This window comes from Dermacentor variabilis, chromosome 4 (genome assembly GCF_050947875.1).
Source record: "Dermacentor variabilis isolate Ectoservices chromosome 4, ASM5094787v1, whole genome shotgun sequence".
Taxonomy (NCBI): Eukaryota; Metazoa; Arthropoda; class Arachnida; order Ixodida; family Ixodidae; genus Dermacentor; species Dermacentor variabilis.
Genome location: NC_134571.1, coordinates 73,812,315 through 73,915,657, shown reverse-complemented (window position 1 = coordinate 73,915,657; position 103,343 = coordinate 73,812,315). Strand labels below are relative to the sequence as shown.

The following is a 103,343-nucleotide window of genomic DNA, read 5'->3' as shown; positions in this document are numbered from 1 at the left end:
TCTTGTGATCGTGGTCGGGTATTCGGCGTCAAATATGTTACCTTTGCATAAACCAACGAAAACATGTTCCGATGCGCCTGATGTATACAGGTGGCTTAAGCCACGATACAGGACATAAATACGTTTACTACTTAAGGAAAAAAAATGGTTCAGTGGAAGGTTCCAGCTGCGAAACATATGGTATAACAAGGTGCCCTATGGCATAGGTAACTTGTCTCGTGCGCAACCATTGTTGGCATTGTTTACATTACGATTGGCGTTCCAGTGACATCAGCTGGGGAAATCGCCTTCGTCGTTTGCTACGCTCCGGCTGCAATGCCTGAATATTCATTAGTTTTGCGGCCGCTCTAGAGAGAGGAAGGAAATTTTTGCTCCCGCTGTAACTGTGTGTTTACGTAGCATGTCACTCACCAAATAATATCTGCATTTTTTTTTGAGTGTGAAATTTATAGACGTCAGCATTAAAGCACCGCTGTATGTAGGTCGCGTTGGTATTCGAACTTGGATAACATTTTAGCGTTGGAGAACACGGACAGGAGGCAGGCGCACACAGTGCGATGCGCTAACTTCAACATTTTATTCCCGTGCAAATTCATAATTTGATATACCACGCACAAAGACTCCTGGTCAACACGTCAAACTGCTCTTACCAACAAGGCCGTCTTGGGAATCGTCAGACTGTACCCGCACCTTAGGGCTGTGAACCAGAAACAAATCATTCTGTGTTATACTATAAGACGCCGAACAAGCGCGCATGTAAACAATGTGCTCCAGGTATTATTTTTGTTGCTGTTATATGATCGTTGAAAATCCCGTTAAACTTGCTAAACAGTTTCCTTGCGTTAAACTTGCTGTTAAACAGTTTCCTTTTTGGGGCGTCTGCTAAGGCGCCGGCAATCGCAGCCACGCTTGCCAACGCTTGCAATAAATCACAGGCCAGGTGTGCCACTCTGCTGGCGGTGGTGATATAATGTTGCTACACTTTGACGTAATAGTTCTGCGGAAACCCGCAAGGTGGAGAGAAGTAATTAATAAAGTCACTTCGCCCTGCCATCTGCTAGCCGTCTGGTTAGCTCAGATAATACAGCGGCTGCCCCAGAAAGGCGGTGGTCCCGGGTTCGAGTCCCGGACCAGGCCAAATTTTACTTCACCTGCGAGCCTTTCTTTCGAGGAAGCCGTACGGGTTTCCTTTGTAGCATATGCTACGAACGGGTGGATGTCTGATTTTTCCCTTTTTTAACGTTGGTACAAGTGGGGTTGTCTGTAGCCACATTACCACCACCACAACCACTATGTTACAGAGCGACTAAATGTCTTTATTTCAATACTAAATTAAATAAGAAGGAAAAAAATTGCATAATAAATAGTACACATGAGCTCAGGGAGAGGGCAGCACCCGCACGTTCATCGGGATGGTGTGTGATCGCTTTGCACACAGTTGCAGGTGCGGTTCTAATGCAGCGCATAGGCTCAATATTTGCTCCCTCGGCAGCCAGTGCCGTCTAAAGTTCTGGTCGACGATGTCGTCGAGTGCCAACCGACGACGAAGCGCGCGCTCCCTTCGCATACAATTCCCGTCGAGGGCACGGAGATCTGTGAGAGTAGCCACGAAAGACAAATGCCGAAAGGCGCCAAATTTATGACATGCCAAATTTATGACAGAAAACTTCGCTACGTAACATACGTGCGTGCAAGTTACGCTGCCTATACCACGCTTTGACGTCGTATCAACGTTAATCGCTTCCCCTTGGCTTCTCTTCAGCTCCGCACGGGTCACAGTAAAATGATCAAACAAGCCATAAGCCACACAAACTCACACAATTATTCTCTGTTTCCAGCCGCCACTGCTTGCTGGAATAAACTACCAAAAGTAGCTGTTTCCTCTACTTCGGTAGAATACTTTGTTCATAATATTGCGATCAACAACTTCGGTATGTAACATGTTCAATATGCAAGACTTCCCGACTCACGATTTGTATTTAAGTGTTTTTTTTTCTCTGTGACATAGTACTTTTATACGCTTAACATACTGCTCGTGTATTACGTCTTTTCTTGCTATTCACTCCTGCTTGAGCCCGACTGCGGTCTGCAGTAATATATAAAAAAAAAAACACGATGATGCCTTGCACCAAGAGTTCGTTTTGAAGGTTCAGGCGGACACATTGCAGCAGAGGCGAATTGCACAAACGCACGTACACTGCAATTTCGGAGCCCGGTAAGAAATCATACATCGGTGAATTCAAGGCCTGGAGTCCCTGACTATACCGTGCATGTCTCTCATAGCCCAAGCGGCGCCTCACAGAAGTCAAGGCTAGACAGTCAACATCACTACAATGATCATTACCGGCGTTGCATAAATTTACCACCGTCATAAGAATACACGTTCAAGTACCGCACGCAAAGCACATAACGGTTCAATATTGGAGCTGGTGTCGGATCAAATGGGTTCAAGTCGTTGATCTTGCGGCACTGACCAACTTTGCTCTGAGCCGTCACTGCACATACAGTACGAGGCCAAGGTGAGGGTGCGAATGCGGCCACGCAGTATGAAGCGAACTGCAGCTCAAGAGCAACAACGTCTTAAAATTCAGGAAGAATTTTGCATGTTGTAAAACCTCGTCGCTTCATTTTTTTTTTGTCCACTGTAGGACGAAGGCTCTGAGGAATCTCGAATTACCCCTGACCTGTACGTGCTAGCTGATTCCAATTTGAGCCTGCAAATTTCCTAATTTCTTTATTCCCACCTAATTTTCTGCCATCCTTACAGCGCTTACACTGTGTGATACCTTAACAGCCACTCTGTAACTCTAATGAAACACCGATTATTTGTCTTATGAATTATGTGGCCAGAATATTGGTAACGCCCGTTTGCTGTCGGATCCACACCACTCTCTTCATGGCTAGTTGCGCAGCCCTTAACTTGTTCCCAAGATTCTTAGTCAATCTCCAAGTTTCTGCCCACGTGTTAGCACTCGTATAATGCAATGACTGTACTCTTATCTTTTCAACGACAGATTTAAGCTCCCGGACAGGATTTGATAATGCCTGCCATATGCGCTCGGATCCCATTTTCATTCTTCCGTAATTTACGTCTTATGAAAGGGTGCCCTATGAGTAATTGACCTATCGATAAACGTGCTCCTGCACACATTCTAGCGGCTGATTGCCGATCAGGAATTCTTGTTCGCTTTACAAATTATTCAATATTACCATTCTCTTTTGCATATTAATATTCAACCATACTCTTGCACTTTCTCAGTTAGGGTCCCCAATCATTTGTTACAATTAGTCCCCAGTGTTCCTGATCAGGACAATGTCGTCTGCAAAAATCACGCTTATTTTGCGCGGCAAATGCACGTAAACTTGCAGTGCGACTGGCCTCTAGAGGCACTTTGTGTGTATTCGCAGGCTTCTTTCACGCTCAGAAAAACTCTTATATAGCACGCATTGAGCAACAGAAAGCTGTATCGGGAGTTTTTCGTGTCGCTCTACAATTTTCTAACTGACACTTTTCATGTAATTACAATATTTGAGAAGTTTATTAATTAATTAAGACGAATGATCTAATTAGGCGGAATGAGAATAATAGTTTGAGTATCTCCAAGCGACGGCAAAAAACATTACCTTGGTTCTGTGCGGGTTCATTCGCATATTTTTAAACTCTGGCTAAAATTAGCTGGGACACCCTGTACATTAATCAGTATGTGTCTGCAGTTGTGTGTGTATACGTGTGGGTATGGGTGTGCGCGTGCATGTGTGCGTGTGTGCATGAACGTGTGTGCGTGAGTGTGTGTGTGTTTTCCTTGAGACTATGGACTCGACGTAAGCGAAACCTCACTAAACTTATAGGATCTATCTGTACTTTCTTTAATACCGTAAGCGAACATATTCAGTGCATTGCTGAATAAATAGCAATTTAGAAATAGGGGAGTATTATTGGTCTCTGACAAGCCCACATGAATGCCACGATTTGAGGTGATACCCTATAAGGAGCAGTTCATTTTACACCGAACGCACGTTAAGAATTTGGAGGAATGAAGGGCTGGCGTCATGTCAGATTCTATCACAGATATTCTATCACAGATGTCAGGTATTTAATCACAGGCCACTTTATGACAACATCCTGCTGACCTATTACACGAAGCTTTATGGCGGCATGTATTTTTGTATTCTGTTAGAATCGAGATGTATAAATTAACCCGACAGGTGGCATCCGCTCAAAAGTTGTTACCCACACAGAAGAGTACTCGCACGCTTTTCATTAACACGATTGGCTAGAAGGGACTCAGGCGACGAATATTCGCTGCGTTCATGAAGTGCGTTTTATTTGACAGCATTATACTCTTGTTCGAGCATTCCACGTGATTATTGTATCAATGGTGGTACGTGATTTTATTCGTAATTTACTTTTCTTTTTTACAGCGAAGCTGTATATAGCTAGCCGAGTCGTCAGTTCGTTCGTCTGTCGTGTGTATGCCGAAAACTCTTCCTGCGCAACCCCGTGCGCATGCGCGAAAATAAAAAACGGAAAGAGAGGCGCGATTTTAGCAGCGCCAGTGACGTCGTTGCTCTCCGTGGCATCCGAGCGCGTGAGCAGCAGTTTCTCTCCGGTTCCGAAATCGGTAGGCCATGCGCCATGCGTACTCCTGATGAGCAGGCAGCTTTCGATCAGCAACGCCGCGAGCAGAACCGGGAACTAGCTCGTCTGCACCGTGCCGATGCTGCAGCCCGGGTACAAGAACAGGCTCGTGCAGCTGAACACGAGCAGCGCAACTGCGTACCGAGGATCTGCCAGCTTATCAAACCGTCTTAATGAACCGTCGGGATTAACCCAGTGATAAACACCGGGGCCGCACGTTTCAGCATCGCTGGTTAACCATTTGTACGGAGTGCTTGGGCGGTGATTCTTTTTTTTTTGTAAGTCATCGTATTGACGTCCCACTTCGTATCATACAGTATTACCGTCCGTCGTACGCATACGTTCGCTAATGCCGTAAGCTGCACGATCAGAAAAACTGTTGGCACAAGTTTACGTCGCTTCGACTTAGTGCTGAATTGAAACTATGAGCAATGTAATTGAAAACTGGGGCTCACAGCACGGAAGACGATAGCGAACGGCCCAACAGCAGCAAGTTGTAATAATTAGAAAAGTTTAGGCGTATTTTTGTAGTTTCATCTCTCATGAAAAATTATAGCCTCAAAAGCGAAAAATAATCATTCACAGCCCTATGAGCGAGGGAAAGCTCAAACCAGAAAATAAATTTACGGAAGTGCTAAAAAAATTAATGAGAAACTTGGCGGTTGTCAGGGGCGGTCACCACACTTCCATCTGTTACCGCCCAATAGAGTGCCATGAGTATGAAAAGTCAAGGCTATTGCGCGCATAGAAAAACAGGGCCTATTATATATAAAACAGAAATTCATAGCAAGGCATTAACGTTACTGCCTCTCACGGCAGCGCACGCCCAATAGAATTATGCACTTAAACTATTCAATGCACTTTGAGATGACAAATCAAAGTGCGCCACAAAGATGAAAGCACGCGCTTTCCTCGGTCATCAGTTGTGGCCGCTGGCCAATCGGCCGCAACAGCACGTTCCAACGCTTAACCGCGTTGAACTCGAGCGGCACACATACATACATACATACATACATACATACATACATACATACATACATACATACATACATACATACATACATACATACATACATACTTGTGTTCGTAAGAGTGGTACCCACGTATCGCAGAAATGTTTACGTCCGCAGCTGCGACGGCTGTTCCAAGTTTTGTGGATCAACTTACGCTTACTATAGGCGCAAGTACTGAAGTTCACGCCTGTGCTAACATTATATACACACCTTTTGTCGAGTCGCAGAAGCCAGTGGAGCCCTGGAATAGGGGTTCCACCCATATACACCACTCAGATTTGACTCAATAAAGTTGTTGTTCTTCGTGTCGACTACCGCGTTCGTCTTTGCAGCGGCGGGCATCGCAAGATTGCTGATGTTAAGAGCGGTTTCAGCTTTGTGAATACTCTTTTCTCGCAATATTTTTTCTACGCCAAAGTTTATTCGCAAGTTTATTTAGCGAATTCCACCCCGACGTGCCGGCATTCTTTCGGGTTAGGTTCAAAGCTATAACAAGACAAATTCGACAACGGCGAAATGTGCGGAAACGCGTCGGACTACTTTATAGCACTTGTCTCTCGCTCTGCGCACGTCTTTAGATTGTAGTGAGAATGAGAATATCTTATTTCCTATTTAAGGGGACGAGCATGCTTGTATCCCACAAACAAGGAATTATATTTTTCTTTGGGCTCTGAAAGTGGTGCAAGAATGTTCATGCGGCGTCTTTGGACGGTGCAACAATGCAACGAATCCGCGTACCGTCACATAACCAAAGAGCCACGCAGGGAGAGTTATTTTGCTTGCATACAATATTGTGTTGCCTGAAATTGTATTTGACGGTCTTCTGCTGACTCTTGTTTGCGTGAGAGAGTCGATTGTTTTGTTTCCAGTTAGCACGTTTTTGAGAAGTGGCGCCGTCTTGTGCAAACGAACGGAGACACAGTGAACAGAGTGGTGTGTGGCCTCCGCGATTACCATTGTGCTGCTACATTGGCTTCTATAGCGTAGCTGAATGGTGTGTGCGTGGATTTATTTGTCGGGCATGTATTGAAATACTCTCGATAGCTTTAGGACACATCGCTTTCAGTGGACTTTGATTGCTTTATCCACCGACCAGATTCCCGGCTGTCGCTCCAATGAGTCGACCTTGCACTCGACGCGCTGCGCATGGCGTCGCACAAACGTGAAACCATGTCGGAAGGGGGATCGGCCGAGCATGCGGACATCAGTCGAACCTCTTAAGCTGCGTGGCAAGATAAAAATAATGTTTACACCGCTGTTTACACTGACCTTAGTGTGAGGTAACATTCTCTAGCCTGCCGCTCTGCTCGGAGGAGAGGAGGACAGGACAAAAAGATGGATATGAGTGGCACAGAGTGTGCTTGAAGGCTGCCGATGTAAAGTAACCGCCCGGAGCTGCCGGTCAGAGAGCGTGGTTGTGAAAGCAGTGTGACTACGACGACCCCGCGAGCGCTCTTAAAAGTGCAATAACAGAAGCGTAGCAATTAAAGTAACACGTATTGCTGCGTTGCTGGATTTGCACTGATGAAAGAAAAAATAAAATACGCGAGCTCCGCATGCTATGCGAAAGACGGCACAGGTGAGTGCTGACGCCGTTTTCTCCTGGGCGTATCCATACGCAAACATATTGCAATTCTTCAACAGTATGGACTGTGCGGTCTCTACACAAGACGCGGCTAATGATCAGGGATATGTTTGACGTCTACTATTTGGCCTCGGTCGACATTTGCCCCCTTTGAATTTTGGGCCACTTCGCACTGCTCCTATAGCTCCTCCCTCCACCTGGTGCGACGTTCACGTTGCGCTTCGGAACGCCTGCGCTTCCTTTTCAGCTCCATCTCTGTGGCGATGCTACAGCTTCCATACGCGCGCGATGCTCACGGAGGTTGGCGCATGCAACGTTTCGCTCCGTAGACGACAACTGCCCTGCTATATAGACGTCGCCGTTCAGACAAAGAAGTACAGATTTGGACGACAACCGTGTAGAAGGAAAATGGCACAGAGTGCCATGCAAATCTGCGTATTTTCTCTGTGCCCGGTCGCGGAAGTTGTGCGCCATATGGTTTTCCCCGAGCATACTACAGTGTTCTCCAGTACGCGAATATGACAAGTGTGTCTACCAGAGGCCGAATTTATAACGGTCTGGAGTGCATGATGCGCGCCCTGCAAGAAGGGAATTGGGGTCCTTTGTACAAGCAGCGTCACTTGATTATGCGCTCGGCGCTGTCGCTGCCGCAAAGTGGTGACAAGCGAGCCAGAAAAGCAGCTTGTTTGAGTTCGTGTGACACGATGACTCCAATTCGCGCCTGCCCATCGGCTATGACGATGCACAGTAGACTCTACTCAGATGGAACTCGAAGGGACAGAGAAATCTGTTTCGTTTATCAAAGTTTCATTTAAGCGAAGCACACAAAAATCATCAAGAATCATTTTATTCGAAAAACGTATACGAGTGTGTTGGTATTACAGTGGCTCAAAAGAGAGACTTGATGTGCGCTCGGCTGCTAATATTGTAGGTTCCTTAGCGCAAGCTTGTGTTCACGCGCGAAAAGATTCTCAATAATTCTGCGCGGTCCTCGTGTTCATAACAGCGCTAGCAATTGGCTTTCGAATGCAGAACTTGCCGTCTGATCTGAAAGAGTAGCGCTCACTGGAACATTCATATCTATGTATTCCTCTATATGTAGAAATAAATATATGGTCTCCGCCACGAATTTCACCGATAATATTTTTCAAATGTCTCCTCACAGCAGCTAACAAGGGCATCATATGGAATGTCATTCGTGGCGGTTTGAACGAAACAGTAGAGCCAGCCTGGATGCAAAATCATCCCTACTCAGTAGTGCTGCTCCTGTCTTCCTCCTTAGGGATCCTCCTCGTTCTCCTCCTCCTCCTAATAATAATAATAATAATAATAATAATAATAATAATAATAATAATAATAATAATAATAATAATAATAATAATAATAATAATAATCAACCTATTTTATGTCCACTGAAGGACGAAGGCCTCTCCCTGCGATCTCCAATTACCCCTATGGTCACTAGAGAAGTCCTAATGAAGGAAACACCATTGCAACTTCGATATAACGGGTTTGCATTAAATCTACCGCAACTCTCCGATACATTTGATTTTCTTTATTATTTATAGCACCACACGTTTCGATAGCATCACATCACAAACCACAGGCCTGTTTGTCGCCCTTTTTCTGTTCCATACAACGATGACATAGGTCGTAGGTTCGACAAAGTTTCGTTTAAGCAGAGTTCACAAGAACATGGGTTGCGTTTGACCGAAGTTTGTCAAAACTCTGCCTGTGAGCGGTCAACCAAAGCTGATGCCATTGTTCAGTTTATCCGGCATTTCCGTTTAGGCTAGTTTCATTTATCCGAAGTCTGTTGTATTTAATTTACAAAGTGCAGTTACGCTTTAAATAATAATAATAACAATAATAATAATAATAATAATAATAATAATAATAATAATAATAATAATAATAATAATAATAATAATAATAATAATAATCAGCCTGCCTACGCCCTCTGCAGGGCAAAGGCCTCTCCCGTACTTCTTCAACTACCCCGGTCATCTGCTAATTGTGACCATGTTGTCCCTGCAAAGTTCTTAATCTCATCCGTCCACCAAACGTCCAATAAGCTGGAAACGATGGCGTAGAGGTAGAACATCCGCCTCGCGTGCAACAGGACCGTGGTTCGAATCCCGGTGCCGCGCAATTTTCCACCGGATTAATAATAATAATAATAAAAATCCGCGTGTTGATAAAATTGCATAAACAGGCCTGGAGTGCGGCCTGATTCCGGTGACCAGAACCGGTAACGCACTCCCTCACCAGAGCACGATTGGCCACCCTGGTGCAGTACTTGGCCACAACTTCCTATATGAATACAACAATAAATATGAGTTGGCACGGCAAAATAGCCGCTTCAAGAAGATATCTACGCGCCTGCACCCGCTAAATTAAAGAAAGGCATTGGCGCATTAACGACGCGCTCCGAAGGGTACCCAGCTGGTTTTCCTCTTATCGTGGCCATCGCGTGTTGTTGCCGCGATCGCCGTTCCTCCCGAAGGAATGAACGGCAATAAACAACGCACCTTCAGGCGTGACGTTCGACGCGCTCTCATCGACCCTCGTCGCTGGATAAGCGCCTGCAAAGCTTTGCGAAAGCATCAGGCCGTCAACCTTGGCCGACGTCGGCACGCTGAGCTAGCCGCCAGCGCTAAAGCGATACGAAAACAGCAAACCGGAGGGTCACGTGAGAGCGGTGAAAGCTTGCGAGCGCGGTACCTCCAAGGTCGCAGCTGCACGCCTCTCGGGGTCGCAAACGCTTTCTCATAGCAGACGACGGCCGGAAGGAGACTGCACTGGCGATGCAGTCGTTGATTTCCGTTCGCACCAGTAGCGTCCTTCGAGCGTTCGCGCCCTGTAACTTTCCCTTCGATTGAGAGTAAAAGCTATCACCACGCTTCGCTTGAATGTCGAGGCGTTGGACTCGCGGGAGAGGACCAATGCGATTTCGCTCTTTCCTGAAACGCTACCGTGTCGCCAGCGCACGTGGCTCGCTAGTCGTGGTAAACACAGCCTCGGCGGTGGGTGTTCGACCGATTCGTTAAGCGTCGAAGGAATTCCTGCACGGCGCTCAATGGCATCGTCGCCGCCATTGTAGGACAAAGAAAGGAACCTGCAGTGACCAGCGAGGATAGTGGATACAACGAACAACAATACGTAAGTAGTATCGTCCTCATTCGATGATGCGTTTATGTAAAATATAAGACTCATAAAATGAAATGTAGTATAGTGGATAATTGCACGAGTTGGTCAATGTTCACTTTCAAGACAGCGCGAAGAGATAAAAGACATCGAGAAGAAGAACAGGTGACAGGCGCCGACTGAGATATTATTAGGGGGAAAAAAGACAGCGAGCAAATTTACTTTAGAGAAAGGTCAACCCGTGTACATATATAGGTGCACTAGATCGAGAGAGAAGCAGAGAGGGTAGAGAAAAACTGTAACGAAAAGTCATCCAAAGGCCTGCACACAAATTGCGCGCCGCGTTTGCTCCTTTCTTTATTTTAATATACCACAGGCCCGCCACGGCCAGTGCAGGAGTAGGTACATAAATGGGTTAGTTGTACAATGTACAGTAGGTAACACTGGTAATTTTTCATGGTGAAAATGCAGTACACTGTATTAGGTTCATAAAAGAGCCAATGTTATCGGAACAGGCAATATCGTTATGCAGATCGTTCCAATGGAAGATACTCGATGGAAAAAGGGAGAATTTGTGAGCGTTAACATGACCTAATGGATGGCGGGTTCTTTTGGAATGATCCAGTCTAAATGAGTGCTTGTAAGGGTCTCGTAGGCAATTAGAACGCGTTGGGTGGAAACGGCCTTGGTATAATTGATAAATGAATTTCAGTCGTAAAGTTTTCTTCCCTGTGAAAGTGGTTCGAAGTTTGCCCTTGCGAGCAAGCCTGTAGCACTAGACTGCCTCGATCGTATCATGAGAAGGCAACAAACAAAGACACCAAGGACCACATAGAGACTTGCACTTACTAATTGAACTGAAGAAATGACTTTGATTTCTATCCCTTCATTCTGTAAGGTAGGCAGGCTTCCTGTACCTCTCGGTGGCAATTGCCAGCCTGCTCCCTCTCTACTTCTCTCTCCCTCTCTCTTTGTGTGTGTATGTGTGTTTTCATAATAATAATAATAATAATAATAATAATAATAATAATAATAATAATAATAATAATAATAATAATAATACCTATTAAATATTGCGATCTATGCTAACTTCAATTCTATTAACGTGGTTCAATACACCGCAGTTTGCGCCACTGACCGAATGTGTTGCTTTGTAGAAATCTTTTGTTCCCGTTTTCTAAACAAAATGAAACTCGCTGTACTTTAAACGCACGAGAGTAACGGGTAAATTTGAGCGTATGACGCATAAGCTGTTTTACTGAAAAAAAAGAAGCTATAACACCACGAAAGTACACTCGGTTGTTGCTGTTGCCTCCCTTCGTGAATGGCCAGCATGTCATCGTCATCGCCTGCGTGGGCCAATCGGCGAGACAAGTGATCATAGAAAGAACAGAACGGAAATATAGGAAGCGCTGTATCACCTGACCCGAAGTATAGCTTTTATCGCGGCTCACCAAAAGGAAAAACGAAAGTTTGGCGCTTTGTTTTATTTTCATTTAGTTTCTTATCATCAGGCGTTGGCACCTTGTATATTTCTGGGGCAAAATTCTGCGGCGCTCGAGATAACACACACTAAAAGGCGGAGCACACAGCGCTGGCCTGACAACAGCGACTGACTGGCCAGTCGAAATGTTGTGTGTTCCAGCCTTAGAGAGTGGCGCTACTGTGAATGCGAGTTTCTTAAAGTATAAGCCCCATGCAAGCGTTCTTGCACGCGACAGCGACAGAGATGGCTGCCGCGTTCGCTCGTCGCCCAGAAGTCAAACTCCAAGCACTCCAAGCGAGCGACCGCTTCGCGCGACAGCTCTGGATCCAGTGTTGCCGGTATTAGGGGATCCAGTTAACGCCAAACCTGGCGTGGCACTTGCTACAATTATTTAAGTTGATTTGTTTGGCTGTACAAAGCAACATAAAGTATTTCTGAAGGTCTTGCAATAGGTATATTTTGTTTACATATCGAAATTCGGTAGTTTGCTCGTTCGAAAAGCGCGCACGTGCGCAAACCGGTAGTACATCACTAATGTATATCCCGTTCCGGCTGCCTACTATTGGCTAGTCGCTCATAGCACTTCCGGGCGACGAGCGACGAATTCTAGATTTGCAGAACCGAGCGATCGCGCGACACGACCGAGCAATCTGTTCAAGCGACGGCCCGATCCGTCGCTCGAAGCCGTCGCTCGTCGCTGTCGCGCACAAAATTGCGCTCATGGGGTTTAGCCTTAAGTGGCGCTAAAGCGACGATGGGAATGCCCGAATGGGGAAGGTTGATTCAGCTTGACTTAAGCGTGCTAGCTTGGACATCGGCTGCGAGAACACGTGTAACTAAGCCTATACAACTCGTTACGGCTCAACGGCCAAAGGCGTTAATCAGACGTTTGCTACGAGGCAACCCCCACCCATCCATCAACACCTGCCGAGAAGTCAACGCAGCGTTGACACCGACTGCTAACGGGCTCACAAAAGGCGCCCCCGCCACACTACCTGACCGCCTGAACTAATGATGAAAAGGGCGAACGTCAAATGCTACCGAAGAAAAGCGCTGACAGTGGGTTCCCAGGTTACTATTCTGTCTCCTCTTCCATGCTTCGGGTGTGCAGAGACTTGGAGAGAGGGATGCTGCGCAACGTTGTGACAGAATGGGCGTTGTATCGCAACCGTTTCGACGATTGTGATTGGCTGCGATACAGTGATCAGATACCGTAGTCAAGTCGCCTATAGGGAAGACGACAGTATTAAAAGCGGAGACTTTTTCGTGCAGTGGGGCCGACGTGCCCTGATGTGAATTCGGACGTTTAACATGCTCCTGCATGGAGTGGGGATCCGTAACTGGAGCCGTTTAACTAATGTCGATTAAAGCTTTTTTTTCCTTCATTCCTACTATTGGACGCATTCGTCGATGTGCTTGGTAGATTCCTTGCCCTAACGCCACCTAGAGCCGCAACAAACTCCTAGTTCGTAACGCATAATACACTATTAGTTGCTGTTTAGTCAAAAAGCGCAATTAATTAAGATAAAACTTAAAGATAGTTAACACAAAGCGGTGAAGAGTGAATGAGAACTTACTCACCTTCCGAATAAATCGACCCGTAGATATTACCTTCTAACACTCGATACAAATACACCTTGGCGCGAATACTTACGCTTTCTTAGTAATCGCCGAAAATAAGACAAGGAGCATTATTTAACATTGTTGAGGGTGTAACATCAGCCTTTTGCCAGACGAGAACCTTTGCGGTGTTAATACACGCACCGTTATTTGTATGTATAACATGTATAACGCCCTTATAAGGGTGTTATACATGTTATAAGGGTATCTGGCTGAAGTAGAAGTGAAATTAAATTTCTTTCATACAGTTCCCACTGTTTACGAGATGATTATTGGCATCACTACGTAAACAGAATAAGAGGGCAAGCTATTCCTCCAAACATAAATTACGGATGAAATGCACAAATGAGGATTTGACCCCAGGAACTTCACGTGAAAGACAGGCAACCTATCTACTGCGCCACACGGGAGCCACGTTACATGCTGTTCAAATATGGGTATCTATATGCATAAATTGTCCAGAAACACATGTTGCTTCATTTCATGAGAAACCTTACATAAGGCCACATCTTGCACCGCACAAAATGCGTTCGTTACGCTTGAAACCTAACATCCTTATATTTGCAACGGCAGTTTCCAACGGCGGCGAACATTGCTAGTACAGGCGTACGAACACCTTTCGTATAGGGTGTTAATTCTTTATTGTGTTTCGGTTTTCTAGACACTTTTGAAGTAATGAAGGGTGAAAATTTGAGAAAATAGCTTTAACTCTTAAGGATGTAAAAACGTTTAGTGTCTAGGTTCCTGCATCTGATGTCGAAGCTCTTCAAGAAACATATCAACCTAAAGCCCTCACTTCACATCATTACCATGCTGCCCACCTAGCGAGAGAGACCCTTTCCCCTTTGTGTAAGTGTAGCTACGGCAAAACAAATGAAAAGCTGGAGAAACACCAGGCGCGAAAGGGTCGAAACCACGTCTCTCCTGGCGCTTAATCAACGATGACACGAGCCGGCTGGGGCGAATGTCCCCTCTGAGCAGCAACCATAAAAGAAGGCCCGGGAGATAATCAGCGGTGCTCAAGCAAGAAATACAAGAAAAAAAAAGAAAACAAAGGGAGAGAGAGAGAGACCGTTAAAGCCAAAGAGATAGGAGCATGAAAGCAGGGCGGAGTCAGTGCACAACATTATCGTCTATGACGTCGCTTTTGTTTTTTGTTTTTGTTTTCGCGAATCGTGTGTGGAGGGCTGTTGCAATACTGTCACAATGCAGCTCCAGCGAGACGCGCGGTGAGCTGCTCGCAGGCGATGACAACCGATGCGGCTGCTGATACGGCGCTGCCGGACCTCGAGAATGTCGCCCGAAGCGAGCTGGGGGAGACGGCGGAAACCAGAGAACGATGCCTGTCACAGCTGCGACAGCTTATTGACGGTGAGTCACAGACGGTTAGTCACACATACTCTTGAAAAAGTCTGCTATATTTGCACTCTTTCATTTCACTTCGTGTTTAGAAGAAACGGCGAGTTCCTTTTGTTGTTTTTGCGTTCGTTGTTGTTTTCGTTGTTGCAATTGTCGTTGCCGTTTCATTCCACGGCCCATAGTGGCTGTGTGGGACTTCTTTTCTAGAATTAAACGGATGAGATCGCTACTTACTTTGCCCTGCGTGCAACCGCACGCAGAGATATACTCCACCCAGTCTGCGCTTACAGGCTATTAACAACTGATAGAACAGCCTTAACGTCAGCAGTAAACACTCATCAAGGACAGTCATCCCTTGAACTGCGACACGTACTTGCACTGTGCACTAACGCTGCCCGGGTGAATCTCGTGAAACGGAGGCATACCTGCCGTGGTGGCTTAGCGGCTATGGTGTTGCGCTGCTAAGCACGAGGTCGCGGGATCAAATCCCGGCCGTGGCGGCCGCATTTCGATGGGAGCGAAATGCAAAAACACCCGTGTACCGTGCATTGGGCTCACGTTAAAGACACCGTGGTTTAAAGACACCGCGAATCGTTGTTTTGGCACGTAAAACCAAAGAATTTAATTCAACGGAGGCATCCTTTAGCTTTCCTTAGATGCACTGTTCTAAAATAAATTATGGGGTTTTACGTGCCAAAACCACTTTCTGATTATGAGGCACGCCGTAGTGGAGGACACCGGAAATTTCGACCACCTGGGGTTCTTTAACGTGCACCTAAAACCAAGTACACGGGAGATACACTGTTCTCAACGATATACTTTAGTTTGTTGGGTATAAAGGTGTGACTGTGTAGGCGTACATACGTTGCGCACATCAGTTCATATTTCATTATGCCCATCTGAAGTACCATCCTAGGCGTACAGTCTGGCAAACCTCTCCAGAACTCGTGAAAGATCCCATGCCCTCCTGCCCCCTTTTTTTCCTCCTCGTCCTCTCTCGCTCTCTCATTCAATAAGTTGTAGCATTGCTGTAAGCGCCACAAGAAAGGCTATAAATTGCGTATTTCAAGTGTACACATGGTAGAGTTGACGGCTCACTGTAAATAGAGTGGAGATACGTTTTCTTGAAGTCGGGCTTTGGCAGGATTGCATGTAATTGGCGCGGTTTTTACGTCTCCGACTTCTACGCGTTTTATATTTTATTTTACAAGTATGCTAGCTTGATTTACATTCTAGCCTCTGTAAAACGTTATCTAATAGCTCTTTTAAGCAGCCCGGTACGATGTGCCCGCTTTCTTGCGCAGCTGCCGTCATACGTAAACATTCGCTGCGATTGCCTATAGCACTGTTTTCTTCCTTTCTGTTGCGTAACGCAAGGTGTCGTGTACACTGGTGACGATTAAGGTATGGATACTAATTTTTTTCATTACGTAAGGCAGATAATGTTTCGTTAGACTCAGATTTTCATACGAAATTTCGGCCCTTGCTTGGGGATCATCTTTTATCATTGACGCAGCGCTGATTTGGGCTGGATTGCCGAAGGGTGCCGATTTGCAGCTACGCCCTCTCTTGTACGTACAGCTGTATCGGTGTCCTAAGGTCCTCCATAGTGTAATGCACCGACCGGAAAGAGTTGCATGAAGTGCACTGAACGATATGCTTCAAAAGGTTGGACCAGCCGACCTATTCCACTCTGCTAAGCGGCATGCCTTAGCCTCTTCTTTAGCGCCAAATGCAACAAGCCATTGAGTGACGAAAAGCCGCTGCCGCACATTATATGAACGAAGTGAGCCATCAAACTCCTCATAAGTGTGCTTGTCCTCATCTTCATTCTTCATAACCCACTTTTTCTCCTCTTCCGCTTGCAATTACTGAGCAGAGTTGCAGGCCCGAAGCATATATTACTTCAGGCTGACCTTTCTGATTTTCTTGAAATAAAATTTACTTTCCTTCTAGCCGGTACGTCGAGTAGCCTGTTGAGGGAACTATAAAAATCAATATAGAATTACAGATCATCCTTGAATGGTAACATACGCACCATTTCTACGGCAGAAATCAAAGAAAAAAATTAGTCGTAGTCGTACCTGATCCTAGGACAACAATAGCGCGCTCCAATGTTATACGCTCAGTGACCATTATTATAGCGATTGCGACAGTGGCCATTGCCGGAGAAACTCTTTTGATAGTCTATATAGATACAGATGTCCTGAGAGCCCATATCCGACACCTGACTCGGCCGATTCCCTCACACCATCTTGCTTGCTTGCCAGCAAAAAGGCCACATTCAAACTTTGCCAAAAGTGTTGTAAGACATCAGTCCTACTTGCCATCAGATTTTACGCCTGCTACACGATTATCAGATCCATTGTGGTGTCTGCACCAGCCGCAAGTGGAATTGACAATTCCAGGAATCAGAAAGAAAGCTGGAGCGCCGTTGCAAGCTTTGAAGCAAGCAACTTTGGAACACATTCACAACGTACACAGATTCCGGCAGCATGTCTACACCGATGTTCGGTGAAACTCAACAGCTCAGCTGCTGCAGTCACCATCCCGGCAAAATCTAAAGAAATCAAATTAGAAACTTCATGTGTGACTACATCAACGGGTACTGAACTTGCGGCACTGTGTGCTGCACTTGATTTCATTAATCAGGACCACCGCAACAATGGACACTCTTTAGTGACTCCAAGGCAGCCCTTCAGTGCATACAAAGCGCAATGTGCCACGGGCCCAACGAAGAATTGGCCTCAGAAATTCGACACATGTATCATCGTAGCCATGACAAGGGACACAACGTAATATTTCAATGGCTTGCAGGTCATTGCAACATCAGCGGGAATGACCAAGCGCGGCGAAGCCGCCCGATCTGCACATGAAAGTGGTCAACGTGTCTTGATTCCGCTTTGGCGAACAGACGCTGCGGCTGGGCTGCGACTGATGTCCCGTGAATGTACTTCGCGTCTGTGGGACTCGAACGCTTTTACCATGTGTCGTTTGCAGTGGCGTAGCTAGGTCATGTGGCACCCGGGGCCATTAGCTCTTCTGTTCCCCTTCACCCTTCCCCCTGTGCTGGGTAGCCAGCCGGGACTGCCTCTGGTTAACCTCCTTGTCTTTCTATGCATCGTTTTCTCTCTCTATCTTTCTCTTGCCACAGCAGCCGTAGTACTTCGAGAATCGTGGTTCCTTTCAAATTCAACACCCGGTTCGCAGGATCGACGAATGAAGTGTTTGTTGAACACGGCCAATCGAGCGAAGATAACAACAGGCACCTCGTTTGTTTTACAGCCAACCAGTGGCCGTATCTACGATGGTTTCCTGTGATGCGATGTAGGCTTTTGACTTTCTTGTAGCATAACCATTGCCACCGTCAATCTCGGCTTTCTCTGGGTAGCACAAGTTAAATAATTATACCTTTTATTTTTGAAACACTTTGAACAAGAAGGGACAGTTATGCACGGACATTAATCGGACAGCGTCGAGAAAGGCTTTGCCTCTTTATGTCGCGGAGACGAGAAGGAAGGTTGGGTTCTTTCGAATCTCTTTAAACGCCCGCGCCGACATCCCTGCCCTCTAGTGCTGCGTGAGTCAACTTGCGTCTTACGACGGCGTCCGCAGAGGGCATCACTGCCCTTGTACATTCGAGGTGCTAGGAAAGTTCCCGGACCGGGTGGCCTTCGAATCACCGGGTGCCTAGCCTAAGCCTGCCTAAGCGCTTGAATACCCTGCTCCCATTTCCCCTTAACCCTTCGCGATTGCGATGCTCTGCTGTGGTTATCGGCGCGCACGAGCGTCAGTGTGAGAGCGAAATGCCAAATGAAAGATGCCAACATTCGAGATGCCTAAAAAAAATGTTTCCTCGTACTTTAAAAATATTCCTTCTCGCATTTATATTTGCGAGACGTTGGGTGGGAACATCGAGCAAAACCTGTGGCATTCGAAGTTGTCGCGCGGCTTTGATGAATGCTTCCACTCAATACCTCTAAACCTCTTATCACCACTTTCAGCCGACACTTCCTTACTCTGGCCAACGGACGAGAAGTTCTTGGTTAAATATCTTCGGTGCCGGAAGTACAACGTGGAACTTGCCTTCAATGCCATGCGGAAGTATTTCCGAGTGAGGCAGAACTCGCCGGAATTTTTCAAGGCCCTCACGCCGTACACAGCAAGCTACGAAAATGTCATACTAGACAACCACCTCATCATGATCTCCAAGCACAGGGATCCCATGGGAAGGGCTGTGGCGATGATGAAACTCGGTAAGGCTGTTTGCTACGTCAAATACAAAGTAACCAGCAATGACACGCGCGCGCGTGTTTGTGCGTGCGCGTACACAAATAATGGAAGAGTATATATATATATATATTTTTTTGTTGACGAACCGCGAGATGGCTGCAGTTTGACTCTCCTCAAACATACGCAAGTGTGAAGTGAAATACGTACCGCGTGTTTCTACGAAGAAATTAAGTAATATTTAAAAGGACGTTTCCTTCGGAAACAAGCAGTCAGCGTTGACAACAATGGGCTGACGGGTGATACTTTGTAATTACTCGCTATACTTCGTTTCATATTTGGCGCGGAACGCTGTGGAAACTACGCACGAAGTCCTGCCACCAAAATTTATCACTCCGTGTGCTGCGGGTTCCGTTTGTGCTTCGCTGTGTGCTGATGGCGTTTGCTCGCGTGAGCCTGCACGTGAGGCTGCTGCGATGGACTGAAAAAAAAACTTAAATAAAACAAAAAAAATGTTATGAAAGAACGTATTAGCAGCCGTATCAATACACGCATCACTGTTCCTTATTTAAGGATTACTTTTTTCACTTAATACTGATTCTAAATAAAGAACATCTTCACCTAGTTGCTAGCAAGAACACCAAACTATTTGTTGGTGCGAATGCAGTCACTGCAGAAAGTCTCTTTAGCCTCCCCAGCGTTACACGCGATGTGTTAAACGGAGTATGAGTAATAAAGGTATATTTATTACCTGCCAAGTTTTAATTTCCGGGGGGTCATCGTAGTTTCTTAACTGGAGCGAGCTCCCCTACAAGCCGTATCAACTTCAGGATCTGGAAAAATTCAATTACTCACGGAACTAACGCAGGACGAATTTCGGTTCTGAGAGCGCGCGAAACCGAAACTCGGGGCTGAAGCCCCCGAGCACCGGACACTCGCGGTCTTGCAAATGTCGCTAGTTACCAAGTAGCCCATTTCTAACGGAGCTGTCAATACGCACAGACGATAGGAAAGTAAACAGACAAGTTCTAGTCGGCGGTCAAGTGGGTCCTGTAGTCATGTACCATCAAGATAACAGCACAACACACTGTAGATTTTTTTCCTATATTGAAATCAATTGAAATTTGAATTCCGAGCTAACTTTCTACTTGTGACTGCGTCTTTCCCACTCAACTTTTTCTTAATTCTAATTATTCGACTCTTTACTTGGAGCCTTTGCTGGCACTTGAGCGATCTGTCAACAATATACGCACAGTGATACGCACAGTCTACTTTAAGTGTTTACAGGACACGGCATTTGCCAGAAAGCCCAATTCCCGCTTTGCCCGGTCACATAGCCTGGAATTCAAAGCTTTTGTCCGTCGTATTTCTGGCGACCTACGCACAGTAGAAGCACCAGGCCTTAACAGAGTAGCGATTCACATTTGTCGTGAAACACGTGTCCCGTGCAATTTTCCTGCCGACTGCGCATCACCCTGCGCCGAAGCGAAGCGTTCGCTTTTAGTGGAACTGACCACCGGACCAACTGGTAATTTTTAATTGTAAGGAAGGAAGCGCAAGACAAAAACGAGGACAAGGAAGGGACTGATAGCTCCCGTCATTTTTCATTGCTTGACAAATTGTCGTTAGCTTGTGCTACCGTCCTCGTAATCGCTTCCCACTCGGTTGCAGGGGCCTGGAACACTAGCATTTGTCCAGTCACCGATCTGGTCAGGGCGGCTCTCGTTATGGCGGAGTGGACGTTGCTGAACGAAGAGACTCAGATACGGGGTGTCGTGGGCGTGTTTGACCTCAAGGGCCTGAGCATATCGCACCTCGCCCACTTCACTCCATTCTTACTCGGGAAGTTGGCACATATTGTACAGGTGAGAAGAGACGTGCACCGCCTATGTGGAGGGACGTAAGAGCCTACGCAACATTTTTAAGCGACACCGTCTTGTATACATCTTGAATGAAAACTGATGAGAGGAAAATTACGAGAGCTACCATGCTGCGCAGAGATAAGGAACTTGGGACTTTTTCGGGCCATGTGCGATTCGGGGGGAGGCAGGGGAACAGCTAGGGCTCGGAAGATCTATAGAAATTATTGCATTAAAATGGCAGTTCCTGTTTTTTTTTTTCGTGGATGTGTACGTGAACGTGGCTTGGCTCTTGCGGCATAAAACACCAAATTCATCATCGAGTGAATGCAATGGGATGCTTCAGGCGCAGTCCCAAAAGCTGCCGATGTCACGGATTGCATTTCAAAACAAGGATTGTAAAATGCAGATTTTTAATAATTAGTGCATATATGAGATCTAAATGGAAAAATAAACACTGCACCTATTTGTAGTGCAAAAAATTCTTATAACCGTGGCTTACAGAACTTAACATCCATAGGCTAATAAATATAACTCATTATTAGATCAGTCCGTTGACTGTTCTAAAAATGCTACCTCGCGCAGTCATCTTTCCTGAAAATAACCATGGCAGGTTCTGGATGTTTGCCGTTGATGATGAAACCGAACAATTTGGACATCTCACGTGGCCTTGAGGTGTTCTATGTGATGTTCCTCATTTGCTGATTTCTGGCAACACCAAGATGCGACAAATAGAAATACATGCTTTACAAATGCGCAAGTGCTTAATGTTTCTGGGATATGTATAGTCAAATATTATTTGATAGGGTGTAGCGTGGGAAGGCTACAAAGTATAGTGAAGGACTCTGAATACATTTTAAACACTCGGGATTGGTTAACGTATAGCCCCAAAGCGCAATACACGAGAATTTTCGCATTCTGCCATGGCATACGCGATAGACCCAGAAACGTAACGACGGGCGGTTCTAGAAAACGGTCTTATATCACTGTATGAATGTTGACATGTAATCTTTCCCTCCTTTCTTATTTTCCAGGATTGTTATCCGGCACGCCTCAAAGCCGTTTACGTCACCAATAATTCTCCTATTTTCGAACTTCTGTTCGCTGCTGTCAAGCCTTTCCTGAAATCCAAGCTCTTGCGGCGGGTAATGTACTGCAGGGGTTCTCTCAATTCGATCATCGGTTATATCAGCTCAAAAATTGTTGCTCTATAGTAGTTTTCCTAGAATGAAGAGCAGCAACAGTGTGGTTAACAAAATTTTATTTTGATGCTTTAATGTACGTTGCCGCTTTTCACTGGACGCCACTGGCCCTGACATGCTCCCGTCAAAGTTAGCAAAAATAAAGAATATCGGAACAAACGGAAAAACTATGCTAACGTAAAAGTGGAACCGGAGCCACTCCACACGCTTTGTAAGAGGCGAAAGTATCTGTCAAAAGAACTCGGTGCTTCTTTCCACAACTGCTAGAAGGATTTCTCATGACGCGCGCCCAAAGAAAATGGATTCTTGCTTCGTATTTCTCTCTCGGCCAAGGAGCTGTTAAACAGTAATTATGCCCTTTGAAAAAAAAAAGCCATTCTCTTCCTTCATTTCTTTCCGGTCATTGTCTAACACAATGACTTGTAGCGACATAACCGTTTCCTTTCCACAACACCAGTACAGCCAACGACTTCACAACAGCAGCATGGAAGAGGGAGAGGAAGGAAGTTGAATTTGAAAAAAAATCCGTGACTATTACGTAGTACGCCGACGACGCTGTACGACAGCTCGTTTTCTTCATTTTTTTTGCTGGTATTTCAGTTCCGGTTTCTAGGCTGCGACCCAAGTACATTCCACGGCCTGCTCCCACCTGACTGCATACCGGCAGAGTTTGGCGGCACCCACGAGGACTTCGATTATTCGAGCCAGCACATGGACGTGGCGAGCACGAGCGACTACTTCGAATACGTCAACCGCTTCGGGTACGGGAAATAGCGAGCAGATGATGCATCATACTCGTCCTCAGGAATATTTCAGGCCCCCTGGCTTTGTCGTCTGTGATAGCGAACAGATGTCGCGTTTTATGCAGGTTAATTAAAGAATATGAATGATTTGACTGGCTGACTGGTTATTTTTGATCGCTTTGGATTCTTTGACCAGTGCCCAATGCGAAATATTCCCGCGAATATTCCCACCGATTAATCCTTCTCACGGAAAGTTTTGTTTTGCCGCATTTCTTGCTTCTCCTAAATCATAAAAAGCGTGCAGCTCCAGAACAGAGAAAGAATTTTCAATGCTTCTGCGAGTTTTGTGATGTTTACAGAACGTTATACAAATTACACTATTAACAATTACAAAGATAACTCCATACAAATTATATAAATATACAAATTACACTATTAACAATTACAAAGATAACTCCATACAGATTATATAAATCATAACTTATACATGAACTACGCTAAATAGATTATAACTACATGTTCAGAAGAAAAAAAAACACAGCTTTAAGGTTCCCTGAATCCCTGTATTCTTTAAATGACGTTACCGGCCGTTCCACCTGCATCGAAGAGTCTCTTTCGCGCTCAAATGACAAACTTTAATGACCAAAAAGCTGCACTGGATCTGCGTTGCGAAAGACGCCGTTGTGCAGAGCTTTAGATTACCCTTGGGCTGTTGAGGTTAAGTAACTTGCACACAAATATAACTACACGAGCGTCTATTTCATGCTGTACGCAAGTAGAAATGCGGTCACTGAGGTCAGGAATTGAACCAATGACCGTGTGTTCGTTCAGCAGTAGAACGTCGTAGTCGTTTCTCATGACAAAGACTTTCGTTGCTTCCATTTGCGATATAGTGCAGTATGTAATTAAACAAATACATACAGGCTGTTTCACGTAACTTGTGCCGAGGATTAAAAAAAAATGTCGTTAGCCGCAGCTGAGCGAAATCAAGGGCATATGGTTTGCCGTCATGTGGCACTCCTTAAAGTATTCTTTATATTCCGCTTAATTAGTTAATTAACTAAGATGAATTATGCAGTATTTTTAATATTCACTTAAAGGCAAAGTGCGTTTCGTTGCGTTGTAGAGGGGGTTCAGAAACGACCGGTCCTATTTCTTGTGGCAACGTATATGCTGCGTGGCGTTTTCTTTTCGGCGTTTAAAGAAAGCCCGCGAAATGTGAAATAAGACTACGTGACTGCGCTCCTTCAACTACGCACAGGTTCGCCCAATAAAACGCAAGTTTCTTCATATACAGATTTGTTGCTTTCGTCACCGTCACTACAACGTGACAAGTGCCACTAAACGAATTGTCAGGCGGTGGCGAATATCGGTGAAATGGTTGAAAAGGAAGTTTAAATTGCAAAAATGTTTAGCTTGATAGATCTGGTCTATCCATAACTAACCTCTGCTCTTCTTGTAATGAACCAGAGACTATTGACCATTTATTTCTTTCTTGCCGCCGCTTCATCTCCTTTCGCAAAATGTTCCTCATATTTTAAACTAGAAAACTAGGTTTAGCACTTACAACGCCAAACACTTTGTCTTTTGGTGCCTGTCAATTAGGCACAAGCCACAGTTCGATGAGTAGTGCTTTGCACAAGTTCATTGAATCATCCGGCAGGTTACGCTGCTAGGGTACCGACCGTGGTATATTTCATTTTGTTGTTATTATTTTTCTTGAGCTTTGCAGTTTACCTTAATTTTTATTCGTTTAGTTGATGTATCGGTACTCTCAAAATTGGTGTTATCAGTTTATTGCCACAAGATTAGTTCTAAATGTTCGCCTTTAACCCTTTTGGTATGTTGTTGGGCATTCGTTTCAATCTATCCAGTGTGGCCAATCCCTCTCGTGGGTACGAGCCATGTTTTGAGGCAACAAGAACAACAACATATAAGACAAAGTAGCGCGAACTGTGACTTTGACTGTGACTGCGAACTGTGACGAACTGTGTGAATGGGACTTTCGATTGCAGTCTGTTTTGAGTGCCCCAATTCTTGTGAGCTATATTTAGCGCGTTCACGCCACCTGACTATCAAGTCTGACTTTTTTTGTTTCGTTTTTGTAACCTTTGTTTTGTTAAATGCTGTCTTGTTCTTTCAATTTTGGCACATGCTCATTATATGTGGAAAGTTGTAGCCGGCGTCGCTTAAAGGCGCCAGCATCTTATAAATATTGTGTACTAAGAATGCAAGATACCGCATGTCAAGACGGAAATTTCGATTGTAAGGTGTCAATTCACGCTTTGTACGGCGTACATTAAGTCTGCTAAAAATTATTTTGCCAAATATAAATTTATCCTTTCCCAGTGTTTTATGCTACAATTAAATCATACTGATGCGTTGAACCATTAAGCTGTTTGAGCTGGTGTAGGGAGGCAGACTGGATGCACAGATGAGAGCAGTATCCGAAAATATTTCTACGTGATGCACAAAGGACAGGAGATCAAACTTTGCAACTGCCACTTGCGCAATATCGGCCTGCAATCCGGGAGTGAATGAAAAAAAAATGATAGCCAGTTTGTTCTTTATTGCTTGCATGCGTGGCAGCTGGAAGCTGCACTTCTCTGCTGAAAAAAAAAAAAACAGCATCACGGAACGACGTACCCCGATAACACAGGTTCAAAACGCATTCATAACCTGCGCTGGTATACTTTACCTGCTCGAGATGTTTTTGTTACAGCAAAGTTTTTGTCGTGTTTTCATCAATTCTACACACACAGAAAAACAACATGTGGGCCAGCAAGTTTCAGTACGTGAACACGCACCGAAAAGCGCCGACTTCCAACTGACGTTAATTAATGCAGAGAACGTGACGTAACAAAGCCAAAGCAGTTACAGAAAAAAAAAAGCAATTCACGCACACGACTGTTGGTATTTTGCTTCTTTTGTTGAGCGAACTCTGGGCATGCGAGTGAAATACCATTCATCTTTCAATGAACGTCAATTAGGAGTCAGCGCTCGTTGTGTGCACTTGCGTGTCCCAACACTGTGGGGTTTTTTTGCTATTCTATACGTGCGTGGGGGCGCGTGCCATCTTTTCGAAGTCTAAACAGCTATCTCGACTTCACATCTCCTACGAAAAAAAAAATTATATACCGAGAACTATTACGTATCGTAAATCAAACACACTTTTGTGAGGATATTATGATAGTAAACGGTGTAAGAGAGAAATCAAGAAATGGAGTAGGCCAAGGACAGCATGTGTGAAGAGCGCAAACTAGAACGTAACGTCTTGCCGGAGCGCGGGACCTTCGAGCGAAGGTTACGCGAGATCGGAAAGCGATATATTGGAGCCCTGCATGGAGGAGTCGTTATGCAACCGTGCCTTGGAGCCAAGTGGTTATTCGGTGCGTTGTCCTGAAAGGTGAGTGGGTCTTGGCCATGCAGCTTGCTTGCTTTGTCAGTGTATACTGTTTCATTTCAATGAACGGCACAGGCGTTCCGGTTACTGCAAGCGCGCTTTCATTCGCGATCTGAATACTTCGTGATCGTCGTGCGTTACACAACCGCGTAATTACAGGATACTGTAATTTTGTGATATGGTCGTGCTACGTGGAGTGGCGCTTTGCAGGAAAAATGGCGCTCCATATACCTGTTCGTGGTGTCACACCTTGGCGAGTACGAGCCGATTTCACAAGTTCCGTAACGACATCCCTGCCGCGTAGCATGCCGATAGTAGTAGCATGACTTTCAAGTGGCTCCAACTAAAGAAATAAGTTTGTTTTCCCGACGTTTCGGAACCAACTCGGCTCCTTCTCCATGGGGGAGTGAGGACGGAGAGGTCGAGGGGGCACACTTAAGCTTTCTTGGAGCCACTTGAAAGTAATAATTAACTCAATCAGACAGGCATGTCGGTCAAAATGTTTAGCTTCCTGTCGGTAGTTGTACGGTATTTAGCGGACTCAACAGTAACTATGGTAAGAATAACAATGTGTTTCCGTATTTGTGCCGTGGGAAAACCGTAGTTAATAAGGATGCCGTAGTTAATAAGAAAAAGCAATTCCTCCTCTCCTCTCCTCCCCTCCCCTCTACGACTCGAGTGCCACTTAAAGCTCACTGCAAAAAAATATGTTCTTATCGCCATTTTCTTCAATGTTTAATCGAACCTATAAACATAACGGGAATGCGGAGAGGACTTTACATCATGGCGTCGGCGTTGTCGCTGCTCATGGGCTCTGGACGGGGTGCAATCGATCCGTTGAATGTCACTCACGGAAACTGGGAGCACTTTTGTCTGAGTAAAAATTAAGTAATTTGGCGTTCTTCATGAGCAATTTTATAATCAAAGCGATCGGGGCAGTTTAATTTTACGCTACGGAAAAGAGAAGGCCACCTTTGTAGTTGCCGCAAGAAAGTTCAGGCATCAACCAGTGGCCTTCGACAGTTTCCAGTCGCCTTCCAGCCTTGCTTGGTTAATTTCGCTGTCTAAGATACTTAACTGATCTCTCCTCGAACAGCACCGTGATTGTTACTGCGGCGGCGTTAGCCTTGGCGATGCTGATTTTTGTGACGAACAGTGCAACGGCGGTTGATATTCAAATGAATACAATTATACAGAACTCGTGCTTTCTGTGTCGAGTGCACGGACATTTAGAGCAGCGGAATGTCTGACGCGCAGCGGAGGCAGTGTAGAGGGTTATGGACAGCTACGTGATACATGAACTACAACGTTCTGATCTTGCGGTGACATGTGGGTACAAGTTGACCCGGTTTTATATGGAGTGCAGAATGATACATTCGTTTAACACCTAGATAGTTAAAAAGATTTGCCGCACCACTACACTTGCGCAGCCATCTTGAACCGCATGACGGCCAGACGGTGCACCCAATGGTGCCGCCAATGCTTGCCTTCCAGCCGACTGTTCCCGATAGCTGTCAATGCTTCTGGGCGTTTTCTCAGACTCATTATTTTTAATTGCTTGGCAAAGTATATGTTCGCCAGCAAAGTGGGGTATTCGTTCAAGTCCCGAATCGTATAGCTTTACTACACTCACGATAAATAACTTTGGGCTTGTTTTGGCCAGTGAGAGCCAAGCTACAGAAGATATAACGTTGTCGAACGTGTAACCGCAATGTTCATTGAGTTAAATTTAGCACAGAGACGATGTAATACCACATAAGTAGGGGAACGTGTAGATGCCGAAAGTAGTGGCGTTGGCGACATCTTGTAATGTTGTGCTTGGTTGACGCTGACTTATTGCTTTAAGTGGTGACAGTCCATTCACCAGCTGGCGTAGGTGTGTAGGTACATTAGCGGTTAGAAAAAAGAAAGCACATTGGTATTCGCGAGTGCAAGAGAAACTTTCATCAGCATCAACAGCAGCCTGCTTTATGTCCACTGCAGGACGAAGGCTTCTGCGATCTGGGATCTGCAATCGCCTTTGTCCTGCGCCAACCGATTCCAGCTAGCGCCTGCGAATTTCTTAGTTTCATTACCCCAGCAAGTCTTCTGCCACCCTGGACTGAGCTTCCCATCTCTTGGCACCCATTCTGTAACATTAATGGTCCACCGCTTACCTAACCTACGCATTATACGACCTGCTCAGCTGCATTTCTTTCTATTAATGTCAATTAGAATATCGGCTATACCCGTTTGCTCTCTGATCCAAACCGTTCTCTTTCTGTCCCGTAACGTTATGCCTAGTAATCTTCGTTCCATCGCTCTTTGCGCTGTTCTTAATTTGTTTTCGAGCTTTTTTGTCAGTCTCCAAGTTTCTGCCCCATATGTCAGCCCCGGTAGAGTGCGCTGATTGGGCACGTTTCTTTTTAATGATAATGGTAAGCTTCCAGTCAGGCCCTGACAATGTCTGCCGAATGCGCTCCAACCCATTTTTATTCTTCTGTAAATTTCCTTCTCATGATCAGGGTCCGCTGTGAGTAATTGATCTAGATAAACGTACTCCTTCACAAACTCTAGAGGCTGTCTGGCGATCCTGAACTCTTGTTCCATTGCCCAGCTATTGATCATTATCTTTGTCTTCTGCATATTAATCTTCAACCCCACTCTTATACTCTCTCTGTTAAGGTCACAATCAGTTGTTGTAACTCTTCCCCAGAGTTGCTGAACAGGACAATGTCATCTGCAAATCGAAGGTTGCTGAGATATCCGCCCTTGATACTTACTCCTAAGCCTTCCTTCTTTAATAGCTTGAATAGTTCTGCCAAGCACGCAGTGTATAGCATTGGAGAGATTGTGTCTCCTTGTCGGACCCCTTTATTTATAGGTATATTTCTACTTTTCTTGTGGAGAATAAAGGTAGCTGTGGAATCTCTGTAGATACTTTTCAAGATATTTACGTAAGCTTCCTCTACTGCTTGATTACGTAATTACTCTATGACTGCTGGTATCTCGACTGAATCAAATGCCTTTTTCTAATCTAAGAAAGCCATAGAGAGATCCTGATTGTACTCTGCGAATTTCTCGATTACATGATTGATGACATGGACGTAATCCATTGTACAGTATCTCTTCCTGAAACCTGCCTGTTCCTTTGGCTGACTAAAGTCCAGTGTTATCCTTATTCTATTTGAGGTGATCTTGGTGAATATTTGATATATATATATATATATATATATATATATATATATATATATATATATATATATATATACACGTTTGCCGGCCGACGACTTCTGCACCATTGGGATATACGTCACTTCCCGCATCTGTCAACCTTCTTTACTGATTTCGGCTACGTTTAATGCCTACTGCGCCACTTGAACTATAGGAACGCTATGTTGCATCGCGAAAGAGAAAAGGACGTCAAAAATTAGTCTGTTGCTTGTTGATCTGAGCGCCAATTGAAAGCAGCCTAACTCGGTATGGCTTTAAACAAAACATATTTTTAGGAGTAGGTACACCGACCCAGTGAGGCCTAAAGCTCGCGCATGCCGAGGGGGCATATTGTCCATGGCACGTTGGGTGTTTTGGAATCCGTCTGTCGCTGCATCTTTGTTTCCTGGTCATTGATCTCTGATTTCTTTCTTGTGATGATCTATGGCTATCTGAATTGCGGCTAAATTCTGGCGCGCCTAAATTGACCGTTTACGTCTACAGTCATTAAATGACAGATAACGCTTGTGCCTAAGACGATGCGATGTGTTCTCGACGTTGTCCTAAGATATCGTTGTCAGTTTTATAGCGTGTAAGCACATAACAAACAAACAAACAAACAAACAAACAAACAAACAAACAAACAAACAAACAAACAACCAAACCGAGCAAAAAGCGCATGCCACAAGAGGGAGCACTGATGTCAGCTCTGTGAACGAAGCCGACGATGCAAAGCGAAGCACTGAAGCAAAAGAAGGAAGGAGCAACAGCTGTCGCTACCAAAATAAACAGGAAACATAATCGTTACATCGGGGAACAGATGTAGGTAAGAGACGGGAGGGAATGGACCAATAAAAAATATGAAAGAACTGGTACATTTTGGTTTTGGGTTTTCTGTATTTCTGGCGCCACTCTGGCTGAGCACACTCGGGCTGGCTCAGAAAGCTCGTACGTGACCCGACTCGCAGGCTGCGTTTGGGCCACTCCCTTATGAAAATGGTTATGCCCTTTATGTTTACTGTATGTTTCCCGCAGTTCACATGAGGAAATGTCCTTTATGTTTCCTCCATGTTGAAATTTGGCCACTGCTTTTATGTTTCCTTCGTGTTTCCTCCCTTTATGTATCCCTTATGTTACCGTACTTTATGTTTCCTCCATGTTGAAATTTGGCCACTGCTTTTACGTTTCCTTCATGTGTCCTCCCTTTATGTATCCCTTATGTTACCGTACTTTATGTTTCCTCCATGTTGAAATTTGGCCACTGCTTTTATGTTTCCTTCGTGTGTCCTACCTTTATGCATCCTTTATGTGGCCGCAGTGATGAAATCCTGTATTTTACGTAGACATGCATAGATGAAGAGTTCCGTGTGCCCATTTTATTTTTATAAACATTTCCTGAGTTAGAAAGTTTTGCATTGGTTTTCATTGTAAGGTTACTGTTCCCTACATGATGCAGCGCACGGATTGAAACTCTGCTATGGCACAGAAATTCATGCCAATTTGTTCTAAAATTACAAAGTAATTAGACTTCATAGATTATTTCAGTATAACACTTGGAGTGCCATGTGTACGTTTCTCACTGCAGTGCTGCTGTTCTAGTTATGTCTTTGTTACTAATATAAAATGTAACGTTTGGACAGAAAGATCAGGTTGGATCAGTGCTCGCACTTTTAAAAGAAAGTTTTGACTATACTTTGCAAAGGTTTGTCTGAAACTACGAACAGTTTATTCGACTATCTGGATGTTACTGCAATTTGCCACGTCTGCTCACAGCAGACCTCTGGAATGTGGTGCTTGGGACCTGAAAAACAAAACAAAAGCCAATCTTTTTCACTCATTCAAAAATATTCATATAAGCAAGAACAGCCTGGCCTGTATGCACACAGCTAAGAAACGTGGAGCAGTCAAAAACAGCTCATAAAAACATCAGGGCAACACAGAAGCTTTTAACTAATTGTTGTTTGAAACAGACTGAGCTGCCAGTCCACTCAGGTATTAAACTGCTCACAAATTCTTTTAAACATTTCTGCAGCAGCTGCTAAGTAGTACATGACATTTAGGAGTAGGCAACTGGCCAACAAATCTTTGTGTGCCTGCTTGTACAGATGTCTCGTAGTTATATCTTAAGTGGTTACACTGTTATATGGTAAAATTCAGGCGGGAATAAAACCAGCAGCAAACATCAGACTACCTGGGAAATTATCACCAAAACTCAAATATCTAGTAAATCAAACCAACAATCGATTACGAAGGGTCTAAAACCTAGGCCGCGATTTTGTAGCAATCCCTTTTCCGATCCTACTCCTTTTGCTCATTGATCTGACCGACATTCGGCTATCGTTATTAACTAGAACAGCCAGCCATCGAAGGTGGGTTATAAGAGTGGCAAACATCGAGCGGAAAGCATCGCAAGAAAATCGCATCCCTTATTAGGCAGTGCTACAAGCCACTGTCTTTAACAATCGCAGGCACTGACATCCTGTTCTTCGGATGAAAATATTAATGAAAACGAGCGTCTGATTGACATGCCTCGATTAAAAAGAAATTTCGCTGTTGTTATGTCGGTCTATATTTGCCCTGCAATATAAAAGACAAATACGCGAGCACGTCGAACACAAACAATGCAGACAAGTTCTCGTGAAGCTGGACTTCAAACTGAACACTATCAATAAAGTAATCTTCACAGAAGCTAATATCTGTTCAAGTGTCAAACATCGCAGTCGTGTGCCAACTCGCGATGCCCGTGACACATCGACATGTATTACACCCGTAACTTGCGGAAATTCATATCTACGGAAGGATTTCTTGCCGGGGAACTACCGAGAAAACAGTAACTTTCAGCGTTTACGTAAATATTTGCCCATTAAGTCCCAACGATCAGCGGTGGTAGCACATCACTCCATAAAGCAAGTAAGCGGTAAGAAATAATACATTTCACGGAAACTCCCCTCGTGAAACGCTTCGCTAAATGTGCAGAGCAACATGGTCAACATACGCTCAGAACGTGTTCTGTTGTCGTTCCACAAAGCTTACTACATGAACCAGAGGCTGCGAGAATGCGCGCAAGCATCAGACCTGCTTACCTTCAATGTGGTCGGCAAACGGCTCCTTCGTCTCGCAGGCACCACGCGACGACGCTCTTTCCGGCGCGAACACTGTCGAATTGCCGATGAACACCCGCGCACGAAAGCACAACTTTCAACAAATTCTTCCACGCACCATAATTCGAAGCCACAGTACCAGGTATTCCACGAGCGAACGCGGACAGGCGAGAACAAAGGCAGCTCGGACGGGCGCTGTAGTACACATAAGACACTGGCGTATCACAGGAAACGTAAGGCGAACTAATGGCGTTACACGAGTCCAGAGGCTTCTTGATGGTTAATGCACACGGTACGGATCACAGTTTGTTTAGGCACTTCGAAAATATGATTAAATTACCGTGTAACTGCAACGAGCACTCTCACCGCACACCACAACGTGGCCCAGCTAACCGTCACCCGTTACACTGCGGCAGCGCCGCGCTGCGGTTAACAAGTAAATTTAGCCTCCGAGATCTGCATTTCCTTTTAGAGCGTACATGTTGAAAAAGCACGGCCTTCGAGATTTAAAAAAATCGTAGCTGGAAGGAAGGCTGGTATTTAAACACAAATTATTGAGTTTAAAGTGTCTTGGTGCGCTGCCTTGTTTTTTAAAGTATATACAGAGATTTTAGACGAACTATGCGCGAACTTTTGCCGGCGGACACGAGCCAATCAGCGCGCACCATGTGCAGCTCCGTCTGCTTGCCATGGCGCACGGTGTGCGGGCAGCCGCGATAGCTGTGCCACCCACCGATCAGAAATTCGGAATCGTCACACATATACACGCTTCTTATGGCGCCCAGTGGCGTGTTTTTGAGAATGTCAGGCCTTATCTTGAATAGGTGGAACCATATTTCCCGTAGCGTAAGGAATAAAGGCAACAAAATGTGGCGATGGCTGGCTTGCAGCGGCAGCGGAACTTCGGCCAACGTGAAGCAGGCGTACTGCTTGCATGCTCGCGTAATCAAATACGGCCATACCCCGCACGCAACTTTCATACTCAGCCAACTCACAATTATAAATTATTCAGTTGTACGCCCAAGCAAGCATTTACGGGATCCGCGCTGCCCTTCTTCTACGCGTGCTAATATCGACACAGCAGTTACTCGTACTTGTGGTCAGCGCGAAAGCGACGAGAACAGCTACTTAAATGGTTGTATAATCATATACGCTCACTAGCAAAGCGGCAGATTGGCCGCGGAGGCGTCCGCCTCTATTGCGGTTCATGTAGCGCAAGCCATCGAACACTGCGCGTCGTGCCACCGCGTCTCCAGCCGCCGCGCAATTGTTATTTGTCGTGAGGGATTATTCGCTGCATGAGGCTTTGATGTACGCATGTAGTGTTGATGGCGCGTGGTGATCAATACGGCCAAGATAGCTAGGGAGGGGGAGGCAGGTGCACCCCCCCATTTTTTTTTTACTTTGATACGCCAGTAGTTAAAGTTAATACATAGTTCAGGTAGACGATCTATCTGTAGCATGTGTAAAAAGATAATCACTATATATAAGCGCACTCTATCTTACCTGGATGTGCACTCGAGGGAGTACACAGCCAGGTAACATAGAGTGCCCACACAGGTAACATAGTGCTCATATATATATATATATATATATATATATATATATATATATTAAGTAGATTATTTCCCAAACTGGAGGCGAAGCGGAGCATCTGAAAGACGCCTGCTATGAGAACCATCTTAAACACTCAATCAACTATATTTTATAGCCTAGCTGGCGCACAACTTTCATGAAATTCTTGCATATTAGGTTAAATACTGCAGATTTCTACATATGGCTTGCTACTGGAGAATAGCAGGTTGAAAAAGTAAGAAATACTTTATCTATTAAGAGAATGCATGGCATAAATCATTACATATACACCATCCTATTTCATGGCATGCTCGATTTTCCGCACAATATAGCCACAATTAGTGCCGGTCGGCATGTCTAGTGCGAGGGGTGCAAGCAGTGCCTTTTCCTTGAATCTGCCATTGACTAACATACAGTACAGATAGCTCTAACTGTACTATTCGCAAAAGATGCTTACTGCGCACATTCTGTTACCTACATGTGCACTCAAGTGCACATGTAGGTAACATATAAAGAGTGCATGCACCATATATAGATTAATGCTCTATGTTACCTACGTGTGCACTCAAGTGCACATGTAGGTAACATATAAAGAGTGCATGCATCATATATACATTAATGCTCTATGTTACCTACGTGTGCACTGAAGTGCACACCTAGGTAACATCCCGCCGTAAACACAAAGGGCACATACTACAATAATTATAATAAGGGTTGTTTTCTTGGGGCAAAGGAAAGGATAAGTCAAGATTTAGTACTTACAATGACTCTGCAGAGTGTATCAACGGCTGTCACAAAGTACAGATATATCTGCCTGTATTATATGTACAGACAGTTGTTATGTGCACTCTATGTCACCTACATGTGCACTCAAGTGTACACTCAGGTAACACATAGTACACACCCAGTTAACATCCTGCCGTAAACATAAAGGACACATCCTAGAGGCATAATAAAGGTCACTTCCTCGAGGTATACGTTAGGATGAGTAAACATGTGGTACACACAAAGTTGGCGTCCCGGAGGTCACACAAAGGACAAGGAATCATAAAGGTCACATAGGGTACAAGAAGGAAACATAAAGGAAACATAAAGGCAATGACCATTTTCATAGGGGCTAAACTCTCTTTTCTCGATCACTGGGCTGATCTGGAGCGTACTATCGTGTCGGGCTGTTGGGGTACACAAACAGCCATATCTCGGACGGCCGGTGTTGGGCAGATTGTTGAACTGTCACTGTGAAGCATATAATGTTGCCCAAACGACCATGATATGTATACTATGCGTGGTACTATACATAAGCGAGTGATGTCATTGCTTTCGCTCCAATCTTTTCGTTTATTATAGGCTGAAGATTGCTAAAAATAAACAAGGGGATCACTGCCTGCCCCTTTGCACGTAACGCGGTTACAGCTGCGAGCATCCATGAAAAATACCACACATCGCAGATAGAAAGGTGAACGAACCAGTGAATGATGGGTTCGTAATGACAGCCTGGTATAGATGGCTTTCCCGGCTAAATTACATGATCGTTCTAGCTGCAACTCCACAGAGAAGTTGAACTGCATAATAGAGTTCTTTGTATTTTATGCATGTATTCAGTAGTTCACTGTTTAGCTTAGGAAAAAAAAATACACACCTTAAAGCAACACACTCGTGGCGGAGATAACGGCATGCCCAGCGGTTTCGCTCAAGTGATAGATGGGGCCAACTTTCTTTCAGTTGAAAAAATTTAAATCCCTCGCACGACGACGTTACAGACGACGAGTACTTCTGATTTTATTCTGCATGAAATAGGCGGGGGGGGGGGGGGGAGGGGGTCGAGTACTGCATCTAAACGAGAAAATAAACAAAGTACGCGCAAAAATTCCCGCATTGCGCGAAATATTGGCGCTAGCAAGACAGCCTATTTGGTTTACAAGACTATCTTATGGACAAGGCATTGTCCTGAAACGTACCACAGAACGGAGATCGTTATAGAGTATGCCTATGTCGGTAAATGTTTTGGGTATGAACGAGGCAGCGCCGGGTCGTCATGTCAAGCTGCCTCGTTCCGCAGAATTAACTGCTCCATAGGAATAATATATGCTGATAATTTGCTGTGGAATTTAGCACATATCTTGAACAACCAGTCGAAAGTGAGTGCATATAGTGTTTAAAGCTGTAGCTAAAAGAACTGAAACCGTGTGACTTAAGACGCAATCTCTGCCGTGCAATCGGCAACCTCAAAAACACAAATCTATGTCGAGAGATCCTGTCGATTTGTCGATAGCGGTCAATACCTCTCGTGGATATGTGCAATGTTTAAAGAAATCAAGACTAACAGTTAACGAGAGGAGACGCACAGATGAATAAAAATCAATAAGCACGGGGTCATTATACGTGAGAATCACAGGGCGCAGTACGCGACGGAGCGATACAGATTCATTGATGGCTGCCGCTGGTATAATACTAGAATTTATTTATGATGTCGCAGAATTTCAGAGACAGGCGCGCAACTTTTACATATACCTGCATGCGTATGTACGCGCGTACGCATGCATTATACGTTTAAGTATATTGTCACGTGGTAGTGACGGTCAAGGACACAGTAGCAAAACTGTGAATTACGAAATTAACTCTTTAGTGGGCGAACCTGCGCCCACAAAAGCAAGTTACAGTAAAACACAACGACAGCGGCGAACGCACTTCGGGGATCGTCGAAAATCTGATCTGCGGGTCAAGCGCGTCGGCTTTTATACAAGAGCCATCGAAGTTTCCGGAGTAATCACTGGTGCCCGCGTGTCCTTGGCCGGTGAAAAGAGGTCACCGGTGAAAGATAAACAAGTACATGTGTCAATATATACAGACGACAACTTGAAGTGAATATTGTGTTGATGTTACCTATCGCTGTTTTTGTATACACATTCTGTTGAAATTCATGTTATACGAAACTGTCTCTGTTGACTGAGCGATGAGCGTATGTGAATGGGTGTTGATACTCTGTCAATCATTCGTGACTTTTTTATGAGCCTTCTAAAAAAAAAAAACAAATGTCCGTTCTTTCCCTCCTTTTTGTTCTTGTCTGAATAAACAATGAATCTCTTCGTTTTCTTCTAGAAGGCTGCCCCGAGCGCGTGACAGCACGCTTTTCTTTTTCAATGTGTGTTTGGCGAGCGCGCGACAGACCATACCCATACCACCTTCGCAACGCAGGGAACTCGGGGAAGGCCATGACGAACACTGACTCTGCGGCGTCGCGAAAGGGAGCAGCATCGGCGCCCGGCCTCGGACATGTCGCCAAAGTCGAACTCGGCGAGACGGCCGAGGTCAAGGTTCGCTGCCTGTCGCGTTTAAGAGAGCTCATCGCCGGTGAGTAGCTCCGGACCTATTTCACACCTGAAAGGTTTCTCTTGAATTGCTTTTAGAATGCCCGCTCAGTCTTGTCATACGCTCGGGTCCATTAAATTACATCGAAGTCCCTAGGCGTTGGCCACCGCTTATGCGCCGCTGGTGACAACCTCCTCAAGTCAACAGAGCTCCTTTACTGGCTTTGTATTATGCCTAAGTAGACCACCTATGGAGCGCTGTCATAGGGAAGAAGACCTCATGGCAACTCCTTGACCTTGGGAGCTTCTTGCATTGTGCACTATGCAAACGAAGCTGCAGAATTTATTTCCATCGTGTTTATAAGGCTGCTTTTGCATAGCATGCGCGAAGCGTGACAACTTAAGCAGAATACAGCGAAAATGTATGTTACCCTTGGTGTTCGAAGATGTGAATATCTCGGAAGGTCTCACTGACAGGACCCACACCATCCTACGGCCCTAGTAAAGCTACATACTTTAAAGCAAATTAGGTACGATGAGCATGCACTCAGGACCCTTGCCTATTGATTGTGGAAGGCTGTAGGGTCTCTTTTGTCTCTTGTGAAATCGCAGTAACAGTAGAAAGTGTCTTACTGCATTGTTCCTACTAATTTCTGTATTTTGATGCTGCTAAATATGCTGGTTACTCTTAGTTTTCTTTTTGTTATTTGTTTCTCTCGCTGACCTGACATGTCTTATTGCCCTGGGGACCAGTGGTTTTACTGCTTAGCTGGAATTTCTGCAGAACTATGTAGAGTCACGATACCAAAATGTGACGATTGCCAAAGAAGCCCTGATAATACACATGAATGACTGCTATCTGAGGCAAAGAATGTTCAGTACAGAAAATAAGAGGGCCGTTCTTTTTCAACTATTTACTAGAGAGGTTAAGGAATAGGAAATCCGAAGTTAGGGGACACAAACAACCTGGCGTACAAGAGTACACGAACAATAGAAACAATAGAACCATTAAATAATTTGGGTTCTGCGTGCGCGCGTTGCCACTGACGTTATCTTGATACGCTAAGCCCGCGTAAGTACCCGATTTCTAAAGCTTCTTTTTTTGTCATTTCGTGCAGGGGACAAGTCACTGCTTTGTCCAACGGACGACAGATTTCTGGTCAAGTTTCTGCGGGCCCGCAAGTACAGCGAGGAAGCGGCTTTCAAGAACATCCAGAAGTACTTCCGCGTTAAGCAAACGTCGGGAGACTTCTTCAAGAACCTCTCTCCGTACACGGTGCCTCTCGGCGCAGTGTTGCCTGACCATAGGCTCATGATGGTGTCCAAGAGGAAGGACCCCGAGGGAAGAAGAGTGGCCGTTATAAAGCTTGGTGAGACGTCTCTTCCTCCCCAAACTCGCTTGCAGAAGGCCCAGGGGCCGGGATAAATAATTCTATTGCAATAGTCCTTTTCGCGTTTGGTCAGTGGTCTGGGCAGCGCTACGCGTACATTATGATCGGCATCAGCAGTTCCTGAGCGGTGGGTGGTAAGAAAGAAATAGAAATGAGTGAAACGAACCACTGTACGTCATTACTGCGGCCCTGACCTGTATAATATTTAACGATACATTTCACTGGATGGGCTCCAAGTATTTTAATCCACTTAGATATGCGTATGGTCCTGCGCAGCGGGTCATTTTATTAATGACACAAAAGAAAAAAAAGAAATTAAAAGCGAACGAATGGGCATAGTAGGTCCGATCATCAGCGATAAAGAGACAGCAAAAACAGCGACTTGTTTATAGCGTTCAACGCTTATTCGCTGCATACAAGCAGTATGTCTGCGTTTCAAATCAGGTTGTAGAGAGAGAGAGAGAGAGAGAGAGAGAGAGAGAGAAGAGGTGAGAAAGGTAGGGAGGTTAACCAGAAGATAGATATCCATTTTGCTACCCTGCATAGGGGAAGGAGTAAGGGGAGACAGAAAGATCTTAAAAGCTGCAGACACATGAAAAGAGTGAGAGAGGGAAACGATTGGAAACGCACGCACGCACGCACGCACGCACGCACGCACGCACACACACACACACACACACACACACACACACACACACACACACACACACACACACACACACACACACACACACACACACACACACACACACACACACACACACACACACACACACACACACACACACACACACACACACACACACACACACACACACACACACACACGCGGGAACGCAGGAGAGTCACAGTCGTTCAAGCAGGTCGCTTGGCCGAAGAAATCTCAGTAGCGCCTTCATCGCCCTCTGGTGGGAAGGTCGCATCAGCCGGCACTCTAAGATTGTGTGCTCAGAAATCGGCCGGTCATCGAGGCGTGCTAACGCCGTCACGATCGAGCGACTGTCTCTGGAAGCTGTATAGCGAGTACAATAACAGAGGATATGTTCGATTGTTTCCTCGTTGCCGCAACTATCACAGGTAGCACTTCAAGTCATTCTGATGCGGCAAGCAAATGCATTCGTGAAAGACACTCCTACTTGTCTCGATTCGGGATAGTCCAGATGGAATGCGTAGTCGGGGGGATGCATTCGAGTATGTCAGTAAGCTGGTGTGTTCGACATGAATCGTGTGGCATCACGCGCTTGTATGCGAAGCTTTGCTGCTGCGTCAGTTCTTGATAGGGGGAGGAGTTCCTTCACGGCATCTTCGTGAGCCCTCCTAGCAGCCTCATTGGCGTTTTCCTTGCCCTAGGTGCCGCAGTGGCCTGGGAGCCACTGAAAAGTGATTTCATATCCTTTCTCTGCTAGCTGGTGATATAGTTGCCTTATTTCTAGCACAAGTTGGTCTTGTGGTCCACGAAGTAGAGCGGATAGCAAACAATGCAGAACTGCCTTCGAGTCGGTGAATATGCTCCATCTTCCAGGTAGGTCTTCGTGGATCACGTGAAGGTTGCAAATATCTGAGTAAGCAGTACAAGAGACCAGTTAGAAACTAAATAGCCTTTCTCATTACCCTTCATCTTTTGTGTGACCATCCTCACTGTGAGGCATAGAGGCAACTGCTTTACATTGCATTAGCACTGGTTGCGTATTGTGCACAGAACATATCGAAGTGCTTACTACGCCACTCGTCGGCGCACCGGGGCCTTTGAATTGAATGCACTGTTGCGTTATTGAGGTCAAGTGAGCCAGAGTGGTTTCCATTGGGCGCGTGACATTCTAATTGCGCAAGCATATGTTCCTTTTCTATCGTCGTTTTAACTCTCCTCCCCTTTCCCCTCAGCACGGTAGCCAATCAGATGCCCTTCCCGTTAAACCATTTAGATTTTTTTCACATTATATTTCCTCTCCATCGCATATCTTATCGGAACAGGGCCTTGCTATCACTTCTGATAGCAAGGCCCTGTCGGACGAGCACATATTTTGGTACCCCGTTATTTCCAGGTTCATGGAACACCGGCGTGTGCTCGGTAACCGACCTCATGAGGTCAGCGCTGGTGATGGCAGAGTGGGCACTGTTGGATGAAGAAACGCAGGTTCGGGGAGTCGTGTGCGTGTTCGACCTCAAGAATCTGCGCATAATGCACATGGCCCATTTCACGCCGGGATTCGTCAAGAAGACGGCTCACATTATGCAGGTATATAGAAGGCGAGTGCCGTGCGCAATTGCAGAAAACCGAATGGAAACGCTTTGAGCAACAGCAGTTTGTTGGAACCTGTAGGAAACCGTCCAAGCCCTGTAGGAGAGTTATCAGACGCTGTTGATGGTGCGACTGTCGTACGACAATGTGACGATTCTCAGACGCATATCTCGCACCTTTATCTTCGACAGTTTGAACGATACGATTAGCTCACATGCTGGTTTGTGCGAACAGTGTGCAGCAGCCGCATATACTCCTGCACGTCTACGTACTCGGTATCTCCACTAGACGAGAAGCTCTTGAATAAAGTATAATCAGATATACCACGACATGAGAATAGATCAGGCGTGCCAAGGAAATATGCAAACATCACAATGCTCTCGATTCCAGCGCTCATTTTCGCCCCTATTATTGCTCCACTAACTACGAAACTAGCGTTGACGTTTTTCTGCGTCACGTACGTTACACCGTTCGCACGACGTGCATGTAAGTGTGCCTCATTGCATTCAAAGTGCCTCGTTTTACACATATTAGTAAATTACTAGTGCACATCGGTGTTTCACCAAGTCGCCATGAAAGGAATTATACTGTGCCGAGAATCGGTGCCCAAGAGCGAATTGGGAACTTGAAACTTCCTTGTCATTTTCATTCCAGGATTGTTACCCGGTACGCATTAAAGCAATCTACGTGATCAATAATCCCCCTGCGTACGAAATTGTCTTCGCTGCTGTCAAACCTTTTCTGAAGTCGAAGCTTCTACAACGGGTGAGTTGTTAAACGCTCGCTGTAGCGTGATTTCTTCTTTTTTGCGCAACCAATTTTTTTTTTTCGTAGCAAGCACGTGTTGTGACATATATCAGTCACGTTTACTTTGGGAAAACCTGCAGGGTGGAGGCTGCTTCATAAAAAAAGAACGTTGAAACCAATCTATATGTTACACAAAGATAGGCCCATACACCAGTATGTCACATAATCTTACCCATAACCCACGCACACTCGTTCCTCGCGAAGAAAACTGCTCGTTTGAAGAGAAGGAAGATAACCAGACTTCAGTGATTCCTCTGGCTCGAAATTCATTTACTGCGACAGCAGCAGGATTTCACAGTGGATATCGTCACCTTGTCAAAGACTTCTATGCAATGCACACAACGTCATTATCCTTCGGCAGAGTATTGCCTGTTGTGGGCTCCAAAATACATGCGCAGACGCCGCAACTCTCGCAGTCTGTGCAGGCATGACAGAAAACACGGCACGACAGGAAATGGGGTGGACACGGAACAAGCGTCGCTATCAACAGTCTTTTTTGCCAAAACATCGTCATGAAATATATTCAGGGTGTTTCAGCGAACACCTTAAACACTTTTAAAACTTGCCTGCGGCAGGTAGCACAATTCTAGTCCATGAGCTGGTCTACTCGAAGAGGCGGACATTACTTGAACAAAATATCGGTATTGCATAACCGACTAATCAGAAAAAATGCACTTATTGCCTTTTTAAATAATTACCTCATGGCGCATATTGCAATTTACATATTCTAGCGAGTGAGACGTGAAATGAATTGTGTGGATGACACCATTTACGAAATATGCGCCGTCAAACTTATGGAAAAATTCCCTGTCGTTCCACTTACTAAGTAATGCTCCAGCTCTTCGAGTGGACCAGCTCATGGACTAGAATTGCCTTAGCTGCCAGAAGCAATTTAAAACAACAACAAAATTTGGTTAGTTTTCGTTGAAACACTCGATATACAAGTTACACGCGTGCGCAGATGCGTTAATGATAATAGAAAAAAAACTAATGACCTGGTAGCCGCATATCAAATAGCCAGACCTTTCAATTTTTCAGTTTCCAATAACGTAAATTGTTGGGCAAATTGCGCACGCGAACTGTGCGCCCTGCCCAAGGCAAAAAAAAAAAGAAGAAGTTCTGCATAAAATGTGAGATATTTTTGTATTATTTGTTTCTGACACGCTCGCCGACCGATAGCGCTCAAAAGCCGAGCGGAGGCTTCTATGAAGTGCCGTTCTTATGACTAAAGACAAGGTGGAGTTAGTCGAGCTTAAATTTTCAAGGCGTGTCAGCACTGTGGCACATTCCTATATCTAGCGTCGTCTGCTTTTCCACCTACTTTTGCCCGCGCGTTTAGACATACTAGAGATTCCATATATTTGATTACCGTCGAAATACTGTAAACAGCATTTGACAGTACGCAGTGAAATCTAAACAGCGGCGCTCCGCTACGGATTGTTTTATTTTATCGCACTGAAACCTTACAATTGCGCCGACTTTGTAATATACTTCCCTAGAACATGACTTCATAAACGAAAAGTGGGGAATCTCCCCATTGTACCTGCAATGCGTGCAAGAATATCAGGTAAACGTGGGACCTGGCACTACGCGCTACAATGTTTTGATGCCTTCTTAACTCTCTGCATTCTTTGCACATTCGGGTTTCATCGTCCCTGACCAATTACCACTGCTGATCCGTCCCGTACTTACCTTCATATTTTACCGCGAATGCCACATTCTAGTAAATGCCTGATTTAGTCACCCTGCTGCTGGATCACAGTATTATATGCTTCGCAGCGACTACCTAAGTTCTTCATAACGTCATCGACCGGCTTCCGTAATACGTTCTTCGAGCGCTTGACGACAAAAATGAATAGATTGGCCTACAGAGCGTGCGTCCGACCGAGCATGGCGCGCTGTGCACAAGCATTGAATTTATTACAGTGCAGAGACGGTCAGCACAACTTACAGTGCTGCAGTTCATCATTAGAGATAGGGCAGAGCGCGCAGACAAGCTGTGTTAAGTGTAAAGCAACCACGCAACAAAACCATCGCAAGCTATTCATGCATCGACGGCGTGGGCATGCATGCACACTGATAACTATGGCACACGATTCGAGTAGCGATACACTTTTTAAGCGTAGTTCTGACGGCCTGCGACGCTACACCTCCTTCCGCTCGATCTCGCGGCGCATGGTATACTAAAATAGACCAGTGCACTGGAGGCAAACTAGAAGATTTACGGGGTTTAAAAAGTCGAGCCGGGGAGGTCAACGAACTGCGTCAAGCAGCCTTCCTGTTGCGAGCGCGCGTGCAGTGCGGTGTTCCACAGGTGACGTCACGTGTTTTACAGGACGCCACTCGAGCTTCTCGGGGCGGATACTCGTACGTAGACATAGCGCTAAGCACGTAAAGATTTAAACTAAGGGAAAGTTGAAATAATAGCCTGGAGTGACTTCTCCAGGAGGAGCAGGCACGCGTGAGAGCAGCTGCGAAAAAAGACTGACTTCAAAACTCAACCTCACCGAGCGTGCGACGTCACTTTACCTCAAATTCACTCAAGAGGTTGAGGTCAACACTGCTGACCTTACTCACGGAATTTCTGCCACTCGGTGACCTCACCTCAACCTCAACTCACTTTGCGCGGTGTAGGTCAAATTGAGGTTTAGTTCGGCCTCCTGAAGTGGGAACCTCTTGATGTCGCCCACCTTTGATCGCGAGTTCAATGAAATCTCTCTGACTTCTAGCACACATTCTCGTCTCCCAATGTTCACTCATACAAATTTCGCAACATTAACGTTTTTGGGGGTGACGCAGAAGCGTCTCGTCACTGCGGACCGGTGGCTATTTACTCTGCTGCTGGACACGAGATCCCGGGTTCGACTCCCGGTCGCGGCGCACCTCATTCGATGGGGCGGAGTGCAAAAAAAAAACGCCCGTGAACTTAGATTTAGGAGCACCTTACATAAACCCTGCGAGTAGAAGGTAATCCATAGCCCAGAACTACGACGTGTGTCGTATCTCATAGCCCCCATGGTGCGCCAACACCGTCAGTTAGCAGTCTCATTGCTACGAAGAGCTCCAAGGAAACCTTGCTGTTTAAGGAAATGCAGAAGTACTGAGCTTAAAGATACGTTTTTGATGGACAGGGCGAGCTAAGCGAGAAAGTTAGTTTATACAGTCAACCAAATGTTGTAGTTATTTTTCTATTGTCACTGTAACTTTGTTGTTGCTCAATACGTTCACATGTATTTATCTGCTCATTCATTGCTATCGTCCCCTCAGTATGCTACGTGTACTTGTTTGTTACGCTGCACAATACTCTGGATTGATTTGCGCTTGTTTCTTCTTTCTGTAAGGTGAGTAGACCTCACGTGCTTACTCGAACCGTTCGCCTTGGCTTACCGCAACGCTCTTCGTACTATGAACTGAAATTCGGTAAAGAATTAGGAAAACAAGAACTGTGCAGAAACCATGGATGATGATTGCCATTGTAAGTGATCAGCCCCCTCCCCCCTCCCCACTCTATCCCCGCCCCTCCCGCCGCCCTCGCCCGAGTGCCCGTGCCCTGTTCCTTGGCGAATTTCCTCGCCTTCCCTCCCCCAAGTCCGACTTGACGTCGTACCACCGACCTACCACGAAAACGGCCGCAAGAGCCAGAGAAAGCTACTCGCTTTAAAACCAGTCAGCTACACAGAAGTCGGAACAGCTAATGCTGTACGGAATTATTAATGTTGCAGCACAATAAACTAGCTATATCCGGCACTCTTGATTCGCGTTCGTCAACAGTAAACGGTCGCAGTGTCAATCAACAAACTAAAGAAAGAAAAAAAAAACGTGAATACAGAATTGAATACTATTGGCAGCAACGCTACATAGTGTTATGAACATTTTCTTTGTCGGTGCCCACCAGTGTTGCCGAAGACTTTAGTCGGGAAAGACCTGCTGGTAATGCGCTGGCAAGAAATTGTCGAAATACATACATCAGGTTCAAATTTATTTATTTATTTATTTATTTATTTAAATAAATCAGGTTCAAAGATTATGAAGGTACTTTGCGGAGTTCCGCAGGGGAGTATATTAGGTCTCTTATTGTTTATGTTTTATATTAATGATGTGGTACGTAAAAAAATTTTAGTGCGGAGTATATTACATATGCCGATGACACCAGCATTTTATTTTCTGGTAATAACATACGTAACCTTAACCTTGTACCGTGTCAGTGCATAACCTGTACTGACACGGTAAAAAACTAGCATTATGGTCGTTAGTTAACGGTATGGAAATTATTGAGAGCAAATCAAAAGCTATTATTTTTAGGCCGAACAACAAATAAATCCCTCCATAATGTAGATATCGTTTTAAACGGTCGTAGCATTGAACTTATTGATCATTTTAAGTGCCTAGGGCTGGCGTACGTTTTCTGCAAGCATGTCCTGTGATAGCCATGTAAATCTCCCAATCCAAAAGATTGCTCGCATAAGAGGAATAGTCGATTGCTTCAAACAGCTTCTCTCGACACTGGTGAAATTACTTGTCTATAATTCTTTGTTTTAGTCTCACTCAACCTGCTGTGTACTAGTCTGTGGTAACGCGACGTTTTCTAACCTGCAAAGAATACATACATAAGGCAAAACATGTTCATTCGACATGCATATATAACCCTTTTTGGGGCACCTACTTATCAGTGCTCGTATCGTTAGAATCCACCATTTGTGCCATTATAGATTGAGTGTGCGATTTAAATTTGAAATTAAAGGAAACTTAGAGTTTTTGACAGCAATTTGTTGTTTAGAGAGAGAAAAAAATAAAAACAAGGTTATGAGACAAGCAGAGGCGGAATATGGATGAGTACGAACCGCGCACTTAAAACTCGGGAATGCTGCGCGTGTTCTATACGCTGCCATATCTTCTCAGTCACTGTGAATCTATTAATTTCGATTTGTTTTCTTGTGCTTCAAGCAAACTTTGCTTGAAACCTGTAAACGCGAGAGTATAATTTATTGGTATAATTACTTTCTGCATTGTGATTATATTTGCCATCTTGTTACTTTAACGATGTGACCTTTAGTTATTTGTTTATTTTGATTTAATGTATAATTATTTGTGTGCTGCTGTGAACCCTTGTAATGGGTGCAGCGGGCTCGCCAAGCTGCCGAATGGCACCCTTCATTCGCAGCTCCTGTCTGTTTGTGAAATAAACAAAATAAAGTTGATTGATTGATTGATTAATTGATTGATTGATAGGCCAATAAGTAATTAACCGACCATTAATTAATTAATTCATTCATTCATTGAAAGAACTACTGATGCTTTATGTTGCAAGTGGCTTGGATCAGTGACAAAATTTGTCCATATATTGAGTGTTTCGTTTCTATTCTACACCGATGGAGCAGAACTATTTTTCCGACTTGAATTTTGTTCGCACGTGTCATCTGGTGCATTACCGATGAGTAGAAACCACATAATGTCTAAGACGTCGTGCCGGCGATATGGATGTTTATGTTATGGTTAGAAGCAAGACAGACTTCTAAGTCGATCACAAACAAGTTATTTTAAGAAAAATAAATATCGCCTGATTTTATTTCAGATCTACTTTGTGGGCGGAGACCTGCAAAAGCTTCACGGTGTACTTCCAGCTGACGTCATACCCGTGGAATATGGCGGCACGCACGAAGACTTCGACTACTACAGGCTAGAAAAGGACGTGAAGAGCTCTCACAGCTATTTCGAGCACATCAGCCGATTCGGTTACCGCACAGACAGCCTGAAGTAGCCATTGAACTGAGTCATAAGCAATACGAGTTGTTTGTTATGAAGGCATCACGTTCCTTGTGGTCAAGGCTCGTTAAAATGAGCTTGCTTAGCTTAATATCTCCAGTAGCGTAAGCGACATTAGCTCACGTTATACGCGGTGATACGTTTTAAGTTTTCCAGAATCTTTAAATCTCGGCAGTCGCAGATGGAACAATTCTAGTCCTTGGATTGCATTATTCCGAGAGGCGGGCATTACTTGCTCGAAAAATCGAAACACATATTCAACTAATTAGAAAAAATTCACCAATCAACTTCTTAAATTACTTTACAGACGTGTTACGATTTACTAATTGTAGCCTGTACGTTTGCAAGGCGCATTCACTCGGAATGAATTTACAGAATGACACCAGTTTAGAGATACGCCCCATCAAGCTCGGCGTAGAAATGCACCGTTGTTCAACTTAAATTTTTAACAAAACGATCATTTATGCATTGAAGTACGAAAGTAACTGGAACGCCCACGTATTTCGTCCGACACTTCGAAAACTGGTGTCAACCAGGTGATTCATTTCGGCTGAATACTTTAACTACCTCACCGGCTACAATTCATAAATTGCGATATGTTCGGTGAAGTAGATAAATACGTAGTTAGTGAATTTTCGTTAATGAGTTGAACATATGTGCTTCCATTTCTCGTGCTAGTAATGCGCGCCTCTTCGCATAATCCAGCTCAAGGATAAGAATTATGTTACCTACCGCAGGCCATTTTGAAAATTGCCGGAATCTTAAATATGACCACCCCGCACGTGGATTGCAATACAGCGACCTTTTTGGGTGCAATAGCGCAATGAAGGCTTGTCTTTGCTGTGTCCTTTTCATTTGCTTATTTGCCAATACTTTCCTCAGTAAAACCTAAGTAAAAGTATTTTTCCTAAGTAAAATATTTAAATTTTCTTTCTTTATAATCTTTGTGTTTTCCTGCGTAAAATGGTAGCGCTACTTGTTGCGCCGACTGGAGTAGCCAACTTTCTGTCTATGCCGACTGTAACTGTAGTGTTCTATAGACATAATATTACATCACAGTATTCATACGTGGTCGTAAGGCATTGTCATATATATCCCCCACAGCAGGGGCGTAGCCGGGGAGTGGGGGGGGGCTTATGGGGCTTAAGCCCTCCCCCCTCTTCCCCCGCGGTAATATTTTCGTGCTGTCCCGCACCGCCGATCCAAACAGCCCTCGGCGCCGGAAATCATTCTGAATTTTGTCTAGGATGTCTTTTTCCGAACAGTGTGAACAGTGTGAACAGCGCGAACAGTGTGAACTCGGGCTGGATTTTGTGGCAACGGCCATGCACCTGGAGTCACATAACGCAAGGAGGCCCATCCGAGCACAAAGCTTCAAGGGCGCTTTGATGGCGAGCGGACTCGTCGCGGCCTCTCGCGAAGGCTTCGGCATCTACAGAGCGCATGAATTTCAATTCCGAAATTTTATGGGTATCAAGTTCTCATAAACTTTTGATGCGAAAGGTGCATTGAAATTTACAAAGTCTTGCTTTAGATCTTTAATTCCAGAACTTTGTGCGTTTAATGTTGTTATAAACATTTGACGTCAAAGGCGCGTTGACTTTTCTAAAGTCTTACATCGAAACATACAACGAAACAACCGAAATGAACACACTATCAGAGAAGTTCACAAAGGACGCAGCGAGGTCCGATGAGACGAAGCGTTGTGGTGATTCATCTGTGCCCTCATTTCACAGAAAAGAATGTGAATTTTTTTTTTCACCTGCACCAGAGCATCCACGTCAGACACTAAAGCCAGCAAAGGTGTCTACGTTTCTATTTTTTTTCTACTTTGAATTTTATTCGCGAGAATACATTAAGACTCTTCAATTTTCTTGGTCTCGCTACCCGCGGGCTGCAGAGCAAGCTATAGAGCGCATGCGTTTTTCTCGTGTTGCCCCGACCACCGCGCGGCGCATTTCGGTGCGCGTTCGTTTTTCTCTGGCCGAGTGCATTTCGGCCTGACAGAGTTTTGAATGCTTTCTGGCTAGCAGACGAGAAAAAGAAACAATGGTCGCTCGCCCCCATCATTGTGGGGACTCGACGGATTGCAACCCGTTCGCTGGAGCGCAACCTCTCCGGAAAGTCTTGTCTCGCCGGTGTAGGATGCCGAGCAGTATGCGTATGGTTCTCTGTGGACCAAGCGTCTCACGGTTTCTTCGATGTTCCTTCGGTAGCCACATTCAGTGCTCAAAGTAGGCATTCGATTGTGGCCAACATGCTTTCCTTTGCGTTCTTTTTTTCTTCATTTTGGTGCCCCTCCCCATATAAAAAAAAATAAAAAAATCATTTGCTGCGCAGCGAATCGTCGCATGGTGAAAGTTCGATTTTGTTACTTATTCTTTGGCGGAAAGGAAAGTAATGGGCCACGGGACGCTTCACTTGCCGGATACTCTTATTATGTTATTGCGATAGCAATTATATGGACACTCCAGGCCCACTCGTGCCGTCGCCGTCGCCCTCATATTCCGTATAAAGTCCAAGGGCGACAACATCGTGACCACGCGCCGCATGCTGTATGTGCGGGTGAAAGCGTAGGGGGAGAGGGTGGCATGTGTGAGCCGACGATGGTGGCTGTGCGCGAGGAAGAAAAGTGGGGAGGAAGCACGCCGCCTTCCGTAGCGCGCGATACATCAAGGGCAGTGGAGGGAGGCGGGGGGCTTGGGATTCTGTGATCTGTGACTGCGCAACATATTTGTTTGCCCTGTTTGACGCATTATATACAGTAACCTTTTCTTAGCATATTTATTGGAGACTTTTACGTATATTTAAATATGTTGTGGCGATGTTTTGTGTATACGTGCAGTGAACTTTGTTTTCAGTAACGATTGTTTGCCCTTTACCAAGCTGTATCTTCGCATTTGTATATTATATTATGTCTTCGCATTTATATTGTACAAGAGCGAGTCAAATGAAAGTGAGCCAACCCACTCCGCGCAATAATGGTTCGATCCTTTATCTGCGAGGCATGCGCGTAGCACACGGACATCTCTGATTTACCGAAGTGTACGGTGGTGTGAGGATAAATGTTCTTTAATGCGCTCATACACTGGGATGAACATGGTTGCGTGACATTATGAATGCTGCAAAAGTTGAACACCCTGGTGTCGTGAGGTTTTTGACAGCTGAAGGTGGTTTCCCAAAAAGAAATTAGTCACCGCATGGCTGCCGTGTACGGCGAACATTGCGTATCATTGGCCACTGTGAAGCGTTGGAGCAAACGGTTCAACGAAGGACGTGAAAGTTGCAAAGGCCATCCAAGACCGGGTCAAAGCCATCGTGCAATCACGCCCGACACAATTGCAAAGGTACATGAGCTGATTAGACAAGAACGGAGGATAAGTTTCGATGAGCTGGCAGGGCGCGTGAACATCAGTCATGGTTCGGTTCACACCATAAATCATGAACATCTCGGTTATCGGCACTTTTGTGCGCAATGGCATGCCCAAGATTTTGAACCGCGGCCAGAAGACGGAGAGGTTCGGCGCTACCTTGAGTCATCTGATTCGGTATCACAATGAGGGTGACGACTTCTTGTCTGCAATTGTGACCGGGGACGAATCATGGTGTCACTACTACAAGCCTGACACATGACGGCAAAGCTTAAAGTAGAAACATTCGGACTCACCACCACCAAAGAATGCAAATAAGGCCGTCATTTTCTCCGGAAAGGTGCTGTTGACTTCTTTTTTTCGATCATCAGGGGCCATTGCTGATCGAATTTGCTAAACCTGGAGAGACTATCAATCGTTTCCGATATTGTGAAATGCTCGATCGGCTGTATGTCTCAATCAAGAACCAACGACGTGGAAAATTGACAAATGGGGTCATCTTGCTCCACGACAACGCCCGTTCCCACGTCACTGATGTGGTTAATACAAAAGTGGCAAAGTTCAAGTGGGAAACGCTGCAACATCCGCCATACAGCCCAGACCTCTCACCCTGCGACTTCCACATTTTGGGCCATTGAAAAAACAGCTGAAGGGAACCAGATTCATATCGGACGATGACGTGAAAGTGTCAGTTAAACTTTTAGAAGCAGCAACCCAAGGAGTTTTATGAGACGGGAATCACGCGAATCGCTGTGACAAATGTCTAAACTCACATGGAGACTACTTTTAAATAACGTACCCCGTTTGTCATATATTCGCATTTGCTCACTTTCATTTGACTCGCCCTTGTATATTTTGCAGAACACCTGCTTTTTATATATGCTCCCTGTTCCGACTATAATTTTGGTGCAAGTACATTACACAACCGGTGATAGCTGCTCCTGCGCAATACACTGGAACAAAAGAGAGCGTCATTGGGATTTTTCCCTTGCCGTTGCATGTGTACAAAAATGTAAACAAGTTTCTTGAATGACAAAGCTTCGCTAAAATATTTGTCCTCAACTTGTTCATTTCATGGCCTTTACATTTTTCATATCAGCGGCATGCACTGCTTTGCTGGTTTCGAACTGATACAGTTGTAAAATTCATGTGATATTTTCTTTACTTATTCAATAGACAAAAAACAAGGAAGCATTGATATCAGTTTTTCGAATAAAAACAGGAACAGCGCCACACAGGACGAGCAAGTAAACAGGACAGAGCGCTGACTAGCAACCAAATGCTTTATTTGGAGAAGCGGCATATAAAGACATCATGAATGTGACAAAGAACATAAGAAGGAGGATAACAAGAATAACCGTCAGTCAAGAAGATAATCAAGTTCTTTTGTTGAGAGCGTCAGGGACGCAGAACTGACGCACGCGTCGCCACTTTTGAACATGCAAAATGCTTCAATGATTTCCCGCGCACGCTTTTCACTATATCTGCCAATTATTTCGCAATTCTTAAAGATCGGGATGCAACCACACGTGTTACAGATGACTGTGCGGGTTTCCTTTTAGTGAAGAGGCATACTCGCGCAGGCGATCATTAATGCACCTCCCCGTTTGCCCGATATAGGAATGTTTACGATCAAGCGGCATTTTATAGACGACCTGCGTTTTACAGTCAATAAAGCCGCGAACATGATTCTTATAGCAGCGTTTGCGCACGACAGTATCCTCCCTATTAACTATTTTGCACAACCCGCTCAGTTTATTAAGGGCATTGCACACCACCCTCACTCCTGCCTTGGCCGCAATCTTCAAAGGAATGACGGCAAGCCTAGATCTCGAAGGCGATGACTGCATAGTTTGCTTCCCGGCGTTCTTTAACTCTTTTACAAGGCCACCAGTAACACCACACAACACGCTGGTCGGGTAGCCTGTTGATGTTAGTCTATTGACTTGCGCTGAAAAGCTCTGTTCAACAGTGCTCGCACGAGCGCTTCAGAGCAGCTCGCAAACATGCTTTAGCGATGCCTCCTTACGCTCTCAACAAAAAAACTTGATTATCTTCTTCACTGACGGTTATACTTCTGATCGTCCTTTTTATGTTCTTTGTCACATTCATGATGTCTTTATATGCTGCTTCTGCAAATAAAGCATTTGGTTGCTAGTCAGCGCTCTGTCCTGCTTGCTCGCTCGTCCTGTGTTGCGCTGTTCCTGTTTTTTAGATGAACCAACCAGCCCCATTGAACACACTGATGTCAGTTACTTCGGGCGCAGGTTTCGGGACATACGAGTATATTCTTTTATGAAAAAATACACATTTTATTTGTCTTGACAGTGCGTAGCGTTCAAGAATTCGTTTGCAGCATTTGTGGCAATGGCACTGCAGTTATTATTCACCTGCTTGATCCCTTGACAAATTGTATAAGCCCGAGTTGCAACGTGAGTCCCCCTCCGAACAAAATTTCTGGCTACGCCACTGCGCCACAGGACTCCATGTGTACCTACCGAGCGGGTCGTGTCACCCGTTACAGGTGGACGGACAGACAGACAGATTTTCGAGGGAAGTAGCCCTATAACGCTTACGTACTAACTGTACTACTACATGTTAATACGAGCATGCGGTGGTCGCCCCTAAAGAATGCCTGGGGTTCAAAGCACACTTCTAAATTTTCGAGGCTCCAGGGACATTCCTTGTTCGGCCACTCTTAGCACTCGGAATTAAATCATGGCGGCACCACTGCGAAGGCATGCACGCCGTAGTCGCGCCGCATTGCTGCAAAATGGTGTACACGGCAGGTTCCTAATCAACGGAAGTATACTGCTCAAGCCCACGACGCTGAGTTTGAGAATCGGTGGCAAAGTGGTTGCATTTTCAGTCGACCCTATGAGCAGCGCGACTGGGCGAACCCAAGGCACTAACTATCCCGACATTTTTTCCTGGTTGTTTTGTAGAATAAGGAAATATGGCTGGCTGTCTGGTCGTCGCTCCGTAGACTACATTATTTCTCCACCGTCACCCACCCGGCAGCAACCCGTCTCTACAGATCGGCATCTATAGCCGGTATCTAGAGCTTGAACTTCTTTTCGACTTCCTGTAAAGGGACGCTAGCCGTAATCACGCTGATCGCTGGGTCACAATGCCCATTAAACTACCATAGATTCAATAAGTACCCGATCATCGAAGGAAAGAGATTGAAATACATTAAAAGAAGTAAATTGGAACAAGTTTTGAAGAGAACGGCTTCTGCAATCGGATAAATACGGGGATATGCGTGGTAAGTATATACATGTGGAACGTTTGGTAATGCACTGCTGCGCTTGATGTCTGCAGTACTCTATGGGGTAGGAGTCAACCAGCAGGCACGCTGGAAAGCCATGTTGCGTGCTGAAATCAAGAATTGGATGGGAACGCATCTGGCCGGGAATATACGTGACAACAGTTAAAAGCGGACACCAACCACGAAAGTTTATAAATGTGAAAGAGGTTTCGGCTCTCGCACGGGAGTCTTGTTCATAATTTTGAACAAGGCTCCTGTATGAACTTTCTTGGTGGGTGTACGCTTTTAACTGTTCTCATGCTGAGTGTTGCACCGTAAAGCAGCCGCTTTACACGACGGTGCGAAGGTGAATGAAGCGGCGCAATGCGATAACAGCTTTCTGCCGGGAGCCGTTTCGTTTGGCGCCGCTCGTTGCATAATACTAGCGATACGAATAATCAATGTAAAGAGTAGCTCTGCGATACTCGAGTGATTTTCCATGCAGTTTTCCTTCTCCCTGCACAGTGTTGTCCTTATAATTTCAGAAACGCGGTTATGTAACAACGAAAAGAACAGTTAGTTTTTGCCAAACGGAAGGCGATGCTTTGCTTTCTTTTGTCTGCGTTCAAAGCCGCTTATCTTTTCCCTCTTTATGCAACAACATGGCGCAACGACTTTGGATTGTGCCACGTGACTTTGGATTGTGCCGCAGACGACAAGATCCCGGTCAGCTACCTCCAAGCGCGGAAGCACCACGAGGAAGTGCCGCGAGGAGCGTCCAGAAATACCCTCGCGGAAAGCAAAAGCTCACAGCGGTGGACCGAGTCTCTCTGCAGTGGCATTGTTACTTTGGCCTAACACGCGGAAGTCCGGAAGCGGTGCTGGTCGTTTCACCGACAAGCTGACCTGTTCAAAGCTGAAAAATACAAGCATTGGCGGTAATGCGAAAAATGCACTGTACAACGCACACCGAAAAGCAATCGTTCTTCGCCGTCACTGCTTCCCAGCGTTATTCGTTCTGGACTCTAAACTCGCTTGGGTGTGTCTGCAGTTGTCGTTGTCTGGTAACGCTTTCAATAGATGAGTGTTCGACCCGGTACATGCCCACTGACAGCTGTTCGTGAGTTGAGTGCAAGTGTACATAACCGTAAACATCCCCACATGCGCTTTAGTATAGGCGGCGACTTAAGGGCTCGTTGCGAGCTCCTCCCAGGTCTTCATACTCCGAAATATAGTTGCCGATAGACACCGATATTGAAAGAAGTTTGCCTCCACCGTGACGTTACGCAAATAAGCGAACGCAACTGGGCTATGCGAATTCCCTTCGAGATATAGTATTTGCCACAGTATTCTTAGGTTGTCACCGCCTATATAGTTCGCATATGTTTAACGGTCGAGTATTACGCGTGTGCTTGCATCAATGCGTGAACTTGATTGATTTACCAGGCCTAACATACCAAAGAAACAGTGAGATATATTGAACGGCTGCTGGATAAGTTTGACCGCCTGGAGTGATGTTTACGCACGCCCAAGCCTGAGTGCACAATATATTTTGGATCCTGCCGCCCATGAACTGCTGCCGCTGCGTCCGGGGATCGAACCCGCTACTTAACCGTGCTTAGCCGCAGAATGCCATAGCTACTTGAACTATCACGGCGTGCCGGTGGGCACGCGCTTTGTAACTGTTAAGCGCCGACGAAGACAGAAAGGACGCCCAAGCATGAATTATCAGTTCGCGTCGCACAACCCACCTAATTTTGTCAGAATCGTCATTATAGCGCACTGCTGAAAACACTGTTGAGGTAAACGAAGTGAACCAACGAAGCGGGAGATGATGATTCACAAGTCTTGTTGCCATAGAGTTTGCGCAAGCTATTGATGTAATTGCGTCGTACTTTGGGCAAAACCGAGAAATCGTGTAGTTTGCGTATTAGTGTATCGCGTAATATGCAGCGGAAATTCCGAGCGACAGATCGACTTGAAGAACTGGTGATCGACGTGAAGAATATTGACGTAAAGGTTGTAGAAAGCAGGACGTTATTAGTTAAATAAAATACATTATAACCTGCAAACGCCACTCACCGGACACAAGTTGATTTCAACATATAGCTGCGCAGACATGTATTTTTATTACAAATCATTCTTATCTTTTCCACAAGAAAACAAAATCTGCACAGCAGCAACAAGCGTGTCCGGTGAGCGCGAGCTGCAAACAGGTCCTGAAACCACTGCGCAGAGGCAACGGACTCTAGCATGAATGAATGAATGAATGAATGAATGAATTATGGGGTTTTATGTGCCGAAACCACGACTTGATTATGAGGAACGCCGTAGCGGGGCACCCCGGATCAATGTTGACCACCAAGCGATCTTTAACGTGCCCTCGATGCACGGAACACGTTTTCTTTTGTAATATATATATATATATATATATATATATATATAAGTATATATATATAAAGTAAAGTACGTTCGCTGCCAAATTTTTCAATATTCGAACGCGAAGCTCGAGCTATGGGAGGCTATGAAAATTGGCAAATTTTGCTTAGAAAAGAATCATTTTTCGAACAAACTAAGGCATGTATTAGAGTGCCAGTGACTATATATATTTCACGAATTTGACTTTTCTTGCCAAGATTGCGTATCCGAAATGCACGATTTTTTTTTTACAGTGCACGCGGTGATTTTCTAAAGATGTTTACATTGTCTATCGGAAGAGTGAATACAGGCCTATGCTCACCAAGAAATACCGACAGACATGATGGGCGAGTGGCTTTGCGCACGCAGATGTAGCGCTAAGGCCATTGGGAGCTCCCCGAGGTCCACCCTCGGCCTGTCGTGATAACTTTCTTTAAAAAAATAAATTTGCGAATTCATCACAAGTGGGCCTTGGCTCACTGGTGGTGAATGAGTGCCCGGACTGTGGTCATTTTATATGCAGTCATCTGTTGCATATCCAATACACAGTTAGCTTCGCAAGCTGTTATCACCTTGACTTTGATTTCGGCGGCTGTTTTCAGCCTGCACGTTTAAACTGTATTCTGTCATTCTCATAGGCGCGAAGAAAATGAAACAATAATAAGCAAACCAGCTTGTACTTCAGTCATACTGCCTGTTTCAAACTCTGCGACAGCAGGAAGATGTCACAGGAGACCCCGTCCGAGCTCTCAGGAACGACTTGTTTTGTTATTGGGATATGCATAACGTCGTAATCGTTTGGTACAATATTGCCTGTAGTCTAACATCCAAAGCGCATGCGCAGAAGTTGCCATCCTCAGCATGGTGCGCAACACCCCGCCCGCAGTGTCTAGCACCAAAGCTGTGCCATACTGCAGTGGTTAGCGCCTCCAGCTCGCAACTGCAAATTCGCACAGAAGTGCGCTTTTATTGCAGCGATGGGCAAAGTTATGTTGTTTTATTTTCCCTACATCGCGAAAGTGAAACTGAGGATGAATAGCTAGTCTGACGACGACGGCCGCACAACGGAAAGTACAGAAACCCAGTTTCAAGCACCTAACTGTTCTCGCAGTAAGATCTGATGCGTTCCGAGACGAAATGGCCCCTGCATGCACCCACGCGCGCGCACACACACACACGTACCTTTGTTCACGCCACTGGAAGTCAACGATCTCTACGTCGTTGCTCCCATTGAGCTAAGCCCCAAGGAAAAACAAACTCGAACGAGATCGGCCAGAACGGGGGAGGGGGGGGGCGAAAGAAAAGGAGCGTCAAACTGTCGATGGTAGTGATAAGACCGGCTGCCGCATGGCGAAATCGCTGATACAACGATATTTCTCTTTTTCCTTGATTACGTCGCACCCGTCACCCGTGCATCGTGTACGTGCATAAGGCGAGGTCAAACACTTCCCACCGCAGCTCGTATTAGTTTAGCACTAGAAGAAAATATTTGCTCGCGACTTGCACAATACGTCGCATGACTGATGCTTGCTGAGAGGCAAACAGGACGTTTGCGCTCGCCGCCAATTTCGAAAGCGGGCGAGTCGGCGCGCCTGCACCGCGACGCGTCAAGGGTGTCCCACTTCGCGCGTGCAAACTGTTCATGGCGCAATAACACGAATGGATACATCTTGACAACTCACGCGAATACCTTTCTATACTCCAATCGAATTGCCCTCGTATGGGAACCTCACTGTGACCGTCAGCGTCGTCGTTATACACTTTATAATGTGCATATAGAGAAGTACAGACGGCATAAAATGCTCACCGAACATGGATTTCATGAAAACGACACATTTCTGCTGTCGAATTCACGTGGCTCTCTGTTCCTAAGTGAACTTTGCCATTGGCCGGCGGTTTTTAATGTAATAGCATGTCCAGCATCAGAATTGCCTTGCATTCTCTATTACGAACAATTCCAACGGAAGTAGTGTTTTTTTTTTGTGAATACAGGCCGTGATCGGTTACGGCATGCCGATTCTAACTAAATAAATTACTGCGTAGCTTCTACGAACTACTGCGGTCTGCAACTCTGAATTTGAGGCTATGTGCCTAGGCTCCGCGGGCATTCAGGTTTTTTTTCTCGCAAATACAGCGTCGTCTAGGCTTTTGATAGCGAATGTACACCCCTGCTACACAGTGATTAAAAAGTTACTTCGGAAGAAATATCTGGCGTAAGCAAATGAAGAAATAAAATCAGACAAAGGCATAACAGATGACAGTATGACGGAGCATGGTTTCATGTGCTGGGTCAGCGCGTAGCAGTATATCTATACGCTCTTATTATGCGAGGTGGTAGGCTCGAAAGTGCGTAAATATCGAACATTTTGTGCGCGACTATTTGTATCGGATGGTTGGTTGTTGAGAATTTAACATCCCATAGCAACTCCTGGACGATGAGAAACACCGTAGTCGGAGGCTCCGAATTATATTGGACCACCTCGGGTTGTTTAACGGGCACATAAATCTTTAAATACGAGCATTTGTGTATTCTGCCTTCATGATTTTGGAAAGTTACCTCAAGCTTTTCGGGTGCACTCGTGTGTCTGAGCTATATAAGCTTGGCGTTCGTTTCATTAAATCATCAGTTGTCAGTACCGCTTCGTGTTGTACCTTTCTTCAAGTTCCGTGTTCTGCTTGCGGTAACTTCCCAAAATCATCAATAACCATCTGGCCTACACCCACACTCGGCTATGTTACATTCTGCCTCCACTGCGTACCTGCAACCACGTCGGGGCTTGGTACCCGTCATATCGCAATCTGTATAGCAGAACGCCGCGGAGGGTGAGTGGATCTGACACTCAGTGGGTCTCACTCACTCAGTGTGAGTGAGCGAGACACTGAACCGGCACCGTAGACACCACTGCAGGCGCTTTAGTTTTAGGTAAACTGTGCGAGATATAGAGGACCATATGGAACGGAATGCAGCTTACAAGCCCCGACAGAGCACTTTGCCGTCTAAACACAAGCAGTATAACTAAAAGGAATCACGCCGCGTCCTGAATATGTCCCACATTGTTTAGTACCAGACTCTCGAATTACAGCTTCCCTCCTTCAGAAACCCAACGTGTCATTTGAGCTCTGAGCGCTCGGTGTATTGGGGGTTGCATGAGCCAACGAAGCCGCGACAAGCGTCAGTTGTTCTATCATCTGCTGTTTTGACCACGGGCAATCACGACCTCAAATCAGCGGGCGCTGATTTCCTGTCGGAGCATTTCCCCTGGATAGCTGCTGGAATGTCTAGAAACGCTTTTCGATGTTGCATCTGTCTTGAAACTGTTTCCTAATGTCCAAAGTCCCGAACATATTTTTCTTCTTTATTTCTGTGTTTGCAGTAAAATTAGCACCAATAGAGCGATACCGGTCTCCCTTTTGCTATTATTCTGTTTTTATCGTTGCACGCTATTTGAATGGGTTGCTATATGCGCTACTTGCGCATGGCGGTCAACAAGGCTGTCCAGCTAATCCTTATCTGCATCGAAATTATACATCAGGTCTTTGCTAAACACATGAAGAAGAAAGGGAAACGAAATGAAAGTCCGGTACTAAGAAACAACTTCATAAGCAGTGACAGCCAGATAAATAAAAGGGAAAAGTTGAAAAAAGAAAGAAAGTTCGCTGAGGTTTACGTAAAGGTTACGATCGAAGTACACCCTGTTTTCCCCGTTTCGCCCACCGGAGCTATTAATTTCTCAATACAGTGCTGGAAGGCTGGAAACAGAATCGTCCAGCCAATTGATACTTACTACAACGACCAATTCTTGCGAATACGTCCTTATCGAAAGGAAGATCGCGAGCAAACAACAACAACCACAAAATTCGCCAGGGAAAACACTGGCTGCATCAAAAAGGCGACGATTCCAAGTTGGAAATAGCCTGTGGCGCTGCCCAAAATGTCTGGCTGCGGCCGAATCAAAGTTTCTTGGTTCCATAAAAGCGCACCGTGGAGCGTGGGGACGTGGTGGAGAGTAGCACCAAAAGCGTGACCACCGGAGAAAGAGTGGACCAGGTAAGGGGGAAACCGGAAAAGCCGCTTTGTTTGTCGGCCCGGCGGGCTCTGAGAAAGAGAAAACAAACCCTCTAGGCGAAAGCGAGTTGGGGTCGCGTGCGGGCCTTTCCCAATGGTGTACTCGCTAACTTGGCCAGGAGCGCTCGGAAATGAGCACGCGGCGCCCGGCCTGCGAGACGGAAGTTTACTTTCGGCGAACGAGGAACCGCGAGTAACAGTGACGGTCGCGACAGTGTCGAGACGAAGTGTGTGTGTAACATTGTACAGATGAGCGGATTAGACGGTCGCCCACTGCCATTGCTGTAGAGCAAACACTGTCGCCCCGGCGCACTGCTGTAGCACGTCTGGCTTTGCCTCGCACAGTATACGAACCGAAAAGGGGTCCGGAGTCATCGCATCCCGCTTCCGAAACCGGAAGTTGTTACGGCTGCTCCAGTGAAAGACGATAAGCAAGACGGCTGGCTCTCTGCGGAGCATACCTGGATGCACATAGTCGGTCGCTTCAAGCGGGAAGACGACGGCAGGACGCTGTTCAAAGGTGAGCGCAGTGTTTTGGGAGAGGTCGCGCACATCGAAATGGACAGGCAAATTTCTTCTTCCAAACTTCTGTGCGTTTTAAATTTAGGCAAGGTCGATCCATATGGAGCAAGTCACCGCGCCGTAGCGTATTTGACAATTGTACGAACTCTCTCGAGATTAACGTCATTCTGTGCTATTAACTACGGAACGCGAAAATCTGCAAGAGTATCCGCGCTCAGCGCAGTAAGCTTACTCTTAGTCCACAGTCGCCGACTTAGTCCAGAAAAAACGGTAACGGCTTAGCAATTCGGCTCACGTGCTGAACGTTCTGGATTCGAATGCCGGAGTCCCCTGGAACCTACTGGATTTTGTAATGGTAAGATACGACCGCCAGCGATGTACTCAGAAGCCTGTAGGAGATTAGAATCTATTAAGGGGTTGGGGAGCAAGGACGGCGCTGTAAGAATTTTTCGTGTGGCTTCTGCAAGCCCATCGCAAACCGGACTTTTGTGGAGCATCCGCCGCGGCTTTAGGAAGTAGAACAGCGACACCATCGCCTGCTACTGGTGAAGCAGGCACGGGACACAAAGGCCTCAGGCGTTAAAGTTTAGGCTGTTCTCGCAACAACGCTGATTGCTTATGCGACGTAGATCATACTTCACCATAACTATCGTTGCACCTTACCGACCGTCACTACATCTAACGATTAACGATGCAGAGCGTGCATACTAAATTATTAAACGGAAGTATGACGTTAAGGTCTGGACTAGACGAAAGAATGGCAGCTCAGGCCGCATGACAATCATGGGCTGACATGAATTTGTGTAAACTTTGCCCTTCTGTCATAGCACGTCGTTATCGCCTCTTTATTATCGCATTAACATTCTTGACCTGTTTCGTCACCACATATCTTTTGGGACGACATTTTTAGTTTTATTTATGCAATGAGTGCACAAAACGGATTCTTTTCAGAGCAAGGCAATAAAACAAAATTAAATGCCAGAAGGTTAAAACATGATGACCGTCACTAGTATACATCCTCTACTGAACGAAATATATTCGCCTTATTTATCTATCCACTCAAAATTATTTCGCAACCTGAATCAGTTGCGCGCGGTTTAACACTGCACTGCTCTAAAGAAAAGTTGCGAGAAGCATAGAGCACCATGTCATAACAAAAGGACGAAGCCATGGCCAGTTAAAACGAAAAAGAAAAAAAAATATTGCCTTCCACCGATGATTTACAAGGATGTCTAAGCGACTGTAACGCTCCACTGCACGCCTGCAATATTTGCATGAAAATATATTTGATGTGCACAAAAATAATAACCTGCACCTTCAGTTGAGCTTGGATTGGAGTCAGCAATCTACAAATTACGAGGCAGGCGCACTGATTACTAACGCGTGAGCTTCACATTTCCGGAATGTGCTCACTGTAACTTCCGACGCCTGCGAAGAGCTCATGTGCAAGACGAAAAAATGATGAAGTATCGCGACGACTATGGACAAGTTTGAGGCAACGTGCTCGGCAAATGCATGCTGTAGCTGCTAAAATAATATCGATGGAAGTAACACGGCAAAACTAATAATGAAAACGATGATTGTCAGTGTAAGCGAATAGCCGAACCCTTCTAGAGAACTATTGACTTTATTAAAAAATGATTGACTTTATCGCGCATACTTGTTGCGGTGAGGATATTTAGGTAGCATTTCCTGTTTCATTGCGCAATTCAGGGAACGGAGCCGTTTAACCAGCCAGCACTTTTGTAGCGGTAGTATTAGGTGGCTATACATATACAATTCGATTCCTAATATCGCTGTTGTCTCCCACTAGTCGCGGTAGCTTAGTAGCTATGGCGTTGCGCTGCTGAGCTCGAGGTCGCGGTTTCGACCGCGGTGGCCGCATATTGACGGGGGCGACGTAATGCAACACCATTGTGCACGTTAAGAAAACCTCGTGGTGGTAAAATTTCGACCGGAGTCCCCCACTACGACGCGCCTCACCATCAAATCGTGACTTTTATGGCACGTAAAAAAAAATCTCAGAACTTAATTTAATATAAGCGTAGTCTCCAGGCGTGTGAGCGTCGGCGTGGAAAGGGAGTCGCCGCTAGGGCCGTCTCCAGCAGATGCCAGAAGGGGAGAGGGTGAAGAGGGAAGAGGAAGGCTGTGGTTCCCGAACGCTCCTACACAGCATCTAAACCTTTCAATGACCCAAAGCTCTTGCGCAGCGAGAGCTTTGCATCGGTGTCTTTGTGTTGGAGGTCTAAGTCCGAGCACCACAAACTACCGGCAATAAAAATGGGCGAAAGAGCCCAAGAGAGCTAATCACTCTAAAAAAAAAAAAAAGGAAAACGGAGAAATGGAGGCCTCTGGCAGAAAGGCTTTCGTTTGTGCAAACTGTCATGGCACGTTGCATTTTTTTTTTGTCGAGAACGATGTTTGCATCAGAACTACAGCAGAGACAGGCCCTCCTGCGGTGCCACAGCTCGAGACAGCCACAAAAGTCGACGCCCAGGAAGCTACCGAAACCTGCGGCGCGTGTGCAAATGTGGCGTCGACTTTCGACCATGAAATTTGCTTCCTCGCAAGGGGCGGATTCCTTCCGCGCATCTTGTTCTCGAAGTGCACCGGTCTGAGCCATTGCCTCTTTCCACTTTCTCGCTATTCAATTTTTATCCCCTTTGACGTTTCCCCCTCTGTGGAAAGTGATAAAGAGGACGTTCGCCTGGATTACCTCGATAGCTTTCCTCGTTTTGCTTTTCCTCACTCAATCCATCTATAAAAATCACGGGACGCATTCTCGGACGGTCGCTTTCGGCGATGTCACCTTCAGTGCGGGCTTATTGGCTGGTTGAGCAAAACCGAATGAGCTGAGTGGCTGGTTGAGCACTATGTTACGCGAAAGCGATAGTATCGCCAAAAATGATCGTTCGAGCATACGTCCCCATGCCTCGGGAACTTGCACAAGACGGCAAGTAAGGTGCGGGTTCCGTTTAATATCACACGAAGCCTTTGTTGCCTATGAACGCGCATTAAAGTGGACAGAAAAACAAGGACAGCTAATGCAATTGCTGAACGTAGCCCGCTGAGCTAGCTTGTTCTAGCTAGCTTGTTCTAGCTAGCTTCTCTGCACTGGGTAAGGCAGATAAAAGAAGCAAGATGAAGGGTTGGAATGAAGAGGAGGAAGTGCGTCCATACGAATACACAACGTTGCGGCATTCCTACAGAGCAGTGTGTGCAAGCAGGTGTCGTTTAATAAATCTAAAATGGTCCCCGTAGTCACCATAGTGCTGTTTGGGTGATGAAAAGAAGCTACGATGCATTCCTTGAACAGTGGTCTGCTGTTCATGCGCACAGTCGGAGAGACCATCAGCACCGTTCACACACGTATTCGGGATCGGCGCAAATTACTTGCACTGGTGTCTGCAACACGTGACAGCATTTACTCAATGGCAGCGAATCGTGTGACTAATCAGGCTTGCATAACGTCTGGCGGCCGCGGATTCAAAATACAACCCGTGCATAAAACTTATTTTCGATGCTTTGACACGATGGGCAGAGTCGGCACAGCAGCGTCCTTGTCCAGTTTCTGAGGGTACTGTAATGTAATACGCGGTTGTTTACACAACACTATTTGTTTTGTTTTTTTACACATTGCACATACTGAGAGATAGGACATTTGTATCTACCGCGTGTCTGCAAATATCACTTCTTGCGCTATAGTTCTTTCGAACGCCGCCATGCATATATCCGAACGAAAAGTGAGACTTTTCTGCAGTACAAGACGAAGCGAAATTAACCACATAGAAGCGGTCGGTAACACTCTAATGACAGGAAGCCTTATCCCGTACATGTGAACCAGGGTAACTTTGACGTAGGTTTGAAGTGGCGCGGTTAATTTCGCGCTAGCTTTTTGCGTCCTCAATGATATACACATATTTTTTTGGCACACACAAGTTAGGTTTACGAGTTTGCATGCTTTTATGATGAATGGCTACTGATGCCTCATTAGAAGTCTTCAAAAATTGTTCTTAAATTTTTTTCTCTTTTCTCCAGCTTTAACGCCATTGGCTTACTGGCTCGCACTGCGATACACTGCTCACGTGTTTTGAGCTGAATCAATTTCAGCAGGTACGCGCGCGCGGCCGACACAGGTGGCAGACATCAAAGTATAACAAAAAAAAGCACTGACAGACTACGAGTGCGTCAACCTTAACGGGGAGAACTAAGAAGGAAAGCAACACAGCGTTGTCTCGATTACCAAATTGAAGGAAGTGCAATAAACGCACTTTGGGCTGTTATTTCTTCACTACTCATATCGTTTACGTTGTTCGAAGGAAACGGATTTTTTTGCAGCCGTTGCGGATTTCGTGGTAAATGCGCTCGCGAAACGGCGATGAGAGCCGTTTCACTTATTCGTGAACTGAAAATATGTAGCGAGACCAGCACGCCACGTGCAACCGGGGGTGTGTCTGGAAATCGAAAGTGAATTGCGCGTTGAAAGTGTTCGTATCAAGGGGGCAGGTTTTCTTGACTTTCGAGGTTGGTGAAATCGGCCGAGATAATAAGATCGAAGGGTTCTGGATGGAACGCTCACCAACCTGCCTACACAGGCGCTCCTGTCGGGCATTTCTGCTCGCCGGCGAGCGTAGCAGCAGCACTCTTCTTAAAGTAGGGGGACAGGGACACTTCGCTCTGTGACACCGTAAGTTTTGCTCGATACGGGCACCAGAATTATTTCGAACCAGAAAGGGAGTCACCAGTAGCACACGCCCGACCCTTTGCTCTTTGCCATTCGCCGACCCAATCTCTTTGCCATTCGTCCCTCGAAGGACATCGAACATCAAGGTTCCGTGCTCGCGACATCGCTGCGTCGCCGTCTTGCTGTGTGCATGCGCATGAACTGCTGTGTGCATTTGGGCATAGCACGTAAACGATGAATTAAGCGCATCAACATGAACATCGCACAAGGCTGAAGTCGTGACCTTTGTAGTGCACGGACATTGCATGAGATGATACGTCGCGTAGGATGAAAATAAAGACTATTGTAGGCATCGGATTTAGTTTTACCGAATTTAAATAACCACTTCAGGAAAGCTTCGCTTGACAAAGATTTGAACATGTGCGTTGTACCGGCATAATGTATAATACTCGTGGAAATATTCCGCTAGGTCTAGCTGTATCTTCACTGAATTGCCAGCGATGAGGGAGACAGGGAAAAGTGAAGTGAATGCAGGGAAGTGAACCAAACACGCGTCTGGTTTGCTACCCTAAGCAGGGAAAAGGAGGTTTCTGCTCCACGCCGCGTTAGATCACCCGGATTAAGAAGAAAAAAAATATAGAACGTTCACGTGGACAGAAGTACAGTGACCACACGTATCGCAAGCTCGGAAAGAGATACCTGCATTACTTCAATCCCTGAAGTCGACAGGCCTCATTCAGTGGCTGTAGATACGATGTGCACCTCCAGACCAAGAGAAACTCTTAATGTTTTCACTTCGTTCTTTTCTTTCTTTTCATCAGCGATGAGAACTTTTGTTATTTGCATGTCCTATTTTCATGCGCATGTTTTCATAAAATGAACACACGCCACAAAATGATGAAAAGAAAAGTGATACCGTAAAAATCATACGTCAAATTGATAAAATAGTTAAGACGATGTTCCTGTACACGCGCCAAACCAATCGGCAAGCCCAGCGTCACGCAATCTCATGCAAATCTCAATCATGTTGGCGCCGCTCGCGTCGGGAGGCGAGCGGCGCCTTCAGCGCACCGTACCCGTATATTGGCGCCAGTAGTGCCGGAAGTGGAGATATCGCAACGGCCAACAATCACAGGCCGTGCGCAGAGGAGGAGCGCGTCGTAGAGGGAGCGCGAGCTTGCCAGCTTTGTATGTACTTCCGGGCGCGTGTTACGTAAAACAGCTCCTCGCCACTTTCTCTCGCCTCACCCCTGCCGATATGATCGCGGGGCGCAGCGATCCTCCCCACCGCGCTGCTGCCATGTTTCATCGAGCTGCTTCTGCCCGCGTTCTTTCACTGCGCCAGAAGTTGGCCACCATTTCCCTCTCCCCCCACTTTCCTCCACTTACCCCCTCCTTCGTCTTACATGCACTGCATCCACTGCAATCTATCTGTGCAAAGCACGTGTGGCGGGCCGCCGAATGATTTGCCTTCCGGTTTTCGCGTGCCGGTTCTTTGTAATGAGTTCAGTTAAGCGCTCGAGTGAAGAATAACCGTTCGGACCGGTTTGCAATATGGCTGAGGTTTGGGCTTGATAACTGCGCAAACTGTGCCTGGAAAGGGGTCGGGGGTCCGCCTCTTGGTCAATGAGACCACTGAGATCTTGATTTGCGCAAGCGTCGATATCTGAAAGGGGGTTTGAAATGTTTTGAAGCGGTTGCAGTTAAGTTTCCCGAATGAATACGGGCCGCAGGATCTGTCTTGACAACAGCATATGACAGCACGTCGTGGTTGTTTTCGTTTGCGATTCCGGTTTCGACGAAACCATATAAAGTACAGTGCGAATAATAAATATCATCATCATCATCATCACCACCACCACCATCATCATCATCATCATCATCATCATTCGTATCATGGGCGAACATACTAACGATACGAGCGAGCAATGAAAACTGATTAAAACCAAATCATGGTACCTTCCCATGTTTATTCGCTTACCAAAAGTAAGTAAACCAAATGACATCCCGTCTGCACTTTTATGACATTGATGTATACGCGTTATAGATTCCCAATTGCGTGGAAAACTGAGTGCTTGAAATCTGCTTCACAGCGTCAGTCGGCACTTACGTAGAAATGGAACTCAAGAGTAGACATTAAACATTACTTGTGGTATGTCTTGCATATTGCTGAGGAATGGCTTCGCACGCGTAAAGCGAAGACGTGGAATCGTTCCAAACCTGCGGCAAGCTGTTTTTTCATCCACTTTCATTGCCATTAATTTATCATTTCTTTGATTAAATAAGTAAGTACAAGTAATTTCGTCTATGTTTTCCTTGGTGTCTTTGTTTGTTGGGGCTTCTCATGATATGACTAATAAATATCCGGCCCCTCGGTTAACCCCCTTTCTTCTCGTATAAACAAACTACGTATTACGATTTATCGTGTCACCCTTTAGCATATGCACCTGCATAGTGTCGCGTCCATAGTTCTGCGTAGTAATATATTTATTTATTCCAGATATCCAAGGAAATTACTTGTAGCATCCGGTATCGAATAATAGGCGTATATTTTTTAAAGAGGATATTAAGACAAAATGTTAAACAGCTCTGCTAACCGACAGGCAGTCCTTTAAACTTGACCGCGCCTAACATAATTCGTTGCACAACGTGGAGAGAAATGCAGTAGGCTTCCGTTAGAATGGCCACGGTTAATTCAAACTTTCGGATATGATGAACAATGTATGAACTTTTAGTGGGTTTCCCCATAGACCCAATAAAATATCTTAACACTAACCGCTGATACGATTAGACCGAACTTCAACAGCTGCGACTGACGTCTACTCGGCTCAGCCAGAAGCCCTAATCGTACACTTGGATAAAGTGAATCTTTTAGCCACACGAGAAGTAAATGGCGTTTCAGTTGACTACGTCAGCGCCGACGATATGGAAGCCTGTAGTGGCGACACCATAAGAACAATAACTGACGGTGTCCAAGACGTGTCTGTGCAGGTTGATTATTATGGTGAGGACACTGCCCGAAGCCACAACAATCAACTTCACGCATGGCGCAGCCGATAATTATCTGAATACATTGGTGCATTTTTTTTAACGTGAGGGTATAGAAAACGTTTTCAACATCCTTAGGGAAATGACAGCTTTTGTGACAGTGCACGTATTTGCACAGTGGTAGCAAGTAACGACAGCTCCACAGCTTAAGCAAGGGTGCACAAATCAAAACTTCTGCATCACGTAAATCAATGTTTCTTTTTCCGCCAGGGTTTTAGCTTTAATGCTGTTCTGTTTATTAGGTTGTGCCGTAGAGATTTGGGCACGCGATGAATAGCAGGAAGTTTTGTTCGATGTATTCCTTCTATTAAGACAAACTTCAGATGAGGCGAGCCTATTTTCACGGTCCGTGCGAGTTACTTTTAATGGAAGCCTACTGTATACAGAAACGCGCTCATATGCGCGCGTTATTCACCTTCTTCCAGAAATCGAGGAGTTTTTGATGGCAAGCGACCGAGGCGTCGCCACCAAAACAGGAGGCGACATGACAGCAGACCTGGAGGAGATGGCGAGACGCGAGCTTGGGGAAACGCCCGAAGTGAAAGCTAAGTGCATCGGGAAGCTGCGCCGGCTACTCTCCGGTAAGTATGCTCAGACAACGAGATTGCAGCGTAGTGGGTGATTCAGGGCTTTCAGAAGCCCAGCGAGGAGTTTAGCACGCCCTAGAATTCTGGACACCTCCTTTTCGGAAATCCTTTGGGCTTCACCGCAATACAACAGCGCGTAACTAAACAAGCAGTTAATATATATATATATATATATATATATATATATATATATATATATATATATATATATATATATATATATATATATATAGAAAGATCCTCAGAGCTTCATCAAGTTTGAAATAGCGACGCCGAGAGGGCACTTCCTTTTAAACACATGCGCTTTTGTGGCACTTAGTAGGCACTTAGCAGACACTTAGTGCTATACGTAATAGCAGTGTTTTGGTCCTGACAAAAACATTGCTTAACCCAGCTCTAAGTACCGACTGTAGCGAAGTACCGAATTGCTGTACTGTACTGTACTGTACGGAGACTGTACCGAAGTACTAAGTACCGAAGTGCCGTAAAGGCGTACGGTATTAGAAGGCAGTAACTGTTCGACGTCGCTGACAAAAACTTGTTGAAAATCGGTAGACGTTTTGAAAAATAATTTTTGAATATACTGCCTATTGAGCTACGCAGTTTTATTACGCTGAAGGTAGACTAATTCTATGAGTGTGAATGGCCAAAATTCCTGGGAATGTCTCGAATAAGTGTTTTGAGCCTGATCATTATCTGTTCCTAAATTCTAGGAGGCTGTTTTCATATGGACCAGTAAAATTTCGGGGGGTCCTCTGACAGCGGAGCACCTGTCCTGGCTTCGCCGCTGAGCGTTTCCGGCTTTCCTCGTCTTTATTGAAAAATACAACGTTCACTTAGTGAAACTGATTAACTGATTGGTTGGATTTTATATCGTACAGCTAAACAAGGGCTGACAGACAGCGTAAAGGACGGCTCTGGGTCACTTTACGCCACATGGTTTAACATGTGCTTTCACCTGAGTACCTATTGCTCTGTCAAGAATTGCTTAGAGCTGATTTAGTGGTTGTGGTATTGACACTCTGGCCTTCTAGACTAAGGCTCTAGTTCCATGACTGTCATTACATTGTTTCGTTTGTTGATGTATTACTCTAGGAAGCTCAAACGCCTTTACAAATCAAGAAAAAAAAGATAGAACTTGTTTGCCTCTACTTCTGACCTTGAGAGTATGTCCGTACAAAAAAAAAAACAAAAAAGAAGAGAATAACCAACGAAATGTGCTTAGACGCAAAATAATTAGTATTCTAATTACTTATTTAGTGATTGGTTCTCCAAGCTGCCCACAACTGAAACTTTGCTCCAGTGTATCCAAAACCTACTATGGTCTTTCTGCTAAACTTCTCTCACTTAAACTTGAATTTTGAGGTATCAGAGTCAGCGTGTCAAAAATGATACGTTCGGCTTGGTGGGATTAAAGTAAGCCACGGGACAACCTCCGTTAAGCGTGCCGAACTAAATCAGATCGCTGTAAACCGCACTGCTGCTGCTAATACTGCAAAATGACCGGCCCTGGCATGTCTCCCTCTTTCAGAGGAGTCCCGGCTGGAGTGCCCCACGGACGAGGAGTTCTTGGTAAAGTTTCTGCGTGCCCGCAAGTACGACGTGGAGGAGGCCTTTAAGAACATTCGAAAGTATTTCCGCGTCAAGCAGGAGACACGAGAAATGTTTGACAACCTGAATCCATATTCGGTTCCGTTCGACTCCACATGTCGCCAGCACCGCCTAGTCACAGTGTCCCGGCAAAGGGATTCACTCGGGAGAGGAGTTGTGCTTCTGAGATTAGGTAAGAATCATGTCTGTCTGTTAGTGAAATATGAGTTTTTAGGTAAACGAGTGCGGCTGCACTTGCGGAAGACTTTCCGTGGGAACGAAGGGAACGCCACAGAGGCACGTATGTTACTTCGCTAAGTATTACGACAGCGTTTGACAGCGGTTCTGGTTTTTTGGGACAAATGCTAAATCAGCGTAGTTTCCACGTGTGACGGATTCGCATTTGCCCAAACGCGGGAGCAAAAAAAAAAATACTGAAATTAAGTCACATTTAACATTCCATTGTCTATTTTGTCTTATTCCGCTGTTGTAGAGAAGGTGTGCACGCAGTTCAGGAAGCAAACGAGTCCTGAAAGATTCTGCCACTTGTCCAGCAATGCCTGTACCTGCCTGAAATTTTATTTTGCGCTAAGTACTAAGCAAAAATGTCGTGCTAACAAGACCAAAACTACACCTGTACAAAGTTTATAAATAGTACTGTATACAAGCTCTGCTCTTATATTCAAGTGTCCACTAAAAGGTGGGGCACGTAGCAACGGAAGGACTTTTGAGCAAGCCCAGAACTATGCGGCGTTTTTTGTGGTCTACTGTTGTCTTTATTTTCGCAGTAGGATTTCGGCTCAGAGTCTGATATTTCTTGTGGCTTCTGTGTATTGTTGCTGCTTTCAGGTGCATGGAACAGCCGGATGTGCTCGCTCAACGACTACTTCCGAGTCAGCCTGGTACAGGTCGAGTGGCTGCTCTTTCAGCAGGACGTACAGATCCGAGGCGTCGTGTTCGTGCTTGACTTCAAAGGTCTGAGCGTGTACCACATTACGCAGTACACACCATACTTCATCAGCAAGCTTTTGTACCTGATGCAGGTAAGGTTCATTTTACGGCCTTGTGAAAAAAATAAATAAAGCAGAACTAATTTTAGAATGGTTGTCGACGTTAATGCGACTACAATTAAAACAATGTAGTGACCCACGCTATACATGGCTTGCACTGACGTCACTTGCGCGAATGCCGGGCTAGTATTCCGACATAGCGGAGCACCACGCTTACCACGCTGTCAGTCGTATGCGAATAATACTATTTTGCAACAGCTATTTGCGCAGTTGTTGGATGTTGTAATCGCAGTAAAAGCAGCTCAAGGAAGGACTTGGCGAACACAAACCTTTCACGCTTCCGAAAGTTGTGGAATGGCAAGGTGAACGAACGAAAGCACTTAGCTCGAAGCGGCGCAGTCTGTGTCTTGCGCGTATCAACCGTGCCGATCTCAAGGGCGATCTCCCAAACGTCCGAGCGTGCGGCGTTCACTTCGTAACAGGTAAGCCTGCGCTATTATTATCTGAGGAGCACTTAACACTGCGCTGGAATGATATTTGTTTGCATCTGTAGGGAGACCGTCCAAGATCTGTGAGGAGATGAATCCGGACTGTGCGCCAACGCTTTTGCTAGGCTACAAAGTAAAGAATGAAGGCACTGCGCGCTACGAGCGTGCTGCAAGGCGACGGTGCAAACGAACTACTGCCGTGGTCGACGCAGAGACCGCTGCACCGGCAAGAGCTCCTGGAGTCGCCGTAACGCCACCCGAAAAGCGCTGCGACGTCGGTGACGACGGCGATGAAGATGACGGCGCATGCGCAGAAGACAGTCCGTCACTGACACGAGCCGAATGTGAAGTCCAGGCTGCTGAAAATGAGTCAGGTCAGTATTGCTGATTTGGTTAAGTCGAAAAGGTAGATCTCGTTAACTCTGGATTCTTGTTTGGTGTGTTCCCATCGCTGTCATGAAATGTCTGCATGCTGGTGAACCGTTATGCTTTGAACCATAGGTGTGTACTGTTAATTTCAGGAGTTGCTGCACAGACAGAGGTGACCATGGCTGGCAGACATTGGAGCATTGGAACAACAGTGCACTGCACTAAATGATAACCTGTATCCCTTGCGTGCTCAGACTGACCAACTAGAGTGGACTGAAGCAGCTTTCAGAGAGAGGTCAAGGTCGTCTGCTACACAGGGATGGCAAACTTGGATATTCTGTATGGCATATTTAAAGTTGTGGAGTGCTATATCCCACACGGTGCGAACAGAAGTGTATGAAAGTTTCAAACGTTTATTCTGTTTCTGATGAAGCTGAAGCTGAATTTGCACAACACTGACCTTGGCTTCAGATTTGGAGTTTCAGAGGTGACAGTGTCGCGCGTTGCAGATTGTCGATTGAAGACATACATGTCGTGGCCGGACCAAGTCTCATTGCAGCAGACAGTGCCACAGGCTTTTTTTTATTCCTCTGGTGCGAATGTAGCCACAGTCGTTGAGTGTTTTTAAATAAACACAGAGTGGCCATCATCGTATGAGGCAATAACTGAGACATGGTTGCAATACAAGCAGAGTAACACTGTTAAGTTTCTTATTGGCGTTGCTCCTCAAAGTGTTGTCACTTCCATCTCGGAGGGTTGGGGAGGGCGCTGCAGTGATAAGCATGTCAAAGAACATTGTGGCATTCTCGAAACCTGCGTCCTAGTGATGTTGTGCTTGCCGACAAAGGCTTCAATATCTCTGAGAGTGTTGGCTTCTTTTGCACCCTGTTGCATGTCTTTTGCAAGATAAGAAATAACTATTGGCAGACGAAGTCTTGAGCACCAGAAAACTTGTCAACGTGCGTATTCATATAGAGATAGTGATTGGGCTCACAAGGAATAAGTTTATCATCTTGAAAGGCCCACTCCCCATTGAGTATTTTGTCCGCCGACAAGGTGATGATACACCGCCACTCAATAAAATTGTCACTGTATGCTGCGCTAAGTCTAATCTGTGTCCATCAATTCTAGCTGAGCTAAGGGAAGCCAACGGTGAAGTGGCTTCACGCACCTTGGAGCTTCATTAGTGTGTAATGCTTTCACAAGCCTTTGCTCGTGCTATATTCTTCAATACTATTGTCGTTTGTTCTCGTGCTTTTTTTTGTTTAAGCAATTATTGCCCTTCTATCAAAATGTATGCTGGAGGGGGCACATTTGTTATGAATAGAGAAATCTGGCTTTATTCTTATGTAGTGATACAATCCCACAAGTGCCTTGCTGTTTGTCGAACTCAGCATGCCTCAGTAAATAAAACAGGGTTGTTTTTGGATCTTGTACACTCGTTTATTTACTAAATGAATTGATTACTGGCTATTCAAAAGACCAGTACAACAGAATAGCATATGAATGCCAAGCGAACTAGTTCTCTTTATCTTACTTGCACTGTGAACAGTGCCACTTCTTTGCCGTTGGTGCCCGTGTGATTCCCACACAGGAAAAATGAAACTATTTAAATGTGTGCGATAGGTTGTCACACGCGATCATCTTCCCTGTACCTGGTCCTTGACAGAAAGGGTAAATGTTAGTTGGTGACAGAGCCTTTTCTGGGGCTCTCTGCTGCCGTGTGAAACACTTGCTTAAGAGCTCGGGAAGAATTGCTCTTACAAAAAATTCCCTTGAGTTGGAAACATCTGGTTGCAGAAATGTTCGTCTCTTTTAATTCTCTGCATGTAGAAGAGGTTTCGAGCCAAGACAATAAAGTCGCAATAGTCAACCTTGCATTGAGTCATTTGGGCTTGAACTTGGTAATAATACTCGTGTTGCTTAGGGAAGCTGCACAGCTCCATTAATGTCTGTCAAACATGACCTAGCCCCACTAAACGAGGTGGCATTACGCAGCAAATAGGGACATTTCACTTCGGGAACGCCTTTTCCACAGCATTAGCATGAAATCAGTGCACCTGGTGTTGCTCCAGCAAATGGATATGAGGCACTGAGATGAAGACCAGATTTGTAACATTTGAAATTGTCGTGCTTTTGTTCGCGATGATTTTCATAGGTCTTCAGTGTATCCCCTTCATGCTCCAAAACCCAGACAATGGAAGGAGTCTTTAGTAATTTTTCTGGGTAACATATTAATTTCAGTAACGACAGGCTAGGATTATCTACAGCTGTTCGGCAGACGCTTCTCATTACAGATGCTGTCACTCTACCGGATCAGTAAAGGTACCAATCAGGTGAATTGTTCTGGCTTTTCGCTTCTGAATCAATCAACTTCACTGCTTCATCGGTGACATGAAGTGTGCTCAAAAACTGGTTGGCCTTGTGAACGAGGGTGTCGAGTCCATCGGCCAAAGCATCATCCGTAAACAAATTTTGAAGGTGTGCTTGCTCTTTCGGCACTGGTTCCTTGACAGCAGTGGAATGGCCAGGCAGCACGGAAAAAATTGCCGGGACAACACTTCTCTTGAAGACACTGCATATGTGTACCACATCTTTTGGTGAGGCTGGTGCCACACGAAATTTTTGCTCTATTACTTTTTTGTTTGTGGGGGTGCTCTCAATCCTATTATCAAGCTGCTGTTTTTGTCCTTTGGCAGATGCAAAATTAATCTCTTTCAATCTTTTGAATAGAACCTTTTCCACGCAGTTAGGGAGCCAAATGCTTTTAGTGCAGCTAACCGAGTTCTTCATCCTCACGCCCGTGTCAACAGCAAACAAACAGGCACCGACATCATCATCATCATCATCACCATCATCATCATCATCATCATCATCATCAGCAGCAGCAGCAGCAGCAGCAGCGTGGTTACGCCCACTGCAGGGCAAAGGCCTCTCCCATACTTCTCCAACTACCCCTGTCATGTACTAATTGGGGCCATGTCGTCCCTGCAAACTTCTTAATCTCATCCGCCCACCTAACCTTCTGCCGCCCCCTGCTACGCTACGTTTCCCGTCCCTTGGAATCCAGTCCGTAACCCTTAATGACCATCGGTTATCTTCCCTCCTCATTACATGTCCTGCCCATGCCCCATTTCTTTTTCTTTATTTCAACTAAGATGTCATCAACTCGAGTTTGGAAAGAAGCTATGGAACGAGCTATGGAAAGAAGAATGATAGGTGTGACGTTAAGGGATAAAAAAAGAGTAGATTGGGTGAGGGCACCGACATGCGAGCAAGCTTCTCCCACACCCGCCATGCAGGCACAGTGTGCAGCCAACACGGTACCACTGTTTTTACAAAGAATCCACACTTTCAGTGGACGTTCACCCTCTCGTTATGAGTGGTTCACCTGCAAAATCAATCAAGGGAAAATTAAACTGTTGGAATCAAAACATACATCATGTACACAATGCACAGATATCCAAAAAAAGAAGCATGGCAAGCACACACACTGTGCATTCTTCCCTCTAAAGACAACAAAGGGAAAATTAAACTGTTAAGATCAAAACATACATGACGTACACAATGCAGAGATATCCAAGTAAAGCATAGCAAGCCCTCACTGCGTTCTTCCAGCCACAATACACACGCGCAAGCTGGAATGTTTTGTTTGAAGATTTTCTGAGCCCAGCACGTAAACTCTGCTTTTGCGCCAATGCATGTAACATTGTATGTTGGCGTGCCACAACAATGTCTGTTGGCTTGGGGTAAGGGGACAGTGGAAAGCCTTCACTGACAGTATCAGTTGGTTTTCTCTCTGCACTGTGCTCCAATCTCGCGTGTCTCCTGCACGCACCGCGAACTAACCAGGGAATGCCTCTGAATGTTCTACACAAAATGCGGGACTGAAAACGGGGGATCCAGTTTACCTCTCCTAGTAGGAGCACCTTTTCTCCTTGCAGTCGCTTCGCCGACAGTGTTTTCACCCAACCGCTTGTGAAGTATTTGCGAGATTCAAGCGATTTATAAAACTTCATTTTCTCCAGTGTCGCGAAGCTTGAAGAGAAAACCAGATAGTTGACATTGTCTCCGTGCGAGACCTCGGGAAAAGCGCTGACGTCCATCGTCATATCCGCCCCCGATCGCAACGCGTACGGGTCTACATCATCGCACAGTTTTACTTCTTTCTTGATACCGCGCACGCACCGACCCGATCAGTCCTGCGTAATATGCCTCGTTAAACGCAGGCCTACTCTAAACGAGTGGCATGTCCAGCAAGGATCGGTGAATCCCGGCCACGGCGGCCGCATTTCGGTATGCGAAAACACCCGTGTACTTCGATTTAGGTACACGTTAAAGAACCCCAGGCGGTCGAAATTTCCGGAGTCCTCCACTACGGCGTGCCTCATAATCAGAAAGTGGTTTTGGCACGTAAAACTCCATAACTTTTTTTAAGGATCGGCGATATCCCCTTAGAAAACGCAGGGAGACAGCAACACCACTGCGCACGCAATCAGCCAATGCAAGTGCGGCGCGCGAGGTGCTCCAGCATGGCGCGGACACAGCGGCGCGGGCGGACGTGAGGTCACGTGCAAGCCATGCATTGTCACCGACAAAACGCGTCATGCATGACGTGTGTATTGCGAGAGTGAGCCGGGCTCACTCCCGCACTTTGGATGAATGAATGGATGGATGGATGACTGGATGGATAGATGTTATGAGCGTCCCCTTCGGAACGGGGCGGTGGGTTGCGCCACCAAGCTCTTGCTATTATACGTGTTATTATACCTAGGTTAAAAAAGAAAAAAAAGCACTATGAACTCCCACAACCAAATTTTCTGACCCCCTATTGGGAACTTTGCTTTTGTACGTCTCCCTTTTTTTTTGTCGTTTCCCTACTTCCACCAATCTTCCTATCGCCTTTTACTAAGCTCTATTGCGGACATGTTTACTTTTCCCCTGCTCTCGCTGAACCCAAGGGCTTCAAGCAGGCCAGTGGTGCCTAAATCGACCGCTGGGTAGACGTCTTCACATTCTAATAAAACATGCTCCATCGTTTTCCCAGTTTTACCGCAGCAAGCACATGCTTCTTCTTCCTTCTTTCTTCAGGACACGCTGCGCCATTTACCGGCGACGACATGAAGTTTTTGTAGACCTCCGAGATGCGTGGCGCATCGGTGTGAGCGAACACTGAAAATTGTTGTCTCGCTGGCCGCACGCATTCGTAGCGCAGCTCGCTAGAGCGTCAAGCTGCGGTGCTTGAAGAACCCGTGCGACGCGGATTCTATCACGCCTAGATAAATAAATAGATCAAGACAAGATAAATTTCAACCCTTTTTCTTAATTTTAGAGCGGCACAATGACCAGTGCATTCGCGGCGCAGTTCGCTGACGTGTCTGGCTGCTGCGCTTCAGGAATTCATATGCCACGTGTTCTATTCCGCCCGTCACCGAAGATGTTAAAAATTTAATGGGCTTAGCCTTCTTAAGATACTTGTTTTTGTGTTCTAACCGTCTTCTCGTCAGCTTGGGTCACTAGGTAGTCTATGGTCCATACTGTAGGGCAATTGGGTTGCTGTGCTGAGGGTAATCCTGTTTGAAACCAATCATTGCACCTAATTGGGCAAATGAGTACGTTACACTTGGTATATGTGGCGCTCTTCAGTAACCTTTCACGTGAACTTGGCTTACTAGGCATGCGTCGCATTTCAATGAACGTCTCTGGCACCAACTTCTGTCATGGAAAATGTAAAGTTTACTGGGTTTGGTGCCGCCCGTCAATGAGAAAATCCTCGAGAATGTCTCTAATGCTGGGCGAAATCAAATCCACGTCATATATATATATATATATATATATATATATATATATATATATATATATATATATATACAGAAAATATTGTGTGTATATATTACCAGTCACGCGCCACGCATGGACGTCATGCCAAAAAAAAACCGCTACATGGCGCAGCATATCCAGAGAAATTCGCGAAAGAGCAGCCCGGCTGCACACACGCCTCACACATATTGCTTGAGAATAACTTCATGGGCGAGTTGGCGTTTACTTAACATGTTGCTTTTTAACGCAAAATCTCGAAAAAAAAATCGACAGTGAGAGGCGATAGGAAAGACGAGCGCTACACTTACAACAGTTGTAAGTGTAGCGCTCGTCTTTCCTTTCCTTTCGCCTCTCACTGCCAAAAGCAACATGTTAAGGTCACACATGTCGGGTTTCAGCGGCGGCAATACGGTGTGTCTCTACATTGCGTCGATGCTCATTGCATTAACGTCGACAGCCATTGGGATGCGGGTTCTGCTGGAATATTTTATACGCATTTAATTTTCCTCAGCCGCTCGCTACTGCAGTACCGTGTTCTTTTTTTTTATTTAAGAGCGGCACATACCCCGTGGTCCACGTTCAACCATCCAAGCTGGCTTGAAACAGGTTAATTGAATAGTGACACATACCCAGTAGCACATATCCAGGGACCCAAGTGGACGTGAACGAGGTTAAATGAGGATATATACGCATACCGAAAAGTGTGTGAGGTTCCTAAAGAATACTACTCACATTTCAAGAAAAAAAAAAGCCCAAGAAAAAGAAATGACTCCAGACACACATTTGCTGTGTGTTTTTGTGTGTCATTCATTACACGCCGAAAATAAGAAGAGGAGCGTTGGTAACGGTTTAATTTTTAGCTCAAGTAGCTGACGTTTTATTTCTTTGTGGGTGTGTGTTGTTTTCTTCAACTCCAGAGAGATGGCGCAAGAAAGAGAGAAAAATATAAATCTAAGAAAAACGAAAAGCCACCTATGTAGGATGGAACGGATGACATTTATGCTGATATGATCTCAATGGTAACGGAAACGCTTGGTGATTACGATGACAGTATTTCGTGGATTTAAGTCTCTCAAAGAAGCCATTATGTACGAGTTTGTAAGTACCCTGAAAAGACTTACACCATTTCATGCATGCTCTTGAACGTAACTGGTTGGAAAAGGTTGACTGGGTCTCTACAGGGGCTTGGACGCTTGGAATATGACTACAAAGTGGACTTTTGATGTTGCTTAATGCAATTCAACCCGCTCTTTTCAGGACTGTTATCCCATCCGTGTCAAAGCCCTCTACGTAATCCACAACCCAGCATTGTTTGATATACTTTTTGCGGCAGCGAAGCGTTTTATGAAGCCAAAGTTGCTCCAAAGGGTAAGCGCAGAAATTTTATACAATTTTGGTAACAGAATTGTACTTATGTGTGTGTTCACCGTTGATAACGGAATGTCAGTTTTTTTGTGTACGTTGGTGTTAAGGAAGCGACGAGATGATTGTCAGGAGTGTTCGAATAGCGATATTTCCGAATGGGATCGAGTAAGAATACGAATATCCGAGAGAAAGGACATTCGGATATTGAGGCCAGCATCAAATATTCGGAAGCTTCGGAAGTTTGCGTGGTGTCCATTTTTATAACTTTTTAAAGCTGAATGAAAATACGATCCAACTAGCCCCTATGTTCACTTAGTGCGTGGAGTCCGTTTGGTAAAAGAAGAAAAAGAGAGCGAGAGGAATAGTTAATTTGATACATGCACGTAATACTTTCTCAGCTTGCTTCCCCGACAACTAAAAAAAATTGTAAGTATGAGACAACTGCTTTCGTTTATCGAGAGCACCATGACAACGACAGTAATGAAGCGAAAAGATGCACGTAGGTTGTCGTGTTCTTTGAAGGGGAGGAGTGTGATTCTAGAGCACTTCACGTTGTTTTAAAGTACGCAAGACGTTGAGAGCGGGCAAATAGTTTGACTTTCCTAATTGGAGACGACCAAATCGAGACTGTAAATAATACAGCAGAATTTATGAGCCCCTTAAGTTCGCCAAGAGGCTGATGCCTTTGCACAAGAACCGCCGCTCTCCTGCAGCAAAATCCTTTGGAATAGTGATCACATGCGTCAGGCTCGCTCGCTCGAGACTCTGCAGGGTTGTTCGGAATTTCAAATATTTAAACGGAAACGAATATATTCGTCAATTTTCAATAGCAAACTCATGAATGGAATTCCAATCGAACAGCAAGGACTATTCGATTCGTATTCAAAATTTCTAATATTCGCACACTACTATAATGGTTATAGTTATTCAGATGAAGAATGAATAGTTTTTGTAAGAAAGTGACATTTGAAGAGAAGATGCGGCTGGTGACGTAATGTAATCGCGCTGACTCCGACAACAAGAGGAGCGTACAGCACTTCTGTGCTGGTGATTGAAGAATTAATGTGCCAGGCGTTATGTGACAGACCAAATAAATCTCGGTGCTACGTTGAGCTCTCCTAGGACACCGCGCCAACTACACGCTTCGTATAAGGCCCCTTAAAAACAATAATTTAGTAATTATTTTGAAAGCTGCTACTCAACCTACACACATCCAAATCTCGATACACCCCCCCCCCCCCCCGCCCATATAACGTGACCCCAACTTCCCTACAAGTATAATACTGCTGCGAAATTTAATTGTCCCAGCGCAGCGGGGAAATTTCGTAAGCGTTTCATGTAATGCCCCTAAACAGGCAAAGAATGAGGGCTTAGCAATCTTAATTTATCTCCTGAATGAGGAGCGCAATTCAGGATTTGCTTGCATATTACACATAACGCGGCTCGTTTTCTCTCTAAATATAAGCTCGCGGACTTGTGCAGCTTTCCCAGGACATCGTGAAAAGACGCGTATACTACGTCATGCTCTTTTAGTCGCACTAATGGCTTTGCTGCAAAACGTTAAGGCGAAGTACACAGCGCCTTGCAATACGTAGGGTCTCTACAGGCACATGACACTTTGTATAGCTTTGCTGTAAAAGTGTTGTGATGTTTGATTTCTCTTGCAGGACCGGCGTCAATGTTCCTCGCGTTTTTGGTTGGTGACGAGTCCTCGGACGGTGACTTCAAGGCGTGCGCGGCAAATCAAATTGATCAGTAAAAGCGCCTCCAAACGAAGAGAACGAAGATGAAAAGCGAAACTTTCATCTCGACTGCGCAAATCACAAAAATTTTTACGAGTGACAGAGCAAGGTGCCGCAAGTTGGCCGAACTTGAAGCTACCTGCACTTCTTCCTCATGTGTTTCTTAAATGTTTTGACTTTTCTGTCTCGCTCCGTATGCAGCACTGAGAGGAATTTAAGTGAACACGCATATGCGTCTAGGTTTCGTTTATCGCCCGAATTCTCAAGTTTGCATAACTTGCCCCTGGAACTCTTGATTTAGTGGTCGTACGAATACATTACACTGCAGCCAACCTAGCATTGTGCAACAATTTAGCAGGAGTTGTCGAACACGCACGCAATGCTGTGCGGTTGAAGCAAACATCCTCATTTCGAAATAGCCCACGGACTTCGCTGACGAATCGCTCTCTATCGAATGTCTACATAGCTTGAGGCATATAATATACGCGCTTATTTGCTCACGCTGACACTTTGTTTCGCATTTTTCAGGTTCGTCTTCTGGGACACGACCTGGTTAAGTTACACAACCTGCTTCCTGCGGACGTAATACCCAAGGAAGCTGGCGGAACTCACGAATTCTACGATTACGACAAGCTAGAAAAAGATCTGCAAAGCAAAGCCAAGTTCTTCGACGAGATCAGCCGGTATGGATATCGCACGCCCATCAGTCGTGGCAGATGATTCAGTATTGCGCTGCTAGCGCTGCCTGAGGAGCGAAAGCGCAGAACGCCGAATGAACGTCTGTGATAAGACATTCTATGACACAAGAGTGTCTGAAAGTAACGGCGCCCCAATTTACTGCGGCGAATAATAAAAGCTATCATAGTGGCTCGGTCAAGAGGCTTTGTCAAAAGGGTGCTATTAAAGAGCAATTATTGCATTGTGAGGAAATGCGGTTGGCAGATGTACGCCATGCTCTCTCTCTTAATCTCTACACACACACACACTTACACACACACACACACAGACGCACACGCACACTGCAAATTAAAGCTCGCTTGGTGTGACGCTTCGGAACGTCTTGACGACAAATGTGCAGTATTCATTGTGGCTCGACGATGCCTTCAAGACAGCAAACCTCATGAAAATCACAATTTCAAATGAATTTACGAGGTAAGTAGACATCAAAATTTAGGAAGGGGCGCTCAATTTTCCATTATGGGTTTTCATTATAAATGCATTTAAGATGATGTTTTGACAATGATCGTAAACCATACTTACAAATGTTCTTGATCATGAACCTTACGAAGTATGTTCAGCATTATGAACTCATCTGAAATCATTAGGAGGGAAGAAAGGGTGCTGCCTGCTGCAGGCGGACCTAACTTTACAAAAGTTGGCTGCAATTGCTCCGCCTAAACGCCACATATCAACCGCGATACGGTCTGAAACACTTCGCAGTACAACTAAAAAAACCAGGTTTCAGAACAAAGTTGACTCGGAGCTCATTACATTGCACGTTTTCCGAACTACGATGACCCATACATCTCACCATACACTTCCCAGCTCTGTTTTATTTACCTAACGCATAACATTTTTCTTTCTTTCTTTTCCTCTATCACATTTCATTCTTTTAGCCCTTTCCTCAGCACAGGGCATCCAGTCGATAAACTGGCTAATCTCCCTGTATTTAGTAAAGCAATGAAGGGGGCTAGTTGGTGAACGTTCATGGTTATATTGCGCTCAGTTTTACAAACACGATATTAAGGAAGGACAGGACAGGACAGGACGTCCGTCCACGTCCTGTCCTTCCTTAATATTGTGTTTGTAAAACTGAACGCAATATAACCATGAATCTCCCTGTCTTTCCTGCACGGCAACTTCTGTCATGCTTTCGTACAAAGACCAAAGGCGAGTTGTAAGGACACTGAGAGCGCTGCATAACTCCTAACTCAACATGTCGTCGACTTCCTTCTCCACAGGTTCTCTCAAGGCGAACGGCAGCGGGTATCGAGGAGTAATGATGGGCTCGTTGGCAGTCAGATTTGTTTTTCCAGGAATCTCAGAAAAAAATGTCCTTGAAGGTCTCTAAAAGTGTATGCAACTCGGCACGGCGACTCTTGTCTAGTTCATCAGAGACATTAATCGCCTCATTTTGCTTGCTCTTTTGGATTTCAAAACTCGGAAGCTGGGGTTTCGCTCTCTGCCTCTTCGACGACGACAAACACTGAATGTTGGCAATGCATGATAGAGAGTTCATCGTAGCGTTTTAACATATTTACGTGGAAGAGCTTCCTAAAATGGCCTACGTGCACCCAGTAATCATAATCATTCTTCTTTCCAATCACCGGGAATTGTCCCTCCCATTTCATAAGCAATTTGTTGTTATCTGTTGGGATCAAGATCAACGCTCGACCTCCGACCACCGTTGCCGACACGTGGAACGCCTGTGAAAACATTTCTTCCGAGTATTTTGAGCTTTTGACATGGGGATCGACAGCTGGCTCCGTGCTACAGTTGTATCGAGCACTTATCGGATTCCTACGATACAGCTCTCCCGTGCTTGCTAAAACATGCAAGTCAACTCTTCGAGAACTTCAGAGCGTGCAAGCACAGGCACGTATACGCCTTTGCCTAGGCCTTCTGCGGAGCGCCTAGGCAAACGCAATAAGCATTAGCAAGCAAAAGCAATAAGTGTTCACTCACTCATAAACTCAATCGATACATTAAAACTTATACCACCGCTTCACCATAACCCTCATTATCGACTGCAATAAGGCATTGCTGTCCGAAGATGTGCTTAAAGACCACCTAAGTGACTTAGAAAAGCTTGGAAGCACTTGCACAGGCTACCTGGAGACTTCGGAAGCAGGCGTTTGAGAACTTTCAGCATTATTTTGCAGCTAGAAACGCAACCTATAAGACGGAGCTCCTTGAAACAATAAGGCTGCTGGATAATACAGCAAAAGCCTGTGTAATGGCGTCCCCTTCCCTCTCGCCCATTTAGATGAAATCGGCAATTTTCTTTTCGTGGGATCACAGCAACGCTGGAAATTTCTGCATATTGCACTAGTCATTTAAATTTCTTAGTAATTTCTCAGTAACTGAACTTCTCGGTAAGTATAATAAAAGCGTTGGTAACTTTTCACATTAACCTTTTATGGTCAATGTTTATATTAAGGAGATCATGTCATAAAACAATGGCAATATTATTTTGTGTTTTCGCTCAGAAATATAGATAATTGAATTTGACACTAAGTAGGCGAATTTCGCGTTCATAGATGGGAGTCCCGAATCAAAGACCCCCCACTCCTAGCTAATGGCGGCGTAAGTGGGATGTCTTGCGTTCGCCAACCGAGAGGGGCTCATGTGTGTGTTCGCGCGTGCGTGTGGCCAGCACCTCCACATTTCTAGGCCAACAATCGAGCTATGGCCCTAAATCACAACGTTACGAAACTCCCGCCTCTGCATGCAAAATTAGCGAACTGATTGTCAAATTTGATAATGAATTCACTCGCTAACCAATTTTCCGGATTTTACGCAAGAACGTCCAACTAATCAGACAGTCAGAAAGAAATTAGCTTTAGCGGTGAAATCCGTTTTGTTCGTTGCTACAATGCCAGGGGTACGGAAAACGTAATTTTGCCCTGCGAGGAGCTTCACTGAAATATCTGTTTAAGATACCGCGATGTCCGAGGCCGCTGGGGCGTTTCGTGTTCGCTTGTCGCGCAGCCCTATGTGGGTCACGCGTCGTTGGGAAGTGCATGATGCGAGCGCGCGGCATCGTGTTGATGCTGTCAGATTAAGCCTTGACGCTGTCAGTGCAGGCTGCGTTGCGCGAATTTAGTTCGGAGCTTTCTGCCAGCCCACACGCATGCACCATTCCGCCCAGTAAGCGCACAAAGAAACTCGGTCGGTGTTCACGGAACTCGACAGCACATCGCCCACGAACGCGGTGAAACGAATCTCGGCTTCTACAAATGCCAGTCTAGCCAGTGATCGTAACCTCATTATCGATCTCCAAGGAGGTCTGTCACCCCGAATGTACTGGCGGAGAGATTGACACGACGGCAAATTTCTGTCAAGCCAGCTACAGGCAGGCTACGCAGCTATAGGCCTAACCAGCAGCACTTCGTCAGTAACCAGCTCGGCGAAAGTTACGGTTTGGCGCGGAGTCAACGAGCAGCTTAGTAGCGGCCGTACGGCATCCTAAAGCAGTGAAATCGTTTCATATGTCGGATCCAGCGCAATTGCTTGCAGCCTCCTGCAAAGGCATTAGAAACGACTCTGCCCTGTTGCCTAACCAACCTCCGCTCGGTGGCCAAGCAGCTATGTTGAAGGTACTGAATAAAAATCTCTGTACAATAGTATAGACGATGGAGAAAGGGCACGATATCATCTTCCAATGGCTTAGGGGGCATTGTGGCATTGTCGTTAATGACCTCACTGACAAGAAGGCTACCCGTTCTACCAACGAAGACACCCAAGCTATTACAATCCTACTAATGAGGACGGACGGGCCAGTGAAGCGGATCACCGGTAAATTCAAGGTGTTACACGTAACGGCGTGTACGGCAGCCCAACTTGCAGCCTTCCGTGCCGCTTTGAACTATGTCACTGATGAACCGGCACAGAAATGAGTCATGTTTAATGACTCCGAAGCAGCTCTTCGCAGTCTCTTATCTAAACGTCACACAACATAAGAAATTATAGTATCCGACCATAGGGAAACACGCCATAGTGCTCTGGAAACATGGCACTTAAGTGCCATCTACCCTTTCGCGCTGCAAAGCAACGTTTCTGTACCGCCTATGGCTGGTAGTATTTTATAGTTTGTTGCTGTTCACACGTCTCTGCATTTGGTTAATGACCGAAGGTGCCATCGCATTATTTGACTTTAGGGCCCTCGTCTGTAATTACACTTAACCCATGCAATGTATGTTAATGAATAACAAACTGACACTGACACTGAATCATGAGTAGTCTGTGCAATATGTCTATAGCGAAAACTTCTAGAGATGCTTTCTGTACCGTTAAATGTATCTGCCACTGCAGTTACAACAACGGCGTCCAAGACATCTTTAAAGAAATACTGAGACATATATGCGCTCGAAGTCGTAGAAACTCTGTGCCTCATGCGTATTGAACGTAAAAATTCCGGCAGAACCCACCTTACAACGAATGTCGACGTTGATGCGATTATCCCTGAAGCAAAGGCAAATATTCAGTGTCCCTGTGCTTCTAGTTGCCGCTAAATTTGCCCTCACTCTGCGATCTTCTAGCCTCTTATTTATCTCAGATGGCAGAGCGAATGCCTCGGAAAGGCGTTGGTCCCAGGTTCGAATGCCGGACATGGATGACATTTGCAGCGAAGCTAAAGACCTCTAACCCACAATGCACTTGCGTCCGAGGGCAAAACGTGGGCCGATCCTGCAGGTAGTGAAATACGGGGCCGACTCGCAGTGAAGGCGAAGCAGCTTTCTTGCACTCCACACCCTAATAATAATAATAATAATAATAATAATAATAATAATAATAATAATAATAATAATAATAATAATAATAATAATAATAATAATAATAATAATAATAATAATAATAATAATAATAATAATAATAATAATAATAATAATAATAATAATAATAATAAATGAAATAACTAAATCAAGATGCATTGCTTAAAATCGAAGGGTATATTGGAATCGCTTGTGAACAGCACATAGACTCACGAGTAGGAGGCATTGCCATATACACAAAGGACAACATGTATACATACAACCGTACACTCTTCACTTGCAAGAGAACAATGTCGCCGACTGCGGGGATGTGCCGTACAAACGAAAGACAGAATTGTGATATCCAATGTGTATATATTTCCATGTAAACCCAAGTGTGATATCGAGAAGTTCATGACCACGCACTTTGCATAGTTTAGCCGTGATGACAATACCCTTTGATCATCGCTGAAAACTTCAATGCTTACATTTGCAAACCAGACAAGAAATGGTTCGCTCAGTTTGTGCTAAAAGAGGTTGGTTTGAAGTGCCAAACCAAGTCATTCAAGTGCTCAACAAAGGCCGTGAACTGACGAAGACGAGCGACAGCGGTCCAGGAGCAGAAGGGCAACTGGTTTCATCATGGCTAGGTCAACTATAGTTATACCCCCAGGTAAACGGTAATTGCGTCGCGAGTGCCAATTTCTCCCCTGGTGCACAGTAGGCCAAACTCCTAGAGAAATAACGAAACACTGAAGCCTGCTGGCAACGGTTTTGTTGATGCGCGAGGGGGAAACACTATCCCGCTTGTCGTCTGCTATGCGCTCGACGAGCACGTGACTTTCTCTGCCAACGGAAACCAACAACGCTTGCATCACTTTTTGTAGGATTATTTTCCTACTTCAGATTTTGTTTTTAACACTCTTCGGCTTCTAATTTTCTTTTCTTAGTCATAGCATACGTGCACCGCATCTGTGTAAAAACTTATCCTTCTTTTCAAGATGCGCGAATCGGCATGCTATGTCACGCGGCTATTTTGTTTCGTCAAAACATAAGTAGACCGAAAAATGTGGTTTATTCACTGTTATTATTAGCCATCTATCGCACAAAAAGGCATTCAATACACAACACAATAACGTAGAGCTGAGTATCTCATTACTCTGTGCGAATGTGGGGAATCTGTAGTGCGATCACACACACGTAAGACAGCTTCCTACAATTTCTCGAAGACAGAAAGGCGCTACAGAGGTCATGTTTGTTTGCTGCACACAATGCAACTCTACCATAGCAATTTTCTGTAGCAGTAGTTATTTGTGAATAACAAGAAGGTCATCTAAAGCAGCAGATTCACATTTTTCGCATACCAGTAAAAACAACGTTTTTTTTTTATTCCACACAGTGGGTGTACACGCTAGTCCAAGAAGCATGCTATACCTATCTAATTTTCTGTGTAGCTTTCCTTGTGCTAATGTGCCGATATATATTTAACAAATCATATTGAAAATGCCTAAAGTTTTTTTTTCATATTTGGTCTTGTTTCGCGATACATATAAGACCACTAGAGCTTCATCCAGATTTTTAACATGGCAAACAAGGTGTAAATAAAAAATTGCTCGCAAGCATACTGTAGGTGTTTCTAAAAATTTGTAATGCACCTCGTTTTCTTTATCGTCATCTAGACATAAATGGCACAGTTCCAAGACAATAACAACAAATAGCGCTGTTTTATTTTGTTGTTGTTGAAAAAACAGTAAATGCCGGAGAAGCATGTGTCAGTTGGCAGTTTATTGTTAGTAGAGTTTTGGCAAGGACAGAGTGACGCACAAAGGTATTATTGAACACGTAGCTTCGGGACATGGATCAATATATTCTAAAAGCAATGCAAGTCAGCTGCATTCATTGCATCAGGGCAACCTGCTAAGAACAATTCTTTTCTGAATGGTTTTCAAAACGTTATTCTAATACGCTGAATGTACATTACGCACTCTCTTTAATAGAGAATAAAGGCTCAGTTTTGTGCGGCTTGCTTGAAGCACAGGACAGCTGTTAGAGCTATGTTACAAGTTTTATCATTGGCTGGAGGTCGTCCGTCATGAGAATTTCGGTGTCGACACAATAAGGAGGCGAAAGCATTTCAACTTTTCTCGAACACTAGTTGCTGGCACAGCTTGATTTCTTTGCTTATTAAGATTATTCATAATTTTGGCGAAAGGAGACTCCCATGCTCCTCCGACCTTTGCTATATTACTGAAACCAACTCTAGACCAAGCACTGAAGTCAAGAGTGCTGAGCAACACTAGTAATTGCACAAGTTTACTGAAGCAAGCTCAAGAAGATTCTAGCGTCCCAAGTTCCATTTATAGTAGCTATGTAATGATCTTTGAAGCGGAGGGTACAAGCGTTCGAGCAATTACTTTCTGAAGAAAGAATACGTTGAACGATGTTTATTTTATTTTTTTATTTATTTATCAATACTGCAATCCCCATTGGGGATTTTAGCAGGGTGGGAAACAATACATATGTAAGAATACTATAGTATAGGCAACGAAAACAATACAAGTCAGGTTAACGGAGCTTAAACATAGCAGTGGCACAGCAAGAAAACAAATTGTTACTCAATACTTGAAACAAACGCCGAAAGGGATGATTTTAAAACTTGGTCATTGGTTAGATGATTCCATTCAACGATTGTTCGAGGAAAGAAGGAATACTTAAAACAATTATTACGTGTACTAAATGGGGTTATTGTTCGGCTATGTCGCTGTCTAGTAGCATAACCAGATGAAAAAGTAATTATTCCCGTGAGATCTGTCTTATAATGACCGTTAATAAGTTGAAAAAGAAATTTTAGTCGTGATACACGATTTCTTTGCATTAATGGTGGCAGGTTTGCTTTTGTTAAGAGGTATGTCACTGAAGTGCGTCCGAAGTTGTTATAAATGAAACGAGCTGCTTTTCTTTGCACCATTTCTATCTTGTTAGTGCCAGTTTTAGTAAAAGGGTCCCAAATTACACATGCATAGTCTAGCATCGGTAAAACTACAGCTTTATATGCGAGTAGGCGTACAGTGGGAGTAGAAAGTTTCAAAGCCCTTCTTAAAAAATAAAGCTTGCGGTTAGCATTAGATACTACATATTCAAGGTGCTTAGCCCAAGTGAGGTCATTTGTGATCCAGAGTCCTAGATACTTATAATGTGTTACTTCGGAAATATTTATGTTAGTAATACCATATGGAAACGTTAGTTTATGTTTCTTATGTGAGATGGACATAAAAACTGTTTTCTCGAAATTAATTGACATTTGCCAGGCAGCGCACCAGTCGACAATTTGTCGAAAAGCATCATTCAGCAACTCCTGGTCAGTAACATTGTCTATCTCCGAGTACAATACACAGTCATCTGCATAAAGCTTAGCCATAACAGGAATACCATGCAGCATATCATTAATGAACAAAAGGAACAAGAGAGGTCCAAGGACCTCTCTTGTTCAAATGCAAATACAGAAATATGCCAGAATAATTTTTAAAGATAGGCTAATCAGGAGAATTTGTAATATGAATTACAAAAAAGAATAATATGTCGAAGTAAGACATTTTTCTTAATTTTCAGACTTTTGGAGCTCTCTTTATTGCAACGGGTTTTCTCTCGCGCTGTCTTTTTAGATCCACATTGGTGCCATTTATGTGCAGCATAAGCCACGCATAGCGGAACTACTGCAGCAGGTCTATGCTACACTTACTAGAGCAAACTATTTTTTATAGTAGAGCGCTGTTTAGCTTATCCTTCAGTGTAGTGGACACACCGCACAACTTCGCGACCTCAACAGCGAGCTCCGGAAAACATCTATCCACGTCCTTCCCTTCCTCTTGCGATAATGGAGCGTCACCTGGCCGGGCAATTAAGAGGCGGACACTCTTGCAAAAAGTGCCCACCACTCAAGCGTCCCCCTTAGCCCTGCTGTAACGGGCGCAGACTTCTCGAGACATAGGCTGCGCCGGCATATCATCGCCTGCCACACGGACAAACGGGTATCCCTGGGCCGGCCTCCGCGGCCTCTTCCACAGCACGGCCTCGCACGGAGGGATGCCTGGTTGCTGCTCCGACTGCGAGTTGTCTGCTACTGGACGGCAGCCCCCCGGCACCGCCTTGGGAAAGCCACCTCGCCAGCCTGGGCCTCCTGTAGTGAACCAGAGACACTGGAGCACCTCCTGCTGGCCTGGCCTGCTCACCTGCAGCACCGCGGCCGACTTCTGCAGGAGTTCCACCGCCTGGAGCTCCCATGTTCACGACAGGAAGATATCCTCTTCCCCTGCCGTAATCAGCTACCAGCCTTTCTACGTGTCGTCGAGTACCTCGACTCGTCGGGCCTCTCGGCGAGACTATAGGAAATTTCTACAAAGACAGATAGCCTCCCACCACCTCGAGCTTCCTGATCCTCCACTACTTCGCTTCTGCTGGGCCACCTCCTATACGGTCAACCTCCAGCCTACTCCTCCGCTCGAACCCACTGGGCACTCCCAGGCGGGCTGCTTTGACGCTGCTGGGACGACCCTACCTTTCTCCCTCCTACCCTCTCTCTCTTTTAATCCCATCTCCGCCACCATGCTGGCGCTGAGGCGTGCTCCCGCATGGGTTGCAGAAGATAGTGCTAGCCTCTCCTCCTTCCCCACAAGAACCACTTCTCAAGAGTTGGTAGAACTCAGGGCTCACATGATACATCAACTTCTCTAGAGCTTTCCTCTTGGTGATCTTTCGGCAGCTCTTTTCTGATTTCCGATACCTTAAATTTGTGTATCATCTCTCAGTCGGTTGATGACGCCTGCGGTCTCTGGTGAGTATATTTTCCGCTTTTGGCCTCGTTGCGGCAGTGTAGAACCTGTAAAGACAGATACATCATCATAACACTTTGTGAAGTTGGCAAATTTTCGCCGAAGTTGTACGCTGTGTAAGAAAACACTACACTCCGGCACACACGACAAACGCAAAACCCCTGTCTACGCTTGAGTGTCATGTTCCATTGTAAAGAGAATTACATTGGCAACACATGCGTGCCATAGGACGGCGCCTCACATTTATGGAAAAACAACATGAAAAGGCCGTTAAATTTCTAGTGCAAGCGACAAAAAATGGCAATGTTTTCATAAAATAGTACTTTTATTCGATGCAGTTTAGTTACGATTATATTTGGTTGCAGGACTTCAAGTTGAAATACGCCCCCGAAATTGAATAAGCAGAGTACCAAATTTTAGTGTTGCTATACATTCATGTAACATATTAAGCACTGCTGGTTTCTCAATAGCTGGCTGAGAACACTAGACATCAGTTTTAGTCTAGTTTTCTTGATCGATGAAAGTTTTGATTCATCTTGTTAAGGGTTAGGTAATTGACAGCTTCATTTGGCTTATTTTTTCTGCAAGATATCTGCGAGAGCAAAACTAACTTCCAATAGTTTAAAGGTGCTGCACAACTAGGCAGTGCAATTTTGGCTCCGGAAGAATTTCTGATATGAAGCGGCCAGCCGAGCTTAGGGAGAAGACGGCAGCGCGCTGCAAGAAGTGGCTTCGGCGTGTCGTATGCTGTGGCGTCAAGCAAGGCGCGACATTTTACGAACGTGACGAGACCGCTAGCTGTTTGGTGTACCTCCGTCCATAAGCGACTCGTGAATTCCCGGTAAGGGCTGAAAGGTTTTCTATTTCTCATTTTCTTTTTTTTTTTCACATTACCTTTAAGCGCTGTTCAAGTTCGCCGAAAAATATATCGTATGGCAAGCCCCGTTCATGGCCGCATGCGTACGGGAGACTCCGAAACCACGATGATAGAACCATTGAGAAATACTATGTTGTCTAACCTACCGCGATCAGCAAAACCCGTATACCGCGGATAATTCAGGCATTTTCACAGGCACGTAGGATCGTCTGGGCTGGAATTGTTCGATATAAGGTAGCCGGACAGCCTGCAGGGTTATCTGACTGAGCTAGCTTGAATGATCGGTTGCCACAGTCAGAAGTTCGAATCTTCGCGTTTTTTTTTTGAAGGTGGGAAACTCGAATTCACCTCTCCCAGTACACTACATCTCCAGGCTTTGAGTGTCGCCTGAGACTGGCAAAAACGCCGAGAGCAAGTCGGGCTGTACTAACCCAGGTACAACCAAACTAGGAAGACCCGCTAAGCTTCAATAAGACACTCTCTCACCAGAACAGGAATCAGCCTCCCTGGTTAAGTATTAGGCCACACCCTCCCAAATGACTCATTTGATTACTGAATGGCCCTCAGTTCCCAGCAGCTGCGGGGCATCTGAACAAGGCGGCGGTGAGAACTGTAACGCCGCCATCTTCTGGATAGGCCGCCAATGGAAACACCCTTGCAACGTTTAACACCCGAGCATTCTCGAGTGAAGCTAGCCTAGCAGGACTCTTTGAGGGAATATCAGGCATTGTTTGGGATATAATTGGTCTTAGTGAGGTTAGCAGAACTGGTGAGGCTTATAGAGTGCTGAGAAATGGCCACGCCCTCTGCTATGGAGGACTACCACATAAGAAGCAGGTCGGAGTGGGATTCCTAATCTATAAGGACATAGCGGGTAACACTGACGAATTCTACAGCATTAATGAGAGGGTAGCAGTAGTTGTAATAAAGCTGAATCGGAGGTATAGAATAAAGGTAGTACAAACCTACGCTCCAACCTCCAGTCACGATGATGAAGAAATTGAACAGTTTTATAAAGATATTGAATTAGCGATGCGAAAAGTGCAAACTCAGTATACTCTGGTCATGGGCGACTTCAATGCAAAAGTGTGGAAAAAGCAGGCTGGTGAACAAGCAATTGGCAACAATGGCGTGGATACTAGGAACATTCGAGGAGAGATGTTGGTAGAATTCGCGAAAAGGAATGAGCTGCGAATAATGAACACCTTCTTCAGGAAGCGTTGGAACGAAAAATGGACCTGGAAAAGCCCTACTGGTGAGAGAGAATAAACATTTTTATTGGGTGAAAGCAGCTTTGGAGAGGCGACCTGATTCCAGAATGCCTTGAGCTTGGCCCGCGTCCTGGAACCTCGCAATCAGCCGTTGCTGATCCTCGAGGTCGGAGCTGGCGAAGGCTCTCTCCCAAAGCTCGTTGGTGGGGAAAGGGTTCGGAGGATTTAATGGTGCCGCTCTGCAACCCCCTACTATGTGCCTAAGGGACCCTGGGCTCTGCACAGAAGCGGCATTGCGGAGAGAATTGTGTAGGGGCTATGAGGTGATTTCTGGTTGGGTGGGGAAATGTATTAACCTGTAGAGCTCGGAGGAATCGCTGCATATTCGTGGCATAGGTGACTCCAACTTCTTTTTGAAATGCAGAACGCAAACGGCTACATAATTTATTTTTTTTCTTCTGTCGTGTTCATGACCATTCCAAAGTGGTAATGTAATAAGAAAGGACTGGTCACCGGAGTGTTCTCCAGCGTAAACAGTTTGTGGAGCAAGCATTCAAATACCTTTGGCAGATATAAAGTGCAAGTTTTCTACTCGTGGAAAAAATGAAGAGCAACCGCGAACATATAACGAAGCGAAATTTACGTCTGGGCGTCAGCTAGCATCAATCGGCAAAGTAGCTTCAGTTTCTTACAACACAGCAGAAAAATGCGCCGCGCAATACAAAAAAAAAAAAAACAGCTATTCGCTTGAAAACAAGCTTGGAACGTCTTTTGTTTCATCCTGTAGCTGTTTTGATAAGCACAGCGCTTGTTTCTTCATAACGACTGCAGAAAAAAGTGTCCTTACCTCTCGTCCGCTTGGAAACGAAAAAAAAAAAAAAAACAATTTCGCCATCGTGTTGCTCCCCGAGTTGCCACGTCACACAGCCGCGACGCAAGCCTTGTATCCTTTCCTCGTTTTTTTTTTCTCGACATTGCCGCAACATTCGCAGGCACAGAACGAATGTTTTAAACTGCAGCGCGTACCAAAAAAACATGCACGTGCATAAAAAGCGGCAGGAGCAGACGAAGAGAATGGCAGCCGAAGCGACAAGGTCGGAGGCGCCACGAGCGAAAGCGCCTTCCCTTGGCGCAATAAATGAAGCGACGAAATAAATATAGAAGATCCCTTTTTTTTCTGAAGATAATTGCATCACTTCACTTTATTGTTATGTAGTTTGAGAAGGTAGAACCCCATATGCAAAAGTTATAGAATTTTCCTTTGGCTACCAGTGTCATGGCGACGCTTTATTGCCAATACCGAAACTAGACTCACTGTCCACCCATCGGTTTTATTGCCATGAACGAATTGTTCTTATACATACAATTCTATGACGTAACGCAGGGCCGTGTGCAATTTCCAATCGCACCGTATCGTTCGATAAGAAAACATGACACTCAAGAGCTTGCGCTACGACAGTGCATAGATTTAACTTTGGTCAAGATTCTGTCTAAGGCCGTAACCAAACCAATCAGTGTATACCACAGTAATCCTTTAATTTATTGTACTTTCCTCTTATTGTACTTATTGTACTCTATTTGTACATTTATTATCACAAAGCTATCGACAGTGCCAGCCATTACCAAAGCATGAAAATAAACACGTGTACCCTTGCCTTCTAACCCTGTATGACGTGCTAAAGCTTCACTGTTCATCCACCTGGGCAGAGTGAAATGGCTGCTTAGTTTTTTTTTTTTTTGCTCCAACCGGGAAGCTTTGTTTCAGAAGAAACTCGTATAGGTTTCCTTTGTAGCTTCGTGCTACATTAGGGTGGATGGCAATTTTTCCTTTTGTGAACTTTCCTTCACCTTGCGGGATTCCGCAGAGCTCATTTGCCACATTCATTGTGCCTGTGCTTGGAGTTGTTGATCAATTCGTCCTTGTGCTGCCACCTGCATGCTAGCGTCCCGGTTAGCGCAGATGGCAGAGCGACCACCCCAGAAAGGCGTTGGTCACAGGTTGGAGTTCCTCACCAGGACGACCTTTTCCTTAACTGCGAAACTTTGTTTCTGAGAAACCTGTATCGGTTTCCTTCGTAGCTTCGTGCTACATCCGGGCGGATGACATTTTTAAAGAGTTAGCATTCCTAGGGTGTTTCACGGACTTTTCGGGGGACTACGCATCTACGTATGTTTACATCCAACCGGTTCCCCATCTACCTGGATCACCGTATAGCCTTTGGTCGGATGGGTAGCGCATGAAGTTACTGTGCTGGCTGAACAGGGTTCGAAAACAACCATCGATCGAACCAAGTTAGCTCACTGATTGGCAATGCGTACACATGTGCCGCTCTTCAACGAGCCTCTCTCACGCTGACGTGTCTCACTGTAGATGCGGAACTGGGTAAGTAGCGCTCTTAGAAGAAAATATTTCACGCCGATTTGCGAGCTCAGGCCGCCCAAAATTAATACACCTCACATTCCGGCACACAAACAATTCAGAGCGTAGTATTGGGAGACCTGGCTCACCCGAGAGGAAAATGAGGCCCAAGTGTCGTTTCTTTACCAAGCACAGCGGCCTGCTGATGCCAGTGCAGCTCTGGACTTGGGGCCCCACCCACCTGCTGAGCCAGCCCTTTTAAAAGAAACGTTTTCCCATTCAACTCATTTCGTGCTGCCTTTTGCTTTAACGCAGACTAAGCGTGAGAACAGAGCGCCTACGAAGCTACCACCGATTCGCGCACCTATATATACTCGGACCTTTATCGCAGATCACCTTGAAGATCGGGCCCGCGTGGCCGCGCGCAGCAGCCAGAGTAGAACGCCACCCTCCCCCCCCCCCTCCCTAGGTTTAAGGGTTAAATGTTTTTGACGTTAAGTTAACGTCAAAAAAAGTGACGAGTTGGCAATGTAATGTCAGCTATCGTTTAAAAGACATGTCACACGCGATCGATGGTACAATATTTCCAGTGGTCATATAAATTTTTTTTACAAGGTCGACATGTCGCCACCCAGAACACTTCACTTTTAGGGAAACGTCGCCAAGTGATAATGACGACGACTTCCGGTTTCAGCTTTCAGTTTCAGCCTTCAGCTTTCTGTCGTTCTAAGACTTCCGGTAGTTTGCCTTTTTATGCTTGAATGGTTCCTATAGACGTCTTCATTATTTCTTGAACTATACATGTATTTACTTCATTCGGTGGCAAGTCAACGGCTGTTGTGTTAGAAGGGAAAACAACCCCCAATTTTCTGAAGCGGTGTCAGATCTCAAAATTTACCTTTGCTGAGAAAAAGAGCTTTGATGCACGATACAGCTTATAATTGCAATCAGTCTGTTCGGTGTATGTCTTAAGAAGCAGCGAGAAAAATGGAAGCACATATACTCTCCTTTGGATAAATTATGTGAGAGGCATAAACTGAGCTAAAGTGCACCGAGAAATTTTACCAGGGCAGTTCGCCGGCTAAACAGGTCACCATAAAGATCGCTGCAATTTAGCGAAGATTCAAAGGAAGGTAAGGTTGTCGTTGAGGCGACTAAAACTCGCTAAATTTGGCGACTTTTTTGCTAAGTCGGCAAGGCTCACGCGTAGCCACCTCTGGGTTAGCCCTTTGGCTTCCCCAGTAAACGTAAGATTTCCGACGCGCAATACATCAGGCGCCGCCACGTCATCTCACATCCAATAAGAACGCACCCGAAGCTAAACTGCAGCTGGCGGCGCGAACACTAGCTGGGAACTGAATCAGTCGAGGCGCCATTAGTGGCGACCTCAAGACATGCAAGGCAGTTAAGCGCGACCGCTATAATATCCGGAGCGGGTATAGACGACATTGAAAGGAAAAGCGATGAAAGAGCGAACATACGCCGTCAGAATGCGGAAACGGCGAGCAGCGAGGTTATCGGTTGTCTGACATCGCCTAGTCTAGTGAAAAAAAGAAATAACGTACGGATACTTTCTCTTATCCTTCTACCTTGTCTCGCACAGCGGTTTGCAGATGAAATCGTGACTTCGGGCGCGGTAAAGCGAGTCCTTCGTTTCTTCCTTCCTTCAATATTCTTTATCCAGGTATAATTACAACAACGAAAGAAATGAAGCCAATAAAAAAGAAATAGAGAATAGACGCAGATGCGTGTACTAGTGGACGGCCAAATAAATAAAATAGTTGTGCATTTGGATGTAATAAAAGCGTTCGCCACTGTTTTGTCGTCCGCTTCCGTACGCACTGTAAAAGCTAAATAACATGAAAGATGCTAAAATATGAGGCAGCCGCCATGCTAGCGTCACTTTTAAGAGAAGCATTGGATACGTCGTCGCTTCCGCGGCTTTTGCATGGCTCCTGAAACATTATTATACCTAAATATAAAGATTAGGGCAGGCTTATGGACGTTACGTGGCTACAGGGCGCTGTAGCTCACCAACATAGGCCACTAGATCTTCATAAAAATTCTCGTTGAGACTTTACAAACTACAATAAAAGGACTAGTTCATGACTGCCAAACATGTGGAACATATAGGTCTATTTACACTGAGCAATAGGTTGGCCAACGTTGTCCGCATTTTCTGGAAAAAGAGAGAAAGAGAAAAGGAAATAGAGTTAACAGATGAAGACTTTAATCACAAATGGGAATGTCAGCCTAAAGAAATGCCTCACACATTACTCCTGCTAGATCATTAGAGTGAGATATAAAATAGAAATATAAATAGAAGAAAACAAGGAAAGAGAATCAGAATAATATGATCAGTAATTTGAAAGACAAAAAGAATGCAGCACTCATTCACTGGACAAGAGCAAAAAGAAAAACAAAGAAACACTCACATGAACGATAAGTGAATGGATGTTAATTATAAAAGCGTCGATTAAGGCCTATGGCTTATAAAGCACTCTAGTATGCTGTCGATGGCCGTGTTTTACTGGATGGCCAATAAATACTGGAGAATGCGTTCTAAACAATTGCCGAATATTTATTGGCTGACAGCCAGGCTACACACCGCCACAAAGGAAGAAAACACGCTCGCAGTCTCTCCCATATCCCAAATAAGCGGCGTTACTTCTAATCGTGTATTTTTCCTCTTCATGCTTGACTTTGGCCCGAAAAGGTAAAGACACGATAGTAGTGATACGCTGGACCGCCTACTGTATGGCACCAGTAGAAAAGGTAGCGCCCACAAATGCAGGCAATGCGGAGGACACCTCAATACACTCCATACAGAATGAGACTGCTGAGGCCGTCAAAGTTTATTTATTTTTATTCACCTGTGCTTCCACGCAACAGAAAGTCCGAATGAACTGATTTCATATAAGCATACCTGCAGTTCAATTTATGCTTAAATGAACACTAAACAGAAGCAATAAATCAAATCAGATTGATAAAACACATATTGAAAATTCTGCTTCCGTTAACTTCGCGGTAAAATAGGTTGAATATAAGAGGAGAAAATGAAGGTCAACGTTTCATTTCTTGAATTTCTTGCCAAAAACAAAGCGCGGTTGCGTCAGTGTGACGTCATGAATTCCCCTTCCTTCTTTTTTTTGTACTGTTGCGTCTCGGGGTCGAGGACGAGAGACTACCTCTCGGAGCAGATGAATAGGAGACGACAAACTTAATACAATATGTACTGTATAGCAGGTAATAGCATACAAGTAGCGCTGCCGAAGGGCGCACCCAACCGACGGGGTGGCTGGTGGTGATTCTGTCTCCTAAAAATGGGCCTGCTCTGCTTTAAATCCCTTTGGCGACCCATCGTCGGCGGGAATCAAGCAAGGCGGGTGCTGACGTGAACCGCATCGCATTCCTATTTCGTCGCGGGAGAAGTCCAAGCTGCATACCGCCGGTCTCCACGGCAAGGGGTCAGGAGTTCTGTGTAATTTTGAAGGCTGTGTGCCACCGAAGGCTCTGTGCCATCGGGCTACTCAGTTCAACCCACGGAAAAGGGTCGGCAACTTCATGAGACCTTGAAGACCGTCGGTGGATGTTTGAAGGCCAGCACAAGGGCAACCACTTGATAAGAACGATGGGGGAGGGAGGAGCACCCGTTGCCTCAATTGTTGCCTCGGCTGTTGTGCCAGGCACTGTGGGACAACAGCCGTTGCGCAACAGTAAAAGTTAAAGAATCAGCTAACTTCAGTCATTGGCTCCTTTATAATATAGTCCATGCTTACCGATAAAAGAAAATAGCTAAGTCCGGGCTGACGCCATCAAAATCCATGACCTCACAGTGAGCTAATTGGGAACTTCAAGACGGTGTCGGCACCCGTCTTTTGTTTGTGCATGTTTTTCTGGCTTACCATACTTCTTCTCGGGGTAAGAATGGATTTTTTGTAAAGAGGATTTTGACTAATGCAGCTCCAATTATATTTGTCTTCAGTGTCCATTTAAAACACTACGTGAAAGATCCCACATATTGGAGGAGTGGCTGCCTAATTCAACACCGGCTGATGCAGCTGCGTTAACGGGCTTTACCACGGCGTTGGGCTCACCTCACCTGACAGACGTAGACTCAAGCCGGCGCCACCCAAGCGCCGGCGTCATTAAAGTCGCACGCTTACTGCCGTCTCGTCTCACCTATCACCATCACCCTAACACTATGTAGTCCCGCACAGAAAGTTTTTCTTCATGGCTGTTTTTCTTTTGCTTAAAGCAGAAAGTAGCCATCTGATAAACAGGAAATGTCTCAAGTCACAGGATTACTAATGTGTGTGCTGCAAACGCCAAGAATGTTCTTCGCAAATTGCAGCACAGACTTTCCAAGGACACGTCGTTCATCAAACATGCAGACTCACGTACAGAGTGGGATCAATTCTGCTGCTTTCACCGGTCCAGCAAAACGACTACCCTCGCCTCCATTGCCTACGCTTAGACGTAGCCTACACCCCTCACGTCTTATGTCGCATGAAAGTAAAATTAAACCAAATTGCATTTTCTTGATTAATCCCGATGCTTAAGTGTGAGACATTATCATGAAATGCGCTCAATATTGTTAGGGAAAGGTGAAAGAAGAGAGAGAGGAAGAAGAAGATCGCGAGACGCTGGCTGCTGCGTGTTGTTTGTAGTCAGCCACTTTAACCCAATTTACTCTCCTTGTATATACATTGTAAATACAGTCTTACACTCCCAACATCCCCGTAACATATTGGTGGATGTGTGGACTATAAGACTGTACCAACAACTGGTACGTCTACGGAACTGTTTGAACATCCTCGACAGATTTCCTCTTGCAGTGAGCAAAGTTCTTGGATCATAGCCATACGCGACCGTTTACCATTGCCAATTACGGCCTTCATTGCAAACAACCGTTACAGTAATGGTACTACGCTCACGCTCATTGTCGTGCATTGCGCTCAGCTGGTACAAGCTAAAATCAGCTCTATCAGCATACGTGCTGCACTAAGAAACAGAAAAATTGTTTATCTGAAAAATAAAATGACCAAGAGACGTTCTCTGCGACGTTGAAGTGATTTGCCAAGCTTTAAGCGTATACAGGCAACCGACAGCGAAAGAACGACGAGACCAATAATACGTACGGGAAATAAGAAAAGTAAGAACCCGATTATCAAGCACAGGAAACGAGAGAGTGCTTACCGCCTGCAAGGACGCCCGGAAAGAAAACCAGTTGTGTATAGTTCGGTTACAGTGAGACGATGACACATCTGGCTCCAGTCTAACGGTAGAGCGGACATGGTGTTAGTTGAGCACACTTCGCTGGTGAAGTGCTGCTGCAGCAGTTAAAAAGTGAATCGAGTGGTTTGTCTGAGCATCTCCACCGCTGCTGAGAAAGTGTTGCGGTCACTTTGGTGAAATGTTGAATGTTCTGCTAACGGGGCGACCCAAAGACAAGAACAAACGATCATATCGGTACGTTTTGTTGTCTTATTTTTGACCACAGAAGAACGCTTCTCTTCTAGATTGCGAGATTTCTCTTAGATCGCAGCTCCTCTAGCATCTGGTGTGTTTGGTAGCAGGGTGTCGAAAGGAACTTGAACGTAAATTAGACACCGTACTTGAAAGAAAATGGAACCCGACCTCGAATCGATATTCCCAGAGGGTACCATCACCCGAATCAGACCTGAACCGAAAATCAGCATAACAATAGCAGAGACAGGCTCAAAATCAAACGGTTAAACCATTAGAGTTACACGGAGATCCAGAGCTTTAGGCTGTGTAAAATGTTCGTTTCTCCGTAGAGAGGCTTTACTGGCAGCCTGTCTGAATAGCCTAACCTAACATTGGCCAATGTGGCCGCGTTAACGGGGGACGGTCCTTGGGCTCACCGTACCAGACGTATCACACTCAGCTCAGTCTCGTCCGATCTATTACTAACGCCGCAACATTATGTAGCCCTGGCAGAAAGTTATTTGATGCGATTAGCATTCTTTATCTACTTCAAACACCGTCCATCCATGCGTCCATCCGTCCGTCCGTCCGTCCGTCCGTCCGTCCGTCCGTCCGTCCGTCCGTCCGTACCTCCATCCATCCATCCATCCATCCATCCATCCATCCATCCATCCATCCGTCCGTCCGTCTGTCCATTCCATTCTATTCCAACGCCGACCCAGTGACCCAAGTTGTCTGCTATCTTGGGCCAATAGGTGTGGTATTGTGGTCGTGATGCCATTGTGGTCGTTACATTGTCGTCATCCTACTCTTGACATGCCCTCGTCCACGCCATCGTCCTCATCACGTTGTCATCATGCATCGTCGTACCATCGTCACCATTTCAGAAAAAATGCTGCCCTCATTAGATCACGAGTATGCCGTCATCGTCATGACAGGGTCGTTATTACAGCTTCGTTGTTGGTTTCTCGCCATAATACCGTCGTCACGCTCTCTTCGTTATACCACTCTATAGACGAAGCAATGGAAATAGAAGAATGGTCACTACAGTTTCTAAATAAAGGTGTTTTAAGTAATATGGTGTGTCACTACGTTGCTTGAAAGTTTGTCGCGTTAACGTGAGATTTCATTGTGAGATGGGCGCTGCCAA

At 45.3% G+C, this 103,343-nt stretch overlaps 3 protein-coding genes across 6 annotated transcripts; all 3 read left to right on the top strand.

Annotated features, from left to right (window-relative positions):
• Nucleotides 1–10,029: 10,029 nt before the first annotated feature.
• Nucleotides 10,030–23,035, top strand: LOC142579374 (alpha-tocopherol transfer protein-like). 3 transcript variants are annotated; one of them, XM_075689491.1, is made up of 6 exons: nt 10,030–10,399; nt 14,735–14,861; nt 18,854–19,105; nt 20,751–20,944; nt 21,973–22,083; nt 22,741–23,035. In XM_075689491.1, exons 2-6 carry the CDS (start codon nt 14,738–14,740, stop codon nt 22,912–22,914), a joined length of 855 nt encoding a protein of 284 aa, XP_075545606.1. In that variant the 5' UTR covers nt 10,030–10,399; nt 14,735–14,737; the 3' UTR covers nt 22,915–23,035. The 3 variants fall into 3 exon arrangements, with proteins under 3 accessions (XP_075545606.1, XP_075545605.1, XP_075545607.1); XM_075689490.1 differs by having other exon boundaries at nt 14,703–14,861; XM_075689492.1 differs by lacking the exon at nt 21,973–22,083 and having other exon boundaries at nt 14,703–14,861.
• Nucleotides 23,036–37,332: 14,297 nt separating this feature from the next.
• On the top strand, nt 37,333–47,830 carry LOC142579373 (alpha-tocopherol transfer protein-like). The gene is made up of 5 exons (XM_075689489.1): nt 37,333–37,505; nt 38,581–38,832; nt 40,896–41,089; nt 41,747–41,857; nt 47,472–47,830. The coding sequence occupies exons 1-5, from the start codon at nt 37,367–37,369 to the stop codon at nt 47,655–47,657; spliced, it is 882 nt and encodes a 293-aa protein (XP_075545604.1). The 5' UTR covers nt 37,333–37,366; the 3' UTR covers nt 47,658–47,830.
• A 13,024-nt stretch (nt 47,831–60,854) lies between these two features.
• Nucleotides 60,855–82,933, top strand: LOC142577823 (alpha-tocopherol transfer protein-like). Of its 2 annotated transcripts, XM_075687270.1 has the most exons (6): nt 60,855–61,287; nt 69,447–69,602; nt 71,140–71,391; nt 72,048–72,241; nt 80,143–80,253; nt 82,521–82,933. In XM_075687270.1, the coding sequence occupies exons 1-6, from the start codon at nt 61,233–61,235 to the stop codon at nt 82,710–82,712; spliced, it is 960 nt and encodes a 319-aa protein (XP_075543385.1). In that variant the 5' UTR covers nt 60,855–61,232; the 3' UTR covers nt 82,713–82,933. The 2 variants fall into 2 exon arrangements, with proteins under 2 accessions (XP_075543385.1, XP_075543384.1); XM_075687269.1 differs by lacking the exon at nt 82,521–82,933 and having other exon boundaries at nt 80,143–80,828.
• The last annotated feature ends 20,410 nt before the right edge of the window (nt 82,934–103,343 follow it).

Coding starts and splice junctions, on each gene's coding strand:
- LOC142579373 (XM_075689489.1), top strand. CDS start 37,367: ATGACGAACACTGACTCTGCGGCGTCGCGAAAGGGAGCAGCATCGGCG. Junction 38,833..40,895: donor AGTGGCCGTTATAAAGCTTG/GTGAGACGTCTC, acceptor CGTTATTTCCAG/GTTCATGGAACACCGGCGTG. Junction 41,090..41,746: donor AGACGGCTCACATTATGCAG/GTATATAGAAGG, acceptor TTTTCATTCCAG/GATTGTTACCCGGTACGCAT.
- LOC142577823 (XM_075687269.1), top strand. CDS start 61,233: ATGCACATAGTCGGTCGCTTCAAGCGGGAAGACGACGGCAGGACGCTG. Junction 69,603..71,139: donor GCTGCGCCGGCTACTCTCCG/GTAAGTATGCTC, acceptor TCCCTCTTTCAG/AGGAGTCCCGGCTGGAGTGC. Junction 72,242..80,142: donor AGCTTTTGTACCTGATGCAG/GTAAGGTTCATT, acceptor CGCTCTTTTCAG/GACTGTTATCCCATCCGTGT.
- LOC142579374 (XM_075689491.1), top strand. CDS start 14,738: ATGACAACCGATGCGGCTGCTGATACGGCGCTGCCGGACCTCGAGAAT. Junction 14,862..18,853: donor GCTGCGACAGCTTATTGACG/GTGAGTCACAGA, acceptor CACCACTTTCAG/CCGACACTTCCTTACTCTGG. Junction 22,084..22,740: donor AATCCAAGCTCTTGCGGCGG/GTAATGTACTGC, acceptor CTGGTATTTCAG/TTCCGGTTTCTAGGCTGCGA.